This window comes from Pseudocercospora fijiensis (assembly GCF_000340215.1).
Source record: "Pseudocercospora fijiensis CIRAD86 unplaced genomic scaffold MYCFIscaffold_2, whole genome shotgun sequence".
Classification (NCBI taxonomy): Eukaryota; Fungi; Ascomycota; class Dothideomycetes; order Mycosphaerellales; family Mycosphaerellaceae; genus Pseudocercospora; species Pseudocercospora fijiensis.
Genome location: NW_006921533.1, coordinates 820,610 through 933,518, shown reverse-complemented (window position 1 = coordinate 933,518; position 112,909 = coordinate 820,610). Strand labels below are relative to the sequence as shown.

General features: G+C 45.9%; 25 protein-coding genes across 25 annotated transcripts; 10 read left to right on the top strand and 15 right to left on the bottom strand.

The window, feature by feature from the left end:
• Window positions 1–11,497: 11,497 nt before the first annotated feature.
• MYCFIDRAFT_186050 (uncharacterized protein) lies at window positions 11,498–13,541 on the bottom strand (the record flags this gene model as incomplete). Its single annotated transcript, XM_007924846.1, has 8 exons — window positions 11,498–11,567; window positions 11,628–11,850; window positions 11,905–11,936; window positions 12,053–12,353; window positions 12,406–12,642; window positions 12,698–12,986; window positions 13,050–13,292; window positions 13,401–13,541. 8 exons carry the CDS (start codon window positions 13,539–13,541, stop codon window positions 11,498–11,500), a joined length of 1,536 nt encoding a protein of 511 aa, XP_007923037.1.
• Window positions 13,542–14,198: 657 nt separating this feature from the next.
• Window positions 14,199–18,669, top strand: MYCFIDRAFT_206519 (uncharacterized protein; the record flags this gene model as incomplete). Its single annotated transcript, XM_007924845.1, has 10 exons — window positions 14,199–14,212; window positions 14,260–16,360; window positions 16,408–16,646; window positions 16,695–16,732; window positions 16,763–16,807; window positions 16,831–17,263; window positions 17,305–17,386; window positions 17,442–18,030; window positions 18,091–18,483; window positions 18,546–18,669. The coding sequence occupies 7 exons, from the start codon at window positions 14,199–14,201 to the stop codon at window positions 17,336–17,338; spliced, it is 2,904 nt and encodes a 967-aa protein (XP_007923036.1). The 3' UTR covers window positions 17,339–17,386; window positions 17,442–18,030; window positions 18,091–18,483; window positions 18,546–18,669.
• On the bottom strand, window positions 16,652–18,669 carry MYCFIDRAFT_213861 (uncharacterized protein). Its single transcript, XM_007924844.1, has 5 exons — window positions 18,546–18,669; window positions 18,091–18,483; window positions 17,442–18,030; window positions 17,305–17,386; window positions 16,652–17,240 (listed from the first exon to the last, which is right to left on the bottom strand). Exons 1-3 carry the CDS (start codon window positions 18,625–18,627, stop codon window positions 17,945–17,947), a joined length of 561 nt encoding a protein of 186 aa, XP_007923035.1. The 5' UTR covers window positions 18,628–18,669; the 3' UTR covers window positions 16,652–17,240; window positions 17,305–17,386; window positions 17,442–17,944.
• Window positions 18,670–22,082: 3,413 nt separating this feature from the next.
• Window positions 22,083–24,033, top strand: MYCFIDRAFT_53451 (uncharacterized protein). The gene is made up of 4 exons (XM_007924395.1): window positions 22,083–22,486; window positions 22,545–22,638; window positions 22,692–22,734; window positions 22,816–24,033. The coding sequence occupies exons 1-4, from the start codon at window positions 22,142–22,144 to the stop codon at window positions 23,909–23,911; spliced, it is 1,578 nt and encodes a 525-aa protein (XP_007922586.1). The 5' UTR covers window positions 22,083–22,141; the 3' UTR covers window positions 23,912–24,033.
• Window positions 24,025–25,561, bottom strand: MYCFIDRAFT_53449 (uncharacterized protein). Its single transcript, XM_007924394.1, has 3 exons — window positions 25,450–25,561; window positions 25,168–25,348; window positions 24,025–25,113 (listed from the first exon to the last, which is right to left on the bottom strand). Exons 1-3 carry the CDS (start codon window positions 25,515–25,517, stop codon window positions 24,121–24,123), a joined length of 1,242 nt encoding a protein of 413 aa, XP_007922585.1. The 5' UTR covers window positions 25,518–25,561; the 3' UTR covers window positions 24,025–24,120.
• An 879-nt stretch (window positions 25,562–26,440) lies between these two features.
• On the bottom strand, window positions 26,441–27,903 carry MYCFIDRAFT_150515 (uncharacterized protein). The gene has a single exon (XM_007924843.1). The coding sequence runs from the start codon at window positions 27,777–27,779 to the stop codon at window positions 26,616–26,618; it is 1,164 nt and encodes a 387-aa protein (XP_007923034.1). The 5' UTR covers window positions 27,780–27,903; the 3' UTR covers window positions 26,441–26,615.
• Window positions 27,904–28,083: 180 nt separating this feature from the next.
• On the bottom strand, window positions 28,084–30,177 carry MYCFIDRAFT_53445 (uncharacterized protein). Its single transcript, XM_007924393.1, has 3 exons — window positions 29,974–30,177; window positions 28,440–29,800; window positions 28,084–28,384 (listed from the first exon to the last, which is right to left on the bottom strand). The coding sequence occupies exons 2-3, from the start codon at window positions 29,784–29,786 to the stop codon at window positions 28,184–28,186; spliced, it is 1,548 nt and encodes a 515-aa protein (XP_007922584.1). The 5' UTR covers window positions 29,787–29,800; window positions 29,974–30,177; the 3' UTR covers window positions 28,084–28,183.
• A 16,993-nt stretch (window positions 30,178–47,170) lies between these two features.
• MYCFIDRAFT_193726 (uncharacterized protein) lies at window positions 47,171–48,403 on the bottom strand (the record flags this gene model as incomplete). The annotated part of the gene is made up of 1 exon (XM_007924842.1): window positions 47,171–48,403. One exon carries the CDS (start codon window positions 48,401–48,403, stop codon window positions 47,171–47,173), a length of 1,233 nt encoding a protein of 410 aa, XP_007923033.1.
• Window positions 48,404–48,431: 28 nt separating this feature from the next.
• Window positions 48,432–50,841, bottom strand: MYCFIDRAFT_60285 (uncharacterized protein). The gene is made up of 3 exons (XM_007924475.1): window positions 50,327–50,841; window positions 50,119–50,265; window positions 48,432–50,068 (listed from the first exon to the last, which is right to left on the bottom strand). The coding sequence occupies exons 1-3, from the start codon at window positions 50,780–50,782 to the stop codon at window positions 48,764–48,766; spliced, it is 1,908 nt and encodes a 635-aa protein (XP_007922666.1). The 5' UTR covers window positions 50,783–50,841; the 3' UTR covers window positions 48,432–48,763.
• A 243-nt stretch (window positions 50,842–51,084) lies between these two features.
• On the bottom strand, window positions 51,085–52,379 carry MYCFIDRAFT_210228 (uncharacterized protein). Its single transcript, XM_007924841.1, has one exon. It carries the CDS (start codon window positions 52,332–52,334, stop codon window positions 51,276–51,278), a length of 1,059 nt encoding a protein of 352 aa, XP_007923032.1. The 5' UTR covers window positions 52,335–52,379; the 3' UTR covers window positions 51,085–51,275.
• Window positions 52,380–52,492: 113 nt separating this feature from the next.
• On the bottom strand, window positions 52,493–54,579 carry MYCFIDRAFT_60280 (mitogen-activated protein kinase). Its single transcript, XM_007924474.1, has 9 exons — window positions 54,284–54,579; window positions 54,155–54,202; window positions 53,974–54,103; window positions 53,876–53,919; window positions 53,723–53,822; window positions 53,319–53,675; window positions 53,183–53,261; window positions 52,952–53,135; window positions 52,493–52,900 (listed from the first exon to the last, which is right to left on the bottom strand). The coding sequence occupies exons 1-9, from the start codon at window positions 54,337–54,339 to the stop codon at window positions 52,822–52,824; spliced, it is 1,077 nt and encodes a 358-aa protein (XP_007922665.1). The 5' UTR covers window positions 54,340–54,579; the 3' UTR covers window positions 52,493–52,821.
• Window positions 54,580–57,086: 2,507 nt separating this feature from the next.
• On the top strand, window positions 57,087–58,331 carry Gpa (guanine nucleotide binding protein, alpha subunit; the record flags this gene model as incomplete). Its single annotated transcript, XM_007924284.1, has 4 exons — window positions 57,087–57,213; window positions 57,279–57,624; window positions 57,681–58,178; window positions 58,232–58,331. The coding sequence occupies 4 exons, from the start codon at window positions 57,087–57,089 to the stop codon at window positions 58,329–58,331; spliced, it is 1,071 nt and encodes a 356-aa protein (XP_007922475.1).
• Window positions 58,332–59,635: 1,304 nt separating this feature from the next.
• Window positions 59,636–62,203, top strand: MYCFIDRAFT_96055 (glycosyltransferase family 2 protein; the record flags this gene model as incomplete). Its single annotated transcript, XM_007924840.1, has 2 exons — window positions 59,636–61,591; window positions 61,640–62,203. Coding segments are annotated over 2 exons (2,520 nt in total), but the record flags the coding sequence as incomplete, so codon positions are not given.
• A 1,850-nt stretch (window positions 62,204–64,053) lies between these two features.
• MYCFIDRAFT_42743 (uncharacterized protein) lies at window positions 64,054–64,566 on the bottom strand (the record flags this gene model as incomplete). Its single annotated transcript, XM_007924289.1, has 1 exon — window positions 64,054–64,566. A coding segment is annotated over one exon (513 nt), but the record flags the coding sequence as incomplete, so codon positions are not given.
• Window positions 64,567–65,312: 746 nt separating this feature from the next.
• On the top strand, window positions 65,313–66,557 carry MYCFIDRAFT_119385 (uncharacterized protein; the record flags this gene model as incomplete). Its single annotated transcript, XM_007924839.2, has 2 exons — window positions 65,313–65,482; window positions 65,558–66,557. Coding segments are annotated over 2 exons (1,170 nt in total), but the record flags the coding sequence as incomplete, so codon positions are not given.
• A 161-nt stretch (window positions 66,558–66,718) lies between these two features.
• Window positions 66,719–68,454, bottom strand: MYCFIDRAFT_150500 (uncharacterized protein). The gene has a single exon (XM_007924838.1). It carries the CDS (start codon window positions 68,367–68,369, stop codon window positions 66,900–66,902), a length of 1,470 nt encoding a protein of 489 aa, XP_007923029.1. The 5' UTR covers window positions 68,370–68,454; the 3' UTR covers window positions 66,719–66,899.
• MYCFIDRAFT_171335 (uncharacterized protein) lies at window positions 68,429–71,250 on the top strand (the record flags this gene model as incomplete). Its single annotated transcript, XM_007924837.1, has 23 exons — window positions 68,429–68,460; window positions 68,496–68,608; window positions 68,650–68,826; window positions 68,872–68,898; window positions 68,936–68,946; window positions 68,985–69,050; window positions 69,083–69,181; window positions 69,211–69,268; window positions 69,311–69,325; window positions 69,357–69,600; window positions 69,638–69,690; window positions 69,725–69,819; window positions 69,847–69,924; window positions 69,960–69,970; window positions 70,003–70,208; window positions 70,234–70,265; window positions 70,296–70,484; window positions 70,514–70,531; window positions 70,556–70,602; window positions 70,656–70,737; window positions 70,767–70,853; window positions 70,882–71,103; window positions 71,146–71,250. 23 exons carry the CDS (start codon window positions 68,429–68,431, stop codon window positions 71,248–71,250), a joined length of 2,067 nt encoding a protein of 688 aa, XP_007923028.1.
• Window positions 71,251–72,051: 801 nt separating this feature from the next.
• Window positions 72,052–73,142, top strand: MYCFIDRAFT_83479 (uncharacterized protein; the record flags this gene model as incomplete). The annotated part of the gene is made up of 3 exons (XM_007924695.1): window positions 72,052–72,325; window positions 72,453–72,481; window positions 72,543–73,142. 3 exons carry the CDS (start codon window positions 72,052–72,054, stop codon window positions 73,140–73,142), a joined length of 903 nt encoding a protein of 300 aa, XP_007922886.1.
• Window positions 73,143–80,221: 7,079 nt separating this feature from the next.
• On the bottom strand, window positions 80,222–81,186 carry MYCFIDRAFT_210225 (uncharacterized protein). Its single transcript, XM_007924836.1, has one exon. The coding sequence runs from the start codon at window positions 81,093–81,095 to the stop codon at window positions 80,508–80,510; it is 588 nt and encodes a 195-aa protein (XP_007923027.1). The 5' UTR covers window positions 81,096–81,186; the 3' UTR covers window positions 80,222–80,507.
• A 613-nt stretch (window positions 81,187–81,799) lies between these two features.
• On the top strand, window positions 81,800–83,368 carry MYCFIDRAFT_42915 (uncharacterized protein; the record flags this gene model as incomplete). Its single annotated transcript, XM_007924295.1, has 1 exon — window positions 81,800–83,368. One exon carries the CDS (start codon window positions 81,800–81,802, stop codon window positions 83,366–83,368), a length of 1,569 nt encoding a protein of 522 aa, XP_007922486.1.
• Window positions 83,369–83,528: 160 nt separating this feature from the next.
• Window positions 83,529–87,924, bottom strand: MYCFIDRAFT_206511 (uncharacterized protein; the record flags this gene model as incomplete). Its single annotated transcript, XM_007924835.1, has 21 exons — window positions 87,344–87,924; window positions 87,274–87,312; window positions 87,181–87,226; window positions 87,112–87,157; window positions 86,872–87,065; window positions 86,767–86,835; window positions 86,488–86,731; window positions 86,438–86,456; window positions 86,345–86,408; window positions 86,211–86,283; window positions 86,111–86,160; window positions 85,926–86,072; window positions 84,856–85,869; window positions 84,784–84,821; window positions 84,682–84,748; window positions 84,579–84,652; window positions 84,469–84,534; window positions 83,750–84,399; window positions 83,689–83,707; window positions 83,612–83,662; window positions 83,529–83,577 (listed from the first exon to the last, which is right to left on the bottom strand). The coding sequence occupies exons 1-21, from the start codon at window positions 87,352–87,354 to the stop codon at window positions 83,529–83,531; spliced, it is 3,030 nt and encodes a 1,009-aa protein (XP_007923026.1). The 5' UTR covers window positions 87,355–87,924.
• MYCFIDRAFT_53431 (uncharacterized protein) lies at window positions 87,166–89,773 on the top strand. Its single transcript, XM_007924392.1, has 3 exons — window positions 87,166–89,092; window positions 89,179–89,279; window positions 89,331–89,773. The coding sequence occupies exons 1-3, from the start codon at window positions 87,378–87,380 to the stop codon at window positions 89,543–89,545; spliced, it is 2,031 nt and encodes a 676-aa protein (XP_007922583.1). The 5' UTR covers window positions 87,166–87,377; the 3' UTR covers window positions 89,546–89,773.
• A 15-nt stretch (window positions 89,774–89,788) lies between these two features.
• MYCFIDRAFT_210224 (uncharacterized protein) lies at window positions 89,789–91,110 on the bottom strand. The gene is made up of 2 exons (XM_007924834.1): window positions 90,558–91,110; window positions 89,789–90,502 (listed from the first exon to the last, which is right to left on the bottom strand). Exons 1-2 carry the CDS (start codon window positions 90,673–90,675, stop codon window positions 90,102–90,104), a joined length of 519 nt encoding a protein of 172 aa, XP_007923025.1. The 5' UTR covers window positions 90,676–91,110; the 3' UTR covers window positions 89,789–90,101.
• Window positions 91,111–91,293: 183 nt separating this feature from the next.
• On the top strand, window positions 91,294–94,340 carry MYCFIDRAFT_213848 (uncharacterized protein; the record flags this gene model as incomplete). Its single annotated transcript, XM_007924833.1, has 1 exon — window positions 91,294–94,340. The coding sequence occupies one exon, from the start codon at window positions 91,294–91,296 to the stop codon at window positions 94,192–94,194; it is 2,901 nt and encodes a 966-aa protein (XP_007923024.1). The 3' UTR covers window positions 94,195–94,340.
• Window positions 94,341–94,433: 93 nt separating this feature from the next.
• Window positions 94,434–95,550, bottom strand: MYCFIDRAFT_210223 (uncharacterized protein). Its single transcript, XM_007924832.1, has one exon. The coding sequence runs from the start codon at window positions 95,508–95,510 to the stop codon at window positions 94,593–94,595; it is 918 nt and encodes a 305-aa protein (XP_007923023.1). The 5' UTR covers window positions 95,511–95,550; the 3' UTR covers window positions 94,434–94,592.
• Between the last annotated feature and the right edge of the window lie 17,359 nt (window positions 95,551–112,909).

Sequence of the window (112,909 nt, the reverse complement as noted above, 5' to 3'; positions counted from 1 at the left end):
TTCGGATTTACGTATTTCGAGTTATAGTTGTTGCCCATTATTATAGTATCGTAGTATTATCGTTAGTCTTACTAGTATACGTTAGAATTCTCGGTTAGTCCTATAGAGTATCTATACTAATAGTTGCCTATATAGCGATAGCACAATAAGGCACCTACATATACTCTAAATTACCTTACTCCCTATACTTTATACTATAAGAATTCGAACAGTATTAATAAAGGCCTACTATAGGCGGAAGAGAGGGTTCTAAGAGGGGATTCTTCCCCCTAGTATAGCGCTAGGACTTGTTACTAGAATACAGACACCCTTATTAACCTAGTATAATATACTATTCCTATATTATTCTAATAGAGGTGCTATTATAGTGCGCTATATACTATAGTATAAATTATAAGTAGACTCTTCTAACTACTAAGTATAGCTATATATACTACGATAGGTTATACCTATAGAACCTTATACTATTATAGCTAATAGTAGTAGTAGTAGTAGTAGTAGTAGTAGTAGTAGTAGTAGTAGGAGTATTAGCCTCCGCTTAGTACTACCTACTAGAAATCTAATTTACTAGTAACATTTAATTTGCTATATAGGCCTCTAACCGTATACTAATTATATAGGTTAACCTACTATTTGTCGAGATATAGTTAATACTATAAGGAGCTATAACTAGCTAGCAATAGTTAATACCTAAATAGTAACTACTCGCCTATCGGATTAAGTATATACGTTATATTCGCGTTAGACTTTGCGATACTCGTTAAATATTATTATAAATCTAAGCGTTTATAGAGGCAAAATATGTAGCTAGAACTAGGTAATAGTTCAGATTAATATACTATTAGTCGAGGTATAGCTCAATTTAATTTACTACACAGTATTATATTTAGTCTAGTAGCTATTAATATACTAGGTATCTATCTTAGATCTTAGGTAGATAAAATATTTAGAAGGTTATAATTGTAACTCTTAAGCCTATAGGTAGCCTATATAGACTAGAATAGTCCTTAGGTTACCCCGTATTCTCCTACACAGAAACCCTTTTTCTTCGGGCCTAGAGGCTAGTAGATAAAGCTTAGGTCCCTTCGTATTAGAATACTAGTTATACTCCTAGTGCTTATTTAATAGGTTTTAAGTTACTATCTATAAGATACTACTAGTATTCCTATAAAGTCGTCTAGTAATATGCTAGCTCTACGTTCTTTAGCACTCCTAATAGTATAAGGTTTTATTCTATTTTTATAATAGGCTATTACTAGTATATATTAGTAGGATAACGAGTCGAAGGCTAATTACAAGCATACGAAGATATACCTAGCATATTAGTTTAAGTATTATATATAACGAGATTATAGTAGAGTACTCTATTAGGGTCGAATTAGACATACTAAGTGTATGCGCAGACATATGGCTATACGTTTGCGCATATCGGATCGGGAGACCGGCAATCCCGGATACGAAGATTCTATTATGCTAGGATTATATATTACGCTAAGTAAGGATATAATATCTTTGCGCTTTTCTATGCGCTCGAACCCTCTTCTTCTTTCTCTACTACAAACTACTCGTACGTATTAGACCTAGAGCCCTCTGTATATACCTATGCGCATTCCTGATCCGCTTAGTACTAGAATCAATTCTAGTGTTTACATATACATCCGTATAAAGCTATATATATAGCAGTCGACTATGCCGTAGGACATTAAGGGCTGCGTATTCCCGAGCTCGCTCGTTAACGGTAGCGTAAGTACATTCCTATAGCTATACGTCGCTATATACTAATACGCAAACAGAGCAGCTACCGTAAGTACAAAAAGCGTCTGCTTAGTAGCGAGCTAGTCCCTCTACCAATTCTGGATATCGTCGTAAGCATTCTTCTGCCCTTACCTATCTACATACTTATATATACAGACATGCCTAAAGAAGAAAGTGCCCGCTGTTCGCCTTTTTATAGGTGAGGTCGTTTGTCGTATGCCGGCTAGTGCTAAAAACTAGAGTCGATTTATCGACGCTACGGAGGATAACGGGTATAGTTATACTATTGCGTATATCTATATATAGTACTGATCTCTATAGTGATAAGAGTTTAGAGGATATATACGACGAGGAGGGCATATGTCATATATAACCTAGCCTTCGCGTATACCTATGTGTTCTACTAATACTTACGTAGATAATATGCCGCGATGTAAGGACACTCGCGACGCATATTCAGCACGGGGTATATATTGTCCCCGAATAGATCTGCTTATACTTATGCCTTTATAGTATAGCGGCGTCGTCGAAGAGGGACGTAAGGAAGATAGCAAGCGGGATACCGGCGGTCGCTATACCCCGGAAGACAAGTTGAAGCGCTGTATAGGTATAGCTATACCTATACATTTGCCTATTGATTCCTATTAACGAGCCTTAGAATTCTACGACCGCCTCTAGGAGATGTACGAGGACGAGGCGCGAGAGTATACGTAAGTCTACGATTATAGATATACGCATTCTAATACCTATCTAGCAAGGGTCCCTCTAAGGCGACCTCGAAGAAGGCCGATATAGGTAGCGACGAGACTAGCGACGAGGGCAGCGACGAGACTAGCGACGAGGCTAGCGACGCGGCTAGCGACCAGACTAAGAACGAGGCTAAGAGCGAGGCTAAGAACGAGGCCAAAAGCAAGGCTAAGAACGAGGCCAAAAACAAGGCTAAGAACGAGGCGAAAAGCAAGGCTACCGATATAGCTACCGACAAGCCCTCTACTAAAGGTCCTAAGACCCCGACCGTAGTTATTAAGTCGTCTACGGAGGACGAGGACGAGGACGAGGAAATGGATTCTAGGTCTGAGCAAGGGTATATGCTTAGATATAGTCATAGAGACTTGTCGCCGCTAACCTATATAGCAAATTCGAGCTTGTACTTGCCTCGAAGTCTAGCAGGGTAAGCATAAGGCTGGCCCTATCTATGCTTATACTAATACGCGTAGGTCAATAGGACGCTTACAAACAACGACTTTAAAAGGCGCTTCCCTAATATAGCCGTACCCTACAATACTTGTAAGGCCGCCGGTGCGAAGACGAGTATGTCTATCTATCCGTTTTAGTCTGTTAGTATACTAACGGATATATAGACTGTAAATAGGGTGACTATACCTGCGAGAATATAAAGGCATACGTACTCTAATCTATAGCTATACCTACGCGTATAGACAAGAGTACCGCAGGGCTCGTACCGGGGAGAGGGATTCGTTAGGGAATTGGATAGCTATACGCATACAACCGGGCATAGCTATAGCTCGCGCGTTGATTTGGCTTTACGCTAGCTAATGTTTGGCTTAGCGGCGGTAAGAGTATGTAGATTTACATCCTATAGCGTTTAGTATGCAGTGATTTATGTACAGGCCTATACGCCGACCTATGCGTATAGCAAAGTTTATACTACTGCTTATAGCACAGCTCGTACATAGAGGCATAGCTGACGTTATACCATTTTCCGCAACTTCTTTAATCGCTAAGACGTACTTTAGCTAGCGTCGACCGAGCTAGCGGCGGGCAGCGGGAGTTTTATACATACGGCCATCGCTATGCTTATACGTCCAGCTATAGCTCTGTTTACTCGATACCCTCTCGAACGACGCGATAGCAGGCAGCTAAGATGTATTGGCATAACTATGGACATATCTACGCCTATAATTTTGCTTAACTAGCGGACGGCCATTGCCGGGGCGCTAGCCCCTTTACCGAACGAATAGAAGAAGCGCTATATATTTGGCCAATGTCTCGCGCATATCCACGCATAAATGATGCTCCAGATCTGCGTATCTTTGCTATTTCTTTAATATACAAAGTATATAGTTTAAGTTGTGTTCCTATATAGTAGAATACCCTATGCTATTTTTTATTAATTCCTATTTATATATATTAATAATACTCTATACTATTATAATTTGCGTTGTTACTATCTCTCTCTCTCTCTAAATTTTCTCGTTATATATATTAATAGAAATATAATCTCTACTACTATTATTCTAGTTACTGCCCCTCTCCTATTATACAAATGTCTTTAGGTATACGCAAAGGCAACATTGTAGCTATGCATCCGTTCCTCCGTTTTAGTAATAAAGGCTTAGTATTATTTTATATTAGTATAAGATTATTACGCTAGTGTAATATAAAGTAAATAGTTTAACTTGTTTACCTATATAGTAGAAGACCCTATATATATATATAGCTAAAAAGATTTTTTTATTTTTCTTTAGATTTATACTTATTAATAATACTCTATACTATTACAATTTGCGTTGTTAATACATCTCTCTCCCTCTAAATTTTCTCGTTATATATATTAATAGAAATATAATCTCTACTACTATTATTCTAGTTACTGCCCCTCTCCTAGCATACAGATGCCTTCGGGTATGCGCAAAGGTAACGCTGTAGCTATGCATCCGTTCCTCCGTTTTAGTAATATAATTATTATAGTTAAAGCCTAGTTTTGTCCTACTTTATTATCCCTTTACGCATACCTATGCACTAGCGATTAGGCACTCCCTATTCTATGCGAGACACTATATAGGTATGCACATATCTCCTGCTATAGATATGCGCCCCTTCTCCCGTTTTAGTAATAAAGGCTTAGTATTATTTTATATTAGTATAAGATTATTACGCTAGTTTAATATAAAGTAAATAGTTTAACTTGTTTACCTATATAGTAGAAGACCCTATATATATATAGCTAAAAAGATCTTTTTATTTTTCTTTAGATTTATACTTATTAATAATACTCTATACTATTACAATTTGCCGTGGTACTATATCTCTCTCCCTCTAAATTTTCTCGTTATATATATTAATAGAAATATAACCTCCACTACTATTATTCTAGTTACTGCCCCTTCTCCTAGCATACCAGATGCCTTCGGGTATGCGCAAAGGTAACGCTGTAGCTATGCATCCGTTCCTCCGTTTTAGTAATATAATTATTATAGTTAAAGCTTAGTTTTGTCCTACTTTATTATCCCTTTACGTATACCTATGCACTAGCGATTAGGCACTCCCTATTCTATGCGAGACACTATATAGGTATACACATATCTCCTGCTATAGATATGCGCCCCCTCTCCCGTTTTAGTAATAAAGGCTTAGTATTATTTTATATTAGTATAAGATTATTACGCTAGTGTAATATAAAGTAAATAGTTTAACTTGTTTGCCTATATAGTAGAAGACCCTATATATATATAGCTAAAAAGATCTTTTTATTTTTTTAGATTTATACTTATTAATAATACTCTATACTATTACAATTTGCGTTGTTACTATATCTCTCTCCCTCTAAATTTTCTCGTTATATATATTAATAGAAATATAATCTCTACTACTATTATTCTAGTTACTGCCCCTCTCCTAGCATACAGATGCCTTCGGGTATGCGCAAAGGTAACGCTGTAGCTATGCATCCGTTCCTCCGTTTTAGTAATATAATTATTATAGTTAAAGCTTAGTTTTGTCCTACTTTATTATCCCTTTACGTATACCTATGCACTAGCGATTAGGCACTCCCTATTCTATGCGAGACACTACATAGGTATGCACATATCTCCTGCTATAGATATGCGCCCCCTCTCCCGTTTTAGTAATAAAGGCTTAGTATTATTTTATATTAGTATAAGATTATTACGCTAGTGTAATATAAAGTAAATAGTTTAACTTGTTTGCCTATATAGTAGAAGACCCTATATATATATAGCTAAAAAGATCTTTTTATTTTTTTAGATTTATACTTATTAATAATACTCTATAGCTATTATATTTTATATTATTACGATATCGCTCTCTCTCTAAATTTTCTCGTTATATATATATTATTAGAGATATTATCTCTAATATAATTATTATAGTTAAAGCTTAGTTTTATCCTACTTTATTATCCTTTTACGTATTAATCTATATAAGATACTACATAGGTATGCACATATCTCACGCTATAGATATGCGTCTATTCTTCCGTTTTAGTAATAAAGGCTTAGTATTATTTTATATTAGTATAAGATTATTACGCTAGTGTAATATAAAGTAAATAGTTTAACTTGTTTGCCTATATAGTAGAAGACCCTATATATATAGCTAAAAAGATCTTTTTATTTTTTTAGATCTATACTTATTAATAATACTCTATAGCTATTACATTTTACGTTATTACGATATCGCTCTCTCTCTAAATTTTCTCGTTATATATATTAATACAAATATTACTTATCTCTACTACTATTATTCTAGTTACTACCTCTATTCTGTATACGGCTGCGTATAGGTATGCGCATACCTTACGCTTTAGGCATACGCCTACATTTCCTTTTAGTAATAAAGGCTTAATATTATTTCAATATTAGGGTAATTTTAGCCTAGTTTATCTACCCTTTGAATATACCTATACGCTCACGATGAGGCTCTCCCTCGAGTTATGCCTATATATATGTACTCGACTATGTCTATATACGTGATATATGCCAAAAAGATGTTAATACAACCTATATATATAGCTATCTCCGACCCTCTCTTGACTGGCGAGCTATCTCGTCGTATACCCGTAGCTACGCCCGTAGATACTCCGCCTATAAACTAGCGATCTCTACTAGTATTGGCGGATATATTGAGGTAGGTTGTATAACCGGAGGCATTAAGGAAGGCATTGTCGCGGCCATTGGTATAGCTATTAGGGGCTGCATTGGCTGTCCTATCGGTGGCTGTATTGGCTGTCCTATCGGTAGCTGCATTGGCTGTCCTATCGGTGGCTACATTGGCTATCCTATCGGTAGCTACATTAGCTGTCCTATCGGTGGCTGTATTAGCTGTCCTATCGGTGGCTGCATTGGCTGTCCTATCGGTAGCTGCATTAGCTGTCCTATCGGTAGCTGCATTAGCTGTCCTATTAGTAGCTATATTAGCGGCATTGTTAGTAGCTGTATTGGCTGTCCAATTATCGGCTAGTTATAGCTAGGGACAATTCGGGTTTAATCTTGAAGTTGAATCCCGTCTCGAGACATATCTATAGGCGTATCTATAGGCGTTCCAATGCGGCTAGGTCCTAATGTAGCGGTGTTAGTAACTAATCTCTAGTTTCCCCTTTCTCTAGGCGTAGGAACGCGTAAAGGTAGAGGCATACTTTCCGTACTCGCTCGCTTTCGTCGCCGGCTAGTAACCTCTAGTTTAGGATCCCGGATAGGGATTATATATAGGCGAATCCCGGGTGGTAGGCTTAGGCGTTGTAACGGTCGTAGGGCGGGCGTAGGGCTTGGACTTCCGGTTAGGCGTTGTGACGGTCGTAGATATAGCGGTAGGCTAGGCTCGATATCCCGTGATTGTAAACGTGTTTCCTATTCTAGGAGGGTCCTCCGGGTAGGAATTGTTCCAACCTATACTCTAGCGGCGCGATACGCATTATTAACCCTAGTAGTACGCTCATCCTTACTATTACTCCTATGCTTATAGAGATTGCTAGAGGCCTGCTCTTAGTACGCTAGCCTTATAGCCTTTTCCTGTTTATATCTAGTCTTCTTTACAACTACGGCTATTAGTACGGGCATAAATCTGCTAATAGGTAGCTTTTACCTTGCTTCTATAGTGCCCTCTCGTATCTAGACTAGATAGAGACATTTACTAACGTATGCTTTACGCGGTAGTCGGTCTAACCCTAGAACTGATCGACATCGCGCATATCTATAGTCGCAGCTCTGGAAATACCTATTATCAAAGGTAGGTCGGTTCCGAATGAGTATAACTTATATCCCGTCTGTTCGTTAGCATTTGTATCCGCCCGTCTACTTCTATATATGTCCTTGTTTATAAGCGTACACTCGGGGTTGAGCGCGGCTGCAATAACATCGTTTTTCTTGTTCGTCGCCTAGTTACGGAGATCTTTGTTCCGGGACCCTATACATATTAGCGAATGTCTATAGCTATATATATAGACGTACGTTAGAGGATGCCGATAATCGTATAGTACTCCTACCTGCTCGGAGCGTCGATAAGGGATAGTATATCTTCTCGCTCTTTTGTAGTAACCCTACTACGCTATTTGCTTATAACCTTGTCTACGTTCCTAATGAAGTGTATACAACAGAGCATAAGTATATACTGTAGGTGATACTCCGCCGTATAGAGGGGGTCGATTTCGTACAGGTAGAGACTAAGGCCTACAGGTTAGTATAGGTACGGGCATAGGCTAGGGCATAGATACTAGCATATTGGCACCCGAGCTGATCGACTGCGATACAGTGCTACCCGTCCGTATCCCCGTAGATATATGCCTACCTACATCTGCCTATACCTACGACAGCCGCTAAGGTCGTAAATAGGCGCTTCTATACGAGATAATATATCCGATCAGTATTCTTCTCGTTATAGATAACCCGAGCTAAGGTGAAGACTATCTTGTTAGCAGGTATATAGCTATAGGTTAGCCTATATATACGCTTTCCATTCTGACCTAACTCAACCGCAAAGATGACCTCGTTTATATTAGATCCTGCGATACGTTTGTAGGACATATCGACGTCGAATGACTAGAGAGACGTAAAGATCTCTGCTTGTTCCCTATAAAAGCATACCACTGTCTATATGCCTATAGGGGAGATATATACGTCTTGGATATATTGCTACTAAATTAGCGTATATTAGCATCTATAGCTATAGATAAGGACGTACAGTCTTCGGGTTAAGTTTCTGCTGTTTATATACCTATTCCACTACGTTAATATCGCGAAGGTAACTATACTCCGTATGCTTAAGCTTTACTATTATCGCGGTTAAGCGCGAAGTATTGTTTAAAGCAATATAGAGCTTAGCAAGTGATAGTACCCCTTTTTCATTAAGGAACTGCTGCAACATCGGATAGACCTAGAATCGGGCTAAGGACTACGTAAGCGGAAGTCTATAGGTATAGCTATATACATACCCGTTATTAGGTCCGGCGAAATGTACTTCTTAATCAATTCCTTTAGCTCTTCCTCGATAAGAGCAGGGACTTTCGTCGGAGGGGGTAGTATATACGTATATTTGCCCCGAGATACGATCATTATATAGGGCGTCCTTATAGGATCGCGCGGGACGATGAAATCGAACTTAACCTTACACTCTTGCGTAACGAGCTTGCCCTGCCCTTATAGGTAATCGACTTCTACGCGGTATTAGCTAATCTATGCCTATAGGTCTAGACGTACCTACGGCATATCGTATAAACCACCTTTGTCGGCTTAACAACCGTATAAACGTTAGTCGGACCTGCTAGTGGATTTTAGAAGAAGTCCTTAAGTATATCGATTGACTATTTCCCTTCTTTTAGAATAACTTAGCGGAAGCATAATAGTCGTAGGTATGTATAGTAGTTGGTATATACGAGTGAGTACTAGTAATGACTAGCTAGCGTCTATACAGTTAGCTATAGATATGCCTATATATATAACCAATTACTTATAGGCGTCTCTGCCTCCTCGTGCGTTAAACTATAATCTTCGCGTTGATCGTCGTAGGCTTTTCTCGACCGGAATCTTGCTTATACTGCATACTAAAGCCTATGCCCGTAGGTTAGTACTCGGTAAACTATCCAACTACGGATATATATACGCATGTGAGTTCTCTACCCGGTATTGCGTCTCTTCTCCTCTTAGTACGAATATCCTTACGAGCGGAGGTATAGAATTAACCCTCTAGTTTAGGTACTCGTCCGTAAGGCGATAGTGCGCAGCGCCCTCCCGGAGATATAAGCAAGCATATTGACATATCTTAACACCGCTACAATTCTTCCGTACCCGAACACAGGATACGCTATTAAAGTACGACGCTTTGGTTTCCTTCGGGGAATAGGGCTGCCTTGCCCTATATTGTATCTAATATATATTAGCATATATATAACAATATACACGCCTATATATACTCTATATTCAAGAACGGCCGGAATCTTTATAACGTTCTCTAGGATGAGATCGGTATAGTTATAGTAATCCGCAAGTAGAACGACATATGTATAGCTATAGTTATAACTACTTAGGTATTCTAGTATCGTAGCAATATGTTCGATATGCTTGATAGAAAGCGGGGTATATATAGCATTTATAATAAGGGTAGGCCCGGATCGAGGAAGTAGCTAAGTCTTATTAGAAAGTATAGGCATACTATTAGCTATAGCTAAGCCTACAATGTTGCTTTCTAGCTGCTTGTCTTCTACAGCCTCTAAGGCGATGCGATCTTCTTCCGCAAGTATTCCTAACGTAAAGACATTAGAGGCCTATATCTCGGTAAGCTAAAGGGTATATACATCTATATACTTATATATACGCGCTCGTTAATAGACTCGGTATACGAGATGAGCTTATTAGAATATTCATGTTTATAATCTTCCTATATATAGGGAAGAAAGGTTAATAGAGTCTCTATAGCTTTAGTCGGTACTTTAGATAGTAGTTTTGTTCGGTGCTCGTAATCTGTATAGTCTAAGAAGCGGGCATTCGTATAGTAGAAGGAAAGGGAAGGGAAAGAATTAGTCGATTGGTAGGAAAGTAGATGCGTAGGCGCTAATTTGCGGCTGACCATATGCACGGTCACGCACAGACTCGGCTATACGGACGTTGGTCAACTCCGCTTTTAGCGTGGTCAACCGCAGATTTCTCTGTGACAGAGGGTGTAGACGATATATACTTTCGAGCTTATATGCCTGCCGCCTCCGTGTCTGGTATAGCTGCTCCCTGGGTGTAAAATTAGTCTCGCCAAGGACGGTGGTGTCGAGATCCTTCGCCTCGCTTCGAGCGGCTCAATTCGCTGACATCGAACCGGTGTGCAGCTTCGTTGAAGCGTGTCGAGACGATGGCGGCTAAAGTTGTTGTGCCCTTCGCATGGATCGCTAACCAGATACACTACATGTAGTCTACACGTGGCAATACAACCCGAGGATACAAAATGATAATGCAAGAACGATTGAGAACAGAAACAATCACGTTCGGAAGGTGGCATACAGTGCGTGATGATGCGTGGAAGGAAGGAAGGAAGGAAGGAAGCAGTTGTGAATCAGTCATCTGATCTTTGCCAAGACGCTACACAATGGCTATATTTCAGTATTCTCGAGGACAATGGCATCGAAGTAGCAATCAACGCCAACTTCCCGTCGCTATCCAATTTCCCAAGCATATCTGATATATAAGAGCGGCCGAAGCTTCAACCCGACGTCCTCCAGGACCAAAAAAAATCCTCGCGAACAGCGGGGTGAAGTGTCTGACGAAACCCCGGATAGACACCGATAGAATCACGAGCGATGTCGGCGGATTCGTCACTGCTCAGTCTGCGCCCGACCATTCCCTGCTGATCAGATGTCCATTGTCGATGAACGGACGACATGTAATCCTTCTCGACGCGTCTTAAGAGTCATGCGTGAACCTTGCAGTGCACATTGACGCTGGTAAGTGCATGACACTCACCAGAATTTTCTTCGATCGAAAACACCAGGGATGGTGGCTCTTCAACCCTTCTTCACGGGTGCGAATTTGGACTTCATGCGAAGTTTCAGGCCATATTTCATAAACAGCCATCTGGAGACTGGTCAATTCAAGAAGAAGCTCGAAGATTTCTGATGTAGGGATATAGCTTACGGCAGAGGAAGTCCAAGACAGGAGATACCGCCGAGGACGCTTGTTGCAGGGCCTACGCCCATGTTTCTGAACATGGGTCCAGCGGCTAGAGGGAGGCCACAAGCGATGATTGATCGTAAGAACGTGTTCGCCGAAACTGCAGATGCTGCGTATCGTCCGTAGACGTCTATGAGATAGTTGATGCATTGCTGAAAGATGGTGTTGAAGCCTGCTCCGATGAAAGCTAGCCAGAGGCGTCAGCATCATCGAATTGGCCGAAGATGTCCCAAGGACTTACCAGCTGCGACTGTGGGCAATGACCAATGGTATCTGGACGCGCGACACTTGTCAGCAAATGACGGGCCTGCTCGTTCATCGTAGTTTCGCCGCACACATCGCCATCAGTGCAGTATGATTGTGTCAGCTCACAGTCGGAATTCACTCACTTTGGGTCTGCTGTCCAGCCGAACCAGAACAGCCCGGTCGTGAAAAGAAAGCCGCCAATGAATATCGGGGGTAGCCGGGCTTCTGGCGCTGCATTACCGTTGTTCTTCGCCATGGCCTTTGCATAAAAAGATTGATTGGCCAAGTTGATTCCAACAGCGCACAGAACACCTACGAACAGGGCGAGAAAAGGCAGCGTCGAGACGACGGTACTGTAACCCCTCTCCTCGCGAAACACGATGGGGAAGACTTCCAGCGTCATGTAAAGAATGCCGTATACGAAAGAAGCATATGCAGCGATACCTGATACTCGAGTCAGTGGTGGGCGAATGGATTGTTGCCTCTTTATACTTACACGTGACCATTGGTTCAGTTACCAGCATTCGTATGGGTCGAGAGAAGTACTTGGTGAGAATGTTGGAAGGCTTCATCTTCTCTGACTCGTGAGGATGCCAGAAGCGGTCGTCTCCCGTCTCTTTGCGCACACGTCGAGCCTTCCTTTTCAGTAAAACAGGACTGTACAGCTCGGGCAATGTGAAGAAGGTCAATGCCACCATAAAGAAGGCAAAGATTGCTGCAATATATTCGGTCCCTAACATCGATGAAATTGGTCAGCAAAGGCTAAGCAAAGTGATTTTGAAACTCACATCTCCAGCCAAGATTAGGATTGACGGTCAAGGCAGCGCCAATCACTGGCCCAAGACATGGACCGCCGACCACCATTACTGCGTAGAATGTCACAGCGATGCCTCGAGCTCGAGGTTCGTACATATCTCCAAGCGCAGCACCGACGTTGCTGATAGGCGCCGACCCGAAGAGACCTCCAAAGAATCTGGTGATGAAGACACTCGCGGCATTCGTACTGGTTGCAGTACCGATACTGAAGAGGCCTTGGATGAAAACGGCTGGTAAAATACTCCATTTACGACCATATACCTACAGCAATAGCATCAGAGATGTGATATACCTTCGCAGCACCGTTTATTTCTGAAGTCTCACCTCTGAGATAGGAGCCCACATCATAGGGCCGAAGGCAAAGCCTAGAACATAGAGGGCAACGACCAACACCGTCACCTCTTCGCTGACACCGATGTATTGAGAAATTACGAGTTCAGCTGGAGAAATGATGGAGCTTGCGATGGAACCGACAAGAGCAAGGAAGCCCAGCTGAAGGGTGATTAGAGATTTGTATGGTGTGCTGAAATATCTGGGGTTTTCTCTGTCATTTTCGTCGAATTCGACCTGGAACTCTGGATGTCCGCGATGAGCATGCCGCGATGCTCTTGATACTCTTGATAGTATCCTGGAGAGATTGTTTGAGTTTTCTTGGGTGCCCTGAGTGCCTTGTACAGGCTCATTCGTCTCAAGGTCCGCAGTGTCCTCCGGGCTGGTGGAATTGTCTTCTCCAGAGGTCGGATGGTCCTGTTTCTCTTCGTCCATGACTTTGTCAGATCTCGCCACAGAGCTGTCTAGGGACAGGCCGGAGTGCATGTTGTAAGGGTACACTTAAGCGAACAGAGATCTGCGTCTGTCTCTAGGGCCATCTCTGCAATCGAAGCTGCAAACATGCCGGGCAGCTCTCGCGCTTTAGATGGGATGGGCTGAGTAATGCTGTAATGGTCGCGATAGGTGGGAGGTCGGCATCACGGCACAGTGGCCGAGGCACGCGGTCGTCGTCGGTGACGTGGAGACACGCTAAAATGTGGCATTTTCCATCAACATCACATCTGGCATCGCTGCTGTAAGGTAGCCTTGTCTTGTCCCGGCCTAGACTCGACCTGCGTGCTGCTGTGATCATGATGCTGATGAGTAATGCTGTGCTGTGCTGTGCTGTGCTGTGCTGTGCTGTTGAAGCAGAGCGATGTCGCCGCCGTCCTTACCGCTCGAATCGCATGCGGCATGCCACTTTTGATGCACGATAGAGCTGCGAATCCTGCGATGTCGATGTCGGCCTTATTACTCCAATCGACATTCCTGGCTGGTCTCTCGTCGGAGCGCACGGCCCGGCAAAGTCAAACGCCTTTCAAAGTTTCACGACTTCCTTGTCAAAAATGGACGCGACGCGACGCGAACTTGGGCAACTCCTGAAAGATCAGGCGCTCATGACTTGTCACTGCAACGACCATCGCCATCGGCATTGCCATCGCAATGGGCATCAATGGGTAAAAATACTTACCAAACCATCGGAATGTAACTAACACTGCAATAGGCTGTGGCAGGTGCTTGGCCACGGTGAAGTCACAGAGCTTGCCGACTATGCCGCTGCGCATTTCAAAAAACACCACCGGCCTCTTCGCATCGCAGTAGACGAGGCCTGCTGGCGCTTCAGAAATCTGAATGACGAACAAGTCGCCAATATCCGGAATGGAGAACCAGCGGCCAACCCTATGGAGAAGACCATCCTATGGCGAATCCTGCGAGCTCACAAGCTCAATATTCAACTGCTCTTCGTCTGGGATGGCATGAGCAAGCCTTGGAAAGAGCGACAGGGGAAGCGCGGTCCTGGCGGCGGCAAAGTTGACAATGAGACCGTCAAATCACTGCACAAAATGTTTGATGTATTGCACGTCCCTTACCATCGAGCCCCTGGAGAAGCTGAGGCCGAATGTGCCAAGCTGCAACGACTAGGCGTTGTCGATGCTGTGTGGAGTGACGATTGCGACTCATTCATGTTTGGTTGTACAACTCTCATCAAGCAGCATAGGAAGCCCGGAAACGGCTGTTTGGGCCAAGTCAGCATCTACGAAGCATCGACCATCCTTCCAAACCTCGACTTGGATGCCGACAGCCTCGTTCTTTTCGCAGTACTTGCTGGTGGAGACTACAATCTTACTGGTCTGCGAGGATGCGGTCCAATGTCCGCCAAGAGAATTGCACAGACTCGACATGGACTTGCTAGAAAATTGGTGCACTGCACGGAAGGGGAGCTGTCAGGCTGGAGGCATGAGCTCTCGCTAGTGCTACGCGCCTGCAACATCTCACTAGAAATACCCTATGACTTTCCAAATTGGAAAGCAGTCAAAAACTACCGCCAGCCCAATGTCACACCCGATGCAGGATGCTGGGACCTACCTAAGCTTCACCGGCGAGGTGGATGGGATCAGCCGATTAACGAGCAACGCCTGCGATGTGAACTTCGCGATAGATACAACTTCAGTACCCTCGACTACCTGAAGCACATTGCTCCGCTCTTTCTTGCCCGTGTCCTTAGAGACGTCACACCACAGCGAAAGCAGGCGAACCTTGAATATGGCATTCAGCTCAAGCGAGGAGGTTCGAGGAAGAATAAACAAGGACAAGTCGAAGCGCCTAAGTCAACGGTAAACTTCTGGTACAACCCGCAATCATTGGTCCAGATCGACCTCTCTACGCAGCCACCAGAGGAGGATTGGACAAAATTTGCTGGCAAAGATGGTACGCCATACGACCCCATGGGCCGAATCGATTGTGAAGATTTCCTGCTGTGCTTGCTGCAGTATGGACTTCCAGAGGGCGCGCTGGATAAGCCAGAACGTGCAACGAAAAAGCGCAAAGCGTCCGCGGTCGAAGAGGACGATGTCGCGGGCACTCAGGGCGGTGCCGCCCATGACTCCTCTCCAAAGCCTGCGAAGAGAAGTAAGAAGATATCTGGGGATGCCAAATCATCCCGAAACCGCAAGAAGCCAGAGGCTGTACCAAGCGCATCGCCGCCTCAATTCAAACGCGTCGAGCTACCGGAGTATCGATCGCCTGGTCAATCGCAGAGTCAAGCACGCAGAGTGATCAATTTAGAAGATGACTCCGAGAGCGAAGACGAGACGGCGAAAGATGGAGCTGGTCTTCTGTTGACGTCGAATCCACTCCTCTCACAATCTTCGCAGCAAGGCACAGCCTCTGCCTCGACACGGCCCTCACCCACAAGACCTGGACCCAAGTTCAGGCCACTAAAGCCCAGAAAGCCATTGTCGTCCCAGTCGCAAGTCCAAGAATCCTCAGCAGCAAAGCCCAAAGCTCGCAAGCAATCCCAGCACCGAGATGACGCGCCCAGAAAGCGAATCAAGCACGCCGCATCCAGTATGTCTGGAACGATGCCAGCTAAACAATCCAAGACACCATCTAAGCGAGAGCTCGATTCTGTCTTGGAAGCGAAAGAGGCTTCGACTTTAGTACCTCAACCGAAGATAGCAAGACCTTTCGACCTTGCGCCCGGCGAGACGATTCCTGCGTCCACATTGCGAGAATTGCGACTGGCCACATTTGCTGCTACAGCAAGCCATGTTCTTCCTCCGTCACCTGCTCCGAGTTTGCGACCAAAGGTCTGCCCAAGTACTGTCATTGATCTGACTTGACACCACCTCATGGCCACTTGTCCCAAAAGAATTTAATCCTGCCACTCACTGGAGCAGCATCAGTGAAGTGGAACATTCTAGCACAAGCCGCGTCGAAACAAGGACGGGATTCTCAGTCTCAGTCTCTCTGCGAGATGCGCCGGCCGCCCTTTAATATCATGTCTCGCAATTGTCAGGTGATCGGTGTGTATACCCGAAATGGGTACCAAGCAGGCCGCTCCTTGCACGCCCCACACGGAAATGAGCTTCTGCAACGGCAAGCTGCAAGGTCCGGCGCGAGCAATAATAAACGTTGCGAGACAAATGCATATTTCAGGTACAGACCAATCAAATCTCACGCTGGGGCAGCCCTTCGTGCACGAGCGATACCTGTTCGAGCTGTAGTGACCGCTTTGCATTTTCAGCCTCGAATCGCAATACGCGTGCCAGGTGCGCGCACTACTGCGTGACAGTGCGCGTGCTGGCCCAAGGGTTTTATACAGTCCCGTATCCGCTCTCTTCCCCTTGTCCTCTCTTTTGCGCCCTTCATCAACATTCCAGTCGGTCGTTACCACACAGCCATTGTCGCATCGATATCGCATCGCTATCCGCCTATCTCGATACCAACGGCCTCTATACCAACTCTCTAATACCACTAATCAACATGAAGTCGTCCGCGATCATCGTCTCCGGCCTGGCCGCCATGGCTTACGCTCAGAGCTCCTCTGTCGATGCCATTCTCGCATCTGTCTCAGCCCAGGTCGCGTCCATCAGCGCAGCGGTCGTGTCTGCTGCCGCTGCTGCTACAAGCAACGCCAGCATGTCTCCAGAGCAGCTCGCTTCCTACAACTCTGCTGCCTACGCTGCCGCCACCTCCGCTATGGTGCGTACATTGACGACGAATCGGTCAAACTGCGCGACGCGACTTTAGCTAACGATCATTCCAGGCCAAGGAGTCTAGCATCATCAATGCTGCATTGACCAGCGTCTACGCTGCTCAGAGCTCTGCCTCTGCGGCTCTCGCGGCTGGTGAGTATTCATGCGCATAGCATGTCACAGCACGCAACTTTGCTGACATTTCCAGCCAACTCCGAGCTTTCCACCGCCACGGGTGCTGCCGCCAGCTCGCTTTCTGGCCTCCGCTCCTCCATCACCCAGGCCATCGCCAGCCAAAGCAACGTCGCCGCGACGCTCTCTGCAACTGCCAGTGCCGCTCACTCATCCGCCACCAACGCCGCTTCGAGCGCAGCCCAGTCTGCCACTGGCACTTCGTCTGCTTTCGCCGCACCAACCTCTGCTCCACTCATCGCTGCCGGTGCCATTGGTGCCATCGGTCTGGCTGTTGTTGGCATGCTGTAAATAGTCTGATGAAGAGGTGGATATTTTCATTGATAAGAAAGTGAAGAAGCATTGTCAGTGTGCGAAACGGCGTCGATCAGGATGTGAGATATCATGGTTGACATGTCAAAATTTTTTGATAGTAATGCGGTTACTGATTCAATGAGGTTTCCAAACAACAAGAATTCGCTTGCCTGTCCGTTTGACTGTCCATCTGCTCTATCTCTATCTTTCGAGATATCCCATCCTTTACATTGGCATCCCAAGGTACTTTCCGTCGAGATACAGCGTGTAGATCGAAACAGCTGCGGCCGAGGTCATGATGACAGTACGAACTATCGAATTGAATATCAGCAAAAACTCCACGCGTATCCAATTCTCGCAGAAATCCTTACAATTAGCCCCTCTCTTCCACAAAACCTGCGTCTCCCCAAACCTCCTCTCCGCCACACCATCACTCGGATCCACCTCAATCTTCCGCGCCAACTCCCTCAACAAATCGTTCAAACGCGCCATATACCCCAGCGTAAAAACCGTCGTCCCAAAATTCAGCCCAAACGCAAGAACCAAAAATTTCCACTTCTCGCTCGCGACACGACTCTCCTTACGTTTCAAAAAACAAATCACCCCTAAAACGAGATTTGAGAGCGTCGAAACTGCGTTGAGTTTCGGGAAGAATTTGTCGCTGGCGGTCAGGAGATGTCGGAGTTGTTTGCCCCGGTATACCGCTGGGATGGATGAGAGTTCGAGGATGGGCATTGTTAGAGGGGCTTGGAGACCGGTTGCGCCTGGGAGGATGGGTGAGTGAGGAGTGGATGGATGGATGGGGATTGATGAGGGTGATAGGTACCGGAGTTGAAACCTGCTGTTAGAGCGGCGAGGAATTGGATTGGTGTCATCCACCAGAATTGGGAGAGGGTTGGTGATGGCATTGTTGATGCTGGAAGGAGAGTGATGATGAATTGAAGTTGGAGGATGGCAGAAAGAGAGTGGAAGAGAACTGTTTTTTGGGATCTCACATGTCGATCATATCAAGGTCACGTTATTACGGTCTCCATCGTCAACAGCGTGCAGCATCTCGGGAACTTGCATAGCTTTGTGTTTCCTGCGTTGCCCAAAAGGTCATGTCAATGTTGCTCGATCGGCTCCTCACCCGACCAGGCCAGGGTCGATCCGGGCCTTCCCTCCACGCAGCGGCCCTTGCCTTCCTTGCCTTGGCGTCCTTCTAATAAGCACCATCCTGGTCCATCCATCGAAGTACAGCGCCTTCACGCATCGGAAGGCTATTTGTTAGCGAATTCGCTAATTTTACACCCCTTGCTAGGTTACACGCTTTGCCTAATAAAACTTGGTAAGTAGGGATACAGTAAGCCAATCGCGGTAGGTAGCTAGAACCTTAGTCGACTACTAGGTCGATTAGTAACGCTTAGGGTTAAGAAGGAGGTATAACTAGAAGCCGTATAGAAGGCGCTAAAGCCGTGTAGAAGGCGCTAAAGCCGTATAGAAGGCTTAAGTTAATAAGTAGACTATAGACAACAAAGTAGACTCTATCTAATTACTAACGAGTATATCCGCTATTAGCATTAATTACTACTTAGCAGCGCTAAGGCATACTATTAACCTATTTCCTTATCTGTAGAGTAGTAACCTTGCTATATTCTTCGAGGATTGCTATCGCTAGGTTACGTCTATAAGGCCGTTCTCGTCGCTGTTTAATTACTATCTTTATTACCTTCTAGAGATTCTCGATAGGGTTCAAATCCGGTAAAGAAGGTAGCTATACTATACGGATAATACGGTATTAGTTGAGTACTATAGTAGTGTAAGTCGCTCGGTATAAGGAAGCGTTGTTTTACTAGAATAAGGCGAATATAAGGTACTCCGCCCTCTCGTAATAGAGGTTGTTATTATCGCGAATAAGGGTGTTTAAACGGTCTAATTTATAGCGGACCTCTAGAACAATACGTTAAGAATAGCTAGCGGCATTAATGTTGCCCTAATCTAATATATTCTATAGGATAAGAGGCCCCTTGCCGCTACGGCTACTAATATAGGCCTATATTATCTAATAAGGAAGGCGTTAGAAGCGAGGTCTTAAATACACGTCTTAGTTGCGTTTACTAACTAAGCGGGTTACAAAGAGCTATTTATATAATCTATTGCGTATAGTACACTCGTCTAACTATAGAACGTTAGCCTAGTCGTTAATTGTCTAGTTATAGTATAGTTATACCTATTCTAGCCTCTTTAGTTGTGTTGGTTAGCTATAGAAGGGGCGGGCTCGAGCGACGCAACGTCTATAGCTAAACCGACGGCAAATTCGAGAGACAGTTTATAGATAGCAAGGAAGGTTTAATATATCCCGGATTTAACGGAAAGTTATCCGTCTCGTAGTCGCGTTTTGTATAATAAAGCGGATAATGTCCCGCTATTACTAGGTCGTAAAGATCGTACGTCGCCGTCGTAGTGCGTTAATAAGAAACAGGCTTCTCGAGAGGTTGTTAGTTAAATCTAGGTCTTCTTATAGTCGATAGCGGCATACTCTTAGAGTCTAGTTTTTACGATATACGTTGTAAACGGTCTTATAGGCTCTCTTTAACTATATTGCAATGCGAGAAACCGACTATCCTACCGCTCGGTAGAGGTGTTTAATAGCGTAGCGAAGTTTATATAGAAGGACTACTCTCCGATAGATTTAGCGTTCTAGGCTCGTTTGTGTAGCGATTTCGTACGTTAGAAGGTCGTAAGGAGTCCTAAATAAGAGAGTGCGAAGGGATAGAAGTACTTACTAGCTAGTAGGTCGATTAGTAAGTAGTATAAAGCGCTAGAGGGTTTGTTATATCGATTAAAAGAGTTAGCTAAAAGATAAAAATTGTAATAAAGGTTAAGCGCTTTCCTCTTCCGTACTAGTAGCACCGGAAAGCTCTAAGCGAGCTAGTAAGATTGCTTAAGTCCGAGGGGTAACGTTAATTCTTAGGGTTAGACTTCTAAGATATTTAGAATTAGAATTATTAGAATTAAGGTCTATAACCTCTATAGGCGGCTAATAGCGCTATAACGCCTCTTATTAATCGTTAAATTACTATTAAGACTTATTATAGTCTAGCGGACGGTCGTAGACTAGCGGCGGAAGGCTTAGTATCCTATCGCGGTAGTAGAAGTATAGTAGACCGCTGTAACGCAATCCGGCGGGTCTAGCCGAGGCTACGCCTACCCTTATCGCTCTTACTACGACTTTGTATTCTTTTTGTTCTTCTATACTTAACTAAGGCAACCGACGGATAGGTACGTCTATAGCGCGCGTAGTACGAGCGATAGCATTATTAAGAGTCGAAGGAATAGGATAAAGGGCGCCGATAGCAGTTATACGACGAGAAGTTAGTCGAAGGCCTAGAGGTATCGATTGTCGCTAGAAGGCAGGCGAGGATATAATACTAGCAGTTAGCGACCTAATTGTCGACCCGCTAGCCTTAGAAGCTAGGTTACGTAGCATACCTATTATTTAACGCTCTCGCTAGCTGCTATCGAGTCGATTAAGTAAGAATAGCCTCTCGAAGGTGCTAATACCTTCCTATTTAGCTAGAGGTCTAAATACCTCCGGAAGGTTAGTATATCGTTAGTCTCGAAGAGGTCTCGCGCTACGAGTGCGAATAGCGCCTAAGTAACCTCTTCTACGACTATACTAGGCATAGTACGCGTTAGAGTAAGTATACGGTATAGTAGGGAACGAGAGAGAAGCTAACTATTTAGTAGGAGATACTATACGTACAAACACTACCGAAAACACCTATTTATTAAAGACGCGTCCTCTACGCCTCCCTATAATTATACTCGAGCTCCCTCTCCGGTAGTACTAGTAGCGACTTTAATCTAGTAGAGACCTACTCCTAATTAATTAATAAAAACCTCCTTCGTAGTTCGAATTCCCTCCTTCTTCCTTCTATTTACCTACAGCTACTACGTATTATATAATACATTATGAATCTATAGAAAGATAGTCGTCTTAAAGGCTAGTTAGTCGGTTTTAGTAATATACGTAATGCTAATCGGCCTCTTCCGGTAGTCGGGTATTCCTCTAGTTTAGGAATGTGATAACTAGGGGTACGCTCGGTCCGCAATTAGAGCCTCGCTACGCCTACTTTATATAGCAAAGTGCTCCTCGCGGAAAGGAGCCGTAGCGCTCGAAATAGCGCCGCGGAACACTGAATAGCCTTCCGATACGTGAAGGCGCTGTAGGCATTCCGCGTTCCTGCCGCTACAACCACCACCGAACCTCGCCCGGCAGGTGCGGTTGTATCATGCCATTCATACTTCAATGCTGGACTGTGTGCAACAAGATCCTATTCAGTAAGCAACTTTCCTACCATTGTACCCTCCTAAAGGAAATCTCTCCTTAACTCTTCATCCACTCCCTAACCACCTAAGAATCCTCTCCACTCCATCAACATGTCCGCATCCGCCCTCCTCAAAGCACGCTGCCGAAGGCCTTCCTACCTCCAAAAGCTAGCCCAAGCCGAGGACTTAATCGATCTCTTCCCTCACAACTCCTACATCGGCTGGTCGGGTTTCACGGGCGTAGGCTACCCCAAAAAAGTCCCAACCGCTCTCGCCGAACACGTGGAAAAGCACAATTTGCAGGGAAAGCTCAAGTACAACTTGTTTGTGGGGGCTTCGAGCGGTTCGGAGACGGAGAATCGATGGGCTAGGAACAATATGATCGAGAGGAGGGCGCCGCATCAGGTGGGGAAGGAGATTGCGAAGGGGATAAATAATGGGAATATCAATTTTTTCGTAAGTGGGGTTGGAGCTACGTAGCTGATGATAGAAGGGATTGCTGATTTTTGCGCAGGATAAGCATTTGTCGATGTTTCCGGTCGATTTGATGTATGGGTTTTATACCAAGCATAAATCGAACAATCGTCTGGATGTGGCGGTTGTGGAAGGTACGCTGCTGCAAGAGTGATTTATGAGAGATGATGGATCTGACAGTTCTCAGCTTCGGCCATTACTGAAGATGGTGGTATCATTCCTGGAGCGAGGTAAGTGACGTTTGGGAGATTTCCCGGCAGAACCTGAACTGCCATTGGTATTGAAGCATTTACTAACCATCTTTTTTTCAGCGTCGGTGCCTCGCCAGAGATCATCCAGATGGCAGACAAGATCATCATTGAAGTCAATACAGCTTCGCCCAACTTCGAAGGTCTCCACGACATCACAATGACAGACCTGCCACCACGAAGGAAACCATACTTGGTCATGTCACCAGAAGATCGAATCGGCACTCCGCATATCCCAGTAGATCCAGAGCGAGTAGTTGCTATAGTGGAGTCAGACTATCCAGACCACACAGCTCCCAACGCCCCGGAAGACGATACCAGCCGTGCCATTGCAGGTCATTTGATCGAGTTCCTCAAGCACGAAGTCAACCACGGCCGGCTTCCACAAAACCTGCTCCCAATCCAGTCCGGAATCGGCAACATAGCTAATGCGGTGGTGGGTGGCCTGGCAAGCGGAGGAGCCGACTTCAAGAACCTCAAAGTCTGGACCGAAGTTCTCCAAGACAGTTTCCTCGACCTCTTCGACTCAGGAAATCTCGACTTCGCCACAGCGACATCCATCCGCTTCTCACCCAACGGCTTTGACAGATTCTACAAAAGCTGGGAAGTCTACGCCCCAAAACTCCTCCTCCGCAGCCAACAAGTCTCCAATTCCCCAGAGATAATCCGAAGACTCGGCGTAATCGGAATGAACACTCCCGTCGAAGTCGACATCTACGCTCACGCCAACTCGACCTGTGTAATGGGATCTCGCATGCTCAACGGTCTAGGCGGAAGCGCCGACTTCCTTCGATCTTCAAAATACAGCATTATGCACACACCCTCAACTCGACCAAGTAAAACCGATCCAACCGGCGTCTCGTGTATTGTGCCTATGTGTACGCACGTCGATCAAACGGAGCATGATCTCGATGTCATCGTGACGGAACAGGGTTTCGCTGATGTCCGGGGTATGAGTCCCAGGGAGAGAGCTCGTGAGATTATCAAGAAGTGTGCGCATCCGGATTACTACCCCATCCTCCAGGACTATTTCGATAAGGCGGAATTCGAGTGTCTTAAAAAAGGTTGGGGTCATGAACCGCATCTTTTGTGGAATGCTTTTGATATGCATCGGCATCTTCATGAGCATGGAACGATGAAGATTTCGAAGTGGGCGTAGGGCTTTGAGGGATTGGTTTGGTTTCTTTCTGTATTATTATGATTATTATTCTTTCGGGAGCGAGGCGTTAGGATAAATTGAGATGTAGGAAATCGGAATCGGAAACGGAAACGCTTGAGTAGACGCCCGTGTTTTTTTTTTCGCCGAATGGAACTGCGACAAGATATGTACATATACGTAAATGCATCGTTACAGAAGATCGTCTGTCTCTATACATTTTGCTCATTCACGAACAAACCTGCCATACCCTGGCCAGTACCAATGCACATGGTCGTAAGCAGAATCTTCTTCTGCTGTCTTCTGCATTCACTCAGACCGGTCACAATTTGTCTTGCACCCGTGCATCCCAACGGGTGACCGAGAGCGATAGCGCCACCTCTCGGATTCATCTTTTGCCAGTCAAGCTTGAGTGTGTCGCGACAATATACCGCCATGGAAGCGAAAGCCTCATTGAGCTCGAAAATATCAATGTCGTCAACGGTCAGACCGTACTTAGTAAGGAGCTTTGGCACGGCGATCGATGGGCCAATGCCCATGATACGTGGTGCAAGACCCGCGACCGTTGCGCCAACATATTTGGCCATAATTGGCTGGCCCAGCTCGAGAGCCTTGGACCGCTTCATCAACAGGACAGCGGCGGCACCGTCGGTCACTTGCGAACTGTTGCCACCAGTCGACCTGTCACCATAGTCTGGGAACGCTGGACGAATCTTCGAAAGAGATTCGAAAGTAGTTCCGTATCTTGGACCTTCGTCGCGAGTGAGCGTGACCTGTTTGCCATCGAGCTGGACCTTGATGGGAGCGATCTCATCATCGAACCAGCCTGCCTTCTGAGCGACCTCAGCACGTCGGTATGACTCGGCAGCATATCTGTCCTGCATTTCACGACTGATGTTGAAATCTTTTCCCACGTTCTCAGAAGTCTGGCCCATGGGCTGCAAGCAGTCGCGGGCTTCTTGGTTGGCGTTGAGGATGTCGTCGACGAATGGGCGCGTCAGGCGGTCGCCGCCTGCGGTCATCGATTCTGCTCCGATTGCGATGCCGACTTCGATGCTGCCGGTGATGATCTGGTTGGCGATATCTTGGACGGCTTTGAGGCCTGAGGAGCAGAAGCGGTTCACTGAAGAGCCGGCGGTGGTGTTTGGGTAGCCTGCTGCGAGGAGGGCAGCACGGCAGTAGTAGGCAGCTTTTGCATCGGAGACCTGTATCCATCATCAATGCTCAAGTCTTCCACCTGCTGTCGTGCCTCGTCTTACATTTCCTAAGCAGATATCTTCAACCAATTGTGGGTCCAATCGGCTCTTGTGTCGGACTTGCTCGAGGAGCTTGAAAACAATGCCATCGAGAGGAGTGTCCTTCAGACCTCCCTTCTTGCCTTTTGCGAGAGGCGTTCGTATCGCGAGAGTGATGACAATGTCGTCTGGGTTCTTTTGCGTGCTAGAATGCCATTCTTGATCAGTATTGAACAACCGCATGTGCGTGCCGCCGCCGCCTCGAAGCTTGCGGGGAAGGCTTTCGGCGTGAAGACAATGGCTTACATATGGTCCAAAGGCTTCTGGCCTGGAAGGAGATGTCCGAGGACGCTCTTTACTCGTTCTGTGGCCATTATTTGTTTGGTAGATGTGCTGTGGTATTTCCTTTGGATGGAAGAAGAAAGTGAGATGTTGATGTCAAACGGGCGGACGACTTTCTTGATTACATGTTACTTGCGCGTACCGACGGGCCTCGGTTGAAGTCGCCGCTTCCTAGTGCCGGCGCCGGCCACGAGGCGTCTCTGTGCTCAGCGGCCCCAGCTGTGGCACCAGAGTGCTCACTATTTCGACCAAACTACCGCGGCAAGACACGTGCAGTGCAGCAACAACCACCAGTCCCACAGAAGAACGACCAGGGTCTGCAAAGGCACGCAAGGACTCCAACACCCCCAAACCCCGACATCTAATCGAAGTATCGCCGCACAAAAGAAAACCAAGGCTACACATTCCCTCACGGCTGTCGTATCACTCACGGAGAAGAAAGGCGGCACCATATTAAAAAGCCCTTCTCAGACATAAATCTAACCATGCACGAGCTCTCACCCTCCAACGACAAAGGAAGGCTTCATACAATTCAACACCGACCATCGTCTCCCAAGGCATATTCACATGACGATCGACAAGAAAGCTCTCATCGATGAGCGGATAATAATCCTACACGGCCTTGCATTGCTCGAGACTGCAGGAGAAAATTTCGCTGTGGCGCCAGGGTTCTCTGGTATACACGAGAGGCGGCGTTCCGCACACTTTCACTGCATGTCCTGCTGGAGTCAAGCTTCCAGATGGCAGGATTTCTTCCGGGACGTTCACGATGGTGTATGAGTATGAGGAGCCTACGACTTTCTTCCCGACAGAGTCGGTGGAAGTTGTCGACGACCCGGCAAATTACAAACCTTGGGAAGGCGAGTTGGAAAGTATCCGCTTTCCGAAAATGTCCGCCCAGGATGTCGTGGAGAAAGGAAGCGTTATCTTTAATACAAAGAGATTGAAAATGAGTCTTGCGTAAGCTCGGATTGATTCTGCCTTGCCTCATAGTCAGCAACCACAGTACGTGCGGAACGCCAGTGACTATCATATCGTGCATAAGCCCCAAAGTGCTTTCAAACCCAGTCTCGCCGTCCTGACAGACTCCGCAACGCCTTCGCTGTGACAGATCATTCCAGTACAGTTTCCTATTCGTCCTCGACCTCTTCCACGCGAGCATTCATGTTGCGATGTTGGAGGTTCTCGGACCGAGTAGCCTCTGCACCAGTAGCAGCAGGCGCTGCTGCGACAGGTTGAGGTACGGGCACGGGCTCATCCTGTTTTGCCTTATTCTTCTTGCTTTCCTTACTCGGGGGTAGCTCGCCTCGCTCTCTAGCAGCCCGACGTTCCTTCTTCGCTATCCTCTCATCTTTCTTACGTTTCTTCATCTCTTTCTCACTCTCATGCCATGCCCAGAGTGGCTTGAACGAATCGAAGAAGCCCACGTCTTCGAATAGATTTGGGTAGAGCCAGAGTCCGGGGGAGACAGTGAAGAATGTGATCAAGAACAGGATGAGTCGGAATATGGCCATGGCAAAGAACAAGGCAAGCAAGCCCAGCAGGGCCATACTCAGATACCAGACACCGATGCGCAGCTTGACAGGCCAGACAGGGAAGAAGACAACCAGAAGAATTCCGAAAAGAGCTCCACCAGCCTGCAGCTTCCGCTTCCACTGAGAACCTTGGTAGAGCCAGGTGTAGTACATGTCATCGGCAGCTTCTTGTTGCTGCTCAACCTTGACAGTCCAGAGACCCTTGACACGCTTTTTCTTAGCATGATTATGGCCCTCGTGTCCGTGGTTCTCATCAACTTTGCTGACTCGGAGCGCCAAAAACGACATTGGTAGAAGCTTGAACGTGTTCTCCGCCGTCACTCGATCCTTGACCTCGGGAAGAAGAGAATTCTTCTTGCGTGCCTTTACGTATGCCTCTGACTGTAGTGCCCTGATCGCGCGCTTCACCTTGAACATATCTTTCCTCTGCTCTTGGAAGACACATGTCCTCATCTTCAGATCTTGTGACATCAGGAAGTTTGCGACGGCGATTGCTTCGGGTTTGGGCGGGCCTGGCTGAATTGGCACTTGCTGTCCGGGCTGCGCGCCTTGTGCCTGTTGCTGCTGCATTCGCGCTTGCTGCATCATCTGCGCTTTCATCCGCTCGACGTACTGGGGAACCGTGAGGCCGGCCTTTTGCGCTTCAGCAGCCAATTGTTGCTGCATCTGCTGGATCTGCTCGAACGTAGGCTGCTGTCCTGGCGCGAACTGCATAGGAAGTGGACCACCTTGCGGCGGTCCCTGCTGAGGTCCTGACATTTTTGCTTTACCGCTTCGTGATAGCAAGTGTGCAATGCAGATGTTCGGCGTATGTGTGTGTGGTAGCTATGTGCGTGTATTCCGGGCCAAATCGCTAGATGTATTGATGGGAGGTTGAAGGAGGTGGAATTGTAGTTCTTGAAATAAAGAAGTCGAAGTCGACAAGTTGCGTCAATAGGCCGAGCAGGGGTCCGTGTTTCAAGAGACTACCGTGGCAGGAAATCACATGCATCCTTTTCGCCTTATCGCATCTCAACATCAATGTCACGGAACATGGATCAAGGAAAGAAGGTATCATCAAGAAGACGGTGATCATCATTCATAACTCCGAATGTCAGCATTGAACTTCAAACCGGAAAGCTACGTAACCAGATCTAGAGAGCTTATTGCCTCTCCTTCAATGCCTAGACCTTCCCAACATCGCTATCGGAATGATGGCGGACACTCCCATGCTGTTCGTGCTTCGCATTCTCGATAGCATGCTGACCTGCAGCTTCCGCGAGGTCCTCATCAGTACGAGCCAGCATGGAGCGACCTCGATATTCTGGGCCAAGGAACGTCAAGAGAATGACATATGCATAGACGCAACCCATGAAAATGCAGATCTAAATGTATGTTAGCGATTCGCAACGAACATCGGAGCAGCTGAGCACGACATACAACTTTGCCATAAGCATATCTGGAGACGTGTTTGCCATTCTTCTCGATCTTATCTGGCAAAGGAAAGCGCTCGCCAATCGTGGCCTCGATTGTGGAGCTTGCTGAAGAGACCAGATTGCCGAGCTGGTAGGAAGTACCGACCACGAAAGCACGCAGACTTCCTGGAGACAACTCCATAAGGTGGATGGGAATGATACCCCAAGCTCCCTGGACGCAGAACTGCTCGAAGAAAGCAGCAGCCATAACGCGCTCGTTGCTAACGAAGGAATAGGGGTAGAGCAATGCACCGCCGATAATAGAGATGAAGATAATGCCAAAGCGACGTCCGAATGACTGTGAAAGATAGCCGATTGTGGTTCCGCCCGCAATGGCCCCAAGATTAGCCACAACCTGGGTGACAGTCACTGCGTTTGCGGAGAAATCATACTGATTCTCCAGCATGGTCGGATACAGATCCTGAGAACCGTGGCTCATGAAGTTGAAACCAGCCATCAAGAGAACCATGTAAATCAGCAGCATCCAGTGACGCTTTAGCGCGACTTTGCCTTCCTTGATGAAGGTCTTGCCGACACCATCTCCACTCTCACGGACTCGCTTGCGCTCGTTGTATGCATCGGTTTCGCCGAGGAAAAGACGGAAAGCGATGATGAGAACAGGTACGGCTCCACCAAACCAGTACAATGGTCTCCAGCCGTGAGAGGTTGTGTCGACCAAGGCTCTGGAGAAAACGGTGGCGAGAAGGTATCCAAACGCATAGCCTTGTTGCAACATGCCAGAGATGATACCTCGTGCCTTTTGTGGACAGTCTTCAAGTGCCATGGCCGCCACATTTCCATAGAGTCCCCCCATTGCAATACCGAAGAGAGCTCGGACAGCAAGGAACTGGTCGTAAGTATTGCAAAATCCTGTACCAAGCTCAAGTGCGATGAAGAGCAAGTTGTTGACGACGAACGGCCATTTTCGCCCGTATCTGTCTGATGCGAGTCCGAAAGTTATCGCACCAACAGACCTGAACATCAGAACGAGCGTGATACCCCACGTAATGTCCTTCTTCGTCTTACCGAATGTTTCCGCGAGATTGCTGACTGTCAAGCTGACAGTGAAAAAGTCGAACGCGTCCCAAGTCCACGCAATAAATGAGCAAGAAAAGAACAGCCATTGCTTGCGATTGAGTGAACGGAGGAGTTTAATGGGGTTGTCGAGCTTGTCCATGGGCGGCTTCAAAGTCGAAAAGCGAGTCAAGAGATATCGTTTGGCCGACATCTTTTCCGTAGATTCGCCTGCATTGGGCAAGACCGCATCTTCGCGCTCGACAGCACACTGCTCGCCATATTTCTCGTCCGACATGGTGGCTTTCTGTTCTTAAGAAGCCCTGTTAGTCGAGCGTCTTCTGCGTGCCGAGCATGGAGAAGCATTTGCTTGGTATTTCCAAGAGTGCGGAGAGCGTGGAGAAAGAACACCGACATGGCACCATTAAAATGTGTATCGCAGAATGCCACTCACCCTCCAAACCTTCACAACAAAGCTTACTCACCTGTAAGCTCAGTCAACCCGATCTTGTCTGTTCGTCCTGGTCGAAGATGCAGTCTCGACGTTGCGCAAGAACGCAGAGCCGTGAAGAGCAGACCGAACCACTTTGGAGGAGTGATTCGCAGCTATTAGTACGTCTGCAATGCGCGCCAAGGGCGACATCGAACAGCGATCGTCTCCGGATGATGAAGAGACTGTGCAGTGTGGGGTCTCCAGTGTGCCTTGAGATGGAGCGCAGCGCCGGTCTGACCACCAAAATCGCCGAGCTGACTACCGCGGTGGTCAGGAACTCTAAAATGACAGGGGGTTAGCCGAGGTTAAGCTAATTGGAATGCGAAACCATTGAGTAAGTTTATTATATTTTTAATAGAACTTAAATGAAATTTCAATAAGAAATAAATAATCTTTTATTTTTTTACTTCTATAATAATTACTATAGGGTAAAGATTTTTTAAAAGGATTTAGAAAGGATTCGGAAAGGATTCGGAAAGGATTCGGAAAGGATTCGGAAAGGAATTAAATAGGAATTAAATATAATTTAAAAATCGGATAGGAATCGGATAGGAATCGGATAGGAATCGGATAGGAATCGGATAGGAATTAGATAGAATTTAAATAGAATCTAAGAAATAGTTAAATTATAGTTTAGCTAACTACTAAATTAGCTATATTTTAAAATTATATTAGCTAATTACTAAGATTCTCTCTAATTAGACTTAGAGACTATAAAATACTATTAAAATAATAAAGAATAATTATAGTAGCTAATATAAATAGAAAATATTAAGAATACAAATAGAATATAAATAGAATAGAAAGTAAATATATTAAGATATTAATTAAATAGCTATCTAAATTAATAACGAGTTAAAGAAGAAAGAGAGAGAGGCTCTCTTATAAGAGAGGCTTTTATCTACTCGGCGGATCTATTAAGATATTAATTAAATAGCTATCTAAATTAATAACGAGTTAAAGAAGAAAGAGAGAGAGGCTCTCTCGCGGGAGAGGCTTTTATCTACTCGGCGGATGCCTTAGGCATTAAGTTATATAACCTTTAGTTACGTAACCTCGAATTATATATATAAGTCGCTAAGATCGTAATAGTACTTTCCCCCTTTATAGGCGACGTCTACGGCGCTTTATCTACTCGTTACTTATATAGTATTACGATTGTAGCGACTAATAATAGTACGCTCGGTCGTATTAATATCGCTAAGTTAATAATACGTAGTTGTAGCTTACGCGGGTAGCGCTTATAATAGTCCTTTACTACTTCTTACGTATTAGTAGCGTTCTCGGCGGCTTCCTATATCGGTTTGTTATATCTAATCTATTTTACCTTATACTATATATTATCTCCTTTGCCTTTTATATCTAGTATTCTTTCTACCTCTTACTCCTTATTACCGTCGATAACTAGCGGCGGCGGTAGCTCGTATCGTTAACTAGGTATGCCTATTTTAGGTACTAGTATAAGTAACGAAGTATAAAAGACGTTATAGATACGTATTAAATTAGGCAGCTTTAGTTAATACGCGTAGAGCGATATTGCCTTAGTAATCTTATACGGTCTAGAGTTCTTAACGTCGAGTTTAACGTTAGGTCGATCCGTACTTATACCTTTAAGCGATAAGAAGACTTTATTACCGATATAATAGATAGAAGCGGGTCGGCGGTATTAGTTAGTTAAGTCTTCTATACGAGACTACTAATACCGTATCTATTCGATAAGATATATTTCGAGGCTCTATAGGTAATCGATCTAGGCTTAAGTATTATTATTTAACGGTAAATCTTCTTCTAGTAGGGTTAAAGGTTTACTTCTAAGACGAGGATTGTAACCGTAGCTAGCTTAGAACGGTAACAATCCGGTAGTTTTAGAGGGTACGTTATTTATTACGAATTCGGCGACTAGGAGCTAGAGGCTCTAGTCGTCTTACTCGTAGTTTATATATAATCGGAGATATCCTTCGATAACTTTATTTAAGCGTTTAGTTTATCTATTAGTCTATAAGTAACGAGCGGTCGATAGGTTACGCTTAATATATAGGCGCTTATATAAGTAGTTCTAGAATTTAGAGATAAACTATATACCGTAGTCGGAAGTAATAGTATCTAGAAGACCGTAAAGCTTCTAAATATAAATAAGATAGGTATCTACTACTACTTAAGCGTTCGAGCGTCCTTCTTTATATACGAATAGGATAAGGTATTATATCTTAGTTAGTCGATCGACGATAATAAGGATCGAGTTATAACCGGAACTATTAGAAAGACCGGTAATAAAGTCTATCGTTACGCTCTTCTATCGAGTAGTCGGTATAGATAGAGGCCGAAGAAGTCCTCGTTTAGCTTATCTTAAGGATTTAGTCTAAAGGTAGGTATATATAAGGAAATAGGTATATAGCAACGTATAGAACGCCCTCTACTAATCGCTGTAGTAGAAAGTAGAACTAAACCGTACCTTTCTTAGAACAGGGCAGAGCGACTACTATTAACTAGGCCTAGTACGGATAGCATATCTACCGTGCCGGCTACCGAGTATGTCCGTACGAGTAATCGAGCATTACGCGCATACGCTAAGCAAGCTTATCGCTAGCGCGGCTGTATCGTACTGTACGTAATAACATTATATAATTGTTATATAGGCTTGCTAAGGCAGGATAGGAGACTTTACTTGCTTAGGTTCTTATAATTATCTCCTTCCCTCGGTATAGCTATTCTAGCTATAGGGCAATATAGTAAATTATACTATTTCTTACACTCTGCGCTGCACTTACGCGTCTTATACGCACTTATCGCTAGGCTATAGTTGCTAGGCACGTTATAATTTGCCTCGTAGTTGCTTGTTTGTTTATAGATTTAAAGCGCGGCTGCTTCTAGCACTAACTAGAGGTTGCCTAAATTTCTAAGAACGCGGTAGCTACGCGAGAACGCAAGCTATCCGAAAGCGAGGCGAGTATTTAAAGCATTCGAAGCCCGCTTAAAAACTTCTTCTTTTTCTAAGCGCTCCGAATACCCTCTACCTACCCTCTACCTACTCGTATCTTACGCCCCCCTAGTATTACTTAAAGATTTTTCTTTTTTAAACATCTATCTAAAAAAAACATTACTAGTATATCTACTCCTTCGCGTGCCTCGGGTAAGCGCGCTATAGGCGCTCTGCCCTCGATACCTACTACGCCTACCTAGCGCCCCCTAAAAGTCCTAGAGGGCTATACCCGTTGCTTTAAGTATATAATAGCTAATAGTACGTGTTCTCGCTACTTGCTACGCGCTTACGCTTCGCAACTAACTCGCTTTAGTAGACCTAACTAAGGTTTATATAGGTAGCAATATAGACCCTACTACTAAGCGTAACTACGATCGCTACCGCGGTAGCTATTATACCTACACTCCGCTTACGGCCCGCTTACTAGTGTCGCTACTAGCGCGCATTCGCGCCGTACGCTCTACGCGCGACCTATACGACCTAGACGGCTACGACTCTATCGAGGAGTCTAACGAGGCCTTAGAGGCACTCTAGGCCGAGCTAGACTCTATAGTCGTACGTATATTCCTTATACGCTCCGCTTACGCTTCGTATACTAACCTTAACGTTAGTTATCCTATCTACGCTATATGTCTTTTATACTAATAAGAATAAGGTAACCCCCGGCGGCAAAGCCCTAGCCCGTAAGGGGGCCGCTAGCGGGTCCCTTACGGACGTTAACCTACTCGGTACCCTCGAGCATATCGGTACTAACCTAGCTAGTTTAGTAGAGATTAGTCGTTAGGTATAGTTTTTCCTATAGCCTCGTTTTACTTGCGCTTCGTATACTAACTATACTAGAACCTCGCTTAGCGCGTTAGCGCTAAGGCCGTCGCCGCTATCGATGCCGCTATAGGCATCGAAGAGAAGGAGGAGGCTAAGGATTCTAAGGATAAGTAGGGTAGGCGGTCCGCCGTCGCCGCGCTTACGCGGCGCCTTCTTTATATATACTAAGCTAATAGGCCTTTTTTAGTAGCGAAACGAGTACGTGTCTACTATTTTTTTCTTAAGTTTTATTTTCTTTTATTTTAATTACTACCTACGCTTACGCTTCGCTTAAGCTTCGAACTCGTCTAACGCTATAGAATCTTTAATATAAACAGCTAGCTCCTAAGTGTTATATTCTTTAGGCTATCCTCGCTACTTAATAAGGTAGTACGCCTTTTGCTTCTTTATCTTCTTTGCTACGATTGTTTCTACCTACTACTTATCGCCTTTAGCGACGGGTATACTTACCTTATACTCCTTGCTATCGCGCCTATACTAAGGCTCGAGGAGGGAAACATAGAAAACATTGTAGATCTTCGTGCTTAACGGCAGTGCTAGGCGGTACGCCTGCGCTCTAACTGCGTTAATAATGCAGAAAGGCCCTATATACTTCGGGCTAAGTTTCTTCTTTAGGACATCTAAGCTAATATTCTTTATCGATAGCAAGACTAAGTCGCCTATACTATATATCTTAGTAGTATAGTATATATTGTATTGCTTAGCCTAGTATTCTGCTACTTTCTACTAGCGTTCCGCAAGCGTCTTATATGCTTTCTATAGTCGCTCCGTAGCGTCGATAGCTACTAGTACCCTTCCCTTAGTTAGCTCGTCCCGAGCTAGTAGCTTATTCGCTCTTAGTATTAGATTAGGATCGAAGCCGTAGAGCATCCTAAAGGGGCTTATACGCAACGTAGGATAAACGCTATTATTATAGGCAAACTCCGCCTAAGGCAGCAGTTTAGCCTACTTACTCTAATTCTTAGAGTAATAGCATCGTAGGTATTGCTCGAGGGTCTAGTTCGCGCGTTCGGTTTGCCTATTAGTCTAAGGATAGAAGGCTGTACTAAGCCTACGCTTTATATACGCTTCGAAGTAGAAGTCGCTCTAAAACTAGCTAGTAAAAAGCGATCTACGATCGCTAACAATGCCTAATAGCACTCTAAAACGCCTAATTACCTCCCTTTAAAGGATATCCGCGAGTTCTACTACTATATACTTCTTCGTCGTTAGGATAAAGAGGCTTATTTTCGTATAGCGGTCGACTATTACGAGGATCGTAGTATATACGTAGGCACCGAGCTTGCTCGGCGGGAGATCGGTAATAAAGTCTATCGTTAATTCTTACTAAAGTCGGGTCGGTATAGGCAGAGTAGCGAGCTCGCTATATAGGCGATAGCGCTTCGCCTTCGACCGTTAACAAATTCTATAGGTACGGACATAGGCCGTAATATCCTCGGCTATCTTCGGCTAGAAGTACTTTCGGCGTATTAGGTCTATAGTCTTAGCTATACTAAAGTGTCTAGCTAAAGGGTCGTCGTAGTATATACGTATTAGTTACGTACGCAATACGTAGTCCTTAGGGACATATAGCGCATTACCGTAGTAAATAAGGTTACTACGACGAGAATAGCTAGGCGGGAGGTTAGAACTACTTAACGAGGCTAAGCTACCCGCTAGTAAGCTTGTCTCGTATAAGCCTCCTCCTCTCGCTTGCTCTAGCTATTACAAAGTATATACGAAACTAAGGATTATATTAGGTGTCTCGTAGTAGAGCCTGTTATTCCTAACGATAGTAGCCGCTACTCTTACGGGACTACTAATAAAACTCTTACGTTCCGCTAGCGCTGCACTAGCGTCTCGCATCTTTATATATATAATAGAGATGCGTTTTATAATCGGCTCGATATCCTCGGGTAGATTTAACTATAGAGCTAGTTTCGACTATAATATAGGGAGAAGGTTGTTTACCGCCTACGACTCGCTCTTATAGTCGCTACGTCGTAAAGGCGTATCGGCTAGGTTTCGCTTACTAGCCCGATATTTAATAGTAAAGTTAAAAGATATAAGGAAGGTTGCTTATCTTGCCTACCTTCCGATAAGCTGCTTTATTTTTATAAAGCCCTTAAGATTAGCGTAGTCGATAACTACGCGGGTCGTATACTAGGCGCTATCGAGGTACGGGCGCTAATGCTTAAAGGACTCGACAACCGCTAGGAGCTCCTAGTTATAGGTCTTATAATTAGTCTCGGCTAGGACTATTTTTCGTAACTAGAAGGCAATAGGGTACTAATTCCTATCTTCGCTCTATTATAATATAATTCCTACTAAGGCAAACGTAGAGGCATCGGTTTCGATATATAGGGGCTTCGTAGGATTATAGTATCGCAATATCGAGGCCGAGCTAAAGGTAGCCTTTAGCTAGCGGAACGCTTGCTTCTCGCTTTCGCCCTACGGGACCTACCCTAGCTTTCGGCTATTTACGGCTCCTTTCGATAGGGCGGTTAGTAGTATAACGATCCGGGAGTAATTAGGGATAAACCTCCGGTAGAAGTTATAGAATCCGAGGAAGGATTAAACCTCCTTTAGCGTTAATAGGCAAGGCTACTCGTTAATAGTGTTTACCCTACGCTAATCTATCGATACGCCTTTAGTACTAACGATAAACCTAAGGAATTCGACTTCTTTCTTCTAGAAGGAACATTTCTTTCTGTTTGTATATAATGCAAACTTTCTAAGCCGCGTAAGGATAGCGCGTATGTCTCGTACGTAGTCCTCTCGCGTTTTGCTATAGACGAGGATATCGTTAAGATAGACGATATAGCAAATATTAACTAGGCTAGCTAACGCCCTATTAATGTATCCTTAAAACGTAGTAGGAGCATTAGTAAGCCTAAAAGGCATTACCTTATACTCGAAGTGCCCGTACCGCGTACGGAACGTAGTCTTCTACTCGTCGCCTCGCTTAATATAGATACGGTAATATATATCCTAAAGGTCTAAGGACGTATACTATTCGACGTCCTTAAGCCTATTAAGCGTTTCGCTAATAAGAGGTAGGGGGTAACGATTTTTAATAGTAATCTCGTTTAGCCCCCTATAATCGACGTAGAGTCTTAGACTACTATCCTTCTTTAGTACGAATAGGATCGGCGTACCCGCCTCGCTTATACTAAGCTAGATCTAATCGTTGTCTAAGGCTAAGCTTAGGTAATTACGAAGGTCGCTAAGCTCTCTTCCTAAAGAATAGTAGAGAGGTTTGTATAGCGGCTTCGTTCCGGGGATTAGGTTAATCGCATACTCTACGTCTTTAGGGAGCTTACGTCTCGCTTCGGGCGTTATTATAAAGACGTCTTCGAAGTCTTTAAATTCTTCTAGTAAGGAGGAACCTTTAGCGATTTCGCGGAGCTAGCGAACGCTAATCGTATATACGTATAGGGCGTTACGTATATCCTTCTAGAATTCCTATAGTTCCCGTACGCGTATCGAACGCGCTACGGTTTCGTTCCTATAGGTCTAGGTATCTGTCGAGCTATCGACGATTACCTTTTAATCGCGCCTTTAAGGCCTACTAAGAATAATATTAGGGAGGGGCATTTCGAAAGCGTAGAACACTCCGGTAGTAATGCGTTCTTAGCCTATAGAGTCGGCGATCCGTAAGCGTAGATAATACGCTCCGTAGTAGTATCCTCGGTTGCCCTAGAAACTGTCGGTACTAGGTAGTACGGCATTAACAATCCGCTAAGGCTAGTATCGTAGAACGAATTCTTAAGATACTATATTAATATTAGTAGCATTATCTAATAAGTATTCGACGGACACTTCCCCTTCTTACGTAACGATTGCTCCGTATACGCGTCCTATAGGTACTACTACTACTAAGCTACTTAGTTAAGATTCCGTACCTATCCCTAGCTCTTAGGAGGTGCCTTGTCTTTTCCCTTAGCCTTCGAGTCGTTCTTCTTCTCTTTAGCGTTAGCGGCTACCTTACGTACCGTAAGGTTGTCGTCTTTCTAGAGATAGCAGTTCGGGTACGCGTTCTTATAATAGCCTTTCTAGCGATAGCTATAACATTCGACCTTGCTAATATTATACCCGCCTTACGAGTTATCGCCTTTCGTATACTTCCCGCCTACGCTACGGTCGCGATTTAACTGCTACTTATAGGCCTAACTATTAGATCGACGCTTCTTACCTTTACTACCTCTAGTTTTATCGTAGTTACGATCCTTGCGTTTACTAGACGGCTTATTAGGGGTCTCGATGCGCGTCGCAAGCTCTACGAGTTCGTAACGCGTCGTTAGTACTATATAGTATTTAATAATCGCGCTACGAATCGCCGGCTAGAGTTTAACGAGGAGATAGTAGATCCTATACTCCTCGCTATAGTCGCTAAGTTAATCTTCGAGCACTACAAGCTTAAGGGCAAAGCTTTAGACTAACTGTCCCTTACGCTAACGGGCCGCCTTATACTCGAGGGTTATATCTAGTATACGGTTTATAGGGTCCCCGACGCAGTCCCGATAGAAGGTTTTAAAGTCCTAGTAGATATAATTCTATAAGTCCTTAAGGCTGTTTTTATTATACTATCGCTCCTACGTATCGCCTACAAGGTATATAATACTATAAAGCACCTTACTCTCGTCCGTATAATAGGTAGCTCCGGATAGTATAAAGGTAATAGAAAGTTCTTAAAGGAATCGCCTTAACTCCTTAATCGTATTGCCTTTAAAGGGCTTAGGTTCCTTTAGGCGAGGCTTAATAGCCGTAAGACTAGCGACTACGTAGCTTATACTAGGTATAGGGGCTACGCTTAGCGTACTTCTAGAAAGAGGTAGTCGATACGAGATAGATTTAGCTCTCTAAGATTTAGGCCTCTAAATCGACTCGTTAGCTAATTCTTCCTCGTTCTTATCGTCTTCGTCGCCTAGAGATAGGGTTATCGTAAGACCCTCGCTAGCGATACTACTACTCGGAGCTAGCGTATCGCCTACGTCCCTAAGGGTACGAAGACGCGTATTCTCTCGCTTAGCTTCTTAAGCCTATACTTCTAGCCTAAGTACTTCTTACTTAGCTAGAAATCGTTCGAGCTATAGGCAGGTCGCTTCTCGGCGCGCCTAGTATTTAGCTTCGTATTATTATATCGCTACGTCGTTTTCTAATACTATAGGCGCTTCTAATATATTATTCTACGCGTTTTTCGCGCCCGGCGCGTTCGGGTCGCTTACATTTATCTTTCGGGATTCTATAGGCTACTACGAAGGGTAGACGGTTTAGAACTATAAGGAAATAGATATATAGTAACGTATAGAACGCCCTCTACTAATCGCTATAGTAGAAAGTAGAACTAAACCGTACCTTTCTTAGAATAGGGCAGAGCGACTACTATTAACTAGGCCTAGTACGGATAGTATATTTACCGTACCGGCTACCGAGTATATCTATACGAGTAATCGAGTATTACGTATATACGCTAAGTAAGCTTATCGCTAGCGCGGCTATATCGTACTATATATAATAATATTATATAATTATTATATAGGCTTACTAAGGCAGGATAGGAGACTTTACTTACTTAGGTTCTTATAGTATAGTAGGCGCCGATATATCGTTTAATATCCTCGTATATTCGTAGCTAATAGTAGCTATAGCTAACGAGGTAGAACGTTTTTATAATACTAGAATAGCTAGTAGCGGAATAGTCGTAGTATACGCGGATAATATTAGTATAAAGCGACTTGTCCGTTTCTTTAGCTTCTAGTATATAAAGATAGTCGTAATAGAATAAGAGGTTTTTATTTTTAACCTTATAGTTTAAGGGGGATAATAAGAGATTATTAGGAGAGTCCGCTCTACTATAGAGGTATCCTTTTACTTATTAGAAGAGAGTATCTTTAATCGAGGTATCGCGAATTCGCTTAGTAATATTCTCGGCGTCGATAAAGGTCTCGGCGCTAAGAGTTTCTATAGCAAATATAACCGTACTATTACTCGTAGTATTAATACGGGCTTTCGTAAATAGAGGTTCGTTATAACCCTTACCCTAACCCTAACCCTAAGGGTTATCGTCGTAAAAAACGTAAAAGTTATAAAATTGTCTATTTCTTCGAGAATTGCAATTATTCACCTTAGGGTTACGTAACCCTAACCCTAACCCTAACCCTAACCCTAACCCTAAGGAGAAGATTTTATATACGGCGGATCGGAGGCTTATAGCTAGGTTATATAGCTTTAATACGAGCTAATAGTTGTATTTAATATATAAATCCTTAGCTAATAAAAGTAGGTTAGTAGAGCGGCGTATAAGCGAGTCTAGCTTAGCTTCTTATCTACTAAGACGGTATATAATCTCGAAATTAAACCTACTAAGGAATTTACTTTAGTAAGCTTAGCGGCGATTAAGTTGTTTAGTAGATATATAGAACTATAGATTACGGTAATCGGTAATAACTCGAATAGGCTCCTCGTTAGAGCGGTAACCTTCTAATTCGGGTCTTTATAATTTAAAGGCTTTAATAATAGCGAGAAGCTCTTTATCGTAGATCTCGTAGTTATATTTAGTAGGTATTATCTTTTTCGAGAAGTAAGTAACGGGTTTCTATACGCTATTAGTATATAGTTAAGATATAATACTAGTAGTAATATAATTAGAAGCATCGGTCTCGATTATTATAAATAGGTCTAGGTTATAATAAGCTAATACCGGCGTAGAGACGAATATAGCTTTAAGTCGTTCGAAGGAGTCTTAGTAGGCTATCGTCTATACGAAGGGCGTATCTTTATATATTAGTAGGACTATAGGCTTAACGATATATATAAAGTCGCGGATAAAGCGTCGATAGAAGTTTACGAAGCCGAGGAAGGACTATATATCTTTAATATTAGTAGGAATAGGCTAGTCGTATATAGCTTCGATCTTCTTATCGTCTATATAGATACTATCGGTACTAATAACGAGGCCTAGGTACTTAACTATTGTTACTTTAAACTCTAACTTTAATATATCGGCTCGTAGGCTAGCTTTAAAAAGTACGTCTATTACTTAGCGAACGTAATAGCGATATTCTTCGATTAAATTAGAGTAGATAAGTATATTATCTAGATATATAGTATAGAATACGTCGAGGAAGGGTTAGAGAGCGTTATTAATATATTACTAAAAGGTTAATAGCGCGTTATAGAGCCCGAATAGTATAACCTTATATTCGAAGAGACTATAATAGGTACGGAAGGCTATTTTCTACTCGTAGCCTAGTTCGATACGAAGTTAATTAAAGGCCGAGATAATATCGAGTTTAGTATATATAACTACTTTACTTAATCGATCGAGTGTCTCTTAAATAAGAGGAATAGGGTATCTATTCTTTACTATAATCTCGTTTAGCTTACGATAGTCTACGTAAAACCGTAAGCCTCTACCGGGTTTCTTAATAAATAGTACTAGCGAAGAGTACTATAAGGTTAATGCTTAAATAAAGCTCTTATCGAGGTTGTCCTTTAAATAGTTATATAGGACCTCTAATTCCTCGTACGATATACCGTAGAGCGGGCTATACGTCGTTTCCTTACCTTTAATAATATCGATATAGTAGTTCTATCTAAGTCGGTATAGTAGTAACTTCTTCGTATCCTTCTATAAGAACAATATTAGCCTACTATAATAGTACTAAGGGACTTTATCGGCCGGGTTAATATACTTCTTCTTAGCTATCTCTTTTTCTATATTTCGTAACGACGCGGCGAATACGAATAACTCCTTCTTCCTTATTTGCTAGTTAAAGACCTATATACTTACTAGAGCTATAGTTATACCGGTAATATAGATAAGCGGTAGTAATAAGCGTTTCCGTACTAGTCGAGGTAGCGGGGTTAGTAGAGGTAAGGGCGGAGATAAGAACTAAGTTAATACCGATCGGCGCGTAGAACAATCGCGCTATACGTAGTACTTTCGTATCGAGTCGATAAGCTTTACTATATTAGTATCGTCCGATAGGTTATAAGCTAGTTATTATTAATAGTACTACGTTGCTACGGGTTCGGCGTAAGCTAGCGTATCGTTATTTTCGTAGTTAGATAAGCTATAGGCGTAAACGATAGTATACGAGTCGTTATAATATTCCTTATAGTAATCGGAGTTAAACTATACTTAGTTAAGCTTCTAGTCGATACGAGGGTTATATTTGTTAAGCTACGGACGGCCGAGGATAATAGAATAATATCCTAATATAGTAAGATAGAAGGCCCTATATTCGATATAGCTATTAATATTAATAGTCGCTCTAGTATACTAAGTAACGTCTACTATAAAACTGCCGTCGAAAGCAGTTAATCTACGTAGCTCCTTTAGGCTATAGATAGGAAGCTAGTATTAGTACGCGTAATATAAGTTAATAAAAGATAAACCGGTATAACCGTAATCGACTATTACTAATAATTAATATTCGGCATTCTACCCTACGTCTAATATACTAGACTAAGGTTTATTATAAGCCGTTAAAGTATAATATAAAACGAGATGTTAATTATCGCCCTCGGATATAATACTTCCTAATAATACTAATAAACTAATCTATAAATCTTTCTACTATCGATATTTCCTTCTATAATAGTAGCTTAGGTTCTTCGATAATAACGGTATAGGTAACTCTATCGGTATAGGCTCTTAAACGCGACTTTATCTAAGAGCTATACTTTTCTCTCCTTATCGCTACTATAAGCGTTTTTATTATCGGTAGGAGGTAGATCGGCTAGAGCGGCGGCGGCGGTACTAAAGGTAGAGATATTAGTATTTAGGCGATTGCTACGGCCTTAAGCGCGGCGGATAAGCTCTAAATAGGTAGTATCGGAGTAGACGTAATTGCTACCGTAGAAGCGATATAGTCCTTCGCGGTAGCGACGATCTCTTTCTTCGAGCGTTATATAGCGACGATTACCCTAACCCTAACCCTAATCCTAACCCTAACCCTAAGTAGCGGAGAGGTCTATAGCGTCTAGGTTATAGATAGTCGTAGTCGTAGTAGTAGTAGTGCTATTACTATTCGCCGAGGTAAACTATTCTTAGTTATTACGTAGAATAGTATATCCTTATAGAGGGTATCCGTTACTAGAGCCGCTAGCGTTATTACTATAGCTACGGCTAGTATTAGGGCCTTAGTTAGCGGTACTACTAGATCCTAGCTTAGTATTATTACAATTGCTTTCTATACGGTACTAACGGAGCCGGTTATCGATAATAGTTAGTCGGCGATAGAGTAACGAAAAGTTAGTAGGCTTATTATATATATTACTAAGCGCTACCTTTAATTTAGAAGATAAGCTACGCTTAAGGGCGTTAACTTAAGCTCGGCCTTTATAACTAAGTAAGGCGTTAAGTCGATTAAACTCTACGAGATAGTAAGTAAATTCCTTATTCTTCTACTTTAAGTTATCTATCTTATAGCTAGTAGTAGCGACCTCGTTAGGGTTACCGAAGGCGTTAACTAGTAGGTTACGGAAGTCGTTAAGGTCGTTAAAGTCTATAATTACGCCGTATTCGTTATAACGGACGTATAGTTAGACTATAGAACGGGCCTTGCCGGTAGTACGACTATACGTATATATTAGTCGGTCCTATAGCGTTAGAAAGCGATTATTATTAATTATTAACTTAATCGTAAGCTTAGTAAGGAAGGGTTTTAGCTTTTTACGGTCTCTATCGTATTTCTCGGGGTCTAGATACTTCTCGCTCTTACTATATCTAGTATAGTTATTATTATCGTCGATACTACGGTTAAATCGAGAACGTCGGAGAGGCTTAGGTTAGTCGCGAAAGATAAAGGGGTCGAGAGGTCGACGGAATAGAGGTCGGCTATTATCTAATATAAGTCCTCGACCGATTAGATTATATAATAAAGACGCTTCGGCGTCGCGACGAGCGTAAGCGGCTTGTTTACTAGCTCGTCGGGCGATATCTTCTACGGAAGACTATTATTATTATAGGCGAGCGACCTACTAAGCTAGGTTATTACGCTACTATTACGTAATAACTAAGGAGTTACGTACTAAATCGGCGGTTCGACGCTAGTATTCTACTTTAGTTCGAGCCTATACTAGCTCGCTATTAAGATAAGTATTAGTCTTATAATAAGCTTATTATACCTATTCTAGTATCTCTACCTCTTACTAGTATTACTAACGAAGTGTAGCTACTAACTAATATAGCTTAGTTATATACTAGAAGATGTATTTAGCGGCCTCCTACTCGTTTACCCTATTAAAGAACTAATAGAAGTCTTAGAGGCTACTAGGTAGCGGCTATTATAGTATGCTATCGATATCGGCGAGACTAGGTCGTAGACCTTGCGGTAGTTATAGTAGTTCTAGTGCACCGTTTAATAGGGCCCTAGCTATTCCTATATAGTTAGGCGTATTCGTATATTCCGAGCCGCTACCGCGATCGGTAGGCGGTCTTAAAGGATCTATAGCGAATCGGCGGTATTACTACAGTCGGGTAGCTTACTATACCTAATATAGATTAGTATATAGGTCTATTAGCACTATCGTATAATAGGGAGCGTAGAAGGGCGATAGCGATCGCTAGCGGTATAATTCCTCGTATAGGCGTACGCGATAGTACCTACGACGTTATCGTAGGTAATAAAGGAACTCGTTATTCTATTAAGATATTAATTAAATAGCTATCTAAATTAATAACGAGTTAAAGAAGAAAGAGAGAGAGGCTCTCTCGCGGGAGAGGCTTTTATTTACTCGGCGGATGCCTTAGGCATTAAGTTACATAACCTTTAGTTACGTAACCTCGAATTGTATATACAAGTCGCTAAGATCGTAACAAAATAGAATATAATTTTAAAAATATAAAGGAGTTTAAGAGCTTTAGTAGTAGATTTAGATAGAAATTAAATAAAATTCAAATAGAACTTAATTAAATCTAAATTAAATCTAAATAAAATCTAAATAAATAGGATTCGAATTAGATTCGAATAGGATTTAATTTAATAGGACTCGAAAAGAATTTAACTAGGATTAAAATAGAATATAGAAAGGACTTAGAAAGATTTTAGAAAGGAATTAGATAGGAATCGGATAGGAATCGGATAGGAATCGGATAGGAATCGGATAGGAATCGGATAGGAATCGGATAGGAATCGGATAGGATTTAGATAGGATTCGGATAGAATTTTAGAAATAGTTTAGCTAAATACTGAAATAACTAATTAGCTAGTAGATTAGCTATATTTAAAAATTATATTAGTTAATTACTAAGACTTTCTCTAACTAGACTTAGAGACTATTAACTATTTAGATAATAAAAAATAATTATAGTAGCTAATACGAATAGAATATAAAGAAAACAGAATAGAAAGAATTTAGAAAGGATTTATATAGAATTTTAGAAAAACTTAGCTAAGTACTAAATGAAATAACTAAATAGCTTACCTATATAGAAAATATTATTATATTAAAATAATAAGACTTAGTTTAATTAGAAGAAAAATCTACTTTAATAATAGCACTAATTCTAGTAGCGAGTTTAATTAGAATATAAGTAGGATATAGACAGTACTAAAATATACTCCTATAACAAACGAATATAGATTACTAATAATATAGCCCTATATACTAGATATATACCTATATAAAAACACTACTAGATATTATTATACCTAGAATTAGATCTACTACTTAGTTCTACCTAGAACTACTCTAGTAGTATCTAGTTAGAAGTAAAGCTAGGACTATATTTGCCTTCTAGACCTATTTAGTTTCTATATAATTTCTAATTAAATTATACTAGAATTCTTTAAGAGTCTTATTAAAGTAATTTATTTACTTAGTTATAGCTTATAAAATTATAGCGCTAGGCTTCAACTTATATACACTTCTACTTTTATACTTACTAGGCGTATCTAGTTTTAGATTTATAAGTTTTTTAGTTATTAAAGTTATCTAAAGCTATAGAAATCTACTTTATCTTTTATTCCTTTCCTATTCCTTTCCTATTCCTTTCTTATTCTATTCCTATTCCTATTCGATTCCTATTCGATTCCTCTTTAATTCCTCTTCGATTCCTCTTTAATTCCTATTCGATTCCTATTCGATTCCTATTCGATTTCTATTCGATTCCTATTCGATTCCTATTCGATTCCTCTTCGATTCCTATTCGATTCCTAGTCGATTCCTAGTCGATTCCTAGTCGATTCCTAGTCGATTCCTAGTCGATTCCTAGTCGATTCCTAGTCGATTCCTAGTCGATTCCGATTAACTTTCGGCAAGTAGGGCTAACTTAAGCCGAGGCTACGTACGGTCTACCGTACGGACTACTACGGCTCTATCCGATTAGTCAATTCGGTAGTTAGGTCGGTGATTTCGGTAGTTAGGATTTCTAAGTCCCCCCTTAAGATGCAACTAATCGAGATTCCTCCGTAAGCCGCAAAATACCGTACCGACGCCGCTCTCTGCACCCGAACTGCCTAGTTATCTCCTCCTACGTACCGAAATCGGTATCGACAAAGCAGAATAAGGCGTTTAGTAAGGGCCCCTTAACTACGTCGTGCCTAAGAAGGCTTAATAGATGCTTGGCTCCGTGCAAGCATTATAGCGAATTTAGGCGGCTCTTAGAAGAATGCTTGTGATGTTAAGCCCTAGGAGCTACGAGGCCTCTAGCGTAGCGTATAATGTCGGGTATTACGGAAGGAGAGTCCTAGATAGTGATTTAGGTTCACCGTATATTAAGGATTGGGTCGTATGAACACGTTATCGTCACAGTGTTCATACCGTGTTTATAGCGAGGCGATTTGCGTATTAGGCTTAGTGTCGTTCCTTATATAGGCAATGAGACTTAGTAATTAGTAGGGGATACCCTAATATACCCCTTCCGGTTAGAGGGGTCCACTTAATGTAAGTGACGGTTGTGTTCACTAGCAGGCTAGCCTATAATAACGTGTTCATAGTGTTCATAAGCATGTGACCACAGTGCGTGAGTGGGGACCTAAATCACTAGTCCTGGAATCGGGAGAAGTCGGTTTTGGCCTGCTCGTATCCGTCCATCGGCGTTCAGTGACGAAGGCGTGTCGCTCAATGATGCCAACTTAGTTTCGAGAGATCCGAGAGCCCTGCAGAAGATGGACTCAGACGACACGGAGAAAGTAGACTGAACTCAACAGTCAGGCGGTCATTGCGAAGGGATAACTCTCAATGATCGATTCTTGTACACTCGGCCCTCATCATTCTTGACAGGAGCATCGTCACCTTCCCTTCCCGGAACAAACAACACAAGGCGTGAGTCCACAATCACGTGGAGAGCATTGACTGCTGATACATATCAATACTGCAATACCTAAAGCGACCGATCAAACATTGCTTCAGCACTCCGCGAGACCTCCATTCGTGAACGCCTATCCCATCCCTATCCCACCACCTCGACAGCGCCCCAAACAACTTCACTCTTCCGACCATCTCCCAAACTGGATTTGAAATAGCACGTATCGCCCATAAAGCTGACCCCAACACAATCCTCCTTCTCCGCACAATCCTCAATGCAGTTTCTGAAACGGTCCTTGCCAGTGTAGCCGCCACGAGCACCGCGCCTGCCCGGTAAGTCGCCGCCGGGATGATCGACACCGCACTCGATCTTATACTTCTGTACCGGATTGAAATCTTTCGTTTCAAGGATGACACCGTCGCAAGCCGAACACTCTGGGAAGTCCATGTCGCAAGCTGGTTGATCTACACCATCCGGTTGTGTGGAAAGCCGACGGATCCCGGTAACATATTTGTTGTCCTTCGCTTCTCCGAGTTGACTCTTCATGTAGCAAGCGGAGCCTGAGAGAGATGCGCCCACGCAGCCTTGAGTGCTGGCACAAGCCTCGATGCATTTCTGGAGCCATAGCTCTCCATTTTCATTGTTCTCGTTGGACCTAACATCCTGGGCCGCCAAATCTCCACCTGCAAAGTCTTTTCCGCACTCAATCGCGAATGTTTGATTGGTAGCTGTTGTATAGTTGGTGCCATTTGAGTCGGGACAGCTGATCGGTGGTGCTGGAGTCGTTGCGTTGGCCAGTTTGGCCCCCAACAGGCCATCAAAGGGTACGGCTTTCCCCAGGACAGACTTTAAGTAGCATGCAGAGCCACTCAGAGAAACATCGACGCAAGGTTGTGTTCCATTATAAGAATCACATGCATCTATACACTCTCTGAGGCTTCGCACGTACTTGAATCCACCTTCATCTTTACCAATGTCACCTCCACTGTGGTCAATCCCACACTCGATGATGAAATCTTGACCTGAGGGAGCGGTGTATGATGTGCCATTGCTTGCAGGACATGTCAAAGGTGTCTCAGTTTCAGTGTTGGTGCTCGTAGTAGCAGTGCTGGTGCTCGTAGCAACAGATGTGGTGATACCTCCTAGCGTCGATGTCGTGGAAGTTGCCGCAGCAGCAGTGCTGGCGCTCGCAGTAACAGATGTCGTGGAGTTCAAGAGTTCCGTGGATGCAGCGGTAGAGATTGAATTGGTAGCAATGCTGCCAATCGTCGTTTCTGCTTGCCGGATGCCCAGGACGCGCAATAATCCGATGTCTCGAGCATCAGCCAAAGAGGCAGTAGCTGCCAGTGAAAGCAAAAAGTAGACAGAGACCCCCATGTTCTCGTTTTATGGGAGGCGACTCTGTGAATGTGCTGCTGCTGATGCTGCTTCCTTGCCGTACTATGCTGGAGGTGAACCAAATTTATATACAGAGTCGGGTCCCTGCTATGCAGCGATGGAATTTCGCCACAGTCCCGACCTTCTGGCATTCTCCACTGAAGTTAGGAAAGCTCTCAAACCAGAGGTCGAATGCCACGTGATTGAAGTGCCATGGCTTCTAGGCACATTCACCACATTCCTGACATCCCTTCTTGCTCGACGCGATGCAACGCATTCTTAAACTCATTCGAACATCGCCTCGGGCCAGGAAGTCCGGCTGTATTCCATTCTCGATGCTGTGCTGTATCCCTCATGCAATCATAGCTTCTCGTTTTCTCCCGGAGCATTCTTTTCCGACATGCCATTCGATTTCTTCTCGCTCGGCAGCTCACTCACATTCGTCACTGGTCGTCGATTCTCCCCGGACGTGTCTGCAGCCTTCGTGTGTTCGTCGGGATTCGATACGTTCCTCGTATTAGATCCCCAGCCGCTCCTTCGTTTCTCGGCAGCCCAAGAACCCCATGAACTCAGATATGCGCCAGCTCTCTGGCTCGCTGCAGCAACATTGGCGCGCGCTTGACTCATGTCTGGCTTCGCGAATCGACCTTGCACATCTGCACCGGGAGCAGGCGGATTCGCTGCGGCGGCGGCACGAGCCTCCTCTGACCTTTTACGCTGAGCTTCTCGCATGAATTCAATGTCGGCCCATACTTTGTTGAAAGCCGTGGTCACCTGCACACGACCATCTGCCAGTCGCTTACCTACCACTTCCTTGGTATCTCGAAATCGCTCGTCGAGGTGAAGATCAGCAATTTGCGTCGCGAGCCTTCTTTGGACATCTTCGATCGTGAGGCCACCAGCCATCGGATGTTTAGGTTCGCAGATATCGAAGAGGTGATCATCGGTAGTGCGATCCCAGAGCTTGTAATTTTCAGATTGTTGCCATGCCTCGACATAACGATCTGAGAATTCAGTGACTGGGTCACCATCAATGTCTGCGAGTAGCGTCTTGGGGTCTCCGCCACCATGCTTAGCAATGTACTTGTGATATTTGGCAGCTGACAACAAGGCGATGATATATTCTTCGAAATTGAGGCGGATCATCTCTTCACTGCCAGCATAGCCATGAGTGTTGGGTCGTGAGGGATCGCTTTCATCCCATGTATCGTTTACCGCTTGGGTCAAAAAGTCGATCCACCGTCTATCAGCCACTGTCAATGCCAATGACGGCCTTAGTCCAGGGTTCAAGATGGTGACAGAATCCTCGTCAAGATTCACGAGTACGTCACAGTACTTGTCCTTTTGCTGCAGAAGCAGGCTGTTCGTGCTGCCTACAATGTAACTCTTTGTGTCCAGATCCGTGACAATGTCCAACTGCTGAAGTGGTGTATATGGTCCAAACATAGATCCTGTACCAAAGATCTGCAGTGGCAGGCCAACGTACGCGAGCAAGGATGTTCGATCGCTTGTGCGGACACCGTCCTGCTTTCGTAAATTCTCCGCGTAACGATTCATCGATGGATCTGCACAATCACGCAAGCTACGCACCAAACCTGGTATGAGCGAGATTAGCGAGAATTGCAGTTGACATACTCTTTCGCAGTGCGAGCCAAAGAATAGGATCTACACTGGGTTGTTAGTCGAGTTCTCGGTAGTCAAGCCTGGCTTTATACCTTCTGCTGTAGAAGTAGGCACTTCAGCAACACGAGAGTCTGCCACTTGAACTTGTGTATGAGCTCGCGCAAGCTCAACCCAAAGAACTGATCGCGTTCATCCTCACGGGGATTGGTATCCTCTTTAGCCAGACTCTCCTGGAATTTCTGTTTTCCTGTCAGGTTCCGGTCCCTCACCAAGCCGATCTAACGACCGCAACTCACCCACCTGTAGAACCTCAAGGTCTCTGAAATCCCTTTGTGCGAACCATGCTCTTGTAACCACACTCAGCTTCTCTCGTACCGCAGAGAAGTTCTGTGGCCGATCCGTGATAGCCACGACAGCTTTTTGTACCGCACTTCTGGTCACCTCTTCACCCTTAAATAGCAGCTCCGAGGCTGGAATTTGATGGACACAGGAGATACCGAAGACGCTCATGGGTTCAACGTCCTGCCTCTCCGAAGCCTTATAGACCAAACTGAAATAACTGAACTCTTCGTCGCTCTGGTGTGCCCCGTCTGGCAGAGCCATATAGGGGATCAGCTGCCAGTCATTCTCGATTGTCGGATCACTGCCTTCTGCGCCTATCCAGTGTTCTATCTCCGGACCTCGATGGTGATTGAAGTCGACTACGCAGACGAGAGGCTTGAACGTGGCATCAGAATGTCCGTTTGAGGTGGCCATGGTGTGTGAGGCTATATTCGAGTCTGGAGGGAATGTGTGATTCTAGCTCTTCGTGAGCGGCTTCATCGCTATGGAGTTGTCGAAAGCATACACAACAATGCCCTATGCTCGAATGAAACAAATGCAATGGGTCTGCAATGGCAGAGGATTGGCACATGCGAGTGCCAGCGCATAGTAGCAGGGCTCTCCCATGCACAGGGTCTCTTCCGCGGCGGTGAGAGCTGTTGCCCAGGAATTGCCTTTTCCACAAATCACTTCATCCAACCAGACTAAATACTACAAATGACTTCCGTAAGCACCCTAAATCAAGCAAACGGACTTGCTCGTTGCGGCAATTGTCTACATCGCATTGTCCGTACGATTCTGGCATCATAACATAGGCAGATCCACGTGTCCCTCGGATCTACTTGTAGTAAGATACACATATGCAGTGCAACACATGATCTCCGCCTCATTGTACGCCCCAGCGCCCAGAAATGCAAAAGTCACCAGATCATGACCTCTTCAGCTTCTCGGTAAGCTCTGGCACCTTCTCAAACAGATCTCCTACCAAGCCGACGTCAGCCACCTGGAATATCGGCGCATCGGGATCTTTGTTGATCGCTGCGATGACTTTCGAGTCCTTCATGCCTGCCAAGTGTTGAATGGCTCCAGAGATACCTGCGCAAAGATATAGCTGCGGCGCCACATTCTTTCCCGTCTGTCCCACCTGGAGAGAGTTGTCTGCAAATCCAGAGTCGACTGCAGCGCGGGAGGCACCAATTGCCGCACCCAAGGCATCTGCGAGAGGTGGCATAAGCCTGTCAAATTCCTCCTTGGACTTCAAGCCTCGTCCGCCCGAGACCACCCTCTCCGCCGAAGCTAGATCAGGACGATCGCTTTTAGCCAGATCCTCGCTCACCCATTCAGTAGGACATTCAGCCTTTGGATCTGTGCCTTCTTCAACGCTTGCAGAGCCTCCTTCTGCTGCACCAGCCGGGAAGGCTGTTCCTCGTACCGTGACAATCTTCGGGCTGTCTTCCGTCTGGACAGTAAGAATGGCATTTCCAGCATAGATCGGTCTCACGAATGTGTCCTCGCCTTGAATATCCGTGATGTCGCTAATCTGCTGCACATCTAGCAGAGCAGAAACGCGTGGCATCAAGTTCTTTCCGAACGCAGAGTGGCCAGCCATCACATGTGTATATCCCCCCTTTTTGATGTTCTCAACGAGTAGAGGAGCCCAGTTCTCTGGCAATCCCTTGTCATATGCCCCATTCTCGACGTAGATAACCTTCTCCAGTCCTTCAACCTTTGCTGCTTCATCTGCCACTGTCTTGACATTTGAACCCGCCACGAAGCCATGTATACTTCCTCCAACTTTCTTTGCTGCGGATATGGAGGCCAATGATGACATGTTAAGCTTGCCATCGCGCTGCTCTAATACTGCCAGAGTGGAGGCAAGTCGTCTGAGCGCATCGCGAGAAAGAGGCCGAATGGCAGGAGTCGAACGTGATTGACACAGACATGTGGCTGCATGCCGGAGCAGGCCATTGCGAAGTGGTGCGACCATTGTGTTGATGTCTGGACAGAGTGCTGCACAGAGATCTCGTCGTTCCTATACAGCGGGTCCAAGCATGGTAGTGTCACTAAAACAAAGCCGACCTCGGCTTAGGAATGGGTTCACCGAGCTGCGTGCGAAATCTGCAAGCGGGACAACAGCATGACCTTCTGTGATTTCGTGCTTCATTTGATGTACTTCAGGTTTTCAGTATTGATGGAATCGAAACAAAAGCTGCATGGCTCATCATGGTAGTACCAAGCCTCCGCTGCGTGTGATCGACTAGATCGCACCGCTTGCCTATAACCCCCCACAACCAAGACCTATCTTCTGGGCGAAAAGTCCTCCACAAGATACGACCGTGCCGGGCATCATTGACTGGACTTTCTGTCGAATAGTGGAAAAGTATCAGTGCCCGAGAGCACCATTGAATGACTTCAGACAGTTCTCACGGTTCCGTAATGCCGGCGAGTGCCTCTTTAATAGGCCGTCTAATTCGTTACGCAGCTCCGTTTTCAGTGACTTCTCCCTGCTGTGCTGCGGAATCGACGTTGTGGTAGTCGAGAATTTCAGAATACCTTGCTCAAAGTCAGTCGGATTCAGTACATCTGAGAGCAATTTTGGCATACATCATGATCTTCCAGGTGTCTACTGGCAAATCAGCATCGTTGAACGACCAGTCGAATTTCTCTTCTGCCTCTGGCTCGTCTGTGGGATCGTGATATGGAGACAGGTATGGATCGGCTAGAGCCTCGCCAGCCTTGACTCGTTTCCGGGGGTCAAAGACAAGCATTCGCTCCAAAAGTTCAATTGCTGCATTCGTCAGCTTTAGCGCTCTCCTCCCCTTCCATTTTGCTCACCTTGCGGATCCGCGTTCTTGAACTTGTTCTTCAATGGTTGCCTTTCACGTTTCGGGAGCGACTGGACGAACCGCAGAGTCTATCGTGTATTCCGTCAGTATGAGAATCTTCCAGGTCAGCGCTTCCTTTTCCTTACATTCTCGCTGCAAATGGTACTAATAACGTCATCTGGCGGAGTGCCCAGCAGTTCCGTGATGATGGAGAATTGGTTGACGTGATCCTTGCCAGGGAAGAGAGGCTTGCCCTCCAGCATTTCGGCGAAAATACAGCCAGCACTCCAAATGTCCACCTCCACGTCGTATTTTTGCCAGGTAAGCATGATTTCCGGGGCTCTGTAGTATCGCGTCGAGACGTAGCCGGTCATTTGGGGGTCTTGGATTCGCGCGAGACCGAAATCACAGATCTTCAGATCGCAATTTTCGTTTACGAGGATATTCGAGGGCTTCAGATCGCGATGGACGACGCCGGCCGAGTGTACGTATTTCAGTCCGCGCTATATAAATCAGCAGCGATTCCCCAATCTCTCGATGGCCACCTTACCAGGATTTGATACAAGAAGTACTGAATGAACTGCTTCTCAAGCGGTCTCGAGGTGAGGAGGCGGTGCAGGTCGGTGCCGAGCAATTCGGTGACAAAATAGCTGTGAGAAGAAAATAAGCCAAGTTTGTAGTCAGGGCAGACTTACCGACGTACATATCCTCCAGTGGAGATATGAAGATGTCGCTCAGGCTGATGACCTAAGGAGCAGTTAGCAGCGTCTCTCTCCTTCAACGCAGCAGGAGATTACGCACATTCTCGTGCTTGAGGTGCTTCAGAAGCTTGAGCTCTCGGTATGTCCGTTTGGAGAGCACCGGCGTGCTGAATGGCTTCATAATCTTCTTTACAGCAACCGCCTGTCCAGTGAGCTGGTCCTTCGCAGAGCTGTGATTCGGTCAGCGTGTTTCCGCGATGGCACCGTCTCTTGGTACACACCAGACCAGCCCGAAGGCGCCCATTCCCACAGGTTGCAGATCCGTGTATCTGTCTGGTGTCAGCGCTCACGTCTGCACCTCGCTCCCATGCAGCACGGGCTCCGCTCCGCTCCGCTCTCTTGCCACGAACCGGCTGGTGATTTCAAAGGTGGTGCCAAATATCTGCGCACGCACAAACTCCGCCATGATGAAGGTGTTGGTATCGCGACCACGCTGATTGTGTATGGATTCTCGTTGAGGTGATGTTTCCAAGGTTAAGCGGCTCTAGGTTTGCGTCGAAGGCAAGCGGTTACCAGTGGGACAGTCGAGATGCCCCGCCGACGCAAGTCGCCGCTGCTCTGAATAGGCGTTGGTGGGCGACGCAATTGTGACGCCCGCGCAATGGGATAGCGATGGATATGTATGCTGCTCGCAAGTCCAGCGCGTTGTCGGTGAAGGTGTTTGCCAGAAGATCCGCGTGGGAGCAAGAGAAGTTGCACGGCTTTGCGAAGTCTAGCGTGCTGGATCGACGATCTCCCGCAGCTTCACAGGCCTTTCTCTGCCCTTGATCGCGCTGCAGTTCCGGACCCGTGCTTCGTTCCTGACTGACTGACTGACTGGCTCAGGTGGAAGTGAAGTACATGTAGGAGGCTTCAGATACAGTGAGAAGATACAAATATGAAACGTTCAGGCAGGGCTCCAAGCCTCCCACTGTCGATGGCCTGCACCTCCGTCATCACTCATCACGGCAACCATAATAATGCCCCGGAGGTTCTGCCGTCGCCGCTAGATTCACGGCTTTCATCACGACTATGCTCGCCCACGTCTGCTGGCCTAATCGCGCAGCTTGCTCCGGTGCCTATTGGGGCTTTGATTTGCTGCACGCTGTATTCGCATTATTGAATGCCTGCTTTCTTCACTCCTCACTAACGCTAGCATGAGTGATGTCACTCTGACCAGGCGTATCAACCCCAAGCAAATGAATCTTGCTGGGTTCAAGAATGAAAAGCGATGAAACGATCGTCTCATGCAACAAAATCTCTGCCGAATGCTATTCCAACCACGCGAGGAAGCAAATTCTGGTCATGCTCAGACGCTGGGCTTTCCCTCAGTCGTGCACGGGTGTTCTAAATTGCTCTTGTATCGCCTGTTCACAGTGCGTCTACCGCTAGGGTTGATGCAGTACTCACGTTTGGAGCCGGCAGACATCCGAAACTATCGCGAAGTGCATACTGACAGGGGCAAGTGTTGGACAGTTGGAGTCCGCCAAGATGCTGGTCATTCGCGAACAACTGTTATGACGATGACACTGTCTGGCAGGCAAGACGGGCTTTGATTAGCAGATGTATGTACACCTCAGAGTGAGAGCGACTAGGCGCGGACCGCTGAATCACAAGTTGCTTTTCGCTGTAATCCTTGCTGCTCAAGGATTTGGGAGATATCCACTTTGACTCCGAAGTGTTGAAACGAACGCTGTACGGAGTTGGGCCTGTACTCTTTATTGACTTAGGGCTTCCAGACCATTAGAGCAGCGGACTATGTTGTCGAACATGATGCCGTGGGCAGATGGGGAGGATCTGCTATCCGGCTTATCTTCACCTAGAGCTGTACGAGCCGATGTCTGCATCCCATCTCAAAGGGATTCCATATCGGACGACCTCCGGCCCGATCTCTCAGGTAGGCATCTGAGGCTTGGAGTATGGAAATACAATGCTACCCGCATTTCGCCTATTTAGTGCCAGATACGTACAGTGTGAGATCTTAAGACGATTACTAGGTAGCATCCAGCCAGCCGGGCTTTCGCACACGGTGACCTCAAATCCTGTTGCCCCAGCGGCGCCGGTGATGTTTCCACACGGACTCGAGAGATGAAGACTACTCCCCTCGACGCTATGAACGGAGGATTCGGCCCTTGATAGAGTTAGTGAGATGTCTCGAGGGAAAAGGAATCACAGTGGAAGTTGTGTTCGTGGCGTGCAAAGATGTGGCTTCTCTTTGAGAGTCGCGAGAGTCTGGTCGGTTGGTTTCAGGCGGAGATTCAGGGTAGGAAGAAATCATGCGTCGAGTTGAATGGCTGTGATACAACGCGGTCGTCGGCGCAGGATCAGCAGCAGCATCATGATCATGATCGCGTGTTGTGTGGCTGGAGAGCGCAACAAGAGTAGTGCTTTGCTACTGTACCGTTCATCCGATCCGATCAAAAACGTGCGGATCTGCATGAAGCGACGTGAGTGGCCAGCCTTTCTCAATGCGCGCAAGCAAGCTCTTTCTCTGCCCGCCCTGCCGCCCACAGCGTCCAGCGTGCTGTGCGGTGCAAAGTTCACTGCTACTCTCCTACCATTAGTCCAGACCTCCTAGCTACCGTTCGCTCGTTTCCCCAGCGTGATTGCAGGAGGCCAGGACCTGTCACCGACTAGCTCCACTCTGCTGTTGCTAGTGCGAACAGTTGCGCATCTCGTCGTCTGTGCTTCGGCGAGCGTCTTGCTCGCTCATCATACACCTGCCATCCGGGAAGCGGCTTACTGCCTACGCCATTCACCTCACCTCGCCTCACACCGGACAATAATCTTTAGCCAGGCGCCGTAACAAGCAAGCCTGCAAACGCTTCGACTCTCTATTGAACATACCACCTGGAGCTGTGCCGGTCTGCTGCTCCGATCGAGCTTGCCGTTGCCATCGCTGCAGCTTCCTGGCGTGTGAGCTTGGCGCTACAGTGCAACACAAAGGAACAGTGTGCTGCAGCATTCCGCACCGACAAAGCAGCTCTGCAAGCAGTCCACCTGCCCAATCCACCACCGGCACTGCATCCTTTCCGCGACCATCCTCGAGCGAGCGACATTGCGACCCATTGGCGCTGGCGTGGCCCCGCCCACGAGACGTAGCGGTTTGGGGAACAGCAGCAGCAGACGCCTGAGCTCGCAGGAGCGACAGGGCACTCCTCAACGCCTGTCGCCATGGGCGCGTGCATGAGCAGCGGCAACAATGAGGATGGTGACCAGAAGAAGCGCAGCCAGATGATCGATCGAACACTGGAGGAAGACTCGAAGAAGCTACGGCGAGAATGCAAGATCCTGCTGCTCGGTAAGCCTGCAAAGATGGACGCCTTCCGGCCGTGAGCGTAGAGTGGAATTGACAATTGACCATAGGTTCCGGAGAGAGTGGGAAGAGTACGATCGTCAAGCAGATGAAGATCATACACCAGAATGGCTACAGCGTCGACGAACTGGCCCTATACCGGCATACTATCTACAAAAATCTGATAGATTGCGCGAAAGCTTTGATAGGAGCCATGCGCCAATTCGAGATCGAGGTCGAGAACCCAGCAAATCGAGAACTGTGCGAGTTCATCATGGAGTATACCGTCAATCCCGATCCGCAACAAGCTCTGGAACCCAAAGTAGGAGACGCAGTCGCAAGTATATGGAAGGATCCATGCATTCAGAAAGTATTCGACCACCAGAACGAGTTCTACCTGATGGATTCGGCTTCTTAGTAGGTCTCCACGCGGGTTGCTCCTTCCCTTCCATTACGAACTAACATGGTCATAGCTTCTTCGACGAAGTAGGACGGATAGCAGCGGCCGACTACATCCCCACCGAGGCAGACGTACTGCGAGCGCGTACGAAGACTACCGGTATATACGAAACGAGATTCCAGATGGGTCAATTGAGCATACACATGTTTGATGTCGGCGGCCAAAGAAGTGAACGCAAAAAGTGGATACACTGCTTCGAGAATGTCACGTCCATCATCTTCTGCGTGGCACTTAGCGAATACGACCAAGTGCTTCTTGAGGAAAGCAGTCAGAACCGCATGATGGAGTCATTGGTTCTATTCGATTCCGTGGTAAACTCGAGATGGTTCATGAGGACATCGATCATCCTCTTCCTGAACAAGGTCGATCTCTTCCGAGCTAAACTTGCGCGGTCGCCTCTCGGGAACTACTTTCCAGATTACTCAGGGGGCAACGACGTCAATCGAGCGGCGAAGTACTTGCTCTGGCGTTTCAATCAAGTGAATCGAGCGCACCTGAACCTTTATCCTCAGTAAGAAACATTTGCCAAGTCATTTGCGTTGTACGTATACTGACAATCACTAGCCTCACGCAAGCGACCGATACATCGAATATCCGGCTCGTTTTCGCAGCTGTGAAAGAGACGATACTGCAGAATGCTCTCAAGGATTCAGGAATCCTCTAATAGAATTTCTCCCGAAATATCACCCGCATCTGTGCACCATTTATGTCCCGAGCTATCTGCCCCTGGAGCGTTACATCATTTGAGGACATGCTACGCTCTCGATATTTTCGACATTTTTCTGGGACATTGCTAGCGGGCGTTTGGGCGACGAGGGCGCTCACCACCACGCCTGTGGGGTCCGAATGCGGCAGAGGCGTCTCTGACTACCTGCAGGGAATGGAATGTGTCTCTGCGCTGTGTTATAATGCATGAAATATTACTGATCCCGCTTCCAGCGGCGAGAAGAATTGGACGGCAGGGTCTGGACTCGTTGGGGCTGTTTCCGATGGACGAGATGGGGGAAAAAGCTGGTCTTTGGCGTGGCATCATCTGCTCGTGCCCACTTTATTTTGAGCTTGGGGTATACTTCATTGTGCTTGTACCGACATCCATACGAACGGACATTGGCCAAATGTTCCTACGAGGCGAGGCGTTCATTCGCTTCCACAGGAGCGACGAGGGGGAAACGAAGAAGTTGGGCCACAAGCTTCATTCGACGTTACGGCTGTATCTTCAAGCCAACAGGGATCGATGGCAGAAGTGACCTGTTGTGTGTGGGACTGTTCTGTGTGCCGCAGCCGCATCTTGCAAGCATAGCGGACGTGGGTTTTGACATGGTCTTTTGGATAGTCACGGATGGTTCTAAGTAGCCCGCGTAATGAGAGAATGCGGAATATTGGACGCACTGTTCTGGCCTCCGTGCCTCGCTAGCATTGCCACGATCACTACCATAATAGATACATAGCACCACCAGGTTCCCATTATGCCGACCTCATGGCGGTTCTTGGGTTTAGTTGTTGGCAGGGGTATGCAAAGCTTAGCGGCGTGGTTGGAAGAAGCCAAGAGCTGTGTCTCCGGGTAAAAGAGAAGGACTCCTCGACACAGCATTGTTTCAATCGCTCCCACGTTGAGCATATCGCCATCGAGCGGCTGCTGGCGTTGCGTGCAATCTCTATCAACGCGTGTTGGTCGGCTTTATATCACTGGCGTTTGTCGTGGCACCCTTGTCCGCGTCGCTGCCCGTCTTGGTTCCACCTGGGGCTTGCATTTGCGTGTCACAAAATCCCACCGCCCCATCGAGACCAGTCTCGTCGAAGGACAAGTGGAACTGCTCGCTGAAGGAGGAGCACATTGATACAGGCAAGTCGAGATCTTTTCAATGTTGACGTTGTTCTCTCTTTCGCAATTGATGGCACCACACAGCACGCGAATCCGGTGCAGCTCACTCCTCCAGCCAAGCCAACATGCTCTCCCCTCGAGATGCTGACAACGGAATCCCGCCCATCACGTCACCATGGCCCGTCGCAGACATCATCTATGTTTCAATCATTGGTCCTGTCATGCTGGCCGCTCTCTTGGAATGGATCCTCTGGCTCCTAGCCTTCTTGTACTGTCTATGGAAGGTCTTCCTGAAGGCGAATGCATGGAGCATTCGCCTGTTATGCCTTGTCAACATGCTCTTCTTTGTCTGCATGCGCTGTATCTTCCTGCCAATCATGCTGGTCACGCTCCCGCTGCCATCCCAGGTTGTTCAATACTTTCCAGCAGACATGGTCAGCATCCTGCAATGGTTCGCCTTCTGGGCCTTTGCAGGCCTTTTGACCATACCCTGGCTCTTCTGTGTCTACCAGCTTGTCACTCACAACGTCGGCAGACAGCGAAAGGTCAAAATTGTCCTGGATGAGTTCACGGCACCTAAAGTCGTCATCGTCATGCCTTGCTACAACGAGGAACCTGATGTTCTACTGCGCACAGTCGACTCGATTGTGGATTGCGAATATCCACCATCGTGCATGCACGTCTTCCTCTCATTCGATGGGGACCAAGAGAATGAGCTTTTTCTCAATACCATCGAAAAGCTCGGCGTTCCATTAACCCTCGAGTCATATCCGAAAAGCATCGATGTCAAGTATCGAAGCTGTCGCATTACCGTCTCTCGATTTCCGCACGGTGGCAAACGAAGCTGTCAAAAGAAGACATTCAAGTTGATCGACAAGATCTACGCGGAATACTTGCGGCGCAACGACGACCTCTTCCTCCTCTTCATCGATTCTGATTGCATTCTCGACACACTATGCATACAAAACTTCATGTATGAAATGGAGCTGAAGCCCGGCAGCAAGCGCACCATGTTAGCCATGACTGGAGTCATAACATCGACGACCGTCAAGCACTCCTTGATCACTGTGCTTCAAGACATGGAGTACATTCATGGCCAACTTTTCGAGCGATCTGTCGAATCATCCTGCGGTGCCGTTACCTGCTTACCCGGAGCTCTGACCATCCTACGCTTTTCAGCTTTCCGGCGAATGGCGAAATATTACTTTGCAGAAAAGGCGGAGCAGTGCGATGATCTCTTCGATTATGGTAAAATGCATCTCGGAGAGGATAGATGGCTGACTCACTTGTTCATGATTGGCGCCCAGGAGAAGTATCAAATTCAGATGAACACCGGAGCCTTCTGCAAGACGGAAGCTGTGCAAACATTCAAGAGCCTCCTCAAACAGCGACGCAGATGGTTTCTTGGCTTTATCACCAATGAGGTTTGCATGCTGACGGATATTCGCCTCTGGAAGCGATATCCGCTGCTGCTTATCATCCGCCTCGCGCAAAACACGATTCGAACTACAGCGCTACTGTTTTTCATCATGGTCATATCGATTTTGAGCACCTCGCAAAAGATCGCAAATCTGCCCGTCGGCTTCATCGCTGTCTCGCTTGGACTCAATTGGGTGCTGATGCTGTATTTTGGAGCCAAGCTCGGGCGGTACAAGATCATGCTCTATCCTCTCATGTTTGTGGTCAATCCGTTCTTCAATTGGCTCTACATGGTTTATGGTATCTTCACTGCTGGGCAGAGGACATGGGGAGGCCCACGAGCAGATGCACAGAAAGCAGACGAGAAGACGTCGCCAGAGCAAGCAGTGACTGAGGCCATCCAGAAAGGAGACGAATTGAACATCGACCCTACGACATTCCGCCCAGGCGCTCAAGCGCAGGTGTCTTTGCTGCCGTCCAGTCGTCTTGAAGGTCGTTTCGCTGCCGCAGAAGAATTGCCGGGTGGCTGGTACAAGCAAATGAATGATTCTGGTGCTCTCCGTGCCGACCTGACTCCTGGCCAGCAAGAAGGCATGGTCTACAATCAAGGTCCACGGCGCGATAGCTCTGAATCTTTCTCATCGACATTCAGCTCTTATAGCACGTTTCCAACGCCGCGACGAGTTGAGAGCATCATCGGACCTGAGATCACCATGTATTACGCACGTCAGGCTGAGCAGAGGCCAGCCGGAGGCGCTTTTTTCGAATCACGACCGAAAGCTAGACCAGCAGTAACGAAAGCCGAACCTGAACCCGGACATGTACGAGAGCAGATAATTCCCCAACCATCGCGGCGATCAGAGTCTGTAGAAAGTGCTCGTTCGGACGCCTCGGATGAATCGATTCCAATGCACTTCGGACCTCGTCAACGTATCCCGGTCCTACCAATCGACCCTCCCAACGTCCACATTCCAACTCGACCAACTGATGTAGACCGAAGCCCATCGCCACCACCACAGCCCACGAGACCAGAACCCGTGCACCAAGCAAATCGTCCCTGGCAAGGAAGCAGTGCATCCCGATCTGCGCGCAGTCCTCTGGCCAGGAAAAGCTATACCAGGCTGGCTCCGCACGATGCTCCCTCGACAGCTGGCACTTCGACAGAGGTGGAGGTGAGAGTGCCGAGGAGAGTATCGACGGACGATGAAGGCGAAGCTGTGACTAGAGGTCGACGCCGGCGCACAAGTATCGGGCCAGATGGGCGACGGAGATTGAGCAAGCAGAGGAAAAGCAGGTCTAGCAGTCGCGCGCCGAAATGATGTTGATGCACAAATCGCAGTGCAACGCACGCAGATCTGCTCGCCATGGCACGCTTTGCTTCGTCGTGGTCTTTTGCAGAATTGGTCACACACGAGAACACTTGGTACATGTAGCCTTACGCAAATCGTTTGCGACACAGATGGGTTGGCTGGCTTTCGTGTTAAAAAAAAACAAAAAACAAAAAACAAACAGTTCACTTTTGAGCTTAAATCTCTGCCCACTTCACCTAACCCTTGCTCCTTTCGCAATCAGTTTCAGATCTCAAAATCCATCCCACTTCCACTTCCACATACCATCCCTCTCCCTCCCCCTCCTCGTTATCAATTCCCCTCACCTCTCCACCTTCACCCTCCCACCCTTCTTCTTCTCATTCTCATTCTTCCTCCTCAAAGCCTTCAATCTCAACTTAATTTCGATTTTCTGAAGCTCAAGCTCCAGATCTTCTTCATCTTCATCGGTTTCAAAATTCGAGACTCGTGGTTTGGGAGCGGGATTGGGATTGGGGAGTTCTTGCTGGATTTCGATTTCGGTTAAGTCGATGATTGGGGTTGGGAGGATTGTGGGTTGATAGGGGGTGGGGTGGTTGGGAGAGATGAGGAGTTCAGGCGTGGTGGGGGGAACTTCGACTTCTTCTGGTGCCGATGATAATATGTCCTTTTTTGCCGGTTCTTCGTCCTGCTGAATGGAGTCTGTGGCTTTGCGTTTGCGACGGAGAGGGGTTGGTGAGAGCTTTGAGTCGGGAGGATCGGTAGTATCACAGCTTTTAGCAGCGAGGTGTAGGGCTGGTTGAGAGTGCGTGGGGTTCGCAGCAGTTTGTTGTACCGCAGTGTCGTTGGGTGCATCGACTTCCATTTCTTCGGCTTGCCTGGCTCCTGCTCTAGATGTCGCTTCTGGCTCTTCGTTTGAGATTGGAGGCGCTGTGTGGTTCGAATTCTGGGGCTCTTGAGGCTCTTCATCACCAACGGGGCGTGCCTTTGCAGGTGTCTCGAAGTCGAATCCTGAAAGCATGTCAGTTTCGCGGAATCATGCTTTCAGTTCTGTAATTACTTACCCTTTGGTCGGCACTGGAACTCAAAGCACAGGGTTTCGCCATTTTTGCCCCGTATCCGGTGGAAACTCTCATTATCACTACAGCCATAGAGGTGTCCACGAGTCAAGCACACCCTGATGCAGCCCCGGCCTGCAGCCTTTGCAGCCTCTGACGTGTTCAAGTGCTCGGTCGCTTTACGAAGTGGTAGCGGCAAGATAGTTCCGATCTCCCATTTGCCCACAACCTCTTTGCTCTCGATAGTGAAAGCAGACTCCTTTGGCCTCTGGTATCCTTGGTCGACGAAGATTTGAACCTGTAGAACAGAAGCGGTGAACATTTTGTAGCTCCATCCAAAATTACCGACTAGTGTGACCTTTTCTTCCCGCTTTTCCTTGATCTTGGCAAAGGCAACGGAAGAGAATGTGCCTGTGTGCATGTGCCTTGTGGAATCGAGCCGTCGATAGTATGGCCCTTGATCCTTGTCAAGCACGACTTCGTACTCTCGATAGCGCTTGTTACCGCGCTCGAGAAAGATTTCGACACCTTGATCGTGAAGCATATTGCATGCAATCTGGTGTGGCTGGTTAAACAAATGTTGTTCAAGAGTGCAGTGGGCACGTGTCTGGAAACTGCTTTAAATATCAGTGTAAGGTCAAGGTGACCTTTGTAAAACAGAGTATGTAAAGTGAAAGTAACAGAATGCACCGGAGTGAAGACTGATGCGAATGTAAAAGTGACCTGTTCTAGCAGGTAATACGTATTCCATTTCCACAGCGCATTCTGTACACATCTGATCTATTGGCCTATGAAAGAGTCAGTAAGGACTGCGTCCAAAACCACAAGCTGGGACTTACCGAAGATACTATGAGCATATATCTGCCTCTTCCGCAGATGCACGGGTGTCTCGTTCTCTGGTGCACCCGGAATGGTTTTCTCCAGCTTCAAATTCTCAAACACGCACTTGTTCAGGCCCCTCTCCATTTTCCGGCATTGCCATAGTTGCTGGTTGTTGTTATCCAAACATTGCCAGTGCTTCCTGAACTCCTCGAGACAGCTCTTGTTGATGTCCTCCAGCACACTGGCAGCACATCGTGTGACCTTCCTTCCCTCCTTCAAGCACTCGGTCTCTCCCTTTCCATTTGCCTCGGTCTTGCAGAGCATGAAGTCGTCATTGTAAGGTTTGCATCGTGCGCCGATGAAGAAGGAGGCCGAGAGCAGAGGAGCAGAGGATGCGCCAACTTCTGCGACTTTGGGGATGTCGTCGGGGAGGGGAGTGGTGTCTATGAGGACTTGTTGATTGAATCTTGGAGGACATGTCAGTATTGCAGTATTCGCGTAAGTGTCTGCTTCTTTACCTGGGCTGCCGGGCGGACATGGTGGCGATATTTTCTTGTCAATGCCTGTCAACGCGCTCGTCTATTTCCACCTCAGGCTCAGAGATGTCGTCGAGCTTGAGAGTTCCGGGAGGCTTAGTCATGCTGCAAGGAACAAGCCGATTGGGCGAGGTTCACTTGCAGAGGGTAGGAGCTTCGCGCGTCTTTCAAGCGCGACCGAGACAGCAGAAACATCGTATTGAACCACACAAACTTCACCTGCGACTCAACAATAACACCACTCTCACTCCCACCATTGCGCATCGCTCGGTAGCATCTTGATCGCTTCTGCGCACTGGCTTTTGATCGCGATTGACTTTCCGCGCATGAGCGACTCGATGAGTTAGAGCTCGATAACAGCAACAATTCAACGCCAGCATGAGCAGCATATTCGGGAACACGAATACTGGCGGGAGCGGTGGAGGGCTCTTCGGATCAAGCACCCATCAAAACACAAGCGGAGGTGGCCTGTTTGGCTCGAACAACAACCAGCAGAGCAATTCAGGTGGAGGTGGATTGTTTGGATCAGGAAACAATCAGGCCAGCGGCACGACTGGAGGAGGAGGACTGTTTGGCTCTACAAACAATCAATCTAGCAATACCGGAGGTGGAGGTCTTTTCGGATCGACAAATAATCAGACGAGCAACACAAGCGGCGGAGGCTTGTTCGGATCGAATGCGCAATCCAGCACCAATACTGGCGGTGGAGGGCTTTTTGGCTCGAATGCGCAGTCTAACACGAACACTGGCGGCGGAGGACTTTTTGGCTCGAATGTGCAGTCTAACACGAACACTGGCGGAGGCGGACTGTTCGGTGCGAGCACAGCCCAGAACCAGAATGCAGGCGCATCGTCACTGTTTGGCAGCACGAACCAGAATCAGAACCAGACAAATAACAATGCTGGATCATTGCTCTTCGGCGGAAGCACCACTCAACAGCAACAACAGCCGCAGCAACAGCAAGCACTCAAGGCATCTTCCTTCAACCCACAGACAGTCACCGTTGGCAATCTAGGCCACACCATGACCCACGCTCAACTGCAGCGACTCCAATTCAGCGGCGCATCGACAGTGCCGAACGAGAAGAGCATCACAAAGCAGATCCAAACGGTGAAAGACAAATGGAATCCTGCACTGCCAAAGCAACTCGATCCGAACGCGCCAAACAATATTCCGACTACAATTCTCAAGACGTACTTCTACAATGCCGCTGCAAAAGAGTATGCCCCATTCTTCTACCCAGATGAGAGCAGAGGCGAGGATGAGAAGAGCTGGGAAGAAGCACTCAGCCAACGACCAGAGCTACCCAAAATTGATGGCCAGGAAGTAACTACGCTGACCTATGTCCCCGTCCTTTGCGTCGGCTTTCAAGCACTAGGCCAACGAGTCGAAACGCAAGCAAAAATCATCGAACAAATGCGCATCCGTCTCCACGAAATGAACAACTCATTATCAGCAGTCATGGCCGCCCACCAACAACGCATCACAGTAAAAATCAACAACGTCAAGAAGCAACACCAAGTCCTCTCCCAACGCTGTCTCCGACTCGCAGTCAAGGTCCAAGTTCTTCGCAATCGAGGCTACGCGCTCGACCCACAGGAAGAGAGTTTGAGAAGAACTCTCCTCGATCTAGAAAAGCAAGTCACGGATCCAGGCTTCATCGGCAGGGAAGACGAGATCTGGGCACGGATGGTCGCACTTCGAGAGCGAGCTCGTTGGTTAGAAGAGGAAGGAAAGCGAGTCGCAGGACAAATCCAAGACCAGAGTCGGAATTCTGGTAAGCAGGGTGGTGTTTCAGAGGAAGTCCTGGCGAAGACGAGGAAGATTTTGAAGGATTATGATGGGCAGTTGAGGCATTTGGTCAAGGAGATGGAAGATGTGAAGGAGGAATATGCGGCGTGGGAGGAGACGCAGAGAAGTCGGTAAGGCCATGCACGGCATAGATCTTCTTCGAGCAGCTGTTAGATTCTTGTTGCATGGCGAGGGATGCCGTGGTCTGGGCATCAAAGGGAAAGCAAAGCGAGGCGTTCAGGGGACTTACTAAAAGGATGAGAAGTTGCGCATCAGATAGTCCTGAAGAAACTGCTGTTTGGCTTATCGCTGATGAGCCATGCAAACTCCAATTTTGATATTCTGTTGAACTTCTCAAAACCTCTAATGATATTGATACAAACGCTCCCGCTAATGCTCCCACTATCACAGCAGAAGAAGTTTCGCAAACTTCTCTTCCCAGTCGTCAAGAAGCAGGCCTCAATCAACAGAACGAATCTATCGCTTCCCCGACTTGGCCGCACTCCTGGCTGCGATTTTTCTGAAAGTCTCGTCGTTAGCTCCCAGCTTTCTGGAAGACACGCCCTGAGCATTACTCAAGTTGTTCACAGGCGCGATCGTGTACGTTCCGACGCCTCCTTCCACTCGTGCTCGGTTGGTAGGACCAGGCTGGGCGAGGACCTTGCGTCTCTTTTCCGCCAACATGGCAGCACGGTCAGCTTGAGAAGCTCCGCCGCGCTGAGATTGTGCAGCTGCGACAGGATCGTACTGCTTGGTCTCAATCGGACGACCTCGAGCACTGTCTTTCTTGCCGAGGATCGTGGATGTCCAGCTCTGGACTAAATGTTCGGCCTGGCGTTTGATATCTGGTTGGGCTTGAGAGGATTTGGTGTAGAAGAGGACAAGCTTGCCAATTGAGCTGGCAATCAGAGCGTCTTTACCAATGTTCAAGTTCGTGAGAATCTTGAAGAGTTCACGCTGGATTTGGATATTTGGCAAGGCTGCATCCTGATCTGCTGGCTCAAGCATGAAGCGAACAGCCTCCAGGATATTAATATCGGGATCGACGAGCTGAGACTGAATGGTGTTGCGATTCATGAGTGCCACGACTTCGGGCAGAATCTTCAGCTTGTGAGTTGCGATCTTGCCGTTGTTGCGGTCGCGATTATCCTCTTCGCAGGCCTTCGCCATACGGGCACGCATCTCATTGACTTCCTGGTCTGCGCGCTCCTCGATATCCTGCGCGGCTTTGCGCCGTGAAACGCGATGTGTCTTGACGGCGTCATCCATCTTGCGCTCCAGAGCACGACGGCGGCGCTCCTCTGGTGTAAGATCGTCCTCGTTGATAGGCGTCCTCTCTCTCCTGCTTGACTTGATCGGTTGCCCATCTGATCCGATTTTGCTCTTGCGCACGCGCTTGCCATCGATCTCCTCGCCGCCAGAAAAGTCGTCGTCGCCGCCCCTCTTCTTACGACTGGGCTTCTCACGCTTCTTCTCCTTCTTTTTCTTCTTGCGTTCGCGCTCAGCTTCCTCTTCTGCCGTTCGCTTACGCTTGTGCACGCCCAGTAGATTCACGTTCGATTCGTCGACCTGTTGCGGCTTGTCTGGAATAGCAAGAGCGGAAGGGTCGAAGTCTTCGAACTCTGCTTCATCCAAATCTTCTAGCTCTGACTCCTCGTCCTCGTTTTCGATGCCTGCTTCATCGGTGCTGGCCGGATTACCGTTCTCCAACTTCTCGTCCTCGCCACGTGCTGCGCTCTCTTCTCCGTTGGCGCCATTTCCGATCGGTGCAGCATCATCTTCTTGGGTCTCCATGTCTGTGTACGGCGCGGCCATGGGCGGTGTGCCTCCAGCACCGTTCTCCTCCTCGACGTCGGGCCTCAAAGGATCCCGAGGGTCATTGTTGCCCTGAGGCTCTACCTCGTTGCTGTCGATTGTTGGCGTCTCTGGTTGCGCCAGGTCCTCCATCTCGGCGGCAAACTGTGGATAGTTTGTGTGGTCTACAAAGCGTCCGATCAAAGGTCCGAATGTGGTGGGTGATATTGCTTGTTCGATATTGGTGCGGAGGGTTGATGTCGAAGTTGAAGTTGAAAGCGGCCGACGCGATCGCCAGTTGCGGAAACGCCAAGCCCAAGCCGACCTGGGCTCCTGCTTTGACGTAGGCTCGCGAAAGATTCACTTCACTTCACCTCACAAGAAATCTTCACGTGCGACAAATCAAACCTCACATCTCTTGCCCCCGTTCTAGCAAAACTGCCATCATGTTCGGCGGTCGTAAGTTATGCATTCAATCTATCCAGGCATAATGGACTGACCACAACTCCAGCACCTCCTCTGCCTTCGGCCGAAGAGCTCCAGGCCCAAGAACAAGCAGCTAAGGCGACCATGCTCCAAATGGTCAGCGCTTGTGTCGTTCTGTACTTCTGTGAGAATAAGAAATTCTGCGGCGCATCAAGCATTTGACTGATAGACCTCAGCGCCTTTCGCAGTCGATGCGGTGAAGAAACTCCTATAAGCTCATCGCGCTTGGAAAGGACGAGAAAGAGTTGTATAATACTATCGAGTGCAGGGATATGTGCATAGCAAGGCGTTAAGGAAGACACAATCAGGTGGTCGTCTGTAGATGAAGATACTCGTCTCTCCGTAAGAGTGGAACTCAAAGGCACGTGCAAATACTGCAGGATATTATCATTGTTCGAAAAGGTGGAAAGCACTTTTATTATTCACCTCGTCACCAAAATCTTTGCGAAGAGGATACCTCGGATAATATGGGACTAGCGGTTATGAACTGCTATCGATTTCGGGTGAGATGAACAGAAAGCGCCGCTCACCTCGTACTACAAGAGGAAGATGGGCAGAAAGCAAAGGTCAATCCAGAGCATGATTTGAGCAAATTGACACAATGCAAGCTTTTTGCAGGCCCCGTTACTCGCGCCAGGACACCGGAAATGTAAGTTGACCAGGATCACGAAGACGGCTTCACTCCTTCAACTTTCCACAGCACGCATCCGTTGCCTGCGTTCTCGCTCAGATATCCAATGTCGCTGGAAGAACAACTCCGGGCCACTGCATTGAGCTTCCGCTCGCATTCAGATCCGCCGACCGCAAACGATTGCTTGTCCTTACAGCCAGCCTGGTACCCAAAGTGGCCCCATCGAACTTCCAGCTTAAAAGAGCTGCCATTACCTCCTGCTGCCTGGTTCTCGTACGGCGTTCCATGGCCTAGAATGAGTCAGCTTCGGAGCTCCTAAGAACTTTATTCGACATCTTCACCTGGCTGCTGATAGAAGTGGCGATCGGGGTCATAGTTTGTTTTAAGAAAGAGGTGGGGCTGAGAGCAGAACTTCTTGATCGCATCGGCGACACCATCGCTCTGCAGAATCTTGTGGGTGCTTTCGGCGCCGCAGAGAACTTTCTCGTTCTGTTCTGCTTGTGCGACAACTAGCTCATTGGCGACAGTCAAGCTGATGATGAAAGTGAGCAGCGCCCGGATGATCACATTCGCGAGCATGATGTCGGAACTGTGGTGTCAGAGCGTCGGACTGCAGAATTGAAAAGGTCGTCAATATGTTGCATGTGCTTCACGTGGAATATTGACAAGCCAGCTCACTTTGGCCCGTGCACTGGCCACGACTCCCTGGACGAGCCTGTACGACACTGAGATGGAACGTACTCCTTACTGCTATACATCATTAAAGATGGAATATGCCTACTATAAATGGAGCTCTTTGCAAGAATGTTGCTCACTGCAGGCGCGGCATCTTACTGGTGACCCGGACTCCCGGAAGCTGCAGGGAGCATATTTCTGTAACAGGTGTCACGTGTGTTGCAGGCGATCTGGCACTACCCACGACGGCCCAGTACGTATCAAGATGTCAGAACCGGCTTTTCTAGGCTCGCAAGCCAACGTCTCGTGGGCCGAGAACCAGACAGGCAGAGCCACGCGGCAATAACCTAGAACTATTCTCGCAGACTCGCGCCAAGAGAGTACAGGGATGCTGCAGCGAACTACCAAATTCGATCTTCCACAGCATGTACGATATCGAACTTCAATTGCCGGGCCCAGAGTACAGCGGCTCTCGCGTGTTGCTAATGCTCTTGCTTCCGCAAAGGGAACAGTAGCAAAGCTGGTGGTCAAGTTGAAGGATGTTTAGAGCTGGGCGTCTCCATCAACATTGGGGCATAATGACCCGCTGCAGGTGTTATCCTTCTCTATTAGTTCGCCATATGCTTGGGTACTGAATGTCTGTCAAGACATATCGAACCGATGAATGGGCTTCGTCGGCTTCTGCCTCAAGCACGGCGGAATTTCAACCTTCTCTTTCCTCGTTATAATGTGGCTGGTCGTCCAACAACTCGGTCAAGGTCGCATGTCAGGTCGCTGACATGACGAACGAGCATTCAGAAGTGAGTCTGATCATATCTCAGCAAATTGACTTCTTGCCGAAGGCGGTGACAGTTATGCTTGAATTCGAACGAGGCTTCCCAAGCCACAGCACCGAGCTACCATACTCATCGGATCCATATTCCTCTGGCAGCAGGTCGTCTATCGAAAGAGTTTCCAGCCTTTCAAGCAACGACTCTCGCATACACAATAATAGATATAAGCTGCTTCTGCAGTGGAGGTCCAGAGCGGAGGTGGCGTAGTGGCGCTCATATCAAAATTCCTCAACCGGACAAGTCGAACATTGCCGCTGTCATGGTGCTGAGACGTACCGTATAGGTCGCCAACTGCCCCGACAAGAGCAGAATCCGCATCTGTTCAGGGCGATCTTCAGGCCATGTGTATTTGGACTATTTCTACCTTTTCGGAGGTCTTGATGACACGCCTGCTCGGACCGTCGACTGATGCGCAATTCAATACTTTTCCACCAATGCATACCGACTCAGATTAGTTCTGGAGTCTGCAGCTAATAAGCGTTAGGCCTAGCACGTCTACGTCACGTGCAGCGCACGCGGTCTGGCCGAGGGGTTGATTCATTCTCTAACGCTAGACAGGTTCTGGCGACTTCCTTGGCAGACGCGTCCCTAAGCAGCAACATCATCAAGCCACACTCCTGAGCAGAGTCGAAAACACGGCGCTCGAGGCTGAGGTACTTTCGGCATGAGCGAGACCTGTCTCCGTTCCTGAAGTGAAGCATCGCGTCTGGAGATGTCGTGGTTTCCTCTGCGAGACTCTAGGATTAACGCGAGGGCAAGATCCGATTTCGACGCGAGAATGAAAGACATGAATTCAATATTGCCGCAATCTGAAGATCTGGATCTGAACAGATGCCATCCCGATCGACCTTCTAGAAGGCTGTGCCAAGATCAAATCTTACAAACGCATCCACATCCGGCAGACTTCTCTGTTCTGGCTTGCTTTGGCGCCATCTTGCACCGTTTCAGCATAGGCTTATAGCCAAACCGTTGGCTCAGCTCGCCACGACTCTTCTTGCCGCGGGCGGGCACCTCTCGCTGCTGGCATGTATAGGAGGAAGTCATCAAGCATATATCTATGCTAAGACGATACCATGAGATCCAAACACGCTTGGTGTGCTCACTGGGACGCGGGTTGAACTCACATTCTCTATCCTACTTTCGTTTACAGCATCACGTTCTTTGCATCAATACCTACAGTCTTTCTTTACAATTCAACACCGTTTTCGTTATGAAAGTCCACGCTCTTTTCGCGCTTGCTGCGTCGATTGCGACAGCGAAAGCATCTGCAGGCCCACAATGCTACACCAAGCTTGCTTCGACTTCTCCAAGCGCTGGCTGCAAGACTACTTCCACTACCGTCTACACCCCGTGCACTAAGACCAAGACCACATACAAGACAAAGACCATCCTCCCGAGCCCAGTTACTATCACCTCAACGAAGCAGGTGGTCAAGCAATACACAGCACCTCCAAGCTATCACACTGCCACCATTACGCTCACAAGTAAGTGTTTTCCATGATGCAGCTCGTTATCTTTTCGACGATTGTTGGGTGGAGCTATAGCCAAACATCGTTTTGAAAGCTCTTCTTCATCGAGATTTGTGCTGACCGTTGTATCATCCGCTCTCAGAGACAGACACCGCTACAACGACGTCTAGGGTAAGTGCATATCTATCATGGGCAATTGCGATCAACCCACGTACTAACTAACCTTGCTCAGATCACCACAACTGCATACGAAACATCCACATTGTCTCTCGTGTCAACCACCACAAGTGCGACGCCAAATGGATTTTCTCCGATCATGACCAGTTTCCCCGGTTCATCATACGCGAGCCAACAGCCGAATGAGAAGCGAGATTCGATTCGTGGAGCTCGAGGAGGCAAAGCGTATAAGAAACCGAAGAAAGGCGGCCTTAAGAAAGGCAAGATCCCAAACAAAGTAACCTGCGTGCACCACAAACCAAACAGCGAATGCAAAGTCAAGAGCGTCACGGCGACCAAGACAACCGGTTGCAAAGGCTCGACGATTACTGTAACGGCAACTTCTACGAAGACGGACTATACCTACCCAGAAGCCACAACGACTATTACGACTCTTGACACCATCACTTCCACTACTACTGCTTTCGTCACCGATTCCACTACTACCACTGCTACCGTGACGACATACACCAGCACCACGACTGAGTATGCCGCTTGCGCGACCAATAACTTCGCGAACCTCTACCAGGGACAAGGCTTTTCCAACGCCGTCCCCGTTGTCCCCGACCTCTCGCAAGATGGAGATATCCTGTCCGTTGATAATGCATACGAGTAAGTTCCACGCAAGCCAAGCTTCTATTTTCTGTGTCATTTGTTAACAAGTTTTGCTTTGACAGCTGCTGTGTCGCCGCATGGACCGAGCCCAGCGAGGGAAAAGTTCCGATTTGGGGGTTCGAGGCTGGGACTTGTTTTGTTCCTTACGGATCTAGCGATGCTGCGACAGGTTCTTCTGCACAATGGAATGCTGTCTTGAATGGAGCCGGTGCGGACTTTATTCTTGGAAATGGACCTGTAGGTCAAGTCGTCGGAGCGGTGCCTGCTGGGTCGTAGGGCGTAAATAATGGCTGTATCTGAGAAAGGAATGCCGTATAATGTAATTAATGTATATATGAGAGGACACACAAGGGATGACTTTCTGGTCTGCTCACTAGCATGATTTGTCGCTTTCTTGTGAGACATGATTCGATTCTCTCTACTGTATTTCTCGTTTGTGGTTGGTAAGAGGACAGCAGTGCCGTGTAGTGAACTTGAAATCAGGTGTGACCTGTCACGAATACAGAGATCGGCACCAAGCATAACGGATGGCCACAGCATTGCACGAGCAGAGCGTTTTCTCCCTTGCTTACCGTGTTGCACACAACACATGTACAACCACTTCGGGCTCAACTGCACAAGCATTGCTCGTGCACGCACGTTGCTGAAGTGTATACAGTAGCTGCAAACAGGAACTCACAGCTGCTGCTGACTTTCTTTGCCGTGAATTTCGCACGCGCCAAGGACGGTGTTCCGTGTGAACTGCATAGAATACCGGAAGCCGCTCTACGGAAGAATCCTTTATTCTAACTTTCCTTTGCTTATCAGCAAATTCGGTGCACATCTTTTGCTGGTCAAGTTACATCTCCACGGCGAACGGCATGTCGTAGAACAGAGCAGAGACCTCGAAAGACACTGCTTCCATCTCCATCCCGACATGCAACAACCACATGCTCCCATTCATGCAACTGCGGACCACATATAGAGTGGCAAACGATTTGACTTTCGTCTAAGTGCAGTAGTCAAGCGGCACTTGACATCTGCAGACGCACAGCAGCACTTCTCCTCACTTGCGCGCTCCAAACACCATCATGCATGATGCGTGGTCCTGACATTGCAGCCAAACCAAGTCGTGGACTATTTATTGACTTCCGCAGAGGCCGCGTAAAACGCGATAGCCGCCAAAATTGCTGAACTCGAGAGCGCTGTCGTGTCTGTGCTTTTTAGAAATTGGCCCCTAAATCAATCGTTGCCAGGTTCTGCCAAAAGCTTGAATTGCGCGAACTGCGCGTTAGCCGCTGGAGTGTTGAACAACCTGGTTGTTATAGGGAATTGCTAAATGTCCATTGCCGCCAGGCTATATGTCCATTGCCTCGGATTCTACTGCCTGTTCTAGTTAGCGAGGGCTCTGACCACCTTGCCATACAAAACGCTATACAAAATCGATTACGGAGGTCCGTATTAGAACTCCGGGTAGGTAGTAACGATTATAGTTAAAGAGGAAGGGTTTCTAAAGCCCGCTAGATATATAGATTTAAAGAGACTATCTTCTAGTACTAATTTCCTTAACCTATAAAGTAATACTGTCTTAAGTAAAGCCGTAGCTCTTACTACGGTATAAACTAACTGCCTTATAGTCTCGCTAGTAGTATAGTTACTAGTAGTAGTAGAGCTATAGTAATAAGCCTAAAGGTTAAGTAAATAGCCTATTAGTTAGAAGGCGGCGGAGCGTCGTTTTAGCGCTATCTCTATATAGCAAGAGCGGCCCTTTATATACTAGCTAGATCGTTACTAATAAACTCGTATCGCTTAATAGGCGTATAGACTCGTAGTTGTTATATAGAGGCTCTTATACGGCCTCGTCCTCGTCTATATCTATAAGTAGATTAAGAAGCTGCATTATTAAGGTTATTAAGCTCGAAGGCCGAAGGAATATAGCTATTCGCGCGGCCTATACGACCTCTACGGCTACGACTATTACTACGACTATTGCTACGACTATTGCTACGACTACGGTTACTACGGTTAGAAGGTAGAGTTGTCGGTTTACGCGTTTAAATAACCTCTATAAGGCGGCGGAGTAGTATAGCGGACTTATCGATATGCTAGTGCCTATTAAAGTCTTCCGGTTTAAAGTAGAAGTAGCTAGTTTCTATAAGCTAATCCCTTACTATATACTTGCATATAATTCCCTAAGCGCACTTATAGCGGCCTATATAGTGCGAGCGTATAGTATTAGGGTCCTTAATAAGCTCTTTAACCTCCTACTAAGTATACGAGTACTGCTTGCTAGCTAATTATAGTGCCTAGCGGTAAATAATGCCGTTATACTACGAATACTCGGGCTTCTTTATAGAGAGAGGTATCGCGAGCCTGTCCTAGCTAATCCGCTCCTAGATTTAGTTAGCTTTAATCTTAAACTACGGCTCCTAGTAATTTATTAGCAAAGCTAATTACTAGTCGAAGCCGTAGGAACGTACGAGCTTAAGGAATAGGGTAAGGATGTTATAGCGCCTCCTAGCAAGCTATTTCTTTATCGTCGAGTAAGCGCCTTCTACCCTCGAGGTAACTCGTTGTCTATAGAATAGAAAGACCTTCTACTAAAAGCAGTAGGCAATCTTCTTCTTATAAGACTAGTATTTACGGCAAATATAGGTCTAGAGGGACCTATAATAAGGGTTCTTATAGTTAGAAAGATAGCCGTTCTTCTCCTCGAATTTAGCTACTGTCTCTGCTTCTATATAGGCTTTAAAGGCGGCTATAAACGACTCGCAGTCTAGTTAATCTTCGTAGCCTATAAAGGCACCTATTTCTTCGTCGTATTTGGCTTGTTATAGTATTAACTTCCGTGCCTATAACTGCACATTCTTAAAGATATGCTAGGTACAGATTAAAGCCGGCGTTGTCGAGTATACCTTGTCTAAAGCGTTTATATAACTACGGTCTCGATTAGTAACCTATAAGCCTAGTTATAGCAAATCGTATGCGTTGCTAATCCGCTTAAAGGCCTCGAATACCTACGTAAAGCTAGCCTCATCTTCTTTGCCTATAATATAGTATCTAAGCGGTATTGTAGTGCCGCCGCCGGTGCCGCTAGAGATATTAAAAAGCGGTCGATTATAGTAGTTAGTCTTATAGGTATTGTCGCAAATAAGGTACTCTAGATATAGGGCGTAGAACTTAGCTATTTGTAGGTTAATAACTATTAACTTGTTAATCCTGCCCTCGTTTCTAGGTGTCCTATCGGTATTATATTCGTACTAGTATCTAAGCCGATCTAGGTACCGGAATAGTGTATCTATAGCGCTTAAATTACCCTGTTAGACCTTCCGATATATTATCCTCGCATTATTAATATCCTTAATAGTCTAAATGCCTATAGATAGGTCGTTATTAGCAAGAGGGTTAGGTTTAATAGTAAGAACATAAAGGAAAGCTACTCGGCCGAAGCTCGGCTAGGTAACTTAATATTCAATCGACAATACTTATACTTCTTATCCTTCTTCTATAACCGCGCTATCGTTATATAAGCGCTCGTATTGCAATCCAAGTCCTTACGGATTATCTTTATTATCTTCGAGCTCGCCGCCTTGCGTTAGCGGCGACAGTAAACCGCAAAATCGCTACTATTAGCATTAGTATGCCCTCCTTTATAGGTATACTAATTCCTCGACTTATCGACCCTCTAGCGACTATAAGGGTCGTCGTAATTATACGCTCTTAGCGTAAGCGACTATAGATACGCTTGCTTAGTAGATATCGCATTTAGACGGCGGCTAGTGCTATTAGTACGAGCCTTACTTCTACTATTAGAACTACTGCAAATATAGTACTTGCTAATAAAGGCGTTTAGGCCTTTAAACTCTATACGCTTCGAGACGTTGCTACCTCGCATTATTATAGCGTAACTATAGCTCTAAGCCTACGCGTTTGCCTCTTTAAAAGCAGCCTCTATCGATCGATATAACTCTCGCGGAGGGTCCGCTATCTATTCGCCTTTATCGTTAACTCCGCCTTTACTATTACCTTTATCGTTAACTCCGCCTTTACTATTACCTTTATTATCGCTTTCGCCTTCTTCGACGCCTGCGGCTAGTCCTTCTACCGTCTCTTTATTACTAAATGCCTTATTAATCTCTCTCGCTAACTAAGACTAGCTCTCTTCCGTCTCCGCTATAGCCTCCTTATCTGCCTCGATTTTAGCTAATTCGTCCTTATTTAGACCCTCGAGGTCGGCTTTATTAAATCCGCTATCCCTAGGCGTCTCTTTACTACTATAAGTACTCTCTTAATCGATATCTTAGAAGAAATCGCCGGCTTGGCGATCTCCGGGTCTATTACCGAAGTATTAGCCTTATAAGAGGTAAAAGGAGGCCTTATAATTAGTCTAAGAAGAAGAAGCTATAATAACGCCTTATTTAGTACTATACCGCTGTTTTAATGGCTTTAGTATGCTTCGAAATCTACGAAATCTATAAAGTTACGCGCTAGAGACGCGTCACGCGTTCCCGGCTAAAGCCGCAGGCTCTACTATGTCTATACTATAAAGAGCGCTATACCCGGGACGGAAAACCCCTTAGGTAGCAATAGATATATAGCCTAGCGGCAATAGACATTTAGCAATTCCCGTTGTTATATAGCTGAAATAGGCTCGCCTATAGAACCGTACGGCTAATTTGTATCGCCTCGAAAGAGCAATATATAAGCATAGTTTTATTAGATTAATTTAGGAATCCCTATTAGATACTAGCGGTATATTGCTATAGTAGGTAATAAGGCAGAAGGGTTCGTCTTTGACGAGCGAAAGAGGATTGTAGAAATGTCGTAACGGACTAGAATGTCCTAACTAGGGGTCGGCCGACCTATAGTCGCTCGTACGCATACGACTATTAATAACTTACTAAATAGTGCGATTATTATTAAGTCGCAAGGCATAACTCTTAGGCATTAACCTATATAGATTTTGCAGTAGAATTTAGTGTAGAATAGTATAGACCTATGCTAACAAATCTTAAATATCTACCCTTCTAAAAGCAGTCTCTAGCTCCGCCTCTTCTACGTATTCGTTATAGGCAGGCAGATTGCTATTCAAACTGTCGCTTATAGCCTTATAGACTGCGCTTTGTAATAGCACTATAGCATTAGCTACTGCGGCGGCTTCTTCTTTATCTATTGTCTTGTTCTGTTTAGCTATAAACGTATTACCTACTAGGGCAGTAGTACGCTTCCGTTTCTTAGTAGATAGATCTAGCTCCTTCCGAAGGACTCGACAGTTAAAGTAGATAAAGATTAGCTAGTTAAGTCGCTCTATTATAAGCCGAGAACGAAGCCTAGTCTATATTAGCTTAAGGGCTAAGAACGTCCGCTCGGCGGTAATAGTATTAGCAGTAGTTTAACAAAGCCGCAAGGCATAGTCCGATAGCAAAGGTAAGGCAGTAGCTCTATAGCTCTAGAAGAGCTTTATATTAGTGCTATAGCGTAACTAGCACTCGTTAGAAGTAATAAAGGCGTCTCGCTAGTAGATATAGTCGTAGAAGTCCGACTTAATCGATAGCTGCTTATCTACTTCTAAGGTTGTTAAGCGCAAGGCGTTAAGGATAATCGCTTACTTAGTAGGTAATAGTCTAGCGCCTTAACTAACTATAGAAGGGTTAAGATAATAGGCCGCCTAATAGTGCTTATTTACCTATCGTAAGAAGCGCTCTTGCTAGCCTATAATCGTAGCTACTAACTTCTGTATATTAAGGACAAATTAGACACCTTCGAGTAGCTCTCGAATTAGTAGTAGACTCGTATTAATCTGCTTCTCGAGGGTAGCTTTATAGCTAAACTACCGAGGTATTACTTTGTCTATTGTAGCCTCCTTTAACTAAGATAGAATAAGCTAATTATTTAGCGGCTCTAGTAGGTCGACAGCGGCTTAAAGATTAGTCTAGAATATATAGTCTATTATTATAGACCGCGCCTCGAAGTCTAGTATAGAAGCACGGTTACGGACTAGCTCCTAAAGGGTATACTTACTACGTAGAAGTAACTTAAATAAGGCAATTATAGTCGGCTAGCGAGTCTTATATATACTAATTAGCGAGAAGGTCTTGCTATAGATTGCTACCTACTTCTTCTTTAAGAGCTAATATATCGCCTTCTTCTATAATAGGTAAAAGACGACGTATTACGCCTCGTCGTAGAGGCCCTTTATTTCTAGATATTTAAAGAAGTCTCTTATTAATAACGCGCCGCCGTATAAGTCGTAGGGTACTATAATAATGTAACTAAGGTCCGGATCTTCTTCTAGTAGGTATATTATCTTTAGGTTAGTAGTATACGTATCGAAGGTAATTAAGCTAACCTTCGAGAGGTTACCGCTAGTAAGCTACTCGCACTTTACCTTCGCCTAGCGCGCGCCTTCTTTAGCCGATTTATCGACTATTTCTATCTAACGCGTCTTAATTATATAGTAGCCGATAAAGTCGATAAGCGACAAGGTAGTAACGCCTATTCTATTACCGTTAGAGGTACTATTAATCTGCAGATTTAGCTCGTCGCAATACGCGACTTTAGCTAATATCTTCTCTTCTAGTTTCTCGAAGTGCTATAGTAGTAGAATATATCGAATTCGCGTCGTATTCGGAGGCTCGAACGAAGAGTATAGGGCGGCAAATAACGCCTTTACTACTATCTTCTCGAAGAAGCTAAACGGCTTATTTTCCTCGAAGTATACCGTACTATATAACTCCTTAAGATAGTCGTACTAAGCGGCGGTTAACGCGACCTACGGCAATTTAATCTGTTCTAGCGACGACGGCAGTTTGCCTATCCTTTACGCCTCTATCCGCTTCTTATACTTCGCGATATACTCCTTATTCCGCGTTAAGTCCTTTATACCGTCGTAATTATAGAAACGATAAATAATACGCCGCTTTGCCCTATAGTCGTTATATTGCTTAAAAAAGCGGTATACGATGTTATTAGGCTTAGCTATTAGAATACGTAATAGGAGGCGACAATAAGGATAACTAAGCGACAAGAGATACTATCGGTATAGCGACAATAGCGACGACGAGGTCTAAGGCAGAAGAAACATAAGAATATACTAGAGGACGCGATTTCGACGCGATTTAGTAGAAATCTACATACTATACCATATAGGTGTTAACCTAGGTGTAACCTATACAAAACACCATACAAATAACCCACAATGGGTCGCTCGACGTAACGCGCGTGCGATTAACTATAAGTCGCTCGAATCGCCGACCGCTGGTCCCAACGGCAGCATACCGTTGACGCTTGCGTAGCTTGTCGAACAGAGTTCTCGCTCACTTGCATCACGGAGCCGATCACCACCACCACGACGAGTCATGGGCACTCTGCCTGGCAGAGCCTCACCTCACGCCAACGCCTTGCCAACCAGCGCCTTGCACTCGTCGGTCATGGCAAGGTGCAGAGCCATATCCTGCCCTTCCTTGGACATCTTCGCCCACGTCTTCTGCAGTATGCCGATGATCTTCTGCTCGTCATGCCTCTCCTTGAACTCCTCGAACTGATCGTCAAGAAAGACAAGGCAAGCGACATCTTCAAGCACCTGTACTTCCTCTTCGCCCTGCTTGAGCCCTTCCTTTTCAATCAGCCCTCTGCATCTCTGCACATCTGCTTCCGCGTATCCGCATTGCTCCAAAATGTCCCCGACTTGCTGGGCTTGCCGCTTCTTCAGGTGTGTCCGCCAGGCGTGATAGCCAAGCTTGCCCTCTGTAAACGAGTCTCTTCTCACTTCCCATCTCCGGAAATGTTGGCCGCATATGGCCAGCTTCAATACTTCCGAAGCACTGGGAGCACGCTTATGCAGGAAGCCTTCCATCTTTTGGGAGTAATGCGTTTCGTATGGAAGCTCACTTCCGTCCTGTTTGGTATGCTTGTTTGGATCCTCGTTGTGGGCTGCGTAGATCAGGCCACGCGCCTTTTCGAATTTGTCTGCCATGCTGGATCTGGCAGTTTCTACTGATGAAGTGGTCTTTCGAAAGTACTCGGGAGGCCCCAAGCAACCAGGTTCGAGCTCGGCGGATCTCAGGCGTAAGGCATTGTCTGCTCCTGCAATTGGCTGCCCGGGGATCGTGCAGGCATACCATCGGCCGGAGCGCGTCTGCCACAGGCAAGCTAACGTTAGTTCTAAGGCGGCCCTGGTAACGAATGAGATCGATCCTTTCCGCCTGCCACTACTGCCGCTTCTCGCGCCTCTTTCGAAAAGCTCACGCAGAGAGGCACAGCAACATCACAACACACGAAAAACCCTGCGACACTGCCGCAAGAGTCACGGCGTGATGACGAGCCTGACTGGCCCAACGATATGCAATATGCAGCCTTCCGGTGTGCAGGCCGGGGCGTACAGGCCGACGTTCACAGAAATGATCCATCGCGTCAGGTCCGGTGTGCAATGAGGCTTGGGGTAATGGCCTCGTCAGAATCGTACCTGACTTCCTCGTGCCTAGACACTACGAATACGCGGCTGCTCACTTTTTACTCTGACGACTGCTCTCTTTCCTGCAACAAGCCTTTCTGCACTTGCTCTCTGCTCCCCCTTGTGTTTGCTTGGCTGGCGGTCCATTTGATTAAGTATGCCCTCTGTTCTTGCACGCCTTTTTCTTCCTGTCCACAGCCCTTTCGCTTCTGTTTCTTTGGAAGATGATGAATCACGTTGAAGACGTCGAAGGCGGACGGGGCCGTACGTGGCAACCCTATTCCAGCGACAGCACTCCTATCAACAGCTCTCCCAATCCTTCGCATCGGGAGAAGAGTGATAAGATCGAAGTCTTGGTGTTCGAGGAGAACGACAAACGAAACCCGTACAGCTGGAGTGATGGCAGGAAATGGCTGCTTGCCGGCATATCACTAATCGGGACGCTCTTTATACCACTCAACGGGACATCAATCACGGTTGCGGCAGCCCAACTCAGCCAGGAATTCAATGCCAGTGACTCGGCACACTTTACGAATACCTACTGGGCCGTGACAAGCTGGAGCGCCGGCGGCGCCGTCTTCATCATCCTCTTCCTACCATTCCTCGAAGAGCTAGGTGTTCGTCGAGTCTACCTGGCCTTCTACCTACTCTTCATCCTGATGCTCATCCCACAAGCTCTGGCCCAGAACTTTGCCACGCTCGTCGTCACGAGATTCTTCAGTGGTGGTTGTGTAGCACTACTCGCCAACTCAATCGCAAGTATCATCCCGGACCTGTGGGAAGGCCCAGCTGCCCGAAGTCTCCCGGTCGGCATCTACATTGTGCTCTACGTCGTAGGAAGCACAATTGGTCCCGTAGTCTTCGCACCTATTATCCAGTACGATCTCACATGGCGCTGGATTTTCTACATCCAGCTGATCGTCTATGGCGCTCTCGGGATCTTCTTCTTGTTCTTCTTGCCTGAGACACGAGGCCACATCATTCTTCGCCGCGAGGCCAAGAAGCTGCGAAAGCAGACGGGTCGGAAGATCTATAGTGAAGCTGAGCTCAACCCTCAACCTCTCATCAAGACACTGCCGGCGGTGATATACAGACCCACGTACCTCCTTGTCACCGAGCCAGTGCTCCTCGCTTCCACTCTCTGGTCCGCGTTCGCTCTCGGAACTATCTACGCCTTCACACAGTCCGTGGAGCAAGTATTCAAGGGTATCTATGGCTGGGAATCCTACAAATGTGGCTATGTCCAAGCAGCCGTGGTCATTGGCGAGATCTTCGGCTGGTTCGTGTCGATCTATGGCACCCGTCTTTTCCTCGAATCCGCGGATCGTAACACCGAGTTTCCAGGTCGCCCCATCCCAGAAGCTAGACTCTACGTCAGCATCTTCGGCTCTTTCCTAGGAATGACAGGAGGAATGTTTGTGTATGGTTGGACGAGCTATCCCAATCTCCCATGGATAGCACCAGCCATTGGACTCTGTCTCGTCGGCTTTGGCATCCAAGTCGTCGTGGGCGCTATCGCAGATTATATTGTTGATGCTTATGCGAATCCGGAATACAACTATGCTGGCTCGGCGATCAGTGCTGTGGCAGCTGGAGAGAATCTTGTGGCTGGGTTCCTGCCGCTGGGAAGTCAGTCCATGTACACCAATCTGGGGTTTCACTGGGCGAGTAGTTTACTTGGCTTCTTGGCGTTGGTTTTGAGTTTTGTGCCGATTGTGTTTCTTTTTTATGGGAGATCGTTGAGGGAGAGGTGCACTTTCATGCAAAGCGCTGGGAGGAAAGGTGATGAAAAATAGGTTGGTGCGTGATGAAAGTACGGGACAAAAGCTAGCGGGTAGGCGGGAATTTGGGAAAACTTCATTGTAAGTGTATACATACAGCGTCTGAACACTTCGGAGTGAAAGTGGGTATTCACCAACTCCCTGAGAAGCAAGGATTACAGCGAATAGTCACTTGTTATTCAGCGGTCCGGCCCAAGTCTTTTTCACTCCGAAGTGTAGAGACGCTGTATCATGACTGCATAGATAGATATACGCGACGCCGCTATGGGTAATGAAGAGATGACCGAGCTTTCCATTGATCGTGTCGCACTCACCACACCCACCATCGCAAAGACGGCATTCCCATATCATACCCTTGCACCCTAACCAAACCCTTCCTCGGACAAATACTTCGACTCCCTTCCACACTCTCCCTCGTCTTCCTCAAATCACAATGCGCTGCCTGAGTAATCAACGTCAACTTCCCAATTTCATTCCTCTCACAACAAATCTCTTTCACCTTATGCATCTCAAGCCTTCTCCAAACCTTGAACGCCTCCTCATCATCAACAAGACCAGAATCAATTCTCAACCGTGCTGGTGCTGCTCTGTCTACAAATTCCTCCCAAAAAACCACATCCCGATACCAAAGTCCAAGGCATTCCGCGTGAATCTGACGACTCGTTCGAAAAAACGCCGGTTCCTCGAAGGAGAAACTTGCTTGTTTTTTGCTGCCTTGTTTTCGGTCCAAAATCTCGGCGTGCATGGCAAACAAGAAAATTTTGTTTCGAAGTTCGCCGGGGAGTTTGAAGATTAAGGATTGCGCGTTTTGGAGGAGGAGGATGTGGTGTCGGACGCTTTCGAGGCGGGTTTTTATTGCTTCGAGGTCGGCGTAGCTCAGGGTGTTGAGGAGGGACAGTTGGGTTGGGTTGGAGGGCATTTTTGGGTTATGTTTTAATTTTGATTCGTACATGGGATGGTAATGGTGAGTGAAGTGTTTGATCTGGTGTGTATTGTTTGAGAGCGGTTGAGTTGTTGTCATCAAGGTGCTTGGTATGGTGGGTGTTCTCGGCCATCAATGTCGCGGGATTGTCCGAAGTTCAAGCGCGGTGGATTCTTGCAGGATTGGGGTCCACCCCGTGGAGACATGAGACAGCTGAAGAGGAGGAAAACGGAACCTCATCCGAACGGCAAGGACACATCTGATAAGATGGCGTGCAGCGTAGTACAACCAAGATCCGCTCACCTCGGCCTGGTCACCGTCCAGGGCATCAAGCCAGGGTCCATTCCTTCAGCTTCAGCTGCGGCGAAGCTTGGTAGCTGGAAATGGAAATCGTTTCGGTCAAAACGAATACGCAATCAGCTGAGTTGATCCTTCGCGAGAGTACTGTACTGTAATTAGGAAATTTGGAAGACCTGTGTCGCGTGGAATTCGCCTAGCCTTACGCCACGAACAATGATAGATTCGGTGAACATAAGCGTGGTGCAGCTTTCTTGCTCCGAACATGGCCTCAAGCTTGTACTACTCGTGCGAAAGCGGAAGGCTGGCGGATAGCACGCATGTCGTCGATGTAAGTACGCGGACGTGTGAATCGCATCGCACCTACAAGATCAATGATATCCTCTTCTTCAGATCGCAACTGCGTGCTCGTTGTGGTGTCTCTCCTTGATGCGACCAGCTTTGAAGGCCTGATCGCTTTTTGGGTAGTAGGGTGTCGAATTGCAGTAGCAAGCTGTGGTGTGATACTGGAATCAAAGTGCCCGATCTGACTAGGTCTTCGAGGAGCAGACTGAGGTGCTCTCCGTTGATGGATGAAACGTCGTGCTCGTAAAGCAGACATGCGAGAGGTCCTCCGCTCTTGAGTGCTTTTCAGCGCATGCTGCGTGTTGTGGAGTCGTCGGCGCATTACATGGCTTGTGGATCGTGAAGCGATTTTCCGATGTGGATCTTTGGGCAGTGTCACGTTTGTGCTCACAACTTGTGTTGTTCTGGGGCCGAATGGAGATGTCGTCCTCGAGATAAGCCCATAGTCAAAATATGATACTGGGACTGACCCCCTCATCGATGTCGAAGTGTCATGCTGCGTCTCTGGAAGCACTCCATCAGAGTCCCAGCTCATTTTGCTTTCGACACGCTCAATATGCCAGGGTGGAGGAGTGTCGGGTGCCTTTGCTTGTCCGTGGAAGGAAGACAGCTCATGATCAGAAATTGCGGATCGTTGAAGCGGCTTCAGGTTGATGCGCTCGCATAGAGTCTCCCATCTCGTAGGAACTTCTCGATGCTCCTCGAGCTTCTCACTGAATTGCACCCGTTTCCTAGACTTGATATTGGAGTCAGTGTCGTTCCGCGACGACTTCAGAGATGGCTTTCTGGTTCGTTGAGTATGCTCATCGGATATGCTGAGGTCGGCAGTTGCTTCCTGAAGTTCGTGCACAGAATCTATGCTTAGTGATGGCATGACGGTTGCACACGGATTAGTTTTGTTGTCAGTGGTCAATGTTGTATCTGACAAATCTTGAGATTTTTCCATTTGCATCTTCGACGCCAATCGAGAAGGGTTTGATCAGGCGATAGTCAGTAGAGTCAGCAGACTGTAGGTATTGGAAGTGGTACAAGGGTCGTATTTGTGGAGGTCGCACAGGGATTGGAGTCTGCAGGCGTGAGGAAGTGGCATGCTCTCATGAAGAAAAGAAGATCATCTTTTATTGCCGAGATACGCAGATCGTGTGCAACAAAGGTCTTGCGACTGATTGCTGTCGCAATTAGTTCCTACGCACAGCGAGACACCAGGACGCCGCGCGGTCAAAGTCCTTTATCCGTGGCGCCACTGATTTTTGGAGAGTGCATTATGGCTAGGCTGAAGAATAGCTTTGAGACACGCTCTCCCTGAAACGACGCCCAAAAACGTGAGAAACACTCCCCGAAGTTGGTTCAGGTCAAGGCATGCGGTCTTCCATCCGCAGATTGCAAACGTACCTTAGTCCGGAACGCAGAGAAGGCTTGGTAGTGACCAGATGTGACAGGAGCGCCAGTGTCATCTCGAGACGTGCTGGGTGTGGACTAAGCTGTGGGAAGCTGAGCGCGTTTCGGGAACGACTGCAGACTTCTCAAACCGCAGACACGCTCAGGTCTCGCTTTCCGCAGGCCCTCAAACCCATTTCGAGCTTATGCCGGGTAGCCAGTAGCCAGCGCACTCGAGCATCGACAGATAGCACTCCCATGGATAGAACTGCCTGACCCAGCACTGTTGGGCTTCGCGGTGAACATCGAATCCCATGCTCATGCTCATGCTCATGCTCATGCTCATGCTCATGCTCATGCTCATGCTCATGCTCATGCTCATGCTCATGCTCATGCTCATGCTCATGCTCCTGCTCATGCTCATGCCCCCCAGCGCGCTACAGAAATGTCTTCAGGGCTGCGTGTATTTGACGAGGCCATCAGTAGTCCATATGATCAGGCAAAAAGTCGAATCGCATTTTCGGGGGCGGCAAAAGTGCAGCTAACCAGCCTGGTTGGCAACTGCGGCGCCGACGACAGGAGACAGTCGCTCCAATACAACAGATCGGGGTGATTCAGGTGTCCATAGAATGCGATATATGATGGCGCAGCGTGAGCGCGTTAGGCACAGGAGACAGCGCAGCAAAAGGAGAGCACCAGCACCATTTTTGAGTTTTGACCCTGGCCTGGTTGCGCACGGCCCGACTGTCTCTCCGAATCCATTAATGCCACCTAAGGTGTTCAAGGAAATGTGACAGCGACAGCGGTTATAGAGGACACACTACGACTTTCTCCTCACCACCGACGACCTTTGGTCTTTCGCGCTTTCTCTTTCATTCTACCGCACTTCCTTCAAACGTGTGCCACTTTGCGGCTGCATCTGACGGCGTTCTCTTCGAAAGCCCAAAGCCGACGACAATAAAGAAGCATACAAAGTCACGCCTTCACTTGGATTAGTTTTGGCAGACAACGACAGGAACTATACAAACCAGCCTCAGCCTCGACGGCACAGCGTGCGCATAGCGCTCTTCAATCGCCGCGGCCATGTCGAACGAATACAACTACGATGCCGATGCGCAATTCTTCCCCTACTTCGTCTTGACCATGACGTCTCTGGTCACCCTCCCTCTCACATACTCCCTCCTGCGAACACCCACCGACACCTCCGCGCTCGCAAAAGCAGGCCACATTGACTCGGGATACAAGCCGGACAATGAGGATATCATTCTCGCTCAGCGCGCCAAGCAGAAGCGGAAAGAGCTGCGACTCAAGCGTATGCTCACCGCCGTCACAGGATGGCTCGTTATGGCGTACATGGTCTACCTCGTGCTTGTCACTGCACGTACCGAGACGAAGATCTGGGACCCGTACAGTATCCTGAATATCGGCATGTCTGCCACAGAGAAGGAGATCAACTCGCGCTACAGACGCCTGTCCATCACTATGCATCCTGACAAGCGCCAGCCCAATCCTGCCCTCAATGAAACAGAAGCTTCCATCAACGACGACTGGGTCGAGATTGTCAAGGCGTACAAAGCTCTGACTGACGAAGAGATTCGCAACAACTACCAGATGTACGGCCACCCAGATGGCAAGCAGAGCGCGAGCTTCGGAATCGCACTGCCACAATTCCTTGTTGCTGAGGGAAGTGGAAAGTACATTCTGGCCATGTACGGCTTGCTCCTGGGCATTGGTCTGCCATGGCTAGTCGGCAAGTGGTGGTACGGGATGCAAAAGCAGACACGAGAGCGCATTCTTGTCACCAGCGCTGGAAATATGGTGCGTGAATACAAGGAGCGTATGGATGGCGGTGATGTCGTCTCTGCTATCAGCACTGCTGTTGAGTTCAGAGACATCCTGCACGGTACAAAGAGCGAACAGGATCTGGGCAAGCTTGAAAATAGACTGCTCTCCAATCCGGAGGCCGCGCTCCTCCCGAAAGACCAGACCAAGCTACAGGATTTGGAAGATCAAGTCCGGAGAAAGACTCTTGCTCTACTCTGGGCCTATCTTACTCGCACCGACCTTGGAGACAAGACCCTCGAAGCAGAGAAATTCGAGATCGCTCCTACCGCCGAACAAATGAATCAAGCTTTCATATCGATTACACTGGCATTCGGCTTCACCGCACCACTGATGTCCACCTACCATGTCAACCAGTCTCTTGTGCAAGCTGTACCGCCTTCGTCAGCTTCACGCTCACCGTTGCTGCAACTACCACATTTCACATCCACAGCCATCCGCCAAATTGAGAATGCCGCCAACACAAACAAGGAGCATATGACCATTCAGTCTTTTATGGCTCTGCCTGCCGAACAACGACAAGCGCTTGCTCAGGCAGCTGGAATCACCAACGATAAGTTGAAAGTTGCTGAAGGTGTTGCGATGAAGCTGCCATATCTTCGCGTTGAAAAGGCATTCTTTAAGGTGGCTGGCGAGAAGTACATCATTCCATCGTCCCTAGTGCAAATGGTCATCAAAGCTCGCTTCATACCACCCGGCACACCTGCATCTCGAATCCCCAAAGTTGATGAGAAGGACCTTCTAGACATTGACCCAGCCGAGGGCGACGTCAAAGCTCAAAAGATTGAGCAAGAGCAGAACCCCGTTCCTCTTGCACATGCCCCCTTCTTTGCCAAGGATAGAGCGCCGAAGTGGCACGTCTTTCTGGCGGATGGCCGGCAAGGCAAGATTGCCGTTCCGCCATTCACCTTTGTCACTTTCGACAAGAAGCCGTTCGACGCTGATGGCAAGCCAACGTTTGCGGTCGTCACACTCAAGATGCAATTCGGTGCACCACCACAACCCGGCGAGTACAAATTCCGATGCACATGGTATGCGACAGCTATATCGGCTTTGACTATAAGCAAGATATCTCGCTCAACGTTGATGACCCAAGCAAAGCTCAGGAGGTGGACGATGACGAGATCAGCGAACCAGAAGAAGGTGAGCATGCCTGTTCCGCTCTACTCTACCCTAATACTGATTCATTCGCAGACACTATTGCCGGTCAAATGGCTGCGCTGCAAGGGAAACCCACCGCTGATGCAGATCGTCCGCGCCGCAATGAGCGCCTGCGGAAGAAGCTAGAAGAAGATAGCGACTACGAATCTGGCACCGATGATGAGGATCAGGACTCTGAAAGCGAAACAGACACCGATACGGACAGCGAGGCTGAAGATGCCCAGGTCAAGAAGAAGGGCTGGTGGTAGTTTATAGGCTGTACATGGTTATAGTGAAATATTCTAGCGAGGCGTTCAGGCGGAGCATTGTATTGGCATGTTTTGTATCAAACGCCTCGTACTACGTCCTTACCTCTGATCTAGTGTGGCAGGCAGAGCGTCATTGACGGCGTCAAACATCGGAGCGACCACCGCTAGCTTTGAGCTAACATCTCTCGATTGCGGAATAGCTCAATCAATCGCCCGTCGAAACGCTTTCGTCCTCGATGGCCTTTCTTGTCCCTTCTCTCACTCCAGAAGTCAAATTTACTCTCCGGCGGCGCCAAAATCTTGGGATCCTCCTCACTCACCTCATCCCCGACTCCAAAACCCTCGATCATACAGATCAGCGCATACTTACTCCCAAACACTTCCGTCAAATTTCTTGTTCGCAATGAGCGCAGAATGCTCATCAATCGCTAATCTGTCAATGGCCTATAACCGTAGTACTATATCAACGCCTGAGAAGCTGCTTCAAATCTCTATTTCGTGATATACTCCTACCATCTCTCCCCTCAACATCGCATTTAGTAAATAAATCATCTTCCTACTCCGGCTTCCTCGGCTTCCTATCAGCCAAAACCGTCGCAAACATCGCCATAGCCTTAACATTCACTTCCGCCGGCACAGGTTGATCCGGCTCCGCCAACTGACTCAACAATTTGAAATAATTGATATAGAAACTTGGAGTCGTCGTGAAGAAAATTTTTGCTTCTTCGTCAAAGGGATTGCTGAATGTATGTGGGGCTCGGATTGGGACGACGACGTAGTCTCCGGTTTTTGCGTCGAGGATTTTTTTGTCGTGGCCTTCGGAGGTGGTGTCTGGGATGTGGAAGCGTACGGTGCCTTGCGTGATTAGGAAGGTTTCGTCGTGCATTTCGTGCCAGTGTGGTGGGGGTCCGGGGGTTTTGGGGGGCATGATTAGTTCGGCGGAGCCTAGGCGGTTGTCTGTTTGGGTGTGAGGATGGGTGGTCTTTAGAATTGGGCGATGACTTCAGCTTACCTGTGTGAGAGCCGTCTTCTAAGATTCGACAGGTCAATGGACCGAGTTTGAGGACTTCGCCAGCTTTCGCTTCGACAAACTCGATGTCTCTGTCTGGTACGCTGACTAGGCCGGCCATGGTTGTTCTGCCGAATGTGTGCAGTGAGTCAAGTCCCTTCGTTCGGTCTCAAGAATTGAGAAGATTCGATTCTTGAAAGGGGCAATTGTGGGAAAGCGGAGACTGCATGAAAAGGAACAGAGAAGAGCACTCAGCTGAGAGATGTGGTGATGTGATGTCGGAGATAGTGGGGCCTTTGGTTTAGAACCACCGCATCTTGAACCTGCTGTGACCATGGCCAAAATCCATTTGAAGCATCTGAGAGCCTTAGCAACATCATCCTGGCACAAATTGTACTGTGTTCGGAGCCGGATAGCTTCAGAATTGCTTTCGGTGCCGTGGAGTGGGAGCGAGGTCAGGACATGGATCTGCGGCAATGAAGCCCTACATCGTGTGGCGGCGATGCTGAGTCTCTGAGCAGTTTCGAGGTGAACAGCATGAACAAGCATTGTGTTCCAGACAAATACTCTAGCGAGAAAGAGAAGGCAATCTGCTGAGACTGGATGACGAAGGTGAAGGCGTGACTGTGGCGACGCTTTCGCGTGGTCTTGGCACGACGCGTCGCGCTTGCCTGAATGCTTGCATCTGCACCTCCTAACAATACGCCATGGCAATGGCAAAAGAGCGGCGGCCATCACGATGAAGCCCTTCAAGCCGCCGAGTCTGGTCAATCGGCCTGCTCAAGTGCCATCGCCGCCTTTGGGCGGACCCCCTGCAAAGAGGCGTCGTATCAGCAAACAAGGCGACGAGGAAGACGGTGTGGAGTCGACCATTGCTGCCGCAAAGATTCTGTCGACTGCGCCCAGCACAAAACCACTTCTTCCATCGCAAAAATTCCAGCCACCAGCGATTCGGAAGCCTCTCACTCCACTCCCCAATGCATCCTCTCAACCTGCGACCCAGCCTGAGGATGCTCTTCAAACCTATTATCTGGTCTTGTGGCGGAAGTTCACAACGAAGAAGAACAAGACTTGGGATGGTGATGGTGTGCTCTCCGTCTCTGGCAAGTCTGGTGTCCTTCAGGACATCTGTGGTAAAGAACTCGGTCGTGGGGTGGTCAGAGGCCCACTTCTGTCTGGCTCAGAGCTCTCCATAGGTGGCAAGGAGGTGGAGGTCGATAACATTCTTCCCAGAGAAGAATATATCTCTGGTCGTGTCTTTCTCGGCACCAAAAAGTCTACGCCTGCGCCCTCGTTGAAGGAGATTGATAAGACCAATCGCGTTTCACAGAAGGCACAGGCGAAGCATAAGAAGCTTGCTGAATCCCAGAAGGAACGTTTGACCACAGCCATCGCTTCAACTCAATCTACAAAGTCCACCTTCAAGACTCCGCTCCTACACAACACGGTCGAGTCAACATCAAAGACTTCGAAAATTCCCGAACCGCGCCATGACCCCAAGGGTGAGAATGCTCTGGTCATGAAGCGACTGGCTAGTGTGCCGAAAGGTAGACAGATTGTCGATGTTGTCGTCGATCCGCTGCTCACGAAACATCTTCGAGAGCATCAGCGTGAAGGCGTTGCATTTCTCTACGAATGTGTGATGGGCATGAAAGATTACGATGGCGAAGGTGCGATCTTAGCGGATGAAATGGGGCTCGGAAAGACTTTGCAGACCATTGCACTGCTGTGGACGCTTCTTAAACAGAATCCGGTCTTCGAAGATGCTCCTGTCATCAAGAAGGCTCTCATCGTCTGTCCAGTGTCATTGATCAAGAATTGGCGGAACGAGTTTCGCAAGTGGCTGGGCAGCGAGCGCATCGGCGTATTTGTTGCTGATGACAACAAGATGCGACTCACGGATTTCACGAAAGGCAGAGCCTATCACGTAATGATCATCGGCTATGAGAAGCTCACCAAAGTCAAGGATCAGCTCCAAGGAGGAACTGGGATCGACATCGTCATCTGTGATGAAGGACACCGCCTCAAGACTGCAAGCAACAAGGCCGCTGGTGCTATCAAATCGTTGAACACCGATCGACGAATCATTCTTAGCGGCACACCGATCCAGAATGATCTTTCTGAATTCTACACGATGGTCGACTTTGTCAATCCTAACATCATGAGCAAATACACAACCTTCAAGAAGGAATTCGAAACACCCATCCTCAAATCGCGACAGCCTGGTGCGTCGCAGTCTGATCTGGAAAAGGGCGAAGCTCGAAGCGCCCAGCTCGCTGATCTTACTGGCAAATTTATTCTGCGCCGCACTGCGGAGATTTTGAATAAGTATCTACCACCCAAGACGGAATATGTGGTCTTCTGTAGACCGACAGAAGCTCAGAAGACTGTGTATCGCATGATCGTCAGTTCGCAGGCGTTCATGGCTGCAATGAACACCAAAGCTGTGGTGTTGGAGCTCATTATGATTCTCAAGAAAGTTTGCAACAGTCCCAACCTGCTGATACAAAAGACGGGCGACAAGGATGAGCAGACCAAGCGCTCTGACCTCTTCGAGGATGTGCCGAAGCATTTGCTCGGCTCTGCTGGTTCTAGTGGCAAGCTGCAGGTGTTCGATTCCTTGCTTCACCAAATTCACACTCATACTGACGAAAAGGTTGTGGTCGTGAGCAATTACACCTCCACAATGGATGTACTCGGTCGCCTTTTGACATCCATGGATATGAGCTTTCTTCGGCTTGATGGAAGCACACCTACGAATAAGCGTCAGGAGATCGTCGATCACTTCAACAGGTGGCCCCGTAAGAAGGCCTTCGTGCTGTTGCTGTCAGCAAAAGCAGGAGGAGTTGGTCTCAACCTGATAGGCGCCTCCCGACTAGTCATGTTCGATATGGATTGGAACCCTGCAACCGATCTTCAGGCCATGGCACGCGTGCACAGAGATGGTCAGAAGAGACCTTGCTTCATCTACCGTCTGCTTACCCAGGGAGCTCTCGATGAGAAGATCTTTCAGCGCCAAGTGAGCAAGGTCGGTCTTGCAGACAGCATCGTTGATGGCAAAGCCGCCGCGAGTGGTTTCACGCAAGCGGAGCTCCGCGATCTATTCACGCTGGACGAAGGCGAAGACTGCCAGACGCATAAACTGTTGGGATGCAGTTGTGGTGGCAACGGGCAACCCGTTGCAGATGTCTCGGAAAGTGAAGTCGATTCAGAACAGACCTTCACAGAGCTCGACGAGAACGGAGTCGAGGTATGGCGAATGGACGGAGACTCCGACGATGACCATGCATTTCTAGCACAGAAGAAGAAACAGAAGATTCCCACCCTTGCTGAAGTCGACCGTGATGCGCAAGAGGCAGAAATTGAACGGAACGCCAAGGAGAGTCGTGATTCTGCCGGTCGCGCCAAAATGTTAAGCTTAATGCAGTATACGCATTTTGACACGGCGCTTGCGCATCACAAGCCTAACGTCGCACCAATGATGTCAGGCGAGGACGACGACGAAGAATTTGACACGTCCAACAACGACTCGTCGGTTTCGGAGGTCGTCGAAAGTGCTGTGCAGGACGATGCGCTGCGGAGCGTCATCTGCGAGCCTGGAGGAAGGGTTGGCTTTGTTTTTGCAAAGTTGAGCTCCTAGTTCACGGGCAGTGGGCAGTACAGTATCGATAAAGTTGATGGCTGATGATGGAAATAGATTCAGATTGCTCACGAAGACATAGATCAGACAGCATAGCAGTAATTAATGTACAGGACAGCGCAAAGCTCTGTACTGTTTGGGCTTCGACGGTCAATTCAATTCAAGGCATTAAGGCCTTTTATTAGACGAAAGACTATATCGGATCAGGCGAACAGCAGACATCACTGATGTACGTGAGTGAATGAAGACGATTTGCATCATGGGTATCTCACAGCTGAAAATTAGGTATATACAAAGCTCATCTGAGACTGTTCTGTGTTCTGAGAGGGATGATTCTTTTTTTTCCTTCTTAATTATTACTTACCTTCCCCTCCTCCTCTCCCCCATTCTTCTTCCCATCACTCAACATCAACCTTCCTAATTTCCACATATCCCGAATCCAACTTTGGAACTTCAATCCTCAAAATCCCATCCTCCAACCTCGCAGTGATCCCATCGACGTCGACTTGCGCCGGGTTAGCTCGACTCCCCAATCGCAGCTTCCGCTCGAAAGCCCCGACCTTACGCTCATCAAGCGCAAGCGTTTTCAAAAACTCTTCGTCTCCGGGACGGTAGGTGACTCCAGTGATGCTGAGTTCGGATTTTTCCGCATCCCAATTTACGGATATGTCTTCTTTTTTCGCTCCTGGAAGGGAGATGTGGACCACGAAGGCTTCGGGTGTGTCGAAGACGTCTGCGTCGGGTTTGTGATCTTGGTTCTTATTGTCGGGGTTGTTTTCGGCGAATGGGTTTAGGTGCTCTTGGAACATGTTGGTCCAGGCGCTGAAGGGACCTCCTATTCCGGTGTATGGGTGGAAGTGGCCTCGACCGCCGCGGGCCCAGGCTCGACCTCCGCGTCCACATGGACCTCGACGTGGGCCGGGACCGTGGTGTCCGTGACGACCGGGGCGGCGTCCTTCTTCTGGGGATGAAGGGAAGGGTGGTGGTGGACCTCTTGGGTCGGATGGACCGGCTTCTGGGGCATCCTCATCCTCGTGGGGTGGAGGAGGCGGTGGTGGACCTTCGTGATGTGGTGGTGGACCATGATGTGGGTGTGGTGGTGGCGGTGGCGGTGGCGGTGGTGGACCGTGGCGTCCACGGTGAGGGAATGGTCCCCAAGGGAACCCAGCCCAGCCGTTTGACCACGAGTTTCGATGTTCGTTTTCTTGTTCGTTGTCGGAGCCCTCCTCTGGATGGCGAGTGCTGCCTTGTTCCTCTAGAGAGGCGACAAAGTCCCAGAAGGGAGCTGTCTGGTTGTAGTATCTTACTGAAGGCATATTTGTTGATGCTCTGATGTTGGAAAGAAAGTGGGTTGTGGTGGTTGGATGACGAAGGGAAGGAGGACTACTGAGCAACTTGAGCGGATCTTATACAAGACGATACGACCACCTTACCGGATGGCGAGCGTCAAGGTTGTAGGCAGCCAGATAGGCACGCGGAAGCTTCGTCAGCCACTACGCATGCAGAGTGTAGAAGAAGCCGGACGGTGGAAAGTAGGCAGGACGGTTGCTGATAGGCTGCAGGAGGTGTACGTAGGATAGTGTAGGATGTAGCCACAGTGGCAAATAGGAATTATAGATGAATCTAGCCTGCTACAGCGTGTTGACTCATGGTTCGTGTGTGCTTGTTGGACGGATGTAGGTTCGAAGGATGCGCATGTTCGGGAAAGCTTGACGATGAAGAGTTCGGCCGAAGCGGTTCGAATTGCCCGAGGGAAGTCACGTGGCTATCCAGCCCGTTCCAGCCAAGCCTTGCTGCCTGATGGCCTGAACGGAGGGAGGTAGGACTCCTTCAACTGCCTCCATCTCAGGCTATTTTCGCTTTGTGCTCGTGACTTCCTTCATGTTCTACGTGCACCGGATCTCGGGTCTTCTTAATATAGTATAGTATAGAAGGAAGAGCGAGCCTTAGCGAAGCGCCTAAAGATAAACTATACTAATCGGGCGATTCCTTGTTCGTAATACCTCCTTATAGAGTATATATAGATTTACAACTTAATACCTACTATAGATAGGGCTTAGTATATATAGAGGGGGTTCTATAGTATAGGAAGGCGCAACACATCGTAAATATTTTAAAATTAGTATCGTAAAAGTAAGATCTATAGTCTATTCTAACTATACGGACAGTTTCGGCTTCGCGTTTGTTCTACGAATACCTATATTACAATAGATAATAACTATCTTCTAGAATACTCTATCTATACGAGGAACCTTAGAAAGCAATGCTCTAATACCTCTAAGTGTCGCTTTACCCGTATTTGCTATACTTTACTTATACTCGCTACCTATCGGTACCTACCCTTAAAATAGCTATTTCGCTAATTTATCGAAACCTCGATACCTATACGGATACCTAGTAACTCAAAACTTCTTAGACACCTTTAAGATATATCCGCGATCGTGTTTAACGTTATACGCTGCCGGATAATCTAGTATTTAGTGCCTCTATATCGTATCTAGTATATTAGCTACCCGATACATCCGCGATAGCGACACTCGAGCGCCGAGACCTACTGTTCTAAACAGTACGGACACCCGCTCCGCAGTCTTCGCTGCTTCTTAAAGTCGTATATACTACCGCTTAATAGACCCCGACTATTATATCTAATACTCGAAACCTAGTCTTCCGATATCTTCTATATCTACTATACTAATACTTCTGCTAACACTTCTAATAGTATATAATAGGCGACTATAATACCTAACGCGCTCTCTAACCTCTCTACGCGCGATCGCGATAAGGCTAAGAAGGGTAGACTTAATATCGGCGATACTAGCGCTAGCGCTAGAAATCGGTGTAAGAAGGAAGGCGATAAGTACTTCGTACGCCTACCCGGTCGGCCTGCAATTAATCGAATAGAGCCTTAATAGACTATCGACCGCGAGCTAGAGATACTAGAACTTAACGAGGATAATAAAGCTAGTTAGGCGGCATACTTCGAATAGCGCTACGCTAATATAGACGAGTATAGCCTCGAGGAAGTATAGCTACTTATATAGGATGCTAGTAGCAATTAATAGGCGATGCTATTCTATCGTCGCATTGTCGAGCATAGTCTGCGGCGTATATTAAAGCTAATATATCCCTATCGCGAGCTATTACTAGAACCGACTAAGATATAGCTCGACTACGTCTATACTATTATCTTCGGAAGATAGGATGTGTTACTTTTAGCTCGTACTAGCGCTAGCAAAACGATTATCTTCTAGGCCTATACTATACTTACTAGCTTTATTATATTACAGATCGTGCCGCTAACCCGCATCGCTAATAACTTAGTAATAAGTAGAGCGAGGATATAGTACAAGCTATCCGCTAGCTAGATCCGGATAAGTAGAATCTAATTAAGGTCTGCGTCCTTACTACCTAGACTAAGGAGAAGGATCTAGGCATACTAGTAAACATTAAGGAAGGCCGATATTAGTATATTATCTATAGTCCCGAGCAAGCAATAAGCGCTAATTTCTAGGAGGCCCTACGTAGCATTACCGATCGCCTTAGCTTATAGGTATAGGATAAGGCGTATATATATCTTAAGTAGAAGAACTTCCGCGGAGATTATAGTATCCTTTACCTCCTTCGCTAGCTTATAATATAGGACACGACTATTCTCGCGTACTCTACTATATTAACTAAGGAAACTAAGAAGTACCTCCTCGAGTATAGCCTCCGTCTATAGGGCAATAGCGCTTTCTAGACCTAGGTTATCTAGAGCACTATCAATCGCCCGGATACTAGATATATCTTACAAGAAATCCCGAAGGGCTAGATAACAGGCTTCGATTACCTATACTTTGTAGTCTAGTATATAATAGACAATAAGGGCTTAGCTATACTATAGAACATCTAGAAGACTATTATATTTATTAATAGTCGCAAGCAGATCGATAAGGCCCGAGTAACGATGTACTAGTAGCTCGTACTCTTAACTAATTACATTAATAAGAAGTCTCCGGCTAAGTAATACTCGCGGAAGTATACTTAGGATAGAGAGCTATTAGTACCTAGCGGAGACCGTACTATCTATATACTTAGTATTATATCCTTCTATACGGTATATATAGCTAATATCGATAAGGATAAGCGATATAAGGAGTTTAAGAAGCGAGAGTCTTAAATCCGCATCCTGTTCGGCACTCTAGCAACTTCTACTAGGGTTAATATACTAGATATCGCCCTAGTAATCTAGATTAAGCTTCTAATTACTAAGGATGTCGATAATCTAATATAGAAGTTTAGTCGAGCGGCTCGCATCCCTAGTATAGAAGCATTAGCAGTTATGTTCGCGCTATACTAGCTTAATAATCTAGAAAAGCGTATAGTAGAGGGTTCTAAGCACCGCTCGATAATCCTACGACACCTAATAGCGCCTAGTGCTAATACCGTTATGCCCTATTAATTATAGGACTATATCCTAGTCCGACTATCTAACCTTCGATATACTACTGTTCCTAGTAAGGAGTTTAACGTTAATAAGGCTATCTTCGATGCGTTTAGTTAGGAGGATAAAGAGGAAGATAAGGACACTATTATAGCCGCTTAGCAGTAAGCAGTTACTATGCCACCTCGTCCTTTTTAGTCTATAGGCAATCCTTTTAATAACGCTATCGCAAAAGCGATCGCTAAGAACGCTACTAAGAAGCCCTAGTCTAATAAGGAGATCGGCTAGCGTAATAACACCCTAGATATCTAGCTATAGTTATAGAACATGCGCTACTACCCTAACCTAGCGTATCGCCGTTGCTTTCGTAGTATAATCTTAGAGATCTATAGCGAATACGAGTGTATATATCCTGTCGACAAGGTCGTAGTAGGTACTGCCGATTGTTGTAGTATATGCAATCTAGATCTTCTAAATCGGCTAGTCTAGGAGGGCTACACTGCTCTACTAGTGCTAAAGGCACTAACAGCCCCTACTACTAGATTAACTTAGTACTACGCCCTATTATATCTCGAGACCTTTATCTCTAATATTATAGAGTTAATCTTTCTAGATCAATACGACAATCGCCTATTTAGAGTAATCCTATCCGCATTTATAGTACCGGAGCCTGCCCTATAGAATCTCTATAATGTCTTTAACTAGAAGTACGGCCGTACGGACAATGCCTTCCGAAGCTACACTTCTTTTTACGGCTAGGATTACGACGCTCCTATTAAGGAAACAGATATCGAAGAGCGGGCTATAGAGTTCTATATATAGTATTAAGCCGATAAAGCGAACAACCGTCGAGAGATCCCTATAGAAGCGCTTCTCCTAGAGATAAACCGCATTATCTATAGTGTCTTTGCTAGATACGAGGTCTTCGCTATAGAGAAAAAGAAGAAGGAGGACGATAATAAGAAGGCAAAGGAGGCTGCTACTACGGCCGCCGGTGCCGCGCCTCGGCCTATATAACCTACCGCTTAGTCTACTAACTAATAGTAGCGCCGTAACTAGTTGTAGAAGAACACCTAGAATTCTACTCGCTCTACTATCGAGGCTCGTAAGAAGATAGTAGCGAAGAATACTAGAGGTCGAGCTATATAGGATCTAGATTACGAGGAGACTGCGCGTCGCCGAGTAGAAGGTAGTAGTAGCTAAGCAGGAGGTAGTAATAGTAGATTAAGCCGTTGCTTAGGTCGTACTCGTACGCTATCGGCTCGAGAGAGAGAGCGTAGGCGTAAGGCTAGCTAGTAGGAAGGTAACGATATAGAAGACTTGCTAATGTTTAGTATATAATATTCTACGAGAGTATACCTAGTTTAGCTGCTTCTGCGAGAGCTAGCGTATAATGCCTAGTTTAGCTACTTCTACGAGAGCTAGCGCTAGAATTAGCGCTAGAATTAGTACTAGAATTAGCACTAGAAATAGTACTAGAATTAGCGCTAGAGATAGCACTAGAATTGGCGCTAGAGATAGCACTAGAATTGGCATTCAATAAGGTCCTTCCTTACTACCCTTCTATTATATCCTTATAAGCTCGCTAAGTCCTTATCCTATCCCCGGAAAAGTAAGCCGTAATACTACGCTCGATCGTAGGTTATATACTATACTATCTTCTAGATCGGATAGGTTGTATACTATAATATTAGCGTATAATATGTAATGCCTAGTTTAGCTGCTTCTGCGAGAGCTAGCGTATAGTAGTACCTAGTTTAGCTGCTTCTACGAGAGCTAGCGTATAGTAGTGCCTAGTTTAGCTGCTTCTACGAGAGCCGGCGTATAATGTAGGATGCCTAGTTAAGCTGCTTCTACGAGAGCTAGCGTATAATATATAGTAAAATAGCGCTAGAATTAGCAATAAAGATAGTGCTAGAGATAGCACTAGGATAGCACTAGAATTAGCATTTAATAAGGTCCTTCCTAAACACCCTTCTATTATGTCCTTATAAGCTCGCTAAGCAGGCTCTTCTATCGTGTCTTTTGCGATAAGGGTTTGTAGATAGTCGTAGGTATCGATAGTATATAAGAGCTAGGCGAGAAGCGTAAATTCGAGGAAGCGATAAGGATACCGAGTCCCGCTAAGACCCCGGATTTAGTATAGTAGAGCGCTTAATTAGTAGGATTAAACGTTATAGCTGCTTCCTTCCGCGTATTTACAATACCGACTTTTACGACTTTTATAATAGCATTACTAGTATAGCGAGATACGTCGATTTAGCGCGTTTTTAGTAAATAGCGCTAACAAAAGTGTCTAATACAATAACGACGGCCGCCTTAGGCACTAAGAACTGCCTCCGAAACCCGAGAAGTTACTAATACTAGCGAGAAGTTACTAGCGAGAAGTTACTAGCGAGAAGTTACTAGCGAGAAGTTACTAGCGAGACTAGCACTAGCGAGACTAGCACTAGCGAGACTAGCACTAGCGAGACTAGCACTATACTTATTGCACTATATGCTCTTATAGGTACTATAATATATATAGTAAGGATAGATACGTAGGGCGATAATATATATCGAGCGTAAGCACTCTTCGAGAAGCTACGACAGCCCTCTTACGTTAACGCCCTCTATTACTTAGACTCTCCCTAGAACGATTATTCCGATAACTAGTTACTATACAAGGTAGAGAAAACGAACAGTAGCGTCCGGGGATCTAATTAACTAGCGGCACTAAGCGGCTATAGAAGCATATACTCCGAAGCATACTAGTATTATATATAGCCTATATACTACGCGTAATACGCAACAATTAACGCATTCTATTACTAACTATAGCACGTATAGCCGAAGACAAGGTGTATAGGACGGGACTTATTAAGCGAAATAATAACAGCTTATTCGCTAAAGCGATACTTATTAGTACCTAGACAATAATAGAGTATAACCGCGCCCTTAGTATTAGAGACACCGCAAAAAAAAAGGTTATCGAGCGCGTTACAGTCGTATAGCAATATTAATGCGCTTACTAGAAAAGGAGGCGTACTATAGTCGAATAACAGTCTTAATACGCTTTCGGATCGGTGCGTACTATAGTCGAATAGTAGTCTTAATACGCAAAGGGCTGTAGTCGTATAGCAGTACTACAGTCGTATAGCAGTAAAGACTAAGCGCCTTCGGGCTTAAGTATACTAGAGGCCCTTATGTAACGACTAAGGTTATTATAACTAATAGTCCTAACGAAGGCGTTACGCCGACTTAACTAGATACGCGTATATTATCCTATAAAGAATCCGAACGTAGGAAGCCTATAGCCGCTACTTAAGGTGTACCTTACTAAAGAGTTTTTACCGAGTTAGGCCTATAGCAATGCTACGAACCTATCCTATCTACTTAGTAGGAGAGTCGCTATCGAGCCGCTACTTAAGGTATACCTTACTAAAGAGTTTTTACCGAGTTAGACCGTTAGCCGCATTATAGGTGTACCTTACTAAAGAGTTTTTACCTCCGCTAATCTATCTAAGACCTCTACAGTTTGTACTGCGATATTCTAATAATAACTATGCTCTTTCGGTTAAATACGTAGTCGACGCCCGCTAAAGCTATAGTATACCTACTCGCTAGGAGAGTCGCCTTCGTAACGTCTTACGTCGACAAAGCCTATCGGAGACTAAAAGGACTAAACAAACTATCTACCGAGGAACCTTAACTAACTTAAGCGGTTCTATCGGTAGCAAGCCGTAGGACTAGTTAGGAGATAGTATTAATCGCTATAGAGCTACCTATATACGATAAAGAGGTATCGATACTATTATATACGCCGATAGCTAGTATATTACTAGGGGTGTTAGTATGTTAGTATATATAGAAGAAGAAGAAGAAGAAGTTAAACTAGGAAGCGTAGGTCTAAATTAGCGCATCGTAGGTAAGGTTTGCCTCTACTAATAGGATTGCGCTATTTAGCTATAATAGCAAGGCAACAATAACGGCTATATATTATCGCACTTTTAACGTAACGTAATAGCCGCCGACTGCTACTAGTTGAATGCCTAAGGCTAGAATTGCTAGCGACTAGAGGCATAGGTAAGGACTTCGTATTAGGCTATAGCTAGTTTAAAAAGCTTTTCGGTACGACGAGGCACGCACTCTAGTCTACTAGGCGCGCACTCTAGTCTACCGCTACTACTTCGCTACTATACGATTAGTGTTTTAGTAGCAGACTAGACCGAAGGAAGCAGAATGCATTCTTAATCTACTAATCTATACTCGCCGTTAATAGTTCTAATACCTTCCTTTAGTATAGTGTCCTATACGAATTCCTCCCTCCTACCTGCATTTAAGGACCGCTAGTTAGATCTACTATATCTAGGTCTAAGTTAGCGAAGCCCTTAGTATCGATATATAGCTAGTATAGATTAGTAGTAGCATTATTAACGATTCCTGCCTCGACTAGACTGCGCTAAGCACCGCTATTAATACACTCTCTTATATTAGCGCTATCGATATCGTCGACACTATTAGCTACGGTATTAGGAGCGTTACGAGTTACGCTATATAGCAGACGCTAATTGATGCTATTAAGCTACTCGTATGCACTAGGGATTAGGCCTATACTAATCTACTAAATGTTGTCGAAGATAGGGCGTAGATCTATCGGTATCTTGGTTAGATTATTAAAGTTAGCGTCGTAATCGTAAGGATCGGGCAATATAGCTCCCTCCTAGTACTTCTTAATCGCTCTAGCCTATATCTGCTTAGCGGTATCCTTCTCGGTATAGTACCTAGTGCTCTTTAGCCTAATACCCTCGAACAAGCCGCGTACTACCTACGATACCTCTCGGTTCTACGAGATTAGCTCTATTATAGTAGAGACATTATAAGTTAAGTTGCTACGAGCCTAGATATCGAGCTTGTAATCCTTATTATGTAGCTTAAGCATCTTATTAGTAGCAATACCCTTACTATTGCCGAGATTAACGATAGCTAAATCTAGGATTACCTTCTATAGGACAGTATTAGACATATTTAGCAGCTAAGATAGGTTAACTATCTTACGGCTATAGTTAAGCTATCGGGTACCGAAGAAGTTTAGAATTAGATGCTCGACTATACGGCGTAGGTATCCGAGGTCTATCTTACGGATAGCGATATATACGGTTAGGAAGTTCTTAATCTCCTATAGCAATCGGGCTATCGTAGTATACGATAGATCCTCTATCTCGCCCTTAGCATTTAGCCTAGTCTAAGCAGCTTGCGTAAAGAGCTTAGTGTAAATGGCCTCTACAATGTCGATATACTACGTAGATATAAGATAATCCTTAATTAGAGCCTTTACTGCCTCGATACGGTTTATACCTACGAATTAAGACGTACCGAAGTTAAATCCGAGCTGTTTATCGGCCTCCTAAAGGAACTACGTACCGATATATATGCGATATACTACGAATACTACCTATCGAGCGATATAGTACTCTACCTTAATACTACTAAAGCGGCGGATAGTCTAGTATTCGGCGATGTCCTTAAGAGTATAAGCTAGATGCTTACCTGCCTTATTAGTATCGTAGTAGGTTCGTAGAGGAGTATAGTAGGCATTTATCTCGATATAGAAGAATGCTAGTATACCGACAATAAAGTCCTTCTTGTCGTAGGAGCGCGTGCTCTTAATACTACCGAGCTTAATACTACGAATACGATCGATAGTTATTTAGTCTCCGATAACGATAATAAGCTAATCCTAGAACGCCTTATTATCCGGATCGAGCTTTAAGAACTTCTCGAAGATGTCGTTATATACCTAGTAGGTGTCTTTAATCGAGGCCTTATTATAGTTAGATACGGGCAAAGAGATTACAAGGGTCTTACTATCCCTCTTATTCTTAATCTAGATCGTACGCTATAGGAGTCGCTTAGTTAGACTACTACTTAAAACACAGGGTCTAGGACCTAAACCGTATATACGCGCTACACTATTTAAGCGACTTCTTAGTCCTTCTATAGACAAACTTATAGATCTTTCTATACACTTCAAGTAGTTATAAGCCCTTAACTGCTACCGCAGACTAACTAACTAAACACCCTCCTACGCAAAGTAGGGGGTGCGAACAAGACCCGACTAAGACCGACAATTAAACAGCTAAGATAGCCGTTTCCGACTCGACTACTGCGACTATCGCGACTAGCGGCATTCGCAAACTAAACAAGAACACCGACAACAAGAACACCGACAAGCAGTACTGCAACTACTGCAAGAAGAAGCATAGTCTAACCTGCTTTAAGAAGAACCCTAAACTAGCGCCTAACTAATATAAGAATTCTGAATCTCAACTAACAAGCCGCCAATTTGGCTATTACTGTACTAGAGAATAACCCTCGACCTGGTTTAGAGCTAGTAACTAGCAAGAACTAGGCCTTCTAAACGACTGAACCTAATACGACTGAACCTAACACGACTAAACTACGACTAAACGGCTGCTTTAAGCACCTACCTGCAAGAAGCAGGGGGTGTCGTAGCTACTAACTTAACCGCAATTAACACTAACCTGCTAGAAGCAGGGGGTGCGGCGGCTAACTAACTGAACTAAACAACTATTAGAAGGGCAAGATACCTAGGTTGCTAATTGACTAAACAACTATTATAAGGGCAAGATGCCTAGGTTGCTAATTAACTAAACAACTAATAAAGGGCAAGATGCCTAGGTTGCTAACTAACTAAATAACTAATAAAGGGCATAATGCCTAGGTTGCTAACTAAACTAAATAGCCATTGTAAGGGCAAGAAGCCTAGGCTATTAACTAACTAAATAGCTATTGTAAGGGCAAGAAGCCTAGGCTGTTGACTGATACCTCTTTGTTTGATTTAAGCGACTTTGTACTTACCTACGTGCCTTATATATATACGAGGGGGTGACTTGAAACACAGGGTCTAGGACCTAAACCGTGCATACGCGCTGCACTATTTAAGCGACTTCTTAGTCCTTCTATAGACAAACTTATAGATCTTTCTACACACTTCAAGTCTACTACCGCGAGTACGATCGTCTATATTAGGACCCTTAAACTCGTATTCCTCGAATAGCTACTAGAGCTTACTACCGGTAAGGAAACCTATAGCCTAGTCGATATAATATAACGAGGTCGCCTTCTTATACTTATCGCTACAGATCTTACGTAAGATAATCCGTAGATTTATCTTCTTGTTAAGCTTTAGTATATACTTCTTTAGGCCCTTCTAGATAGCTTAATGCCTAGCAATATACGAGGTCGTTATATTGCGCTACTTAGTATTGCTACTAGTCGTCTAGATAGCCTTCCGGTTCTCCTAGATATAGAAGTTGTCGTATACGATTATATATCTACCCTTAATAAACATCTTAACTGCCTATTCTCGGTTAGTACGAGCAGTCTTCCTCGCTAGCCGCTATAGTATACGATAGGTAGGATAAAGACCTATTATACTAAGGACATCGACGACTCGTCGCTTAATACTACTAGTATATAGGAACAGCCTAAAGGACTTACTAAACTAGGACGCCTTCTTTAATAAAATCGATCGAGCAACGATCTACGTAATCGTAGCGATACGCTTCTTCTAGCGGCTAAATTTGTCTCGGATACTAGGTTAATCTTCCTTAGCGATATCTTTAGCGGTATAGCGCTTATTAGGAAGCAAACTCTATAGGATACTATACTAAGTTGGCGCTATATCTTTAATAACTTTGTCTATCTTACTTAGCTTCTCTTATCTATCGATAGTAGAGTCCGGATCGTACTAGTTAAAGAATTTCTTACTAACGAGCCTCTTCAACTTAGAACGGAGCCTACGAGTACTTACGAGACCCTCGAATAAGAAGACATCGATAATCTTATCGATACGACGGCGCTATATCTTTATTCCTAGATCTCCTACCTATATTAAGAGCAGCTTTAGCGTAGTAAGGTACTCGTAGTTTAGTAGGTCTATAACATTAGTATACTTCTACGGTAGAGTCTTTAGACTCTTACGCTTCTTCTTCTTCAAGTTCTTCTTCTTAGCTGCTAAACTAGCTAGAAACTAGCGCTTCCGAGCGGTACTAGGGCGAGTAGTACCGATAATCTAAGGCTCGATATTATTATTATTATCTAAGAAGTCTCCTTTATCTTCTAGTCGAAAGAACTAGCTACCTTTAGCACTAGCGGCTTTAGCTTCGACCTTATTATCGCTTATCTTATTATCCTAATCCTTAGTCTCGTAATTATCTTTATCTATTTCCTCCTCTTCTTCCTCGATAATAAGTAGCGCGACGTTAGCGCGTAGACCTATACGGCGCTCTTAGCGGGTTAGAACAACTAGAGCTAGCGCTATCGGAAGGCCGTATTCTACTACTATATCTTTAAGCTAGTCTAATAGTAACGCTAAAAGCTCGCTCGTCTAGTAAGGGCTATATTCTATAAGGCTATATTCTACTACTATATCTACAAGCTAGTCTAATAGTAGCGCTAAGCCGAGCTCGCTCGTATCGAATGCATTATATTGCTATAGTAGTATAGGCAAGCTAGAAGGCTCTATTAGTAGCGGCTTATTGTCTATATCGGCTATAATAGTATCGCTATCGTCCGACATTGTCGCTAGATTAAATGCTAGATTGTTGCGACTAGGTTAAATGCTAGGTTAAATACTAGGTTAAATGCTAGATTGTTACGACTAGATTAATAGCGACGGCGTCGAAGGAATAGATTATAATAGAAGCGACTAGTGCCCGCGAGCGGCGCGTCTAACCGTAGCAAACATATAAAGACGCACGGACTAGAAACATACATAAAGTCGACAAAGCTAAGTCTTAGTACGTAGCTTAGAGTAACCTCCGCTCTCTAGATATAATATAATACTATATTATCGTATATATATATACTAAACGGGGATTATTATAAAATTGGTAGCGCTAGGGCCTCTAAGTGTTTGTATATCGATTAGGTAATGTTTTAAAATAGGTGTTTTTAGTAAGACTAAGTCTATTACTAAAGCCGGCTTTTTAATAGCTAGGTAGTGCCCTCGGCTTATAGACTATAATATAACAACCTAACGTCGCATTAACATGATTTTTAGGTAGAATAAAATCCGATTGCCTGCTCTACGTCCTTATTATAAAATATTAATATATATCGCGTTATATGCAATATCGCAAATTAGGGATCTTAGATCTAGCCCGATCGGTACTTTTGCTATTAGACCCTTGCTACGTAAGGGGTTTATAAATAAACCGGTAGCTCGTGCGCTCTTAGCAAGGGTCTGATAGGAGATAGTCCTTTAACACTATTTAATACCCTCGCTACTTCCCCGAGCCCTAGCTACCCGCCCGAGCCCTAGTAATATAGTAGATTATAGAATCCGCTGTTCCTAACAAAATCGCGTAGGGAAGCGATTTCCGGATCCCCGCAACTACTACCGACCGGGCAACTACCTCTATACTACTGCTAGCAGCTATAAAGCTAAAGTTTGTTAGCAAATTAGTAGTATAGCAAAATTTAAGGTGTTGTTAGTTGTTGCTATCTACTTAGGTCTAAGCGGGTTACGACCTATAGCCTTATAACTACGCGAGGCTATATATGCTAGCTTATACTAGTCTCTAGCCTGCTAGCTAGCCTGTTGCTATATATAATACTGCTACTAAGTGAACTAATAGTGCTGCTACTAAGTAAACTAATAGTGCTGTTGCTATAGTACCTAGTAATAAAGTAGCCGTCCTATTAGCTGTATAAGTAACTATTGTTGTTGTTGTTGCTAGTGTTACTAAGCAGCCTGTCGTTGCTACTGTTCAAACAACGCCGCCTGCTGTCGGCTATATTCAATCTGTTACTAAGTGCGCTGTTCTTTACGCGCTCGAAGGTTATTAAGCTCTTGCCGTAGAAGGTCTAGCTTAGAAGGAGGTTGTAGTTGTAGTTTAATAGGAAGTAATAGCTCTTAACGTAGATTATAGTACTCGAAGCTAGAAGGGTAGCAGGCAGAGCTATATAGTCGATCAGCCTTCTAGTAAGGACACTGTTAAGTACGGCATTAGCTCTTTACGCACTTATAGTGCTTAATAGTCGTCCGCAACTAAGTAAGCGATACGCTAGGCTCGAGTACGAAGGCCGCTATTCTTAGTATTGTTGTCTTCTGCTTCTTAGCGACTGCTATCTTATTCAAGTCGTCTAATTCTCGAGCCGTTGCTATACGTTTTGTTGTATATAACGTCGCTCCGCTAGTAAGAGGTTTACGGTTGCTATAGATCACCTATAGCTCTCGAATACGGTACGAGTTAAAGAGCCGTACCTTCTTAAAGTCGACAAACTAGTAAGCGTAGAAGTAAGAAGGCAATAGCACTATACGGCTGCCCTCTGTCTCTAGAAGCTTTATAATATCGTAAAGGCACGGATAGCTATAGGTCTTAGATAGGTAGTCGTTATAGCGGCACTATAGACAAGAATACGAGTATACCGAGTGCTTAATCTCGTTGCTATTAGCATTAACTATAGCCTTTAAAAGCGAGTTAGTACGCGAGTATAGAGCCTGTACTTCGAGAAGGCAATAGTCGCTAATAACTCGAGTTATAGAAGACTAGAATAGACCGATTAAGGCCTTAGAACAGCGCTTCAGGTTGTTAGCGAGTGCAGCTCGGCGGCGGTCGTAGCCTTAGTGCTACTAGTTAAGAAGCGACTTAAAGAGGGTGAAGATATCGTACCGACTGCTATAGTTTAACTACTCCTTAATCCGACCGTAGGTTGCCTCGACTCGTAACGTTGTTTTATAGCTAAAGTGCATTACTTAGTTAGTCTAGTAGTAGACAATCTTCTCCTTATAACACTACTAGTTATTGTTCAAATAGGACTTGAACTATAGAAACACGTTATCTAGCTTATAAGCCTTATCGTTAAATTCTTCCTCGGACTAACTCTAGACTATATAAGTAAACAGCTTTATAAACTAAGTAGTCCTTAGACTATTAGTCTACGAGCTATCGTTAGCCTTTACCTATACAAAGTCGCCTCATTCTTTGCGTACTCGAGTTAATATGTCTTATTATAGGTACTAGTCGCAGACGATATTCTTAGACTCTAGATATACCTCGTTAATCGCTAATATAAGAGCCGCTTTACGGTTAGTGCTAAAGACAATAGGTAGTAGACAACTATGCTTCTCGAAGCCATTCCGGATTAACTGCAATAGCTATATAAAGGCCGCCTTATTAGGCTTCGGTTTAACAAGGCTAATACCGAGTTTAATCGTATTATTTATCGGTCTAGCGGCGACAATATCTAGCAACTCGAGGTTATATAAATTAGTGCTATAAGTCGTATCCAAATAGATAATATATAGCGTGTCCTTATAGGCAGAGAGCGACCGTAGATAGAGGGCAACTATTAACCGAATTGCACTATTCTTAGGATTAGTTATTATCTCGTAGAAGATTAAATTCTCGTCTAGTAGCTTAACTATTCTCTCGGCCTAGTTTGACTCTCTTCGAGCGACAGTATTGCGGTTAAAAGCAATATTATAGACGTTGTATAGCTTTAGAATAACTCCCTAGCCTCGGAAATAGGCTATAATCTTCGAGGTTAGTATTCGTAACTACTATAATCGCTCTAGTTGCTTAAGGAATTGCTAAGACCTCGTACGGACACGTATATTAGTTAATAAGACAACGTCGTTAGGTCTATAGTTATACTAGCAATATATATCTTTAGAAGAGTAGCGAATATACTACTTACTATCCGGCGTACGAGGGTCGACAGTAATAGCGTAGAAATAGAATTTATAGCTAATCTTCTTCGTCTTCTTCTTCGCCTTATTAGTCGTTATCTAGGTGCGTTTGTTAGGCTTACTAAAGTAGCCGCAGACGTAGAGATAGCGGTATTTGCGAGCGAAGCTCGCCTTACAATAGTAAGTTGCTGGAATGCGCACTTAGCTACACGTGACGCCAAGCCGACCCCGGATTTCAGAATCCTGTATACCTAATTGGTCAATTTCTACAAGTGGAGACTTTCGGAGCTAGCGCCGGTATCTCCGAACAAGCGCCGACTTCCCGAACAAGCGCCGACTTCCCGAACAAGCGCCGACTTCCCGAACAACCGCTAGTAAAGCCTTTTGCCTTCCTTCTAACACTTCAAATATATAGTAAAATATATAGTAAAATATACAAACAATTAATAAGAAAATTAATAAGAAAATTAACTAAAACATTAATAAAAGAATTTATAAAACAACTTTTAATAAAAGAACCTATAGAAAAATTAATTTTAATTATAGAAAACATACGATTTAAATTTATAAAATTACCGAAAAAATATTAAAGGAACGAGAGCGAGAATAAGAGCGAGGAACCCTAAAATTCGCGGCTCCGCTATACTAGGTATATATAAAATTTAAAAACTCGCGGGCGCTACCGCTATTACTACGTAAGTAGAAGGAGCAGAAGCACTTACGTACGGGTACTATCCTAGTTAGTAAAACAATTAACAAAACAACAAACAAAACAACTAATAAAACAACTAATAAAACAACTAATAAAACAACTAATAAAACAATTAATAGAACAATTAACAAAACAATTAATAAAACAATTAACAAAACAATTAACAAACCAATTAATAAACCAATTAATAAAACGATAAATAAAACAATTAACGAAACAATTAACAAAACAATTAACAAAACAATTAACAAAACAATTAATAAAACAATAAATAAAACAATAGTAGAACAATTAGTAAGGCAATTAATTAAATAATTAATTGGACAATTAGTAAAGCAATTAGTTAAACAATTAGTTAAACAATTAATAAAATAAATTATATTCTAGTAAATAAATAACTTATAATAAAGTTAAAAAGAAGGTAAATAATAAACTAGAGAAGAAACTAAATGGTAAAGCAAATGGTAGATTAAATAAAAAACTAGAGAACAAAGTAAAATTAGTAAATAATAAACTAAATAATAAGCTAATTAATAGACTAAATAATAAGCTAGTACTAAACTAAGTAGTAAGATAGAAAACAAGTAATAAATAAGGATATAAATAAGAGGACTTAGACGTATTAGAAAAAAGAAAACATATAATAAAAATAAATAAGAAAATATAAAATAGGTGAGTAAAACAAGTAAGATACTAAATAGAAAAACTGTAAAACATTAAAGAAAAAAATTAAAAATAGTTTTTTTAATAATATAAAAAGTAGTAATAGATATAAAAAATTAGAGAAAACTAGAATAAAAGTAAGTAATATATGTAAAGTTAAAAATAATAAAGTAGTATCTAAAATACTAGAAAAGAAAAATAGTAATACAAAAATATAAAAATACTTATTCCTAATAAACTATTCTAATAGAACTAAATCGTATAATAATAGTAATAGCTTTAAGGTCTAGCTTCGAGGTCTAAAGAACCGAATTAGCTTAGTATATATAAGGCGAAAGCTTCGCTCGCACTCCTCTAGGCACGCGCTAGCCGCCTAGGAGCACATTTTTAATACTATCCTTATTCTTCTTAGGTTTCTACTCTTTAAACTCGAATCTAGTATCTATACTAAACGACTAAATATAGCGTACGAGCGCATTCTTCGAAGGAAACGACGACTAGCGAGGCAATAGCCTACGAGGGCGCTTAATCGTTACAAACTCGTGCTTTTAAGGTCGCGGCAATACTAATCGATATTCTAGTAGATTGATACGCTCGCGCGGTAGCGATAGCGACAGTAAGCGCGAGCGGCCTCGAATACGTATCTCCGAGACAAATTGAACCTCTTCCTACGACTTAATAACTACCGCCGAGAGCGCGCCTTCTATACCTTCTACCTCTATTTCTACCTCTTCCTACGACTTAATAACTACCGCCGAGAGCGCGCCTTCTATACCTTCCACCTCTATTTCTACCTCCTTCTACGACTTAATAACTACCGCCGAGAGCGCGCCTTCTATACCTTCTACTACCGCCGCCGCCGCCGCCGCCGCTGCGCTATTACCGCCGCCGGCGATAACTTTATCGAGAAACTCGTCGTAGGATAGAGATTCAGCCATTTTCGGTAGTTACTAGGTAATCTACTACGAAAGGGGGAAGAAATGCGAACTTTAGGTCTACAGTAGAATTCGAGGCGCGAATTCGAGGCGCGACCTCCGCGCCTATTAACAACACTATTCAAGAACGGATATAATATGTAATAGGTAGAAACAGCACGTAATCTAATTCAGGACGATTCTACATTAGTATATCTACTGGGGCTCGGGCGGGTAGCTGGGGCTCGGGGAAGTGGCGAGGATTTGATACTCGTTTCGCGAACATTACCCCACCATGACTT

What these genes read in the sequence shown, in the direction of transcription:
- MYCFIDRAFT_53431 (XM_007924392.1), top strand. Translation starts at nt 87,378, where the DNA reads ATGTCGAACGAATACAACTACGATGCCGATGCGCAATTCTTCCCCTAC. An exon ending in GACGCTGATGGCAAGCCAAC is followed by an intron (nt 89,093 to 89,178) that starts GTTTGCGGTCGT and finishes GGTATGCGACAG; the next exon opens with CTATATCGGCTTTGACTATA. An exon ending in GATCAGCGAACCAGAAGAAG is followed by an intron (nt 89,280 to 89,330) that starts GTGAGCATGCCT and finishes ATTCATTCGCAG; the next exon opens with ACACTATTGCCGGTCAAATG.
- MYCFIDRAFT_210228 (XM_007924841.1), bottom strand. Translation starts at nt 52,334, where the DNA reads ATGGTCGCACCACTTCGCAATGGCCTGCTCCGGCATGCAGCCACATGT.
- MYCFIDRAFT_53449 (XM_007924394.1), bottom strand. Translation starts at nt 25,517, where the DNA reads ATGGCCACAGAACGAGTAAAGAGCGTCCTCGGACATCTCCTTCCAGGC. An exon ending in CAGAAGCCTTTGGACCATAT is followed by an intron (nt 25,349 to 25,449) that starts GTAAGCCATTGT and finishes ATGGCATTCTAG; the next exon opens with CACGCAAAAGAACCCAGACG. An exon ending in AAGATATCTGCTTAGGAAAT is followed by an intron (nt 25,114 to 25,167) that starts GTAAGACGAGGC and finishes TGATGGATACAG; the next exon opens with GTCTCCGATGCAAAAGCTGC.
- MYCFIDRAFT_60280 (XM_007924474.1), bottom strand. Translation starts at nt 54,339, where the DNA reads ATGGCGGAGTTTGTGCGTGCGCAGATATTTGGCACCACCTTTGAAATC. An exon ending in GGCGCCTTCGGGCTGGTCTG is followed by an intron (nt 54,104 to 54,154) that starts GTGTGTACCAAG and finishes ACCGAATCACAG; the next exon opens with CTCTGCGAAGGACCAGCTCA. An exon ending in CAAGAACGCGGATCCGCAAG is followed by an intron (nt 53,136 to 53,182) that starts GTGAGCAAAATG and finishes TGACGAATGCAG; the next exon opens with CAATTGAACTTTTGGAGCGA.
- MYCFIDRAFT_150500 (XM_007924838.1), bottom strand. Translation starts at nt 68,369, where the DNA reads ATGGAGGACCTGGCGCAACCAGAGACGCCAACAATCGACAGCAACGAG.
- MYCFIDRAFT_53451 (XM_007924395.1), top strand. Translation starts at nt 22,142, where the DNA reads ATGTCCGCATCCGCCCTCCTCAAAGCACGCTGCCGAAGGCCTTCCTAC. An exon ending in ATGGGAATATCAATTTTTTC is followed by an intron (nt 22,487 to 22,544) that starts GTAAGTGGGGTT and finishes ATTTTTGCGCAG; the next exon opens with GATAAGCATTTGTCGATGTT. An exon ending in GGATGTGGCGGTTGTGGAAG is followed by an intron (nt 22,639 to 22,691) that starts GTACGCTGCTGC and finishes GACAGTTCTCAG; the next exon opens with CTTCGGCCATTACTGAAGAT.
- MYCFIDRAFT_60285 (XM_007924475.1), bottom strand. Translation starts at nt 50,782, where the DNA reads ATGGCCACCTCAAACGGACATTCTGATGCCACGTTCAAGCCTCTCGTC. An exon ending in GAGACCTTGAGGTTCTACAG is followed by an intron (nt 50,266 to 50,326) that starts GTGGGTGAGTTG and finishes ACAGGAAAACAG; the next exon opens with AAATTCCAGGAGAGTCTGGC. An exon ending in GCCTACTTCTACAGCAGAAG is followed by an intron (nt 50,069 to 50,118) that starts GTATAAAGCCAG and finishes AACCCAGTGTAG; the next exon opens with ATCCTATTCTTTGGCTCGCA.
- MYCFIDRAFT_53445 (XM_007924393.1), bottom strand. Translation starts at nt 29,786, where the DNA reads ATGTCGGACGAGAAATATGGCGAGCAGTGTGCTGTCGAGCGCGAAGAT. An exon ending in GATATGCTTATGGCAAAGTT is followed by an intron (nt 28,385 to 28,439) that starts GTATGTCGTGCT and finishes ACATACATTTAG; the next exon opens with ATCTGCATTTTCATGGGTTG.
- MYCFIDRAFT_210225 (XM_007924836.1), bottom strand. Translation starts at nt 81,095, where the DNA reads ATGGCAGACAAATTCGAAAAGGCGCGTGGCCTGATCTACGCAGCCCAC.
- MYCFIDRAFT_150515 (XM_007924843.1), bottom strand. Translation starts at nt 27,779, where the DNA reads ATGTCAGGACCTCAGCAGGGACCGCCGCAAGGTGGTCCACTTCCTATG.
- MYCFIDRAFT_213861 (XM_007924844.1), bottom strand. Translation starts at nt 18,627, where the DNA reads ATGCCATCACCAACCCTCTCCCAATTCTGGTGGATGACACCAATCCAA. An exon ending in AACAGCAGGTTTCAACTCCG is followed by an intron (nt 18,484 to 18,545) that starts GTACCTATCACC and finishes CCATCCTCCCAG; the next exon opens with GCGCAACCGGTCTCCAAGCC. An exon ending in GTGGAAGAGAGGGGCTAATT is followed by an intron (nt 18,031 to 18,090) that starts GTAAGGATTTCT and finishes TCAATTCGATAG; the next exon opens with TTCGTACTGTCATCATGACC.
- MYCFIDRAFT_210223 (XM_007924832.1), bottom strand. Translation starts at nt 95,510, where the DNA reads ATGCCTTCAGTAAGATACTACAACCAGACAGCTCCCTTCTGGGACTTT.
- MYCFIDRAFT_210224 (XM_007924834.1), bottom strand. Translation starts at nt 90,675, where the DNA reads ATGGCCGGCCTAGTCAGCGTACCAGACAGAGACATCGAGTTTGTCGAA. An exon ending in AGAAGACGGCTCTCACACAG is followed by an intron (nt 90,503 to 90,557) that starts GTAAGCTGAAGT and finishes ACACCCAAACAG; the next exon opens with ACAACCGCCTAGGCTCCGCC.